Source organism: Andrographis paniculata, unplaced genomic scaffold (genome assembly GCF_009805555.1).
Source record: "Andrographis paniculata isolate CXL003 unplaced genomic scaffold, ASM980555v1 Contig71END, whole genome shotgun sequence".
In the NCBI taxonomy this organism is placed as follows: Eukaryota; Viridiplantae; Streptophyta; class Magnoliopsida; order Lamiales; family Acanthaceae; genus Andrographis; species Andrographis paniculata.
This window is the reverse complement of record NW_026137608.1, coordinates 5760974-5891787: the sequence shown is the minus strand read 5'-3', so window position 1 is coordinate 5891787 and position 130814 is coordinate 5760974. Positions and strand designations below refer to the sequence as shown.

The window sequence follows — 130814 nt, the reverse complement described above, 5'->3', positions numbered from 1 at the left end:
TTAGATAGCAAAATAATAAATTTGAATGACAAAATGAGTATATTTTGTTTTTTTAGAAAATGTGTACATTTTTTCAAAAGGAATATAAAACATCAAATTAAATAATTTAACATAAATCAAATGCAGCAAGTTTTTGTTTATATATAATTTTTTATTTTTTATATTTTAAACTAAAAATAATTTTTAAATATACTATTTTAAAAAATAATAATAATGTATTAGATAATAAAATAAATACATCCTTAATTTATTCCTACACAATTTCATTGTATATTATTGTATTTATTTTCACTATAAAATATATTGAAATTTTGGTAAATCCTTACAACATTGAATGGATAACTCTTAATATTAAAATTTAGTTACCTTTTAATCTAATTACAATTAAACCAATAATAATAATAATAATTAATAGATAAGGTTTAATTCTGCAAGTATACTACTGTTTATTGTATATATATATATAGTTAGAGCATCTCCAACCATGTTCCATATCTGGTGTTCCAATATCATTTTTTGCAGCCGAGCTGCTCCAATCCAGCGTCATTCCGAGCACTAAATTTAGAGTTTGTTTTTGGTGTTGCACTGTAGCAAACGTTTTTTTTTTTTAAATTTTTTTAAATTATAAATTTAATTTTTATTTTTAAAAATTTTTAAAATTTTATTTTAAATTATAAAAATAAAAAGTTGTTTAAAATAATAGGAAAAATCGAATATTTGAAGAATAATAGTAAAAAATAGAGTTATGATTAGAGTAAACTGCATATTTGAAATTAAAATTGGATAAATTGAGATGATGGGTTGAAAATGGCCTTAGTAACATATGCTATTAAATTGGGGATTCATATATTTTAAAGTTGAACATATTATTGGTCATTAAATATAAATGTTTACCACTATTGACTATTCAAATTCAATATGCACTGTATCTGTAATAAAATTTACATTTATATTATTGAAATTCAAAACATCATTCTATTTTTTAAAAAAAAAAACATAAAAAATTATTCTTTGTAGACGAAAATTTTCAAATAATTTTGATTTTTGTAATTGGAAATTAATTGTAAACTTCAATTTTATCATGAGATGTAACGCCAACATTCACTTTCTATTGCGTCTTATATTTTATTTTGATTTTATGCTTTTATGCCAAGGCATATTACTTCTTTTTTTTTTTTTAATATTCCTTTTATGTATGCATTGAATCGTGCAAAAATTAGTTATATATAATTTTTATTAAAATCACAAATATTATATTAAATACTCCCTCAAGTCCGGTGCAAGGTTACCGTTTATTTTTTATACATAGATTTTTTAATATTAGTATTATAATTGGTTGTAGTGAAAATGACAAAAATACCCCTATCAGTATTGTGTAATATTTCTTCCGTCCCAGATAATTTGTCTATATTTTCTATTTTCGTATGTCCACATAATTTGTCATTTTATTTTATGGAAAATTATTATACACTTTAATCATATTTTAAAATTTACATTTAATTTTTTTAATCTTAATTAAATTATTTAGTTATCTTAATCATAATATATAATTATTTTTAATATATAATAATTTTTTTTCTCATACACTTTTTAATTACTTATTAATTACTCCCTCCGTCCCACATAATTTGTCCTTATTTTCTATTTTCGTCCATCCCACATAACTTATCATTTCTATTTTTGAAAATATAATTATATACTTTAATCGCATTTTAAATTTTATAATTTTCTTAATTTTAATTAAACTATTTACTTATCTTAATCTTAATTTATAATTATTTTTACTAAATACTCCTTGGCATAAAAGCATAAAATTCTCTTAATCTGCAAATTATACTTAATATTCCTTAGTAATATACCTAAAAAATTATCTTAATATTCCTTTTAGTAATAATTATTTTTATTAATATACTTTTAAATTACTTACTAATTATACTTTACCTAAATTCTCGTATCTACAGTAATAGTCTCATATTTTCTGGGGCGGAGGGAGTCTACTTTACCTAAATTCTCGTATCTACCGTAATAGACTCATATTATCTAGGACGGATGGAGTATAAAAGTAATGATATTTGTGTAATATAGTGTAAGTTGGAAGGGTATTTATTAGGTTAGGTAGGTAGTACAATTACTAAATTAACTTTCAATGGGACGGACGAAATATTTATTTTACAGAAAAATCAAACCACAAACATGCATATAAATACCAAAATTATAAAGTTTGTTAATTTATATTTCCATCTTTATTTAGCCATTATGCAATTTATTTGGAAATATATATATATATTTCACAAAAATACTTGATTCTATACTTATTTCAATTCATTATCATATCAAATACGGTCAATTTCAAACGTTATTTTGGAAGAAACAAAAATATGCAAATATAAATTTGGAAAGAACCACCAAAAACAATTAAAAATATAAAAATTACTCGAGAACACAAAACTCTATTTATTTAATCAGTTTAAATCAGCTAATTAAATCAGCTAATTGTCAAACACATTCTATATTCAACTTTTACCTTTATTTTTAAATAAAACATTAAATCAAAATTTTAATTTTGCATTATTTTAATAAATTAAAAATTTTAAATATCATATAGAACGACAAATATCCATACCCATATGGTTTGCGTTTAGTTGTACAACTCTTGTCTTTTTTTTTTTTTTAAAGAAAATAATAATAATAATAATATGAGTGGTGTGGTGTGGTGTGGTGAGTGGGAGCAGAAGTTAAAGTCGCATTTGGATGAGGCAGCACGCTGAGGAAGACTTGACTGAAATCGTGTTATTAACTTCCACGACATTTCCACGCTTGGCTCTTCTCTTCTCTATCCATACTGACTTATGTCTGTCTGAGTCTGATGTTGATTACCAAACACGCTTTCAACTTCGTATCTATCTACCTTCGTCTCTATCACTAATTAATTATTTAATTAATTAATACTCCCTCCATCCCATATCTATATATCCATACAGATTTTTAGAAATATTAGTATTATATTGACATAAAGTAAAAATAAAAATAAAAATAAAAAGATTAAATTAATCCTATTAGTATTGTATGATATAAATACAATGATATTTGTGTAATATATTGTAAATTAGAAAGGTATTTGTAATGTTAGCTAGATGATACAATTACTAAAAAAAAATTTGATATTTTGTCATGAGACGACCAAAATAAAAAAAGTAGGAAGTATAAAAGATTAATTTTATATTTCATTTGTGTCATTTTACTTGTGTAATTTTATGTACATACGAAAATTTTAAAAAATTATATAAATAAAATAATTATTTTATAATATAAAAAATTAGAAATTAATATTAAAATAACTAATTAATTTAATTGAAATTATAAAATTATAAAATCTAAAATACTATTAAGAATGTAGAATTATTATTGATATTTTTTTTTAAATGACAAATTTAAAATTTAAAAAAAATTACATAAATAAAAATAATTATTTTATAATATAAATAATTATAAATTAATATTAAAATAACTAATTAATTTAATTAAAATTATAACATTATAAAATTTAAAATACTATTAAGAGTGTAGAATTATTATTATTATTTTTAAACAACAAATTATATAAAACAGAGTAAAATATAAATAATTTAAGTGGACAAATATTATTAATCAATTATATTTTTATTATATTAGTTAGTGTTTTTTTCAATATTTTAAAATTTCTATAAACTTCTATTCAAATATAAATTCATTTATAAAGATATACTTTCATAGTAATAATAATTTAAAATATATTGTCGAGTTAATATCCAATATATTTAAATATTTTTTCAATTAAAATTAATTATAACTTAATATTTCTATAATTTTTTATAGATATATTTTAATATTACTATTTTTCTAAACTTATTTATATTAAGCACTTGCATTTGCAGTTGTATTTTATTTATTTATTTAAATGATATAAATTTTATTCTTTATGAGTGTGTTTGATTTCTATTGTTTATATTTTATATTTTAATAATAATTGGATTTAGTTTTTTTTTTTTAAATGGTAGTATATTTTTACAAAGAAATTAAATAGATTTTATTTTATTCAAATATTTTATAATATACTTTTATTTTACATTCTATACAAATAACATTTATGACTATGTTCTTTCGAAATTTAATTTAATTTTGTTTTACTATTATAATGATTGTATTATTAAATACAATAATTTTTGTTTTATATATAAAACTAACATACACAAACTATTATTAAAGAAAACAATAATAAATTAAATTTAAAAAGAACACATCATATCATGTTACTCAAATATTTTCAAAACATAAAATAATACATAAACTAAAAATTTAAAATACACATTCACTGCATATTATCAAGTCATTTTTTATATTTTATATATAAAAAAAATACTCTGATTGTATGGAGTGAACTTGTGACGATAAAATCATACATTTAAATTTCCGATACCCTATTACTTTTCGTTAAAATTTATTCAACGTACATTTAAAAAACAATAACTGCGGAAATATCATCAAAATTTAATTTAAAAAAAAAAAAAAATCCATCCACACAAGTGTGCAAATTGTATGCAATAAAATCTCAGTGTTGATGATATTCTTTATAGAAAAAATAGCCCTAATGCTTATCCATATCTTAGGAGAATATTTGTGGATGGTTGACGGTTGACTTTTCCTATTCAAGAAAAAGATTTAACAATCAAGTCAAACTTAATAGGAATTAAATTAAATTAAATTAAATCACATAATTTTAAATATCTTTTTTATAGAGTAGGATGTATTACATTAAATTGTGGATGTGTTTTGAATTCTTACTAGAATTTTCAGCTACAAGATGTTGATAATATGAAAAAGATATATAGGGTAAGAATATTATTATTATTATTATTATTATTATTATTATTATTATTAGGGAAAAAATTATTTTTTGTCCCGATATAACCAAAATTCATCAATTTTGATCAAGATATAAAATTTTTATCAATTTTGGTCCTAATATAACCAAAATTTATCATTTTTGGTCTCAATATAACAAAAACTCATTATTTTTTATCTTAATATAAAATTTTTATCAATTTTAGTTCTAATATAAAAAAAACTGATATTTTTTGTCTCAACATATTATCTTTTTTTGTCTCACCATCAACAAACCGACGGAAAATACTGACGTGGACTTGTAAGATTGTGCAATTTTTTCAAATATAAATATAAAGTTTGATTTTTTTTTCACATCAGCATTTTTCGTCAGTTTGTTGACGGTGAGATAAAAAAAGATAAGGTTTGATTATATTTAGACAAAAAATGATGAGTTTTTGTTATATTAAGACTAAAATTGATAAAAAAAATTTATATTGAGACAAAAAATGATGAATTTTTATTATATTGAAACAAAAAATGGTAAATTTTGATTATATTGGAACCAAAATTGATAAATTTTAGTTATATTAAGACTAAAAATGATTTTTTTCCTTATTATTATTATTACTACTGCTTCAAATAATTCCATGATCATTGTGTAAACGACCAAATGATATAGAAAATCTTCATATTTATTTATCAAATGCTTAAAAATATTATATTAAAAATAATTTTTATTAACAATTTTATATTGAATAAAACATAATATTGGTTTAATCTAAAATAAAATATAAATATGTTGGATTGAAATACTTCTAATATACAACTAATGTAACTGATTTAAAAAATATAAATTATTATTCGAAGCAAACATACTCAATTTTTTTATTATTAAAGTGTCAAACATCAATTTTATTATTATTTTTTTCAAATTTCGTTATTATGGGGTTTCGTTGTCGCTTCAAAATGTAATTTCATTTGCTTATAACTTATTTATTTATTTATTTAATGGAATTTGGATATTACGACCAATAAATTCCCGTGTCCAAAAAAAATTTGAACTATTTTGCGGTGCCAGCTAACAACAAACAAGCAAGAGCACTTTACAAGGACAATGACGTGGTGCGACGTGAGTGGTCCATGGGGAACACGTGTCCACTGCTGACTGAACACGTCATATCTCGTGATCCTCCGGAAATGCGACTTCTGGCCCCACGACGATATCTTTTTTTAGATTAGTGATGGATAGGAAAACACGCTTTTAGTGTAATGCGATGCGATAATGACTTGTATATAATAAATATATAAAATATTTTTATATAAAATTTATTTGTATATTATTAAAAAACATATATATATGTATATAAATCCAAGCCCAATTTGTAAATTTCGAAATAAATTTAATAAGTAAGTAAATTGGGGCAAAGCGAGTATTTTTTATTAGTACCTATTTAGGATGTCTTGAAATTTTTGTATATATTTTTTTAAATTTATACACAATTTTACTTCTATAAAAATTACAACATTATTTTTTAAAAACAATAAATTAATTATGATTTTCTAAAACATTTTTTAGGGGTGGGATTCAATGGGGGTGGGTCCACATACACCATGTTAGCTGATTTTTATATAAAATTATAAAATTCCAGCCATATAAGCATAAATATTTGATGAAAAATATCTTGCTAAATTATTTAATATATATATATATTATTTGTGTTGGTATTTGGTATAAGACTTTATTAATTTAATTTGAAAGTGATATATATGTGTTTTGGCCTAGGAAGCTAAATGCTGTCCCTTGTAAATAATTGTAACAATAACTATGCTAACTATATAGTATTATTATATAATTATTTGTTAATTATAACTAATTTATCTTCTAGATGGGTTTAGGTGAAGGGACAGGAAGACCTAAGTTGTAGTAAGTGGTAATGGATAAAGTTTCAATTTTTATTTTTATTTTTATTTTTGTTTCTTTTGTATTTATTGTGAATTTCTTGATTTTTCTATTTTGACTTTTTCGGTATCTTTATAAAGGAATTTTACATGCGGTGGGACTTAAATATGACAATTTTCGACTCTCATATTATGTTAAATGATCTAAATATCCGTATCATTTAAAAATTTAAACTTAAAATGATATTCTCATTTATTTATTTATAATTTTACGAGAGTAAACCAAATATATTTTTTAAAAGAAAGAGAGTATAAAATAAGGGTTTGATGAATATGGTTGAGAATGTTTTTATTTTTTTTGTTTAGAAATAATAAAAATTTTAAATAAAAAATAAATTTTCATATAAAATAATGAATTTTTAGAGTATTTTTGTGCTTTTGAAAGAAATAAAAAAAAAAAACTAAAACAAATAATTAATATAATAACATAGTACAAATATTAATAACGAACGATAATAATTCATAAAATACATGTATATATTAATATAATACAAATATGTGGTATGAATTGATAACAAATAATTCATACAGTGTTGTGTGTACTATGAACATGTAATTATATATTTTGTATGATTTTAATTACAAATAATATTAAATTAAAATAACATTCAATTTTTTCACCAAAATTATAAAATAACAATCACATCTAGAAGTTTGAACATAAAATTAATTTCTGAAAACTTTGTAACAATAATAATATCTTGTATACATGAGAAGGGGACAAGTGTGTGAATGTGTGACACAAAGTTTATACCATGTTGGAAGGTAAGAATAAATTTTAAGATAATAAAATTGGATTAATAAATTTATTTATTTATATATATATATGATGATAAAGTTGTAGGTGTTGTTAAGTCTTCACCTTTTTGTCTTTTGATAAAAATCAAGAATTCAATAATGTCTTTTCTAGTGTGGACACAAAATTGAAATGTCATGCTAATATTAATGTTAAGTGGTTGTAGAAAGTTATCCAATAAAACATGGGATTTAAAATAAAAATATTCTAAATTAATTATATTATATTATTGCATATATAATTCAATAAATTACTACTAATCTTTAATGTGATGAATCCAATGTTATACATAAGCCTTTGCACTTTTCCTACTCTCTTTAACACTTGGAAAATAGAAAAGCATCCAAGAGAGAGTTTGATTGCTTGTGGTTTTGGATATTTTAGAAATATTAAAGTTTGGATGAAGAATAAATTTTTAATATGATATTTTCAATAAAAACACCACTTGAATAAGAATTTATACTAAATAGAATGAAGCTTAGATTTTGAATAGAAAAGTTGGAATATTATATAATCTCTCGTCCGTCTCATAACTAGGTATTCATCTATTTTTTGCACATAATTTTAGAAATATTAGTATTATATTGGGACGTAGTAGGAATAAAGTAGAAATGACTTAAATAACCTTATTAGTATGGCGTGGTATAAAGATAATGATATTTGTGTAATATATTGTAAGTTGTAAGGGTATTTGTGACGTTAGGTAGATAATACATTTACTAAAAAAGGAAATGGATATATTGTTATTTGACATGCTAAAATGAAAAAATAAATATTTTGTTATGGGACGATGGAAGTATTATATTTTAAATGGAAAATATAAAGTATAAAATTAATATAACATACATAGTACAAAAATGAATATTGTTAAATGAAAAATCTCCTTATTTTCACTTTTGATATATGTATAAATGACTTTCTGCACAGCCGCTGTCACAAGGCACAAAAAATAACAAAATATTTTATACTCCTGTAGACAGACACATACTGCATGCAGACTCACACTTGCAACAACCGTATATTTGTTTTATCTTGTCTATCCATATATCCATACAAGACAATTTGATAAAATGAGGATAGTTAAAGGAATGTCAGATTTATCTTAAGAATCGTTATATTACATTTATGTGTTAAGGAAATTAATTGTTGTGTAATTTACACTCAAATCAGGCTGTTGTATACACAACATGAGACAACCTCGATTTAGTGAGAGAGCACATTTTGAGAGCTTATCATTAAGAGAGAAATTATTGTAGAAGCTCTCATTCGAGTCCCTTATCATCTCCATGATTTTCACTTGTATTTGAATCACAAAACTCACGGGAGGAGTTGCCGGAGGAAAGAGTTCTCGGAGACCTAAAGGAGATGACAACCAGCTTGTTGGCTGCAGTACTCTAGACTTGTTGTATGCACATTACGCATTACTTCGAGTACATGTGCATTGAATGCAAAGTAAACTTTTATGGAGGACACGGGGTTAAGCGAGTTTAAAGTTGGTGGAGTATCTTCTGAATTGGAATCCCCAAATGTTGGTTGTTATAAGCGAACTGGGCTAACAAATACTTGGCTCATTTATTGTTTTTGTGCTCAAGTATCACTACAAAAGAATATCAATTTTGTAACAAGATTTTTTCGTTGTTAAATCCACTTTTTCCGTTACTAATGATATTAGAGACGGAATTTGAGATGGAATTACGTTAGCTACGTGAACTTTAGTAACAGAATTCCGTTACAAATATACTATTTTTTTGTAGTGTATTTATATCGCTGTCAGTGAGTTATTGTTACTGTAAGTTAACTGCGCTTCAACGGAAGCTGACCCTATTTAAGATATTCGAAGCCGACCATATATCGCTGCCAGTGAGTTATTATTATTGTAAGTTAACTGGGGTTCCACCGTTATCCAATATATATAAAAAACACAATATAAATTTTAGATTTTTATTTATTTTTTACAATCAATTGATTAATTTAATTATTCCAGAGGTTTTTAGAGTGGACTTGTGACTCTATTACATATATATATATATATATATACATAAGTTCAATTACACCACTATTTATAATGCCCTTAATCATTTATTTATTTATTTATTTTCAAACACATAGTAAACTAAGGTATGTTTTCGTTTTGGTATTTTAGAATTTAATTTGATGTGTTAAATGAAAAAAAAATAAAATGCATTAAATATAATATTATTGAAAAGCTAAAAATATAAATAAATATATATATATTTTGAAAAATAGTTTGAATTTGATATTTTAGTGAAATAGAATAACAATGTTTTCTACGAGAATCATACAAATTGAATAATTGTAATACGCTCTATGTATCTCTTGTGATTGAGAATACAACTTCAGTTTGCTTCCATTTGAAAATAATTTTTTATTTAAATAATATTTTAATATTATATATTTTAAAATAATAATAATATTTTATCAATAACCATACGATATAAATAATATTATTTTATACTTGAAAGACAATTCAAATAGGTCTACCGTTCAAAATAAATGAATAACAGTTAGGAAATGAATAAATGTGGTAATCATTCAAATAGTAACTCTAACAGTAAATTAGATAAAATTTTATTACATTATTTTTGTTATAACATTAACACCTTTACACCAAATCTTACCAAACTATTTAGCTGTCCAATTATAGTTATCATCAATATTTTAGTTACTCCGTACAACTAAACACAGCTAATGCAATTTACTTTCGGCATACATATAACATTTGGATGATTAAATTGAATTAATATTCAATTGGATAGGTAGAGTGGTTTCTGAATATTAAATTAAAAACAATAAAATTTATAATCTAAATATTAAAAAAAAAAAAAACATAAATATAGAATAATTTATCCAAAGCATTTAGGACATACACAGTTTTTTTTTTTTTTTTTTAACTGTACCAAAGTTTCGAAATCGCACGTAATTAATATCGAAAGCGAAAAGATGAAGCCCAGCAAAGCATCCACGGCTAGGATTTAGACACGTGGCGGGTCGGCAGCTCACCATCATTTCACGGGGGGTCTCTTTTACTTTTTTGGACGGTCACGATTGGGCTGGTGGCACTCCATCGACGGATGGAAATGATTGTGTGCCCCATAATGAAGGCAAGTCAAATGATAAGGTGCCACGTATGAGGAGTGCAAACGTGAAAAATCTGACCGTTGTGGTGGATGGATAAGATGGTTATCTACTAGGGGCAGCTGTCCGTGGGGCCCATTGAGCCATTATAAATAGGGCCCACTTTATCCAATGTTGTACTTCCTTCGAACCGATTTATTTGTTAATGATATTTTAGAATATATTTTTTTGCCCAAAATCTCGTGTTTTTATTATTTGGACTTTATATTTTTTTAAAAAAATATATATTTTTTTTCTCACAAAATATTCTTACATTATTATAATATCAAATTCAAATCAATTTTTTTTCAAACCATTTAAAGAAACATACCCGGATTTATAATAATAATAAAAAATGATTGAAAAATATATAAAAACTATAAGAAGCTTTAAATATTTTAAATTAACAAAAATGGATTAGAGAAATTAATAATAATATAAAAATAATTAATGTTACTGTTACCTTGATATATAATTATCAATAAAAGAATTAATACTATTTTGATTTGAAACGGATAAAAATAAAAATAAAAATATTGTTTTTGGGGGACGGATATGGTAGAATTTTTAAAAATAAAATAGGCCAAAATAACACATCAAATATCTAACTTTTTATTTTTTTCTAAAATATTTCATCTTTCTTTGGTTTAAAAACCTCAATTTAAACACATCTAAATTGTTTGAATATAAAATTGAAGTTTCTATTTCAATTATAAAAATTTGCGTAAATATTTATAATGACATATAAATTTCTTAAATAAAATATACCATAAATATTATATATATATTTTAAATATACTTTAACATAAATAATTTTAAAATGATTATGGACCTGGATATAATGGGTGAATGGTGGCAATAAATTGCGCAATTGGTTGGAAGATTTGCATAATATTTGTGGTGTCCATTTTGGACACAGCCACGTGATTAATTCGTAGAGGGAGACAAGTTCAAATATTATTATTATTTATTTATTTATTTATTTGGCAGTGTATTTTTCTGACTTTTTAGAATATATTATTGGAATTTTTTGATAGGTCGGCTGGAAATAAATATATTAATAGTATATTTGGTAGTTGTGCGTTTATAATACATATACATTGTATGCATGTCTTGAATTTTGGAAGTGGACGATGATCTTTTTGACCTTTTTATTTATTTATTTATGGGAATAAATGACTGGCTAAATACCATGGTTGACTTTCTTAAGACATAATCCGAAAATTCTTGATTTAAATCATTATTATTGTATGGAAAACAATGGGAATTTGACTGAAGAAGAATTGTTAGAACGAAATAATATACAAATAAAAATTAAGGATTTTCTAAGTTGAAAAATATTTTCATCTTTGTGGGAATCTTCCGGAAACAGTGTGAGAATATGGAATTTTTAATTATTTTTTTTTTATAAATCTTAATTTTCTATAAAGCAATATTGTTAATATAATTTACTAAACTAAAATAAATTGATGATTTTGAAAAAAAAAAAAAACATTCAAATATTAACGAGGATAATTCACTACAAAAAAATATTAATTTTGTAACAAGATTTTTTCGTTTTTAAATCAACTTTTCCGTTACTAATGATATTAGAGACGGAATTAGGGATGAAATTACGTTAGCTACGTAAACTTTAGGAACGGAATTCCGTTACAAATATACTATTTTTTTGTAGTGATTGTATGTGTAGCTAGTGCTAACATAAAAAACAATATTATATAGACCAATCTTGTATTTTTTTTTAAAAAAAAATAATTTGAATATGCAATTCTTATGGTTCATATAAAAATATCTATATTTCTTTCATCCGAAAAAATTATGCTTATTGATGCCGGAATGAGGATTAAAAAACAAATATTTTTAGATGATATAAATGACCGTCACACCTAAAAAGTTAAGCTATTAAAGATATATATAATTTATTTATTTATCTACAAAGGAGTGCCAACAAATAAATATTTTATTAAAAAAAATATAAAGATATGTGTAGTAATTGGAGTTAAGAGTGACAACTATAAGAATAAGTTTGGCGGATTAAAAAAGTATTTTTTTTTTTTCAACCTAAGTTATTCAAATCATTAATTAATTTAAATCAAAACTTAAAATAAAAAAAAAAAAAAGACCAAAACACTCTATGCGTGAGTAACAAACCATGATTTATGGAGTAGATTACGACGACAACAACAACAACAACAATAATAATAATAATAATAATAATAATAATAATAATAATAATAATAATAATAATAAGGTAAAATTGTTTATAATTTTCCTTTGGTTTCGAAATTCAGCGTAAAATCTCCCTATACTTTAAAAATTGCATAGTATCCCCTTATACTTTAAAAAACGTTGCATGAAACTCCACCACCATGAAACTTTCATCATTTGATAAGAAGATGATTTCCTATCTATATGTTTTGCATGGTAGGAGGGTTTTATGCAATATTTTTTAAAGTATAAGTGAACGTCATGCAATTTTTTAAAGTAAAATGGAGATTTATGCTGAGTTTCGAAACCACAAAGTGGTTTCATGTAACATTTTTTAAAGAATAAAAGGACGTCATACAATTTTTAAAGTAGAGGGGGAATTTACGCTGAGTTTCGAAACCACGATGGAGTTATGGACAATTTTGCTTAATAATAAAAATAAAAAAATAGATAGATTTGTTTGTTAACAAACCCTTAATTATTTAATCATTAAAAGGTAAGATTCATTGTAACTCTACGTAAGCTTATCTACGACCACAATCTTGTCATATTATTGACACCAAAATTAATTTGCTTGCATTATTGAAACTCATTGAAAATAAATATTCCTGATTTGGATGAAGTTTTTTTTTTAAAAATAATTAATTAAATTACTTATAACAATAAAGTGCATTTTTCATTTTTTAAGGCCCATCAATAAAAACCCTGAAAATTATGCACTAGAATTAATGGAGAAGAACTTCATTTAAATAATAAAGAGAAGACAAGGTTTTATTGATTTTGCTTTGAAATTGATTTGAAATACTAGTTTATTGGTTGAGTTTTTATTTAAATAATATTTTGATATGATGTTTTATGAAAAAAAAAATATATATTTTTATTAAAAATTGTGATAAATAAATAATATTGATTTTAATTTAAAATGATAAAACAATAAATTCTTATCTCCTACCTCAAGCTGTGCTATATCGGTAAAATTAGGGTTTTGGCAGAGGGAGATTATTGTTGTTAAAAATGCAATCTAAGGTAAAAATAATATATTCCCTCCATCCAAAAAGTATAGTCTTGTTGTGTTGGACATGAGATTTAAGGAATATTAATATTATATTGGTAGTCGGTAAAAAGTAAGAATAAATGACTTTTTAGCCCTTGTGAGTATATTAGTGTAAAAAGTAATGACAATTGTGTAATAATAATGAAAATATATGGATAATTTTATGGTGATATGATTATTTATGGAAATGAGACTATTGTTTTGAGATGAACAAAAATAGTAAACAAAACCATTATATTGGGACGGAGAGAGTATTAAAAAATTTTGGAAATGAATCTTTCAGTTCCCTACATGTAGTTTCATTGGTGACGAGCACTTGTATTGATCTATGTGACTATAATATGTACACTCAATTTCAGAAGAAGGGTTACAGTGCTGATTTGAAAAAATTATTATTGTGTTGACTTTTTCAATCAGCATCGATAGAAGATGCATACAATATATATATTTTTGTCTTAAACAAATACGTGTGTTGTATGAAGTAAAAATATGGGTTGTAGTGTATACTTATATCGTGTGTTATACTAAAATCAATTGTTGTATGTGCTGTACGAGATTATACATATCATATATTGTATTTGTATTATATAAATATGTATGATGTGCTGTGTGTGTAGTAATATTGCGTGTTATATATTAACACACGATGTGCTGTTAGTACGGTGCTGAATTTTAACTGTTGTCCAATTTCAGATAGATGTTGGGAAGAATCGAGCTGGGGATGTTACCGTTTGATTTTTCTTTTTGAATTTTGCAATTATATCCACTTTGAGTTTTTCTTAAATTGTTAAATTTGTTATACATTCATTCTATTCTCAATAAATATTACATTCACCAACAATTTTATCTAAAGAATAACAAAAATTAAAACATCCAAAATATATCGTTGACATTAAATAAAGTGATGGTGACAAAGTGATGAAAGGAATTACAAAAAAAATAAAATAACTTGGAATAGAAGTATATATGTATATAATAACTATCCCTATAATATCTCCAATGGTTCAAAAGTACGTGATTTTATTTTATTATATTTTTTTTATATATAAATTGGGCAACCAACTTTAATAATTGAGTAGCCTATACAATGACCAAAGTTGATAGAATAGATAAAAATAATAAAAATAAAAATAAAAATAAAGTGAATGTGATAAAGCCCTATCCAATTAGGGCAAGTAAGAATATGCATGCATGCATGCACTTTTATTTACTGCTTCCTTGCCTTTATCTTATACTCTCTCCATTCTTTATTTGTCTGCTCATTTTATCGGACATAAATTTTAAATAAAAATAGATAAAAATAAATAATTTACCTTTTAGAGTATAAAAAAATTAAATAGAAAATGTGATATTTTTTTTATTAAAAAAAACAAAAATAAATTGAAATGACAACCAAAAAATAAAATAAAAATAAATTTGGATAATAAAGAGAGTAATCTATATCTATATCTACTGAATGATATTAAGTATCGTACTCATAGTGCATGAATTATAAGCTGACAATATGTAACATATAAATCAACCATACAACATTTATATTTAAAATAATAAAAATATATACTCCCTCCGTCCACCGCCTATCTATCCGTTTACTTTTTGCTCGTAGATTTTAGTATATTAATATTATATTGATATGTGGTACAATTGATATATATAAAGACTATTATACCCCTTAACATTTATGGTATTAAGTGGTGTTATTTGATAACATTTGTGTAATATTATATAAATGATGGGATAATTTTATATTTTAGTGGAATGTACATTTACTAAAAAAAAAAGAAATGAATACATTTGCGATGGATAGACTAAAATGACAAAATAAATAAATTGGTGGTGGACGGAGGGAGTATATGAATTGACAAGATAACATAGTATTTCACACAATATATACTTCATTTATTCGAGTCATATAATAAATTTATCATTTTTTATGCCCAACTCAAATGTATTTATTTTTATTTTTTTAGTAAAAGTATTTTTTTTTTTAAAATTCTAGTCGTCATTAATAAATAAAATTGAGTAAAATCACATTTCCTTGTTCAAGGGCTACAATTAATTATTTAACACGAAAAGAAAATTTAAATTCTTGTTGAGAAATAGGATGAATAGAAAATAGAAGTTTTGAAGTAATCCAATTCTAAATGTGAAAGACAACAAATATAGTTATTTAATAAAATATATATATATATATAAAAGACAAAATTACTTTTATAAATAAATAATTACTATGGATGAAAAGAACATGGGGAAGTATTTCAGATGACAATAGGAGATAAAATTTTATCAAGGACACTCTTTAAAAAAGATAAGGACCATAGATACGTAGGATGTGTTTGTTTGGAGATTTTAATTTTGATTGAGATTTAAATAATAAAAATTTTGAGTTTGAATAGTTGTATAACGTTATATAAATAGGTATTTATGTGATATTTTGAATGTATTTTTTTTAATATAATATAAAAAAATAAATATTTAATTTGATTTTTTTAAAAAAAAATTGATAAATAGTACAAATTTGAAAAAAAAAAAAAAAAAAAAAAAAAAAAACACAACACAACTATATAAGCCTTTACCAGGTTAAAGCTAAAAATTTCACTATAAATTTGTAGGCCCAAAGGTTCAGGCTTATTTTATCACCATAAGCCCAATAATTTTGAACTAACATAAATTTGGCCCATTGAACTAAACTTTTACTTAATGCATGATATTTAAGTAAAAATTATATAGAAATATACATATTTTATTAAATATAAAATTAAATTTACATCAATATTTGGTGTTAAAAGTTGCCGTATTATCAACTCTGAAAGTATTATTTCGAAACATGTGACAATATTTCATACTCAGCAATTTTTTTTTATGAACTATAGGTCAAATATAGGACTCCTCGTGTCTTAAAACAAGAGTACTATTTTTTAATTTGATAATTGTACTGCCAACATAATATAATAAATACCTTTACAATTTATAATAAATTACACAAATATCATTACTTTTGTATTACACTATACTAATAATGATATTTTTGTCTTTTTTACTATAAACCAATATAATACTAATATTTAAAAAATACGTGCAAAAAACAAGTGGTGCTCTTGTTGCGGGACGGAGATAGTATTATTTTTATGACGAGTTCACTTTAAAATCCAAAATAATAATCCATTCATCCTACTTTTTCCGTCTACTATTCTATTTCCTCTTAAGAAAAATAACTAATCATTTTCATAATATTTTAAATTTTATAATTTATAATTTTTTAATTTGAACTATACCATTTAGTTATATATTTAAATCTTAATTTATAATTAATTTTATTATACAATAACTATTTTTATTAATACATTTTGTAATTACTTACTAATTATATTTTATCTAAATTACTAAATCTACTGTAAATCGAACACAAAAAGTAGAGCGGAGAGAACAACAAATAACATAACTAAAAACACATTTATCTCATCAAAAAATATCCTTTACCAAACAAATTCATAGACTAATCCACACACTCTTGGTCTTCATGATCACCAACCACCTCATCTCCGCCGCGCTGCCGCCACCGGAAATACAGCACCACCCACGCCGCCGATCGGAAAACCCTTAGAACCGAATGGACATTGAGGAAAAGCATCCCATAAACCTTCAAATTCTTCAATGTTATGTTTCCATTCACAACCCACAACCCCACAAAGCTACCCATCAACAATGCCTTATCCCACAAGATCACCGCCATCCCGTCGCAAATTTGCCCGTCGACGAGCTTTTCCGGCGCTGCCTCCCCGGCGTCGATCTCCTCCACCACCGCCGCCACCATTGCCACGGCTGCCACAATCGATGCACGAATTTTGCGAATGCTGAATGCTATCGATAGAAAAATGGATAGGCATATCGTGACGAGGTTGATCTTGTTATAGATAATTAAAATGTACACGAAAAATGCTATTGCGGCGAGCTGGATAATGCCCGATTTTTGTGAGCCGGTGAGGCGTTTGTTCGAGGATTTTCCGACTAGGCGGTAAAGATCGGACAATGATATTCTGGTACCTATTGAATGTAAGAAGAAAAGAATGAATTAAAATTTTGTGATATAAAATAAAAAAATTATATTTATATGCATACTTTTTTTTTTTCTTTAATATTTTTGATAAATACCGCATCAAATACTTTTTTTGATTTCATAAATTTATTTAGACAGAAATTTTTGAATTTTTAAAAAGGTTTTAAAAACAAATTAACCTTGTTTATGTTTTCATACTCATTTAAAGAAGTATTTATAAAATAAATTTTTAAAAGATGTACATTAATTTATATTATTTATTATAAATTTAGAAAAGAAATATTATATAATACATATCAAATTTTGTCTGCAATCAAGTTTTACTAGTTTAAATTGATCCACAATCAATAATATAAAATTTGCAATTTTAATAAATATATATAATCCAACACAAATTGTAACTATTGTTATTTTTATATTTCAGCTGAAATCATAAATATACTTATTTTATTCTACAATATATCAATTATATACTTTTCAACTATATTTATACACTATGTCACACCTAAACCACCATTAAAATAATGGAAGAAAAAATCAACAAACACACCCTAAAAACTTCATGAACATATCTAAAAGCAAAAATTCACGATTTTGTGTTTCTTTGAGGGTTTTGATTCGAATAATAAAATTTTTTGAATTTAAATAGTTGTTCTGACATAATATAAATAGGAATTGATTCAATATTTTAAATAAAAAATATTTAATTTTTAAAGTAATATAAAAAATAAAAAATAGATACCGATATAGGCCATGGACGAGGCGTGAATGGTTGCGAGGCTTATGAGGTCGGAGAAGACGAAGTAAGCTTGCAAGAGTGCGACTTCAGCTGCAATGAGAAGAGGAGTATACATCATAACTAACAACATCTTCGACTTATTATTATTATTATTGCCATAATCATGGTATGATCTTTTGTGGACTCCTAGGACGAAATGTACGAGGATGTCGAAAAGCAGGACGAAGATGGAGGGGATGGCGAGGGAGAGTGTCGTGATTATGGCCATCGATTTCCAGCAGCTTCCGGAAAGGATTACTTTTATGGATTCTTTCAAAATTCTCAGAGAACTCTTCAAGAAGAAGAAGAATCTTTTAGCCATGGTCGTTGACTTTTAAAATAGGGTTTAATTTTGTTGCAGACAAGACAACCTTAGGAAACGCGAAGAAGATGATAGAGATGGGTATTTATATTGTAAAGGTCAACTTTCAGTGATGATTGTGTGTATAGAAACAGTCAGTCACCCCAACTTGAATCAAATACTCATTGTTTAATAGTATTGTTTTATTTTATTTTATTTTTATTATACTATTAAATTTTGCATACCAAATCAAACCAAACCCTCTTGCTAAAGCTTTTCAAAGATTGAATTTTGCTCATTAATCATAGGAGATGTGATCGCATTTGTGTGTAAGACAAAACCTGAAATAGTTAGATTTGAACTCACGATCTCACGTATAATTGGCAAAAATAGGCACAACTCAAAAATCCGATTCGAATTCAGCTCGAAATATCGTGCTTGGACCTCCAAAATTAGGCCCGATATTTTCCGGCGGTGCCCGAGCTTATGAAGGTCGGACCATGCCTGGCCCGACCTGATTTTTTTAAATTAATATTTAATATATTTATATATATATATTAATTAATGAAATTGTGAGAAAAAACTTGTATATTAATATAGTTGAATGGTAAAAATTTTATATTGTTTATAATGGATTATGAGTCCAATTTCCACGGAAATTATTTAAATTAATTAATTTTTATATTAATTTTAAATTAAAATAAAACGGGTTGGCCCGACACGGCTCGGTTTCAAACCGAATCGTGCTCGGGCCTACTTGTTCAGGCCTGGTTCAAAATCAGGCCGTGTCTGTACGGTCTATTTCAGAATTGGGTCAGGCCGATCCGAATTACCACCCCTAATTTCATGATTATGAATCCATATATCCCTACACCATGGTACCATTTAATACTATATAATAAGATAATTAAGATTTTATATACAGTTTACTATTTTGATTATAATAATAATAATAATAATAGTTTTGTAATTAGAATGAATAAAAGATGTTGTTAATATTTGGTCATCAATATTGATCCTTTCTTCCTTCCTTTACTACTATTCAGTTTTAGATTTACTACAGTTATATTTAGATTTAGTTTTATCGCTTATTTTGATAATCAATATTCGTAAATTATTTCCAAATTCTAACGGTTAATAACACTGGGCATGTTTGTCTGAATTAACCAAAATTGATGATTTATTATTATTATATTTTATAAAATTAATTTTGATAATTATTTTTAAATTAGATAAAAATAAATAAATATATTTGATTGAAACTGACATAACTTTTGCTCACTAATCTTTTCTCTTTTAGGATGGAGTATATATATCTTCTTAGGGTGTGTTTGTTTGAGGGATTGGATTTTTCTTTTACTATTCATCCAATTTTTTCCCCAAAAAATATCAAATCAAACACCTATTTTTCATTTTTTATATTATACTAAAAATCAATTTTACATTCAAAACATCACATCAACACCTATTTATATCACATCATACAACTATTCAAATTCAAAATTTTTACTATTCAAATCCCAACTCAAAATCCAAACCTCCAAACAAACACACCCTTAATTAATTAATTACAATTAATTAGTTATGTATGAATCTATGATTTGAGGTAGTCATCGTTGCAGGCTTCAATCCATGCTTGATTGCAGCTTCCCACACGAGGTCGATTCTTTCTACATCTATGGGTCCCACTTCGTGGTGGGCCCACCCTTCCAGCGAATGCACCACCCCTCCAGCGTGGCAAGCGTGCACCACTCCTCTCTCCATCGTGTACTGCCACGTCATCAATATTATTAAAAAATTATCAAATATTAAATAAAAAATTATCGTTAATATAATATTTTATATAAAAAAATTAATTTCTAATATAATTAATTAATAGCAATATTTTTAAAAAATTACTATTGATAAATAGTATCATAAATTAATATATATATATATATATATAAATGAAAACTTACTTCACATGAGCCGAGGCCTTGGACGTCCTCCGGCAGGCACATCGCCGCCAGATTGCCGTACGTGCAGTCCCTTCGGAAATGCAGTATCGGCGGCACCACAAACTGGTGGAAGTGAGCTCCCGGCGGCGCAAACCTTTGCTGTGTCGGTGTGATCCATTTTCCGACTATCCATGTCTGCACCATACATGCCAATTTATCGTATATTGTTATAAAAATAAATATTTGATTTCATATAAATAAATATTATTAAATTATTTTATACAAATGACAAAAAAATATTTCATTCGTCTCACATATTATATTACACTTTTCATTTTCATCAGTGCCGTATATTATGTTATTTTCTAATTTTAAAAAAGTATTTTACATTTTATATGTTTATGTATACAATAAACATAACACCATAATTTGGACGGAAGGAATGAATAGTATCATGACTTAAAAATATATGTGTTAAAAGAAAGCCAATAATATACGAACGAACTTGTATAGGTTATGTATGTTTATGTTTTCAACTTCAATTTTTTATTAGTTATGAAAAAAAAGATTCTTTAAAATTATTACATCAAATATTTAAAGTATTATATAAAACTTTTTGTATTTAAAATACTCCCTCCGTCCAAATAGAATTATCTTGTTTTTTCATTTTCGTCCGTTTCAAAACAATTGTCTTGTTTTGTTATACAGTAATCGTGGTTCCCACTTTATAATAAAATTATTCCTACTTTTTTCAAACTACCACTAATTATTATTCTAGTCTACTTTTTAAAATCATTTTACCATTTACTTTATACTAACTTTTGATTAAATACTATTATTCATTAATTTTCATGTCCACTCTCAATAAGACATCTTTTTTAAGACGAATGGAGTATTATATTTGTCGACTATTTATATCATATTAAATATTTCTTTACCTTGCAGTGTTGGGCTGCTTGATACTTGGTGACTTGTATCAAATTCTTTTGGCATTCACTTGGTGCTTCTTTTTGAATCTTTCGGAATCTCTCCATTGATAGAGTCAACATCTGCATTCATATCAACAATCTTATGTTATAAATTGATAACACATAAATAATTCATATAGTACATGTCACAAATTAATTACAACATAACATGGATGTAAAAATAATACAAATATAAAATATGAACTAACAGTGCAAATTAACTTACTAGTACGCGGACATCTTTTCTGCAAAGATAGAGAGCAATGGCTCTTCCAAGTTTGGATGTCGCGCCTGTCAAAAATACTTCACTCACATCGCGAGGGATCTCGTTAAGTATAACGGCGGCTGTTAATGTGTTCCCGTGAACCACCCGAACCCTGAGGTTCGGGTGTTTGTTCACGAATAGTGTCCCACCTCCATTCAACGCCTCATTCTACAATAGTACAAAAATTTAATTATTTTCTTTTAGAATTTAATTATGTTCTCTTTTTCTTTTTTTCTTTTTTTTTTTACCATATAATTATGCTACCCATCGTTGAAATTTATACCCATTTAATCGGATATGAGTTTTAAGAAAAATAAGTGAATAAAAATATTTTTTTTTCTTTTATATTAAAAAAACTAAAAGAACAAAAATATTTTTTTTTATGACCAAAAAAAAAAAAAAGTAAAGAATAACAAAAATGATAATAATTTTTTAAAAAAATATTCTTATATTTTTATTTATTTTTTATATAAAATATTACATCAAATCGGTTCATCTAAAAATATAAAATAAGTAATCACCAAGTACTTTATTTTATTTTCTCAAATTAAAATCAATCTTATTCGTCGTTAGCTTAATTTTCAATAATATTATTCATCCTAAAAATATTAAAATACTATTTAAATAAAAAAAACTCAAATAACAACCTATTTTAAATAATTTTTAGTCAGAACCAAACCATGAAATTAAAAACATGGTAGCTAAGAAATTTCAGAGATTACCTTGTTCAAAGCAGCAAGGCTAATGACCTTAACTCCCAATCTATCAGCCCTAAGAATGGCTTCTTCTATTTGCTTATTGATGCCTTCCGCAGCAAAAGGCAAGAAATACTGCAATGCAATTCAAAAAATGTCAAAATCAGTCGTTGTGTATTTTGAGATATTTTAAATATTTAGTTTTAGAGTCAACAACAGACTTAGATTTAATCTTATCCATAGATTAAATTATTTAAATTTGAGTCTATCGAGTGTCTTTTATGTGATTAATATAATGCAATTTTTCAGTTTTCATAAACTATTTTTTCACAGTGTACGTATCCCCGATCCAAAAGTTTTAAATTTTTATTACGCGAACAAACAATTACAAGTACCTGAAACCCGAACCGGGGAACCACCCAAGTTTGATGCAGCCGGTTGCGAAGATTGTAGAACGAGATCAAGAATGTCTTCGACTTAGCCCACATGACCAGCATTGCCATTACGGTTAGCGGCAGAAATGGCAGCAGGTAAATTCTCGTGCAATAAGGCAACGAGGCCATTGATCGGAACACAAATGGCGCGTGCATTGATGACGAGAAATCGACAATATGCGCTAGAAACACAAACTCCGGCGCCGCTCCGTTGTTGTCTGAATTAAGGCTGTTCTTCCTATGCATGTCCCATGATTTTTGGTTCATTGTGTTTCCTAATGCATCGAAAATAGGCATGAAAAGGCAGTAATTTGTGTCCATTTCAGCATGATGCAAATTGTGATACCTGTGGAGCAAACAAAAATGAATTAATTAGTATTATTGAAAAGAAGATATATATAATATTAGGATATGAACAAGCCTAAATTTATTGTAATTCTTTGACAAAAGTAAATTCTAGCATCATCCAATGAAGTAACTCAATTTATTTATATTTTCCACTTTATTTTCGTATTATTTATTAATTTTTTCCTTCTAAAAATTTGTATATTATTTCAAGATCATTCTTATTTAAAAATATTATATAAAAACTCTACCATTTTTATATATATAAAAAAATAATTAAAGTGTAATAAAATTCTTTATTTTCAAAACAACCAAAACATATTATTAATGAAAATAATTGTATTTTCATCTCGTGCATATCATAAACTATAGGTGTATTTTTTAAAAAAATTGAATATAAGTTTAGAGTTTGAGAAAATAAATTTGAATTTAGATAGTATTGATGTAAAGCTATGAATGAAAAATTAATTTTTTCCTACAATATATTAAATAGAAATTAGTTTCTTGATTTAATAATTTAGAAGAAGAGAATAATGAATAGTGCAAAACCAAGTCTAAACTTGAAAAGTAAAATAAAATAAAATAAAACCATTCCATAAATTAGCCAAATATCACAAAGTTGTAAGTCGAATCATTTGCAAAGTAAACAATATATAATCAACTTGACAAATTAAAAAAGTGCCAATTAATATCCTAATGAGACAAAAAATGTTCACATGCATTTTTTATTTTTTTTACCATTACTTAATTAAAGTAAGCATGCCCTTAAATCGCAAACAAAAATTATTGAGAAATTTTAGATATTCAGTTTTAGATTTAGTAGATTTATATTTAGATTTGGTGTTATCCATAACTTAAAATTTGAATCTATAGAATATGTTTTTTATATTTTAATGATCAATAAGACAAATTCACTATTTTTCCCCGAAATTTCTAATAAAAATATTTGAATCCGTGTCCAAAAAATAAATTATTCGAGTCGAGTCTGTGTCCAAAAAAAGGTCGACTTACGTTGGCGTACAAAGTACGTATTTGAGGAAAGGGACGGCATCAAATAGGCGATGAGGGACAACTTCGACGTTAGAATGGGTTAAACATCTCATGAAATCGAAGGCCAATACATAACCATAGATCAATAATATCGATCCATGGCCGAGTAAAAAGGTCCCGACCACCGGAGCTCCGATTACAACGGTCATTAACAGATGTTCCAAGAAAGAACCATGTCCAGCTGGAAAAAAAAAAATTAATAAATAAATAAATATATAACAATATTATTGTTGAAACTTGAAATAAAAATTGTTGAAAGCCTTCCTTCAATAACTCCCTCCTTACCAATTATGGAGTTTGAATTAAATGAGGAAACAGTAACAGGTAGGCAAGAATTAATTGATGGTGTGTTTAAATATATTTGGAGGGTTTTTGGGAATTTTGAATGAAATTGAAAATAGTAAAGTTGAGTAAAAATTAAAAAATAAAATTTTAATATCATATAAATATATATGGAATGGTGTATTTTTTCTTAAAAGAAATTTTATTTTTTTTTAAGAGAAAAAAGAATTGAAGAGTGAAATTAATGGTGGTACTAATTAAATTAAGTGAATAATTTTCGTGTGATATTTTAAAATTAATTATAGGATATTTTTATTTTCACTTAAAATATTTAAAATATTGATTTCAAATAGATAGGTATGTCTGCAATAAATGTTTAGGATTACTTATAGTGTTGACCGGTGGGTTAGGAAGTTGAATTTATTAAATAATTATTTAATTTTTTATTTAAAAATAAATAAAAATTAATTATTTATAAAATATAACAAATTAATTTGATATTTTATGAAAAAAAATAATAATAAATAATAATAAAATATAAATTTTTAAAAAAAAAATCAGAAACAAATAAAGCTCTAATTACCTGTGTAGGGTTGTGGGACAGGTGAAGAGTGGTGAAGATGATGGTAACAGGTGAAGAGATAGTTTCCATGAAAGCATTTATGAGTAAAGTAAAAAAGTGGCTCAGAAATGGCGACATGGATCGCCGCCGCCGCCGCGAAGCCGAATTTGTTCCACAGAGGTACAGGAACAGTAACAGGTACAGGAACCTCCTCAATTTGGGAAATTAGGGTTAGGGTTTCGTCCTCCTCCATTAACGTAGTCATCTGTAAGATTAGGGCACCCGCCAGGGCTTGAAGAATGATAAAGTTATCCCTGCAACGATCAAACAAGATGGATAATGAAATAATAAAAAAATTAAAAGGAAGAAATAAGATTACCAGTGCCATTCAGAGTCGATCTGGTTGAAATCGACTCCTTGTTTGAGAATTCTTCGATTGCGTGAGAGGAAAAGCATGTTGGCATACGAGGTCCATAATTGGTAGATTAGCAGTCTCAACACACAGACCATGAATATGTGGAGCCACCAATTGGTTTCTTGCCATTGCCATTGCCATATTCCACAGTACTCGTGAATTGCTTTGCCAAGAAAAATCCCATAAATACCCACCTTCATATTAATTAATTAATTAATTAGTTTTTGAATTAAAATAAATATATATATATATGTATGTATGTATGTATTAAACCTTACCTTGTAGCTGCCAAGAAACTGCCATGGCCAAGCAAACAAGGGTGCAGCCATGGCTTCTACACTAATCACTAATTCCTCTCTCTCTCTCTCTCTCTATATATATATAAGTTTAAGAAAATGCCTTGAAAGAGTAAGACTATACATGTGTGTATATATAGAGCGGGGGGGTGGGGGGGGGGGCGTAGGGGGGTGGGAGTGGGGTTTGATTGTTTGGTCTCGATAAGAGCGTGTTTTGACTTAGGTCTGTTCATTGTGATGAGATCTTCAAAGTTGGGATTTTTTATATTTTTTTATTTTGATGTTCTAATTATTTTTGAATTATATATTTTTAAAAGTAAAATATGTATTTTTCAAAAATATTAAATTAAATATTATTTTAATAAAAAATTCAAACATTTTAATCGAATTCAAACTAAAAACAAACATATTCCTTTCGTCCTAGACAAATACCTTATATAAAAATAATATTTTCTCAATTCGTTAAAATTATATTACTAATTTCTTTTTTTTACTGCCGGTTAAAATTATGCCTAATTATTTATATTAATATCTTGATTGCTTTAACAAATAATAATTAAGTAACTACTATATTTTTATTTACCTCATCAAATTTTAATTTTTTCTTTTAACTATCTTATATTAATATTACAATATTATTATTTTTTAATTTTTCATGTCCAAACAAATATATATATATATATATAAAATTTCGGATTGAGGCAGTAATAATAACTCTGAAGCAAATCAATTACAGACACCTATTCTTGTATTCTTTTTGTGGATTTTTCCAAAATTTTTATTATTAAAATTCTTTTTTTTTTTACTAAAAAATATATCAACTAATTTTTATTTTTTTTATGTATTATATTACAATACATTCAAAACAAAGTGTAACATCAATATTTATTTATATCAAATTAAATAATTATGGAAATTCAATTTTTTGCAATTCAAAAATTTATACCAAAAACCCAAACCCACAATATTAATGAGTGACGGGTAGAGGCATTTATTGTGGAACTGGCAAACAGCAGTTTATGAACACATAGTTAGTTGTCATCCTACCTTGTGAATTCTGATTCTTAATTAATTAATAACAAAATATTAATTAAGTAGTGTCACTGTCCCACTTGGACTTTGGTTACGCGTAACCCCTTCCACTATATATTCATCTTTTTAATTTAATTTGTTTTCTTTTGATTGGTTTAAAAAATATAAAATAAAATTTTGATATATCAATAATGTTTGATTAGATATTTTATAAGAGAAAAAAATATTTATTTTTTTAATAAAAATAGAATTCAAATACTCCCTCCGTCCCAGATACTATGTCCATGTTGTCGTTTCTGTCCGTCCCACATACTATGTCACTTTCATTTTTTAAAAAATGATTACACACTTTAATCTCATTTTAATTTTTCTAATTTTAATTTTTTTAATTTTAATTAAACTAATTAGTTATCTTAATATTAATTTATAATTATTTATATTATAGGATAATTATTTTCACTAATACATTCTTAATTATCTTCTAATTACATCCCTCCTAAAATACCGTGTCTACGATGTAGCAGACACGGTATTTGGGACAGAGAGAGTAATAAATAACTGTGAGTTTTGATCAAAAGAAACACACATTAATTAGTCAATAGCTTCTTTAATTAATTTTGTAATCATATTATATATATATATATATATATAAATTGAACAATATACAAATATCATTTAATAAAATGCCACTGAATTTCATTTAAAATTATTTATTTTTATTTCACAATATATTCCTTAGACTTTCAAAAGGCATCAATATATATTATGTAGGAAGGGACCAAATTCTAGTGTGCACGTACATATGTTGTTCTAGGTTAAAATTTGTGCACAACTTAAAATATGTGAAACAGATTTGTTGATTGATTTTGATTGTAAATAGTGACTTATGAATAGATATTAATTATCTTAAAAATCTCCGATTCCTAAATTATTTTCCTTATCAGTCCCTATTCATATAATATTTTTTATTTAGCTCTCTATTTATTCCACATCACTCCCTTATAATTATTACACATTTTTACCTATTTTACCATCTAAATAACTTTTTATTCATATTTTTATCCATCAAATATTATCCAAAATCCTTAGGTAAATAATATTTAATTATATTATTTGTTTATCTATGGAACAAATCTATTTATTTTATATAAATAAATTTTTGTATATATAATCTATTTACTTATGACTCAATAATTTTTGCAAAATTTGTTACAATACATTAGTTTTTATAATAGAAAAAAAAAATTCAAATAAAAATTCATTATTTTCAGCTTGTTTATTATATTACTCATACTTATATTTAATTGAAATCAATATTTTTCTTATAAAATATTTCATATAATTATAATGTAAGAGTTATGAATACTTTTGTATTATATATTATTATTATTATTATTATATTTTATTTCTTTTCAATTATTGTTTTTTTGTTGTAATCTTTTATTTTATATTTAAATTAATAAAAAGTAGAAATAAATTATAAAAATTACAGTGTACTTTAAAAAAAGAAGAAAAATGATAAAGAAATTAAATGAGGATACTATGGGATTTTTACATGAATAGGGGAGTGAAAAAGAATAAATTTTTAAAAATAGGGAGTAAAGAAGATAAAATTAATGTATATAAAGTAAATAAGAATATGAATATGAATATAGAATTAGGGAGATACGTGGAAGTTGCCCATATATAAACTCAACATACTCAAATAATAACCACGAAACCTAATGAATAGAATTAAATTTAAAACAACTAAAATATTTCAAAATTCCTTCAAACTCAAGTGGTGTTGCAGAAATAACTTGAATTTGCAAAGAGAGATCGAAGATGACGTAATTACAATTGTCCACCGTGTTAGAATTAAAAGTAGTGCTTTCAATTGAATTAGAGTAGGAAACAACAAAACTTTCAATGGAATCGAAAACAAAATACTCAACGCAGTCGAAAATATGACTCTGCAAAAACGTGGCAAATAGATCACAAACAGATACTCAAATATGACTCTCAAATTCAAATACAAAAATCAAGACTCTAAACATAATCAAAATAAAAAAGACTAACAACTAGAGATAATAAAATCTCAAAATTTTAGAGACTTTAGGGTACATTTTAGGTTGAATGTATCATGAGAAATGTGAATCGATGAATTGTTTCTATTTTAGGGGGAAAAAAAATAAACTCTGATATTATGTGAAAAATTTTGAAGAGGAACTTGAAAAATGACCCATTCATCATTCAGTATAAACCTTGAATATACATCTACTTAGCTTGCGGGAATTCTTGAAGGCAAGTGAAATGATTAGATAATTATCTTTATGTTCATTCCATAGTTTGGGCGTGATTGAGTGATTATATCATTCAAAATACATAAATCAGAAAATCATCTTCAACATTGATTTCCACGTTGGATGAATTCTTTCTAATTATATTTTGCATGAAAAAGATTATTGAACTTCAGAATATCATATTTGAGTTGTATGGAACTAATATTCCCCTTAAACGGATAGAAAGCCGCTAAGCTTTTTTACTCTGAACACACGCAATTCTGGATAACAATCTGAGCAAAAAAAAATTAGTGTTTTTGTTGAGAGCTTCACCAACTATAAAAGGAAGACAATTCACCCTAGAGTCGGAATTTTTTTCTTCAATTTCTTCTTGAATGTGAATAAAAAATATCATCAAATATCCTAATGAATTATACCTATGAAAAATAATTGATCTTCCAAATGAAAATTCGATATATCACTATTTTCCGATAATATATCTAAAGTATTTGCTCTAGCAATTTTTCCTGAACTAGACTAAGTATTAGAGATATCAAGGGAGATTTTGTCTCCATCTATAGCAAATGAGTTTTCAACTTTTGTGAAGAAAGATCCAAAATTAGTTCATTTGAATATATTTTTTACGCAAATCTTCATTTTGGTAAAAAAAAAAAAATGAGGCATTTACTGGGTCATTGCACTTAGTAGAACTCATGCTTCTAATTTTGTGATGAAGTTTCAAGCCTTTATCTTTCTAGAACACCATAATTTCAATCAGATCAATAAAATCATCTAAAATTCTCTCTGCAGAATCCAAGGTTTATAGTTGTTTAGCAGGTACGAAAAATTTTGAATATGGCAACACATCTGTTGAAGTATGGATTCTTTTTATGCTATCAACAGAAGGAAGATCATTAGCCACATTACCACTTGGTTGCGCGGCCTTGAGAAGAACTATCCAAGTACTAATCAAAGAATCAACATCAAGTAGAACATCATCAGTGTCGTCCACCGCATCGAAAAAAAAAAAAACGCCGGTGATCCCTCATCTCTATCCACCATCATCATCTCAAATCCCCAAAATAAAAACAGTAAAATCCTAATATCCTCTCAAAAAAAAAAATAGTTGAATCTCTGACTTCAATCCGGTCCAATCCAAACATTAAGAAAAGAAAAAAAAAATCATAATAAAAAATGCCAAAATTCACAGCACAATTACAACCACAAATTGACAAATTTACGACCCAGATGAAACTATCTACCAATTTTAGCTGGGTTTCCCTAGAGTCAGGGCAAGATTAAAGAAATCACTCGAAAATTGATTTGAAGTGAATTCGAAGAGGTGAGGAGGGGTGGTGGGTCAAATCTATGCCGCGGTGGCCATTTCTCATTTTGGGGTAGAAAAAGATTTCATTAGATAAAATTACATGATCGTATCACCTAAAAATTTAAGCTTAAAGGGATATATATCACTTTTTATTTATATTTTACAAGAGTCAACCAACATGTCTGCTCACATACAAAATAATATGTAACCATACCAATCTTGTATATCGATGACAACAAATAAAGACAGTGGGAATCGAACAGGTTTGCAGTCTGAGATGTAGACAGTGACTGTCACCAGGTCAACATCAATCTTCCGAGGAAACTCCTTCAATATATGAAAAAATATGTTGTAAAAAACAAAAAATAATAATGCAATATCTATTTTGATTCTGAAAATTAAACCATATTGAATAAATCAATATTTTATTATTATTATTATTATTTTTTCACATTTGAAGATGAAATTATTGTAGGAACTCCACAAAATATACTATATCATTGTTGCAACAACACTACAAATTAATGTATTTATTATTTTGATTCAATTTCTTGTATTAATACGTAAATAGTTTATCTCTATTTTTAAACATTTATGATTGGTCAATTAATATATATGTATATAAATTACAAATTATATCAAATCATTATTCATTTGTTTTCTTAATAAGTTTTTATTTTAACAAAATTAACCTTTTTGTATATGTATGTATATACTATATTATTTATCTTGTTTTATATATTTTGTAAGCATAATAATGATTTTTCATAGATGACTTATGTGTCTGTAAATATATAAAAAAATATATTTACATTCAATATGTGAATATATGTAATTATTAAATTATCTTAATCATATAGTTGTTTGCATGATGCATTGAATTTTACATTAATGCATATATACTTCAGATATTGAATTTTACATTAATGTATATGTACTTCAGATATTTAATTTTACATTAATGTATATTGAATTTTACATTAATTTTATCGTATGCATATAAGAAATTGTCATTTTTGTTGAATTATTAGTTATTATGTTCTATTTGAATCTATTTGATATGGGATTAGAGTTACAGTATATTTTTTGGAAATATCCTAATTAAGTAAAATGATCAAAAATAATTTTAGAATATGCAAAATAGAAGTAAAAACTATCTACATCCCTCGTTTAGTGATTTTCATAATTAAATGAAATGATATACTACTTCGGTTTATTGTTAATTTACTCAGTTGCATTTGGTGTTATTATCTTTAACATTAAAATTATTTATATTTGTATAATTTTTGTACAAATATCATTGCATTAGTATTATAAGACACTAATAGAAGTACTTTTTTTATTTTTCTTTAATTTTCAAATATTAACATGCAAAAAATAAATTGATAAATTGCGGATATAGTATATATTTAGGTTGTTTGAATAATGTTTACTATGATGTGTTGATAATCTAGATCATTCATATTACTAGTACTTCCACAAACAAGATATGTTTGTCTTTCTACAATTGATAATTTGATTTAATTGTCATTTCTTTTTTAAAAAAATATTATATATTTTGTGAGAATTTTTTTTTAAAAAAATAATTTTACTAATATTTCTTACTTTCCAAACTGAGATTGAAATAAAAAATATTACTTCGTACTTAAAATAATAATTATGTAGATATTTTTCTTTTTTTACCTCATTTAAATGTCTCATCCTAATCAACAATGAAATTTCATTCCAAATTGTCAATATTCAATTTTTAATCCATTTTATGTTTGTTTTATTTTATTTTTTATTTTTTATTTTTTCAGATAATTTAACGCATGAGAGATAATACAAACTGAACGGTAAGATTGAAAGCTTAGACAAACCAAATTAAAGATTATTTATACAAAATCACAATGTAAAGTATATGTAAAGACCTAACTAGAAAGTTGTTTGTACAATATCATAAATCAAAACATATTTGTGTCAAATGACAATTTATCTGTTTACATGTAGTTGAATATTATTTTTAACATCAATAAATTATCATTATTATTTTATTTAGCTTTTCAATATATTTATATGTTTAAGAGTATGTATAAATATAATAATAAACAAAACAAAATTAACATAAAATAAAAAAGTTTCTAAATGTTAAATTCTAAATTAAATAAGATTGATATCTCACAATCAACATATAATAATATATATATTTATAATGTAATGTGATGGGATGTTTGTTTAGTATGTTGGGTGATTTTTATTTTTTTATTTGAATAATAAATTTGATGTAATATTTTACGAAAAAAAAATAGTAATTTTACATATAAAAAATATATAATGATTTAATAATAAAAAAATACAAAATAATTGCTAAGTAATTCCTTAGAAAATCCATTTTTTTAATCAATTGTTTCTAAATTGTCTTTTAATAAAATTATAATATTGATTTGGTTCGAAAGGAGAATACAATCAATATTATTTTTTTTTTTTTGTTGCGGCCGGAGTTAGACTTATGTTCATTTATGAAAATTAGTATCAGATCATGTAATAGATCATATTGGTAACTGTCATCGGTCCGAGAAGAATCTCCAGAGGAAGGCCCTCGCTATATGAAAAAATCTGTCGTAAGAAGAAATGCATTGTCCATCTTGATCTTGAAAATAAAGATATTCATTTGAATTGATTTGTTCTAGATCAATATTCAATTTTTAGTTTGATTCAATTTCTTGTATTAATACATACAAAATTTATCACGATCGGTAGAATTGAGTTAGTAGAATTGAGTTGCTGGCATCATATCAAAATTCAATCATAAATCCATTCTATATTCATTTGAATTGATTTGTTCTATATCAATATTCAATTTTTGATCCTTATATATTTTTCAAATTGAATTGTTTTAAATGATCTACTTGTAAGAGACAAATTATTTATTTACGGCATAGTTGAATATTATTTTTAACATCAATAATTAAAACTCTAGTTTCATTAATAATATGAAATATTTATATATCCCAAAAATACAATACATCAAATACTATTTCTCTTGTTACATCCAAAATTGAACCTATATTCATTTATGAAACACTGGTCGCAAATCATGAAATAGAACAAGTCAGTGACTATCACTATGTTGACAAAAATTCTTTGAAAGAAACCATTAGTATATGAAAAACTATGTTGTAAGAAGGAAAAAAAATGCATTGTCTACTTGATAAAATTATTATGTTGTATTTTTTATTTGAAACTTTGTATTTATATTGTATTTTAGTAACCACATGGAGAAAATATAACTATGTCATATTCACCAATATATATCAAAACTCTTTAACATGTTATAATTTAAAATATTATAATTTTTTTGCATGACACAATTATGTTTTTTCTATGTGGTTGTTATGTGAGTAATTCTAATGCATATTTAATTATACATACTTTTATTATATTTAATATACGAGAACTATATTGACTTTTTACAATATCTTCAAACTATTTTAGAAAAATAAAACTATTGAGGCTAAAATTATACCGACAATGGGTGTATTTTTTTTGTATTTTTTGATAAATATATTTTCTATATTATGTATAAAAAATGATATCAATAATATAAAAAAATAATATTTTTTATTGAATTATTTATTTTTTGTGACTTGATAAATTGCATGTATTATATGTATTGTATTAAAGTGCGTATATATTATATTTTTTAAAAATATTTATAAAAAATTATGTCATTTAAAATACAAAATGAACAAACCCAATATAATTGATTCTCTTCATCAAGTAAGACCGTTTTTCAAATATATATTTATTAAAATGTATTGTATAAAATACAAAAAGTAAAAATGTTGGAGAGATTGGTTTCTCAATGTTGAGATCTTGCTTTACCAATCTCTTATTTATGATTATTTTTTATTTTATGACGTTAACGGAAGTCTTTTAATTATGAGATCCGTTTGCAATTGGTCGTTCGTCATTTTTTTTTTTTTTTAATTTTGCGTACATTTGAGTTTGGCCTTTGATTGTTTGTCATTATTCAAGACAGAGCACTCCTTCTGATAATCCTGACATGATGTACTATTGTTGCTACATTATCTTTGATTTCCCTTTGTAAAATTAAATTGTTTCTTATATACACAACTTGAACTTAAAAGATGTTGAAATATTTTAATTATTTAATTTTAAATTAATTTTTTAATTGTTTTAAATTTAGTTTTATCCATCATGATGTTAAATAATTAATTATAAAGCAATCAGTTTAATTTGTCAAAAAAAAAAATAAAAAACAAAAAACAAAATTTACTTTGTCATTTAGACAAGAAATAAAGCAAAAATAAAATCTGATTCTTGAGGACCTTTTCTAAAAATACCAAGATGAATACTTTAAAGCCTATAAAAAAAGATATATTTTTACATCTAAATAAATAATATTCCCTCCATTTTTTAAATAAATTATTTATTTTTTATTTTGGTATGTTTCATATTAAAATATTAATTCTTTTTTTACTGATTGTACTGTATACCTAATATTAAAAATATTTATACAATTTATAATATATTATACAAATATCATATAATACTAATAAAATTATTTTTGTCATTTTCTCCTGATTACTATTTATATATCAATATCTAAAAATAATTATTGTTAGAATAATTGAATTGGATAATGTTTGACTAGGCTTATCTAGAAGAAAAAATCAACATCACTCAAATTAAAATTGAAATTGCCAACTAGTTTATAGCCTGGAAGAAGCAGAATTAATTGCACAAATGGGCTAAGTTAACTAACAACTAACCCATCATGGAACACCTTCATTTCATTATTACTTGTTATATATATAAAAGAGCTCAGTATAGATTATATTTTTTTTCAATTTCTGTAATTCTGTAATCTTAAAATTATGAATTTTTTTTTTTAAATTTTGATTTTTTAAAATAATTTTATTTAATTTTCAAAATTTTAAAAAGTCTAATGAAATTTTAGATTAATTTTGCTGAATTATTTATGTATATTTTGTTTATTTAATTTACTTATTCTCTTATTAAGTTTTTTTTTATATTAAATTTTATGTATTTAATTTGCTTCATTTTTTTTATTAATTATTATATTTACATTTACATTTATATTTATATGATTATATATTAATAAAAAAAATAAAATATGTTTATAAGTTAATTTAATAAAACAAAAACAACAGTTACTTGATATAAGTGATAGAGGGGTGGCGATGTTAAAAAAAATATGTAGTGGTGGAATAATATAATCCATTTCAAAATTTGGAATCATGTCCGAGAAATCAATTTGTCTCTCTTAAAAGTTGTTACTGATAAATAAACAAACAAAAAGAATACAAAGATTCAATCGATACTTTGTTCTGTTGCAGCAATATTATCCGTCGTTGTCTTGCCAAAAATATCTTGGCTCTCCCAATAAACCATAGTTGAATCTCCAGCATCTCGGAGGGAGGAATTATGGCGATCATCCCGGGAGCATTCATTGGTTTGCGATTATCCATTTCCTAAGAACTGAGCAAATGATACAAATTTGCAGTTTCTTCTTCCTCTTGATCGATCGACTGTCTCAATAATTATGTGTAAATTGTTTGAAGCTGAATTGGAGAATTATTTAAAGACACTCTGAGAGGGGTAAGTGTAAGTGGAGTTACGATAAGTAGCTTTACTTATTAAATAAGCTTGTTCACTTTTATGTTGCTGACAAGACACCGTCCGAGTGTGTGTATCGCTTGGAACCTGTGTAAAAGGAGAATATGTTTATTCATATTTTGTTTATTTGAATTTTAAGGCTATATATATAAAAAAAAAAAAAAAAAAAAAAAATCCCTATTTTATTAGATATAATACTCCCATTTTTTATAAATAAAAATGTATTTATTCCGTTCGGCACTAATGATTACATTTACCTTCTGCGTCATTATATTTAACATTAAAAATATTTTTATATTTGTATAATTTTTTATACAAATGTCAAAATATTTTTTTCATTTTCCCTTCATTTGTACTATGTTTTGATATAATGATAAATATTCAAATATCAACACATAAAAAATAAATTTGGCATTAGAGTCGGACGGAGGTAATATAATATTATATCTAAAAATATCATATCAAACTATTATAAAAATACAAGCATGAAAGAAAAGATTTGTCACTAAAATATAAATTTGTTCATTTAATAATGTATCAATTTGTAGCATAAAAGTATAAACTTATTGTATAATAATATACTCCCTCCGTCTCGTATCCATTTTTCCATTTTAGTCAGTCCCATAACAAAGTATCCATTTTCCTCTTTTAGTAACTGTACTATTTACCTAACATTACAAATACTCTTACAACTTACAATATATTACACAAATGTCATTACCTTTATATCATACATACTAATAAAGTTATTTTAGTCATTTCTACTTTATTCCTACTATATCTCAATATAATACTAATATTTCTAAAACTACGTGCAAAAAGCAAATGAATATTTAGTTCCGGAACGGAGGGAGTATAAAAAAAATTTTGATACCGGAACTAAATATAAAGTTACACTTTAAATTTCAAGTGTAAAATCACTTTTATACTAATATAAAGTTACACTTTCATCTAAAAATCATATTTATTTCTAAAACTACTTGAAATTTAATAATATGATTTTTAGATGAACGTGTAACTTTATCGTTTAATAATGTAATTAACGCGCTGATCAAAGTGTAAATTTATCATTCAATAATGTAATTAATTTGTTAATGAAAAACTATAAATTAATTATCCAATTAATTTGTCTATAAAAATATAAATTTGTCATTATAAATTTAATGTTGTGATAACTTTGTTAGTTAATGTATCATTTTATCGATAATAATATAACCAAGTAATTTGTCGGTTAACGCATAATTTTTTTTTCCGGATAATAATATTACCATTTAATTTGCTTTTTAAATTTAATGGCGTAGTAACTTTTTCAATTGATTTATAACTTTTTTTAGATAATAATATAATCAATTAATTTGTCGTTTTAAATTTAATGATATGGTAATTTTGTAGATTAACACCCATAAACTTTTCGGATAATAATAAACATTTATCCCCAACTTGATTAGGATTCACTCAACTCCACCATTTCAGGAAGAGAAAGTTTATTTTATAAATTTTTAAAATTAAATTAAATTAAATTTATATTTTTTTATTAAAAATTTTATATATAATATATTAAACATTAAAACTTACTTTTTGCTCATCTTGAATATATTTGTTACTTTTAAATTTTTATTTTCTATTTTTGAATAATAATTTAAATATAATGTTTTGTTAAAAGAACACAATTTTTTAAATGATATATGTCAAAAAAATTTGGGCTTAATGAAAATAGAGAAGAAAGGATTTTGATCCAGAAGTGTGAAATTGTTGACGTATTTAAATAATAGGGTTGAGGATTAAAAATAATAAAATTTGATTTATTATAGATGATTTTTATAAATAAGTATTTGTATAATGTTTTTAATATAAAATTTATTTTTTTAGTGTAATGACTTTTTTTAAAGTGATTTATTTACTTTTTTAAGGAAATAAAAAAATTAAAGAATATTTTTAATTTAAAGTTAAAGTGTGTTTGTTTGGAAATTCTGATTTTTTTTGTTTGAATTTTAAAGAGTAAATTTTGAATGCTTATTATAATTGTATAGTATTTGATTTAATAAAAATACACGTAATATTATAAATTTATAATTTTTTTAGTATAATAATATATAATAAAATAAATAAATATTTGATTTAATATTTTGACAAAAAAAAATATTTTAGTAAATAATTAAAATTTTCAAAAAACCTCTGAACCAAATGTTTAAAATGTGTTTCTTCTTTGAATTTAAGAGTTTACTTCTGAAATAATTTAAATTGATGTTTTTTTAAGTGGATATAGAAAATTAAGAAGTGTGTTCGTTTGTAGAATTTTAACAAAATTTTACTATTCATCCAAATTTTTCTCCCAAAAAACATCAAATCAAACACCTATTTTTTATTTTTTATATTATAGTAAAAATTAATTTTACATTCAAAACATCACATCAACACCTATTTATATCACATCATACAATTACTCAAATTTAAAATTTTTACTATTTAAATCCCAATTCAAAATCCAAACCCCCCAAACAAACACAAACAATAATAAATGCATATAATATAGTTTTTTTTTAAAAAAAAAAAAAATTAGAGCTTTTTCACAAAATAAACAAACCCAATTTTGGGAAATAAATTTGTTGAGGTGATGTAATATATGTTAATGTAATTTTTTTAATATAAAATTAAATTTAAATTTAATATAATAAGTTAGGTGACAATTAGGTTCCGATAATTTGTTATATATTTATAAAATTATTTATTTTGTATTTAATTGATTAAACTAAGTCAAATTAGGCCCGGCCCAACATTAATAGGCCCGGCCCCAGCTTGGGTTATCATTGGGCTGATTTAGGGTTTAGACAACCTTTGGGATGGGCCTATTAGCACAATTTTTCCATATGGATTCGGATACCCAAAGTAAAATACTTCATTAAATCGGATTTTTGTAAAATTGTATTAGGGTCGGGTTTAAAATGCCCGAATTCTGATCGGATCGGGTTTTAGGCCAGACGAGTGACGACGCCCAAATGGCCAGACCTACGTTTGTTCTTCTTCGAATTGCGTCGTCGCGCTTCAGCGCCTTTTCTTCTCCGTCCTTTGCATCGCCTCTTTTTCTTCTTCTCGTTGGACGTCGGTGCCTGGGCAGTTGTGCTTGGACTGTTTTGTTTCTGCTTCTCCTCCGCTATTTCGTCGGCAACTCGCAATTCTGTAAGTTCAAGTAGTTGTTGATTGCTTTCAATTTTAATTTTATTTTCGTAGGTTTGAATCTTTTGTGTTAAACATGAAAACGTATCGCAATCGCCATTAATACTCCAATTGTAGTAGTCCTCTGTCGAGCAATGCATTTTGTGTTTAGTGATTAGGATACAGTAACAACACACAGGACAGGACTATGGCTGTTGATTGTCATACATATATCTAAATACGTGTGTGCGAAGGCTTCTAGAAGGTTTGGAGGAGAAGGCAATTGATGTAGTTGTAGTTGGATTTTGATTTGGCTTTGGTCATAAACTAATATTCCTTCTTGTTCTTGTGGATATATTCATAAATATTAGTATGATTTTAACATATACATACATTGAGTTTGCATATTGGGGGCGGTCATTATTATCTAATTTTCAGTCATTATGTTCGATTTAAGTCTATTTGGTAATCTTGATCATTAATCCTACTAGTGTTTACACACAACATGAGTTTGTACATTTTTCCACAGACATTGTTGCCTCCCTACAGTTGACCGTTTGATTTTTACCACCGTGAATTTGTTGCCACTTATCTTAGAAAATCATTTTGTACATTTGGTGGGTTTTTTTTTTTTTTTTTTTTTAATATAATTTTACTAATATTTCCTGCTTTCCAACTCGGATAAAACAAGAAGTATTATTTCTTACTTAGAATCATGTAGATATTGTTCATTGTTGTGCTTCATTTATTGCCTAATCCTTATCAAACATTAGCTCTCATTCCATATTGCTAATATGCTGATTTTGGTGTGTTTTAGCTTTAGGTAACAGTCTTACCTCATGTCTTCAAGAAGAAATAACCCACCACCATACGATGATCGCATTAGACATTCTTCAGGAATGTTCCATCCTGATGCAACTCATCCTATAGAACCGATTCCTTCTCCTCAAGTTTTGGAAAACACATTGAGGTTCCAAGAAGCAGAACTCGAACAACTGACCAAAGATAATCATAAATTATCATCTAGCCATTTGGCCTTGAGGCAGGACCTTGCAGCTTTGCAGCAAGAAGCCGACAAACTCAGAGATCACATCAGAAGCATCCAAACTGAAGGAGATATTCAAATTCGAATTTTGCTGGACAAGATTGCAAAAGCAGAAGCTGATATTGGGTCCATGGAGAATATAACGAAACAGCTTCAGGAAGCCCATATTGAGGCCCAAAGTTTGGAAACAAGTAGGCAAGATCTGACTGCTAAACACCAGCAGGCAACTAAGGAATTGGAAAATGCTCGGGAGGATTTGAAAAAGCTTCCAGAAATACACATTGAACTGGATAACATGGCACAAGAGGTTCTAAGATTGCGGTGAGTAGTATATACTTTTGATGTGCATATATTTTTCAATGAGTATTATTTTACTTCTATCACTTATTAGAATATCTGTATGGCATCTGGAAATTCATGTATAAGTTATTACATACGTATTTTTTGTATAAAATGTCTTTTATCACTTGTATGAATGCGAAAATTGTGTGAATGGGATTGATATCTACTTTTTTGAAGTTTGTATTAATTGTTTTACTATCTCTGCTAAATGAGAGAATAAATCAGATTTCTGTAGTGTTACATTGTTTGAAAGTTCTAGTCGTAATTTGTAAACTAAAGACTTGGATTGTTCATCCATCCTTTAAAACTATTATCTTGCCCCTCTGTTGTGCGGTATACGTCTTTAATCTGTAAATGGTGAATTGAGCTTTATAATTCTTGGCTTCCTTACAAATTTTGTTGATTCATGGTACGGTAAAAGCGCGAGATTTGAACATGAGAAAGGCTTAAACACACAAAAAGTAGAACAATTGAAGATGTTGGAGAAAGACCTGGTTTCGAAGGCTGAAGAACTCGAAAAGTTGCGCGCTGAGGTGGCTAATGCCAAGAAAAGAGTTAGCCGTAATTGTTTCTTTTCTTCTCGCAATATATTCATATTGAACTAATCCTCTTAGTTAAACCCAACTTCTTTTCCTCTATGTATGCAGCTTCACCCCTGCCACCCGGTCCACCTCCACCTCCATACTCTGGACATGTTGGCTATATGAACAGTTTTGGCATGCCTGATCCTCCTTCTGTTGTCGATGCGGCTTCTGAGGAGGAGATGAATCCATATGCCGCCCTAGAATTCACAGCAAGTCCTCCTGCAGCTGATGCCCCTGCTTCTTGGGAAGGAGCGTATGTACATGTTGATACTCTTGTTGATATTGTGATCTTGAACTTTGCATTCGATTTTAAGTCTGATTTAGCAAAGTCTTGTTCTATGTATGTGATATCATCTGAAGGTTTTGAGCCAAACTTGAGAATTCTTTTATCCAAGGACTGCAATGTAATTCTGGCCTAATGTTCCAGAAGCTTCTTGACGCATATTTTCATTTTAGAGCTGTTGACATTAACAAAGGTTCTTAAGTTTGGTTTTCTTTGTAACCTTTTAGGCTTAGGAATCACATGAAAAATGAACAGCAGCGCATGAACGATTGCTGTGGCGTATATGTTTTCTTGTTTGTTTTACCTTGACTTCTATGCCAATCCCCTAGTTTCTTCTTCTGTGATTAACTACTTTTGTTTTGTACGTTCAGGTCCACTGCTGCTAACGGTGATGAGTCAGGTGATGGCGAAAATTTATCCATTTATGATCCACTTTACCCGACTGAATGGGTACTGCTTCTATCCCATCTGAAAGGCTCTTTGTGCTATTTATTTAATTTTCATGCGCTTGCATTCCTCCCTATAGAAGCTTTGCTTTAGGCAACGTTTCTCTTCTTGAATGGATGTGTTTTGTATCAAAACTTGAATTATTTTTATAGAGAATCATGAAGTATATAGTAGTTTTTAAAAAAAATAAGGCAAAACTAAAACTCACTTATAGTTTAGAAAGTCTGCACTATATTCCTTTATAATCTAGAAATTGCATGAGACTATTTTGTATTTTAGAAAATATTGCACAAAATTATCTAAAAATTACATGAAACTCCCCTCCTTCGATTTTGTGCAATATTTTGAAAATACAATAGAGTTTCATGCAATTTTTAAATCATTAGGGACATTCCAAACCACATGTAGATTATAAGTATTTTTCCAAAAAAGGGGGAGGGGGGACTCGGAGAGAATAGAGCCATTAATTTTTATGCATTTGTTTTTTCTACATATAGAAGCTTTGCTTTTAAGTTATTGTTCTTAATTCTTACTTAACCATCCGTTTCCTTTCTCGGATGAATCAAATTTGTTGTGTAGCTTGAGACTCAGATTGAGCCAAGGGAGAATCGGATTAAGCCTAGGGAGAACGGAACCTTCCATGGCCCTCATTAGTACAGCGCCGGTGCTAGTAAGGTCGGGACTGTTGTCATCTGTTATAGGTTTGCCGGCACCTCAGACACACAAACTATGTTAAGGTATTATTTGAATACATATATATATAGATTATCTTAAAATGAGGCATGATTGTGAATGGATGATGAGGGGTTCTTGTTTTAATGAAGAAATGAGTTGGGGTTTTGGCTTTTTTGGTTCTATTTTTTTATTTTCTTTTGGATGAGTTGGGGTTTTGGTTTTGTTGGCATATTATTTTGTTGAAGCCTATTTAGGGTGTGTGTTTGTTTGAAGGTTTGGATTTTAAATTGGAATTTAAATAGTAAAAATTTTAAATTGGAATAGCAGTAATATAAATAGGTATTATGACCTGATATAAATAGGTATGACGCCATTTATAATGTAATATAAAAAATAAAAAATAATAGTTGATTTGATATTTTTTTAGATTGAAAATTTTGATGAACAGCTGAAATATGTGAAAATACCCCAAAAGAGTTAGTTGAGATTTTAGTTATGTAGCTTTTGTTCTTGGATTTGTTTACATGTGTATTTAAATCAGTTTTAGCACTATTCATTTTATATGTTTTTAAATATCATGTACATATTTATTTTTTATTTAAATATTATTTGACTCCATTCAGTTTGATCTATTTTGTAATTATCAACTTGATGACATTTTCTTTTTTTCGTTTTTTAATGAAAGTAAAAATGGTGTGTTTATTTTAATTATAGTAGTATATATAAATGCATTAGTGACAGTTGATTTGCATAGTTTGACCACGTTAACATAGGGTCTGGTTTGCATGTATTAGTTCGATCGATACTTTATAAAAAATACTGAAAAATATATAATAATATTTTCCTAAAAAAAAGTAGTATATCACATAGTAGTTATTTAAAATTTAATATTATATATTTATTTATGTAATATTAATAATTACTGGGCCATCTCGATGCTACTAGGGGTGTCAATTTGTGTTTTTGGATCGTGTTCGCGTCGGGTTGAGACATGAGGATAACAACAAAATTGTCAATCCGAACTCGAAATTTGACCTGAAACCTTAAACTCGAACATGACACGAATTCTTTCAGGTCGGGTTCAGGTTGACCTGAATTAGTTTCAGGTCACCCGAAATCCGATACAAACACGACACGAAACAGACCCGAAAATTTTTTAAAAAAAATTAAATTGGCCTAAAAATATCATTTTTATTTTAAGTTTTTATATTATTTTATATTTAAAATAATATAAATATTATAAATTAAAATAATAATAATTAAAATTTCAGGTCAACCTGAACCACGAAATTCAAAACTTAACCTGATTTTGATATTTCAGGTTATCATGTCAACCCGAAACACGACACAAATTTTTTTCGTTTCAGGTTCAAATCGACCCGATATTTTTCAAACCCGAAATACTCAAACCCGAACCTGAAAAATTTCAGGTCGAACGGGTTCGATTTTTCGGATCGGATTTACTTTTGTCACTCCTAGATACTACACCCATTGTCATCTGTACTAATTTAATGTTCATTTATAATGTTGTGCTTTATTCGACATATAATTATTTATTTAGGATAAATAATAAATGAATAAAGAATCACAAATAAACACCACAAATTTGTGTCAGATATTTTATTTATCTATTTATAATTAAGTCACAAGTTGTTATTTTTTTATTTATTTTTTAAGTGACAAGTTGAAGAAGGTATAACCACCACCTTTTTACCCTTTCATTCCCACCAACCAAACAATTCAGTAATTGCAGTTAGTGGTCCTTTCCTCTATATATTAATTATAATTAATTTCGTCAAAAGTACAATTAATTTTTTTACACAACTTTAAAGGCGTTTGCTGCTTATTTTGAATTTAAAATTGAATAGATATTTATAGTTGGTGTTATTTTGAATTTACAATTTTTAATAGATATTTATAAATATCTGTGGATGAAGGGGCCACAGAGTTAAAACAAGCAATAAATTAGACGTGATATTTCATTAGATATATAATCCTCCGCAGAATTTAGATAAAGTATAATTAGTAGATAATTAAAAAATGTATTAGTAAAAATAATTTAAAACTTACAAATTATATGGGACAGCGAGTATTTGATGTAAAGTTTTATTTATATATTTTTTGAAACTTTTAATATTAACATTAATTTTGTTAACAAACATTAATCAAATATCTCAGTTGTGTTTGCTTAGTATTTTTATTTTAAGTATCAAAATAATTATCATTTTCTCGGTTAAAAAATAAAATATAATATATATATATATATATATTAAAAATTATATCAATAAAAATTTGATGAGACAAACCTTTTCATATACTCTTTTATGATATTATATACTCCATTAGATATTCAAGAAAAATATTACTCCCTAATTTGTTCATTTTTTTTTTCTCTTTCCTTTTTACAAAAAAAAAAAAAAATTATTATTACCTCCGCTTCAAAGAATCTGACAACATGCTTGATACATACATAATCAAATGTGATATGGTAACCAACAAGGTCAATTCGAACCAGCCAGCCCTTACTTAAAAAGGTGACTTTCCCCACTGGTAGCTTAGTACTAAAGCCGGCAAAAACTGATCCGATACTATCCGACACGAAATAATTGGATTATAGGTTAACACGAACTCGACACAATAATAAACAAGTCGAGTTAGAGTTAAAGCTCTCAATTCGAATCCGACACGACAACCCGATTATAATATATTAATATTGATTAATATATATTTATTATATATAAAATAATCATAATTTAATAATTTTCTCATAAATTAATTTAAAGTAAGTTCAACCTAATTTAGGCTCAAACTAATAAAACCTAACATAATAAAAAATTATTTAATTTGAATCAAGAAATTTGTGTATACAGACCAACACGATCGGATTAAGATTGAATAATTTGACCCGGACACGAATCTACCCAACTCTACTTAGCACTGGGTTTTCCTCCTTCCAATAAAATACCAAAACAAATACAATATATAACCAAAATAAAATAAATTTAATCCAAGTTATAAAAACAAATGCCTATTTTATTACAAAATAAACTGCAGAAAATAACAATCTATTATTATATATATATATAACGAATATGGTCTTCATATATATATATATATATATATATACTCTAATGGTGCTCAGATTAAAAAACGACAGGGTAAATATTCTGTACACCCTAAGAGAAGAACACAAACATAAACATAAACATGAAGGTTGTGTAAAGAAGATCAAATTACCAAAAAACAAAAAGCCAAAAAAATAAAAAGAAAATCGACGAGCAATGTCGATTACCGGCGACGACGATCATGGGTATCGTTTCCAGGTATTATCCTCCCTGTTGTTCCTGAAGGCGCAGCAGCCGACTGAGTAGACGATGATCAGGAAGATAAGGAAGATGATGTTTACGACGGCCACCCTTTTCCAGTCGCTCTTGATGTTATCGAGCAGCCCTGCTTTGCACGAGTCGCAGCCGTAGCACAATGTGCCCGCCTCGTTGCTCCATACATTGCAGTCTTTGTTATTTTGCTTAGTTGAATTCGCGCCTTCTCTCCAATTTGTGGGGCTGACGTATTCGAAGTTGCAGTCATTCGATGGCTTGCAGCACCCCGACTGTCAAAAAATGAAAAAGGTTTGATCAATTAAGAGAATTAAGGGCAGATTTCTTAGTAGCAGCAGCAATGAAAAAGAATTGATATATATATGTGTATATAGTATCATCCATTGTAGCAAAGATCTTCAATTTTGTGCACAATGAATGTACTAATGGAACTTGAAGATCTTGAAATTTCAGCTATGGAAGTTGCTATAGTTTATCATTTTTCCATGCATTTTGTATACAACATCAAATTCAATCACGATCTAGATTTTGGTTCAAAAAGTTTAGATCCAACAGCAAAATCAGATACTTTTTTAATGGCTGCCACAGCGAAAAATCAGCATAAAGGCACTAAACTTTTTCACTAGCACTAAGAACAGTGAAGAGAAACAGCATAAATGGAAACAGAAACTGAGAATTCATCCAGACCAAAAGAAGATTAAAGTTGGAAGTCAATCACTTTCGAAAATAGTGTTTTGTTTGATATGGCAGCAAAGTTGCTTTTCAAAATAAAAAAAATGATTAACCAAAAGTGAAGCATCATTACTGAAACTTTCACCTTCTGTTCTCCGATCAAAAAAACGTTGTTAAGAATAATCGATTTTCAGTTAATCGAGACGACAGAAATTGCATTGCACGAACAGAGGACGTAAGGTAACCGTTCCAGATCTAAAAGCACAGCGGTTTCCGATCTTGAAGAACACAGAGATTCTCAAACATAAATCGAGAATCGAAACCGTAGTAATGGATGAAACTACACAAAAAACAATAAATCGATTAAACATTCACAAATCTGAAGGCAAATACGTACCTGAAGAGATGAGAGATGTTCACTGAAAAACTTCTCCGCAGGCGTTGACCGATCCTGAAGCAGCCTCTGGCAAACCTTACTATCCTTCAAACAACTGCTGATCTTGTTCCAGTTCTTATTGACTCTCTTCTGTAACCAATTGGAATATTCTCCAAGCCTGTACTCCTTATAACCTTTACCGGAAAGCGCATCACCAGCGCCCTTATTGGTGACGACGAACGCGAAAATCGTGAAACAGAACAACAGCAAAATCAACAGGAACATGACGAGTAGATAAATCCACAGAAGCCACGTCACTCTGCAGCAGGAGCCAACCAATCCGGCTATGGAGACCAACAGAACGAACACGCCCAACGCGATCACCGGTTTATCGAGGAACCGCTCGCACTCGGTGTTCCCTTGCTTCGACAACCATATTCCGCCGCCGATGATCGGAATCGACAGCAGCAGCGTGATTATGTTCAGAATCCCTAACAAATTGTTGCTCAAACGCACCATTTCCGATTCGTACGCAAAACAAACAAAATCGAAGCAATAATGCTGTGAATCGAGGAGGAATCGGAGTTTCCGGCGAGGCTCTGGCGGATTTGCAGGCGGGTTTTGGTTCGGATTTTATAGTGAGAAGTGAGAAACGTTTTGGAGGAAACCGACGCGAAACGACGCGCTGCCGTGTGGGTGTGTTCGTGTGCGGTGGGAAGTTTTCTTATACTCGCTTGCTTATATAACGGTCAACTTTTGGGTAACCGTGATCTGCCTATCTCACAGTGTGCCTGTCACGGTTTTACCGTCACCGTCTGTGACTCTGTCGTAGCCCATGCTAACTTGCTAGGTGTGTTTGATTTAAAGATTCCCACGACTTTTTAGTATTCATCCAAAACAATTTTTTCAAAAATATTATTCCTTCGTCCATCCAAAAAGATTATATTTAAATATTAATTATTATATTAAAATATAATTTTAATAAAAATAATAAAAAATACTTTTATTATTATTTTATAATATAAATATAATAAAATCTAAATAAAAAATATACAAAAATAAAAAAAAAAAAAAAAAAAATTAAAATTATTTTTGTGTCGTTATTTTATGTGAATTTGTTTGTTCAATATTCTTTTATATGATTTTTAATATATATTTTATTTGTTTTATAAAAATTAAAACGATTCTTTATATTTTACATTCAATTTTGTTATAAAAAAAATATTAAACGAACAAAATCTTTATTTTAATTTTCCATAGAATAATCATTAATTAGAAATATATATATATAGTATATTAAAATAATAATAATAATTTATATTATTTAGATAATCTATATATAAGAATTAAAAAATTCTCTAGTTAAAAGCTCACATTTTTATCTTGAATTTTTTATTTTTATATGTTTATATAAATTGAAATGTTATTTTTATTACTATTATGAGGTAAACATATTGGAGTATTATTTGTTAAGACCATAAGATTGTGATTTATATTTGAATTACATTTTTATTCGAAACTTTATATAAAATATTTATTTATACTACGTTAAAGATTTCTATAATTAATCCCAAATCTCAAAAAATTTCTAACTTTTTAACACAAATTTTTAAATGGTAGGTATGTTAATTTTTTTTTTTTTTCCTTTCTAAATATTTTGAGTTGAAAATATTTACTTAATTGCCATAATTTTTAAAATTATTTTTGTAATATGATTCATTTTTTCTTTTTATTTAATTCTTACTTTCTATATAAAATCTTTTTGGAAATTACTAGATATATATTTCTGTTTGGAATTTTAATTTTCTACAAAAAAAAATAATAAAAAGTACACTATAATTTCTCTAATCTGATAATAAAATATTTATTTAGATTATTTAAAAACACTTGCATATAGTTAGCAATCATAGGGTTTTTTTTAGGTCAAAATAGTTATTAAGTATAATGTTTTGCATATATAATTAGTACTATATTTTTATTTTTTATTGGAAATTATAAAATAATGTGGTAGGAAGTAGAAAAATAAAAAATAAAAGACAACAACTTTATTGTTATCTATCACCACTAAATTCATTTTGATTTGTTTTGTGATTTTATTTCTTGACTAAAAAGAGTAATACGTAATTGACAATAATATATATTACCTCTTTTATTCAATTTTGTACTCAATTTTTTGTAAAATATAATTAGGGTGTTAATTAATCATAATCAATAAATCAGTATATGAATATATATATATATATATAATTACCTGTAATAATTTTACTTATGTATAATCACTACAGTTTCTTATAAAAATTACACACATATGGCATGTATATTGATACCAAATATTACATTTACTAAAAATTTCCACAAGAAGTAAGAACACAAATTCAAATTAAACTTACTTGAGTAACCAAAATATTCAAAAGTATATGCGTGATTATTTAAAATTGCATTTCCTTGTTAATTAATTATTCAAGTTCTTACTTTATTTTATTTTTTTAATTTTTTTTTTTTTTAAAAAAAAGGTGAAGTTCCTTTCATAATCTTCAAATTTCTCTCTTTCAATTAATAATTGCTAAAATTTTCCGAAGAAAAATTAGGGTTTGGTTGTGAAGTGACGGCATTGGATGATTTAAGTAAAGTTTGGTTTGACAAATTGTAGTTTGGTTTTTTTAAGTCATTGCCGCGTACGTGTGCCTCGTCTTTACACGTGTATTATTATTATTATTATTATTATTTGTTTGTTTGTTTGTTTGGGTGAGGAATTGCGTGCAGCATTTAGGGGCTCATCCTGCCTCCATTTCCTTGCATCATCAGGTTTCATATTTATGGTCATACCAAACACGTCCCAAGAATCAATGTCCAATATACTCCTATTTCATTTTAATATCCGCTATTGTGTAATATATAATTTATAAATAGATCATATGTCAAATGGTCAAGCTATGCAAATTCAACTGTATAAACTAAAGCCATCGTCACAAATATATATATACACCTAAATATAATATCCAAATGATACATCATTTTTAATTCATCTAAAGAAAAGTCATCAAGTGGATGATATAATTACAAAATAATAATAATAATAACTTATTAGAACGTTATAATCAAAGACTTAAAAATTTAAATGAGTCAACTCATGAACTTAGCAAAATAATATTTTAGCCACACACGCGTATGAAACTTTCAAGAGGGACACTCTACTTCAATTTAGACAAGGAAAAGATCCATTTAGACTATAAGGCTAAGATCCATTTTACATTTTTTTTTATTTTTATTAAATAGTATTTTAATATAATATTTATGAAAAAATAAATAAATTATCTATCGTGAATAATGCGAGTAGTGTTTTTTATTATATGCTATCAATATTTATGTTATTTTTAACATACAATCTTCTATTCGTATCAATTATGGTATGCATTGTATATACTGTTATCGTACAATGATCACTAATCAACCACCACAAAATATTACGTTCAATCACTATTTAAATATAAAATACAAACCAAACCCATTATAATCCACCTCAGAACTATCATTATTTTCTATCAATGTTGTTTTGATGGACTCTTGGATTGAAACAACCCGAGCAAGACTTGGTCCATAAACATCCATCTTGCAAAATATAAAGAAAGAAACCAGGAAAGCTAAAGGTCCAGAATTATGAAACCTCCATGAAGGCACCTCAACAATGTCCTGTGTCAAACCATAGCCATCAACAAAATAATACAAAATGCCAACAAAACCAACCCCAACTCATATTTCTGCACTAAAACAAGATCCATTCACAATCATGGCACATTTTAAGATAATATATGTTCAAACTTCAAATAATACCTTATCAAAGGTTTTTGTGTCTCTGAATTAGAGGGGGCCAGGGAAGGTTCCGTTCTCCCTTTGCTCGTTCCACTTCTCAACCTGCACAACGAATTTGATCCATCCGAAGAATGTTACATTAAGAGCAATGCTTTTTATAAAAAGGAAAACAAAAGCATAAAAATTTATGTATTTCAAGACTTCAAAACTAGCATCTTTTTAAACAAATTGTAGAAAGAGCCTTTGTAGGATGGGATAGGAGCAGTCGAGACTTACCCATTCACCGGGGCAAAGTGATCTATAATATTTTGCAAATTTCTCACAATCACCTGCCCCTTCACCCTTAGCAGCAGTGCACCTTAACGTACAAAACAAGGTAGTTAAGAATTAAAGGGGATCGATATAGAAGTCAAGGTAAAACAAACAAGAAAACATATACACAATAATAATCATTCATGTGCTGCTGTTCAATTTTAATGTGATTCTTAAGCCTAAAAGGTTACAGAGAAAACTGAACTTGAGGATCTTTGTTCATGCAAACACCTCTAAAATGAAAAATATACATCAAGAAGCTCCTGGAACATTAGATCAACCCATCTTTCTGGTGAAAGGAAAAACAAAATAAAAAATAATGCCTATATAGGTCTCATTCTTTTAGCAAGGCTTAAATACATAACAGAACTTCATTGCAGTCGTTGAATAAAGGAATTCTTAAGTTTAAGTACTAAACTTTTCCAGATAAATATCGCATACATAGGCAAGATTTTGATTACCAAACTAGAAAACCTTGTATTGTTTGCAAGGTTAAAAATCCCAATATCAACAATAGTATCAGCACATTGTTCCATCACCACATATTGCCAATATATATTAGACAATACCAAACAAGTTTATGATAAAGTAACTAAAGATTTCAAAGAAAAGCACAATAATATAAAACTACAGAGAATACAAATTGCTCAATTGTGTCGAATAGATATCAAAGATGATACAATAAAGATTAATAATCAATTTTAAAGAATACTGACCCTCCATCTACATCACTTTCAATATCAAATTAACTAAATAGTATAGTTTAGTAATTCATTCAGTGGATCCATCATCACAAACTAAATTATGAATCTATAATAATATCACCGGATAATGTTTCAAACCACAATTTTATCTCCAAAGAGACAAAGAATTGCTACCAATCCTCAACAACACTTACATTCTAAATTCTAACATATTCAAAACCAATGTCCAATACAATTAACATGTCGAATAAATGAGCTTTAACAGTTTAACACCATTGTAGGGTCTTCCAATTTAATTCCAAAACATTAAACAACAAACACCATTACTTAGTCTCAAAAGCACCTTGTGATTTCTGAACCACAAAGATCAATACAAAATGTTCACAGTTGTAGCAACCTTGCCATCATCAAAACAAATAAAATAAACCAAATAACATTATAACTAACCTGTGATACTCTATGTAACGAGTGAAGCAATGCCGAGTTTGATTGGTGGTAGGGAACCGAACATCAGCAGGGGCGGTTTTCAATTCAATCTGCCAATGAACGTTAACGAGAATCAGAACAAACATAGATTCTGCAAAAAACCACAAGTCATTGACCTTTCATCCATACCAAAACAAAATAGAAAAATCAACACCTTTCGATCCACATCACCCTAAATCCAAAACACACAGCCGAGACATAAATTGCAAAATCATATATCCCAAATGACAAAAAAAAAAAAAAAAAAAAACACGAACCACAGATAAAATTCATTTAGGGGATTCGATCATTTCACGACACACAATTGCTTTACTCCGACCAACAGCAAATTCGAATTCGATTCCAGCAGAAATGTTAAAAACACAATAGCAGCAGCATCAAATCAAGATACGGAAATCGTCTTGTATCGCTTTACCTCAGCCATTTGGAGATGCGGAATCGAAATGTGACTCCTCGAATCGAACACAAGTGTTCTACCAGAAATTCTTCGCGATTAATAATAATAGGTTAATGTTGACCTTCCTTATATAAACAAGCGCATTTTAACTGCACGGTAACAAACCCGTTCCCTTCGTACAGTGGCCAATCAAGAAGCTCCACGAGGTTTACAATATTAGGGTTTGTTTTATTTTTATTTTATTTCATTTAAATATTTTGAGTTTATTATTTTTACTATTTAAAATAAAAATTAACATTGATTTATTATGTAATTTTTTATTTTTATTTTTCACAAAATTCATACCAAAATATTATTTAAACAAAAATTCAAATAACACTTCATTTCAACTCGATTTCAAACCACAAATATCATCATTGAGATCTATCATAATAGGGTATGTTCGTGCAACAAATTTTTTAAAATATCATTCCCCAAAAATAATATCATCTTCACCTACAAATTAAAGTCCTATTTTCCCCAACAATTATTGTCTTCTTTTTTATTTTTATACACAATTTGTTTTTTTTTTTTTTTATCTTTATTTTATTTATTCTTTTTCTTTTCTATACACAAAATTAAAAACAAATGTGTCATTTTTAAAACAGAAATCCTAATTGTCTAAAAAAATGTATATAAATATCAAATAGGACAGTAGAACATGGACGGAAGGAGTATTTATTCATTTATACAATTCTCAATATCATTCATTAAAAAATAAATAAATAAATAAATAAAAAGACATTTATTACAAAAAGTCAAAAAAAAATCAAACATTTAATTTAAAATAATATTCTTTAATACTTTTAACACAATTCATCCGAGGGAAGAGCCATAATATTTCCCCAATTGGCTTACAATACTATATATTTATCATTTGCGTTGTAAAATTTATTGAAAAATAAAATATACACATTGCAAGTAGACAAGAAGATAATAGTGTGTTTGGATGAAATTGTGATGGTCAAATCGCAGATTCGAACTCTCAATATTTTCAAATTTTACCTGCCATTGCATAATTAGTTTAATATATATTTTCTTGTTCATCTTATTTTTCATGGTATCAACAATGTTCATACCTAATTTTCCAACTCTCGTAATGTCACAAACAAAACCTCTTTCCACAAAACCTCACGACAAACAACAGACGACACCAACGAACACCACACGGACGCTGCCGGAATCTTACCTTGCCCGATCATCTCCTCCAGAAACACCGCCGCCGTAAAAGTCTTCCCCGTCGAGCAAAGCCCGCGAATAACTTTCGTATACATCTCGTCGCTCGGCCAGAACGAACTCATCACCATCTTATCCATCACTCGACTCGCTTCCGCGTAGTCGCCGTCGCAGCACAATCCATCGACCAAATAGACGTACGTTTCCCTGTCAGGAACGATCCCGACTTGCTTCGACATCGTCCCGAAGTATCGAACCGCCCGAGCGGATTCTCCCGCATCGCACAGCCCTTTCACGACGGCATTGTGAACCCGCACGGTCGGAACGCACCCGTTCTCTATCATGTCGTTTCGAACACATTCGACCGCTCGATCGACCTCGCCTGCGGCAAATAACGCGGCGATCTTAGCTTCGAATATCTGCGGCGACGATCGGAAGCCCTTTTCCCGCATTTCGTCGAGCACGTTGTCGCCGCCGACGATATTTCCTTCGGAGTAGAGATCGACCGCCATTGCTCGGTAACTGTCCGAGCTCGGAACTCCGCCCCGAATCAAAGCCTCGTTGATCAAAGATTTCACGTCTTCGACACGAAATTGGGTTTTATCGAGCTGCTTGAAGTATCGTTTCGGGACCCGAAGACCTCTCCGCAAGATCTTCCCGAGAATTTCCACAGCCTCGTCGACGTCCCCGTTGTCGCACAAAGCCTCGAGTAGCATTCGATATATCGAAACGTCGGCGCCGCAACCCTTGCGGGAAATCCTACCGAACATCAAGAACAGCAATTGCGTCGCATCGGAAAGTCTCCCGTCGTTACACAAACCCCTCATCAAAATCCGGTAGGTTTCCCGTCCGGGATCGCACCACTGATTCCCCATTTCCTGAAAAACTCGAATAGCAAGATCAGAACGGCGCATCCGACAAAGAACATCCATCAGCAAATTCAACGAATACATTCGGGAACTAATTTCCCAACCGCGGCAATGCTCGACAAACAATTGGCAACAAGTTTCGAGCTTGGAATCTCGAACCAACTTCTCCAACAACGTGTGGAAAGATCGTGTGTAGTTGACACAATTAAACTCGGGAAGACTCTTGAACAGAGAGATCGCATCTTCGACCATGCCGGCATCCATGTACGTCTCGATTACGCCAGCGATGACAGAATCCCGGCACGGGCATAGATCTTCTTTCATTCGATTAACAACTTCTTTCATTTCAATAATCCGGCCCGAGCTTCGCAAGATGTTGATCATTGTGGCATAGACAGGGCCATTATGCCGGTAGCTCGGATATCTGGTTTGAGCTTCGTTGAAGAGATCCAAAGCTGTCAATGGATTCTTCTGTCGACGTATAAGCTGTGAGAGATGAGTCGGCGATAATAGCCGCGGCCATCTCACACACATGGCGCTCCTGTAAAAATCCAGTCAGTGTCTAGTACTCTCTCCGTCCGGTAAAATTTTATACATTTGTGTCACGCAAGATTAAAAAAAGAATATTTTGTTGGAAAAGTGAAAAAAGTGAAAAGGTAATTGAAGGTATTTTTGAAAATTTAGTTAAAATTAAGAAAATGAAGAGAGATGAAGTAATAAAAAGAGCGACATTTATTATAAATAAGTGTTGAATGGAAAATAATAATTAAATGTTGATTTCTAAGCTTAATAATTACGTAAATTTAACGGATAGACTAAAAGTAAAAGTGAAAATAAATTTCACAAACGAGAAAGTATGTCGTAGAAATTCGCAAGCAAGGAAGTGCATAGCGACGAGGGAGTGTTAAATTCTTTACTGTCATTGTTAATTCGTAGATTTACCGAGTATATAACAAGCCTAACCATTTGCAATCCTATACAAGGTGTTCGTTTAGTGTTTTATTCCATAAAATTCCGAAAAATATTACAAAAAATATACTCTTTCCGTCCCGCCGCCACAAATGATCCCATTTTCTTTTTGTAAGTTCCACAAAAGATGACCACTTTCCATTTTTGGTAAGTTTATGACTCTTAAAATACTTAACAAATATAAATTAATTTAATTAAACTTATAACATTTCTATCTCTCTCCTCAATTAACAAATATTTTTATTTAACTTTAAAACTCCTCATTTTTTATAAAACTAATTTATGATAATGATAAATAAATAAATATATTTTTTTATTCATCTGTATTATATAAAATTTTATTGTCTACAAAATAATATTTATATTGCATATATTTTATTGAGATATAATTCTAAAAATCTTTAAAATACCAACAACACTACACATATAAAAGATAATAAAATATTATTTTAACTTATTATTAATAAGTTAATAACTACACTATCTAAAATACTGTTGTGTTCCTAACAAAAAGCTTCATCTTTAGCGGAACGGAAGAAGTACAATATACACACCTAATAAGAACAGTCAACAAAAACATATAAATTTCAACGAAAATGCACAAAAACTCATTCTCCGACGTCACAATAAAAATATCTAAAACTATGCATATTAGACAAGCACAGGGATGTGAAGTTCTGATTTCAAAATCAATTCTTTTTATTTTTCTATTCAAGCAGCTATATTACCAATAAAAATATAGTATTATTTTTTTACATAGCATCACATTAAAATTAAAATACATTTAGATAAAAATTCAAATAGAAAACTCAAACACAGCAACCTTTGGACATTAGTTTAACCACATTGTCATTTCTCACTAGAAAGCACAAAAAGGTTTTCATCAAATTCCTCAGGGGCATTTTGTCGAACACCTTTGGTGCAGACTTAGCGTGTACTAATAAAAATCAACAGCAAGTTTCACCGATCAATTCACACAAATCAAACCGACAGTCCACCATTTTAACCACCATTCTGCACTAGAATTCCTAACCCATACTTCTATCATAATGTGTTTGTGTGCATATATATGTATATATATATATATATATAATGAACAGGCACATCGACTGCATCTTGTGTTGTTTCTGTATCGTAATCATAAAGCACGGAATGCATTTCTGGTTAGAGGAGTACAGTTGGAGTTATTGATGGCAATTGCAATGCCTTTTATCAATTTTATGTTTAATGCAAAAGATCCATACCTATGAAGAAAAAATTAAAATTAAAAGCAAAAGCAAATAAATAACTCCAACTCACAGAGATGCGAATGGCCGACGAAGTGACGGAGGAGAAAGAGAATAAAAGAAAAGAAAAGGCCAAGCACAACTGCCCAACCGCCGTCGCCTGACAAGAAGAAGAGGGCCGAAGAGGAGGACGCGAGGAAGAAGAAGCAATCGGGTACCCCAACGGGTTTTTTGTTGCAAAAACTGCGTATCCGAAATCCGAATCCAAATATGAAATGGGTATCCCAACGGGTTTTTCCGAAATCTGAATCCAAATATGAAATGGGTATGACTTTCTCTTAAAAAATATTAATTTACATATATTTATTATTTTTATATTTTTTATATATAATTTTTCATTTCACATTAAAAAAAATATTATCTTTTAAATTATTTCACAAAACAAATATACAACAAACACACTTTATTTTGGGCCTATTAGTATAATCATAATTTAAATTAGTTGAATTTTAGTTTTTAATTATCAATTCAGCTCAATATTAGCTGAAATTATTATTTTTAAAGAGTAATTTTAAGGGTTGGTATTTTCACATTGTAGACCATATTTATTATTTTTCACACAAAAATATGTTATCAAAATCTTATATAAATAAAAATTCAAATAATTTTAAATGACGGCCAAACAAACCACTACTCATTGCTTGAAATTTTAGCACTCTTGTCCATTCACAAGAAAAGTTGGTGTATTAAAAAAATTGATGGTTTTAATTTGTAAAAATAATAAAAAAAATAAAATATTTGTAAAAGAGAATATCTTAATATATTATTCTCTTAATAAAGGCAAAATAACATTAGTTTAGTTTATAAAATGACGTGAAATCTCTATAGTTTAAAAAATTGCTTTCGATTCTTTTATAATTTTATAAAATATAATGTATTTGTTAGACCATCGTCAACTCACAACCTCTATTTATATAGTTTAACTTAAAAAATTGCAATTGTTACATTATTTTTATTCTATTTTCTAATTAAAAATATATATATTTCAAAGGGTAAATTTTTTTTTTTTAGTCCTGTAACTGGTCCCTTTATCATTTTAGTTCTGTAAGTGGAGTCTGTCGCAAACTAGTCCCATAAGTGAAAAATTTTCGCTATTTTAGTCCTCCGGCGCCGGAGACGCTCGCGTGACTCGCCGGAGGTGACGTGTCCGCCAGGTGGCGGACACGTGGATTTATTTTATTATTTTTTTAAATTTTTTTTAATTGGACCAAATAAAAAAATACAAATAAAATTTAAAATAAATTAAAAATAAGTTTTAAAAAAAAATTTAAAAAATGAAAAAAAAATAAAAAAATCCACGTGTCCGCCAAGTCAGCGACACCTGGTGGACACGTCACCTCCGGCGAGCCACGCGGGCATCTCCGGCGCCGGAGGACTAAAACAGCGAAAAATTTTTACTTATGGGACTAGTTTACGATAGGCTCCACTTACAAGACTAAAATGATAAAGGAGTCCAGTTACGGGACTAAAAAAAACAGTTTATCCTATTTCAAATAGTATATTATTTTAAATCACTTTTTATATCTATAATTAATATTATCTATAAAAAAATTAGAAAATAAAAAATAAGAATTAATATACAAAAATTTTAAATTTATTTATATAAAAAAAAAAAAAAAAAAACACACCACAACTCCAAAAATGCATTGCTACGGTGCTAACACCAAATTTGGGGTGCATTGGAGCATTTCAACTCCATTTTGTGCACCAAACACCAAATATGGAGTATGATTAAAGATGCCCTTGCAGTATATTTTGCAGCTATAAAATTTGTGAATTTTTTTTGCAGTTTAAAGTGTATATATAAACAATCCTTTAATAACGGCAGAAGGGATTGAATATATGTTTTATAAAACTATAAAGAAATTGAAGTAATTGTTAAACAATACAGTTTTAATGCAATTTTCATATATAACGAGGGATTTAATACTGTTTTATCTGAAAAAAGAATTATTAATGATGAAATAATATTGATAATAATCTAAAAATATCAATATAAATAGAATCTTTATATGGTAAAAACATAGAGTTTAGTTTTAATTTGCTTATTATGCAATGCTCTTCAACAAAATACAATTTATCTTTCACAAAAAAATATATTGTAAAAAAAAGAAATTTAACTAGCATCCAACATCAAATTTAAAAAAAACCTACACATATATTATGAAAATTTTAATATAGTAATTATTTATTAATAAAAAATAAAATAGATAATATCAATAACTTTTTTTCATTTATTTATAAAATTAGACAGAATATTCATCTCCAAAAGACATTTGCATAATAATATATTGTTGCCATTTTAAAGAAGAAAAGAAAGAGAGATTTTCTTTATAAACTTTATGCTACAAAAATTACTTTATAAATAAAATGAATGAATGACATAATAGAATGTATTCATCCAACTAAATACGTAAGCTTTTCCAAAAAAGTAATAATTCTAACAAAATATCATCTCTCATATTATGAACACAATCTTTTATATGTGACGGACAAAAAATACCTTATAGAAAAAATACTAAACAATCTCAGTTGACTATATTTGTACATTTAAAAACAATTTGAAACCAACAAAAATGCAAGCTTTCTTAACCTCCACAATTATTTTTTCTTTTTTATTATTCAATCACAGTAATTATTGATAAAATTACCCAATTTACTATCATAAAACATTACATCCAAACTGCTGCGACCACAAAAAAATAAAAACAAAATCACCAACTAAAACCACCATAAAACAAGCTAGACATAAGTTACTTGGATAAAAATCCTTTGTTCACACAATTGACACATCTTACAGAAACAACAATGGCACAGGCACATCACCAAAGAAAGTCTAAATAAAACACACAAAGCTACTTAAAGTAGCAGCCCATAAACAGTTTTGCCAAAACACGAAACACGATCGACATTGCGGTACGGATTCTCAAACTACTCATCCTCTTCTTTAACATCATATTAGGACATCCGAAATAAATGCTTACTGAGGTTGGGAGACGTTCGATCCTCCCATAGAATCATCGCCAAACAATGGTGGAGCTGCATAGATGGAGGAAAAGGGAGTCGGGTTAAACTAAAATGGATTAGTTCAAGATGATGATATTAAGAACAAGAATAAATGGAAAGAAAGAATTACCGCCGGCTCTTTTCTCCGCATCTAACAGCTCGAAGCCTAGCTTTTCAAGTTCATCGGCATTGGACATCAGATCTTTCTCCAAAAGCTCCAATTGTTCTACTTTTTTTGCTTTTAGGCCTTCATCATGTTCAATATAATATGATGCAGCAGCAAATGAACTGATAGCACATGTCACCATTGGTTTCAGTATATATCACATGTTAACACAAGATAAATATAAGGATTTTATTTACTTTTGCGTCATTGTACTTAATATTAAAAATATTCTTATATTTGTATAAATTTTTGCACAAATATCATTATAATAGTATTATAAGACACTGACAGAAGTGTTTTTGTCATTTTTTCTTGATTTATACTACATTTTCATATAATAATTAATATTGAAAAATCAACACGCAAAAAATAAATAAGACATTAAAGCCTGACAGAGATAGTAATATATAACTTACATGCATACTAGTGATATACACAACACATGTTAAAACAGTATTCATGTGTTATGTGTTGTGCTGGTGGAGGCTAATCAGCATGGTGCTAATTAACCCCAATCACTACCATAAACAGCTCGTCGTATATATAAATATATATATATATATATAAGACAAGTACAACAAAAGGAAACAAAATAGTTTTGAAGGATGGATAAACAATCCACGTCTTTGGAGAAACCAAGATTGGACGACTAATTTACCACTAGAATTTTCAAACAATGTAACACTACAGAAATCTGATTTATTCTTTCATTTTGGGAGAGATAGTTAAACAGCATTCTAATGAAAACGAACTTCAAGAAAACGCTAATCGTTATTTAGTCATTCACACAGTTTTAGGCATTCACGCTAATTGATAATTGTTCGATATCAAAAAGATGTGCAAATACTTACAACATGAACTATGCAAACAAACATATGCCCAGAAATACAGCACCATTCTAATACACGATACTATTAAGGCGATACTCGATTAGAAAAATAGGCACATCAAAAGCGTATACTACTCACCTCAATCTATCAAGCCCTTTTTTCAAGTTATCCAGTACAACGAGCATTTCTCGAAGCTTTTTTAAATACTCAAGAGCATTTTCCAATTCCTCAGCTTCCTTCTGGAATTTAGTAAACAGATGTTGCATAACTGTTTCGTAATTTTGGATATAGGCATCCTGAGTCTCGTTCGTTATATTCTCCATGGAACCAATATCAGCTTCTGCTTTTGCAAATGACTATACTGCCACGTATGTATTACGAAAATTCTGCATATTAGGGCTCATTTAATGAACACAAACTTCTCGAATGTTGACCAAAATACGACAAAAGTAAATGCACATTCGAGGAATTCAATGTGGCTACCACACACATAACACATGTCCGCATATTCGTTGAATCCAAATCTACAGATCATACGACAAAAAGTGAATTCAGTTTCTGGAACACCTTGACATTACCCAAATCCACCAATGCGAACACTTACTTGGCCGATTTTCCATAAAAGAATGATGAGGTTGTGGCCAATGGCACCTTGACAAATGGACTTAAATCGAGCATAATGACCGAAAACTCAATGATAAGAGTCTCATATATGCAAACTCAGCTCAATCTAGAAAACCCCTCCCATTTTCAACTCTAATGAAATTCTAATAACATCTTTTAAAGTGACAAAACACAAATCCAAAATCAATGCTCTTTCTAGATACAGAACTTCACCAAATTTTGAAAAAAAAATCACTCCAACCAAATCATAGCACAGTTCCATAAACTCACAAGCATGAACTTCACAAACAGGTAGATGAGACGAGAAAATTTCAAAAACGCAAACAGTAGAACAACACAGAATCACCGCACAATCCAGCATTACTCGGAGCACAAATTCAAATTCTAACACAACGTAAGCAGAATCGCAGCGTAATTTAGTACCAAACGTTTGAAAACTATCCGAGTAAAGCACGCAATTGGCAGAAAAGGATGAACGATAAGCAAACGTAGAAAATAAATTAGATTCCTGGGTTTACACAACAATTGATGATCATTCAGGACCAAAATTAACACATTCCACAAAGTTAAACAACAACCTCTACTCCAGCTAAGAGTTCCGCACAGATGCCGCCGCAGTCGGAGATGAAATCTGACGAGGGCAAAGAGGGCGGAGAGAACTTTGGCGACGATTCGGAGGATTGCTGGGTTCTTATAGTGGATTCTTGTAATACATTTCAGCATGAGTTGCGTAGTTTGATTAAAATAAATAAATAAATATTTATGAGTTTGTTTGCTTACGTCATATTAAATAGTATACCTAAGCATCATTTCTTTTTGTTTTATTAATATTTCAGAAATTAAAAATAATTAATTTTTAATAAGTATATATTATACTAGTATTTTACTTCATTACATCACTTAAATAAAAATAATAATATACTTCTTCAGTTTCGATACAAGATTGCCGTTTATTTTTTGCAGATAGATTTTCGAATATTAATATTATAATAGATTGTAGTAAAAAGACAAAAATATGTATTGTGTAATATAAAATTAATATAGTGTAAAGTGGAAAAGTATTTATTATGTTACGTATGGTAACTTAGTTATGACAACTCAATGGGACAGAGGGAGTATATCTTTCTCATTCATCTAAATTTTTTGTTTTATTTAAAATATATCGAGTATATTTGTTTTATATTTTGGTTTGAAAAAGAAACTTTTAAGAAAAAAACATACTGAGTGTATTTTTCAATATCATTATTTTTTTTAATAATGTACGCACTCGCAGCCAATTGTTTACTTAATAACTATGAATAATGTTCTAATTTCTATCTAAAAATTCATGATTAATATAACATAAAATTATTTTTGCACTTAATAAAAATCGCATAATCGATTAGACTTTGATATTGAAAGTAGAGAAAATAACCAATAGTAAAAACTAATAATAATTATAAGTGAGCGAAACAAGCAAATGTCTGTTCCGATACAGTCAGGTTGTTTTTAGACGATCATATTCATGTGAGTTCTTGTCTAGACGCAAAGACGCGCGCGTCACACCTCTAGCGACATGCCAAATTTCATGTTGTACGGATTGCCACGAGCCGGGAGTGTCGAGGCGCTTCGCCTCTTCAAGTGCATCGCATATCCCATGTTGTGCCTTCGTTTCGTAATTATTCTTCTTCGACCGCGCATAGATCTAAAACCAAAATCGAGCATCGAACCACATTCGAATAACGACAACTTACGCCCATCGAAAAATAAAAGAGTTTGTCGATAATATCGAGTAAAAAAAAAAAGCGCACCAAATGTTTGTACCACGGTCTTCCCGGAAGCCCGTCATCGTCAAGAAATGCGCGCTCGGCCATCATTAGCCAATCGTTCACCTCTCTTGCTTTCCGGTCATTTCTCCGACTTTGAAACCAGCCCTTTGACCCTTCGATTGCCTAACATTCGATTCTTATCAAATAAACGAATTAAATGCAAAATTCAATTATTTCGACGTATCGATACCTTCCTTTCATTGTTTATCTTCGTCGACGCCCTCTCAAGTTCGTTAATCGACTCGACCAAAGGATCGAGAATAAGGCTTCGATTCAAAACTTCGATTTTCAAGTCCTCGACGCTTTTCTGTTATCAATTCAATTAGTATACACATACCGAATGAATATATATAACTTAGCTTCTGTAATGTGGTTTGGGTTGTGGATGCGTGCGATAGTTCGTTTTTCGGTTGATACATTGAGTAATCTGAGTCCGAGTTCAATTGCTTCTGCTATATAAAAGGTTTCCTTAAGTTTTCGTTTGAGATTTGTTTGGTTATATGTGAATGATAAGTTGTCGATCTTGAAATAATAATAACAGCTTCAAATGCGTGCATACGAAGGAAAAAAAAAAAAAAAAAAAAAAGAAAAAGAAACTTCAAAAACTTTTCGCGAAACGATTGTAATATAGCGTTAGAACACCGTAAGTACACAAACCTGCGACGTGCCTTCGAAACATAGGATCGCCGAACTTACTCATCCAGACAAAGTCATCGTACATCGAATGGTAGACGGGGTAACCTGCGATAAACGAACAAACATAGTGTAATAGTAATGTCGAATCGTCAAATTACCAAAAGGGCATTGTGACAAGTATGCTCACCTCCTCCGAAGGATAAATCGGCAACGCCGACCTGCTGCATAAACGCCGCGTAGTCTGAACCACCGTCTACAATTCTATCAATCTTCCATGACAAAAAATTAAAACCAAATCGATAAAATGCGCCGCGCTATCGGAAACATCGCAAACTTACGATCACATCGTTCACATGGCTGATCAACGAGTTGTACATTGTTCGTGACGAATTGTCGGGATCCAAGACCTTAAACAAAGATCAGAACAGAAAAGAAACCTCTGTTCTTACACAAAACTATAGACTCATTGTCCAAACTTGAACCTGTTTTGTTGCTTGTAAGATCAGTTCGTCTAGCTGCGTCGTCGCGACAGGGTTGATTCCAGCGCCCGAAACGGCAACGTCGACGTTCACGTAAGCCACAGCCTTTGCCTGTTTTCTTCGACCCATTCCGTCGATCCTATCTGAAGAACACGAATCAATCGACGAAATTTTCGATTTTGCTGAGGGTGGGAATGTAAGGGTGTGTTTGTTTTTACCAATAGAATACTGTATACTTTAAAATCTGTATAAAAAAACAAACGAATACCTACTTAAGGGACTGAAGAATTATAATATTAAATTAGCTTGGAAATCCGTGCTATGCACTGTGTATAAATTGTTGAAATAATATTATACAAATAATTAATTATATTGACAAATATTTTGTAGAAATATACAAATATTTTTAAAACTAATTAACAATTAATATTAAATTTACCATGTGACGATTTTATTTTTTTTGTCCACGAAAATATAATTAGTACTATATAATATAAACACAATTTATAAAAGTGTTAATAAACTCTCATACTAATTATATATAATTTTTTGTTATATATTTAAAAATAATTAGTATGCTAAAAATAATTAACAATGAAATAATATATATGTATTATTTATACTTGTAAAATATGTTTGATTTTGTAAATTTTTTAAATAGAATAGTTGACATCGAAATATAAATTGAAATTTTTTGTGTGACAATTTTAAATTCATACTTACGGTATCGTCTTTTATTGTCTAATTAGCATCATATCTACATTAAAAATTGTATATAAAATATAAATAAAAAATTACGATATATTTATAGTTCTATAAACCTACAATCTTTGTAAAATTAGTTTCACTTCAAATATCTTGAACATCAAAATGGTTAATTCGTACAATAATACAGAAAAACTTAACATTTATATAAAAAACTAAAAAATAATTAAAATTATAAGTTGAAAAAATTAATTATAAAGTTAGTATATAGTGAAAAATAATTATGTAACAATTGTTAATATAATTATTATATAAAAAAATATATGACATAATTAAATTATTTATACAAATTAGAACAACTACAAAAGTAAAATAGAGATTTTATTTTAAAAACTAACTTTTAATTTATTTATTTTTAAAAATTAGTAGATAATTATTTATCTTAATTTTTTATTGCAAATTTAATATATAAGCAAAAAATAATATAATTCAATAAAAGTATCATCTATAATTATTCAAACTTATTTTTTTTAAAATAAAATTAGACATTAACTTATAAATAAAAATATTATATTTTTTAAAAAATAAATCATTTAAAATTTTGAAAATTGACTAAATTTTTTTAAAACTTATTAAAATATATTAATTGAATATGATATATACATGATAGATAATAATTAACAATAAATTTACATATTAAATACAAATCAAAAAAATCATACTTCAGTTTTCATTTTTTGTCTGTTATATATAATATGACATTTTTCTATATTTTTAATAAATTTATCAATCTTAAATACATTTAACGAATATAAATCAATTTGATTAAATTTTTAATATTTTACACATAATACCCACTCAAAATCTTTTATTTATATATATCTCCCCAATTAACAAATATTTTATTTATCTTTAAAACTCTATATTTTTTATAAAACTAATTTATGATAATGACAAATAAATAAATAATCTTTTTAATTTGTATTAATAAAATTTTATTCTCTAAAAAATAGTATTCATATTATATATATATTCTATTGAGATATATAATGTTTAAAATATTCAAATACATATTGTAAATTTTTTTAATCATTAAATAATAATACTCATTATTTAAATAACTAATTTATACTACATAAATTCTCGTGCCCAAACAAAATATTGCATTTTTGTCAAGACGGAGATAGTATATTTTAATATTCATCGAATTCAATATATTTTGAAAATCGATAAGATAAAAATATTCATGAATAAAAAAACTAGTATAGGAATAAAAAATTAGATTTAAATAATATAAAAATGATCAATTATAAATATTATTAAGTTTACGAAGAAAAAAAATAACCGTAAAATAAATAAAATCTTACATAATATATATAAATATCATATTAAATTATTTACACACTATAAAAAAAAGTATAAAAATAAATACTCTGATTATATATGTTTTTCAAAATAGTAAGATAAAAAAAAATTATATATAAATGATGAAACAAATATGGAAAAAAATTATATAATAATTTGTTAAGAAAAGTATGTAAAAAAAATATTAGAAATAAATTTTATAAAATTTAAAAAGTGTATATATATCCACTGATACTATATAAAAAAAAAGTGTAAAAAGTTGATAAATTTGAAATATCCACTATCATATAAAAATAATGATAAAAATTGTAAAACAGAAAAACATTAAAAAAAATCAAAAAAATCTCATAACGAAGGAATTATAGACCGATCTCAAATATATATAATATATAGATAGATAAACAGTGGTACTTGTTTTTGTTTCGTTTTTTTTTTTTATTTTCGAAATTTTCTATTTAAATTTGAATTAAACAATGTTCTTTAAAAAATAAGTAACTTTTATTAGAAATAAATACAAATTGAATAATTATTTATTATTATTATTTTTTTTTAAGAATACCAACCGAAGAAACATAAAAATTCATTTGTATGGCTGAGGTTAGAGAGAACTACCGGAAAGCCCGGTTGGAAAATTATATGTATTGGAAAGTGTATCCATATTTTACTTTTATTAAAAATAATAATAATAAAAAAAATACATGTGACTAATATAATTATTCATAAATAAATACACAACGAAAGTGTTTACTGTGGTTATATATCGATTATAATTTATAACGTGTGTAAGTGCACATGGTTTTCCAAAAAATATTTTATCAACCAACCAAACAGGACGCACTTTTTGCCTCTGCAGTTACTACTGGAACAGCCTGGCAAGCCTCAGATTAAAAGGGATAAGGCCGAACCGGCCACCGCCCACAACTTTGAATAAATTACCAAACCGGCAAAACCACATCGCCGCCGCATTAATGGCCTCTGCTGGCTACACCCGGTTTCCGGTCACCTTTTCCTATTACAGCTGTATGTTACTTTAAATTAGTTACCATACGTTTTAGAATATTTATTTATTTTTAAAAACATTTTAATTTATATACTGTATTTATAATTATTGATAAAAAAAATAAAAAATACGGCGGCCGGTCCGGCCGGACCGGAGGAATGGAGAATACGTGCGCCCACGTGCGACGAGTGGTGGAGTTCCATGCTGTTTTGGATTCTTTCGAAATTGTGAATTACTAAAATGCCCTTAGTAGCAAGAAATGGTCCATTTATTTCCATTTGGACTAGTAAGGAATTTGTGACATGACACATGCAGCTAAGTCGTTAATAATAAAAATAAATTAATTAATTGTGTTTGATTTTGAATTTTCGTTATTGTAAATAAAACTATTTTATATATTATTATATATTTAAAAAAATATTGCATATAATTATTTATACAAATTTAAATTACTATTACACGAGCCACCGACACACACAAGTCAAACACACCATTTGTTTATGAATAGTAAAAATGTATGTAAAACTTACAAATGTACACTCTAAATTTAAATTTAAGATATTAAATTTAACAGTAATTATTTTGTAATTAAGTATAAAATAACTCAAAACATCAGTTAACAAATTTACATTTTTTATATATATATATATATATTTTAACTTTCAATTTTTCTATAATTCAATCAAATTTTTTAATAATAAATTTAAATTCTGTTTATGTTTAATATACTATTTATTAACAAAAAGAAAGATGGTGTGTGTGTTTATAGGAAATATTTTATATAAATATAGAAATTGTGTAGATAATATAAAAATAATGAATGTGTAGTGTATTAATTTTTTTTAAAAAAATGTATAAAAAAATAATTATCAAAAGAGACAAACCCGAGATACTTTCGATGTATTTTTCTAGTATTTAGTACTCCCTTCGTCCCACATATTGTTACATTGTAGACACGCTATTTTAGGAAGGGTATAATTAATAGATAATTAAGAATGTATCAGTGAAAATAATTATCTTATAATATAAATAATTATAAATTAATATTAAAATAACTAATTAGTTTAATTTAAATAAAAAAAATAAATTAAAAAGTTTAAAATGAGATTAAAATGTATAATCATTTTTCAAGAAAAAAAAGTAACATGGTATGTGGGACGGTGAGAAACAGCGACGTGGAGCTGATACGTGGGACGGAGTGAGTAGTATTTTTTATTCTTATTACTAATTATTGAGAATTGTGTGGTGTGTTCTTTTTTATTCCATTAATAATTTTCACTAGTTTTTTGCATTGGGATTAAAATTAATTAAATTTGTGTATATTGGTTTTTATTTTTCTTTTTATTTTTTTTTCTCTACACTCAAATGATCATTTTTAAGTTACAATTATTCTGAAAGACTGGTCAAAATTTTGACTTACGTCACGCGTATAATGTTAAATACAAGATTATTAATATGTAATTATAATTAATTATTATTAGTAAGTAGAAGATTAGTAAAAGCCTTGTATTTATTGGGCACGTGAAGCCATTCTCACACCATTGACTTTCGAATTGAAAATAAAATCATTAGAGTAGAATTTCATGCGTCACATTTAATAAATAATAAATATACCATGTGTATATATATATATATATATATGAGGTAAATGATTTCTTTTACTATATATTTTTAACTATTTATATAAAAAAAATACTACATCCGTCCCATATCGGGTGTCTTGGTTACTGTAGATACGAGAGTTTATGATAAGTATAATTAGTAAATAATTAAAAATGTATTAATAAAAATAATTAACATATATGCTTAATCATTTTCTAGAAAAAAAAATAACATCAGATGTGAGACGAATAGAAACGGCAATATGAACATGATAATGGGATGGAAGGAGTATTATTTTATTTTACAAATTAACATATTACAATATTATTTAAATATAATTAAAAAGTAATGTACTTTAACATAATATAATATAAATACTATATTTTCTTTTTAATAAAATATATTAATTTTATCATAACATATTTTAAGAAATACTTATTATAATAAAATATTATTAGTGTGTTGATTTGGTTTTTTCTTGTTATTCAATTTTATAATTCTATATTAAAAAATATTATTTCTCATATAAAATATTAAATTTAAATTAATATTTAAATAAATAAATAAAATTAAAAACAATATTTAGCTAAACATACTTTATTTTATGTTAATTTTTATTTTACTAAAATATTCTTTAACTTACTCGATCTTCTTCTGGTTTTATCATTTTTTTTTTCACTTCACTAATATACCATCTTCTTCAAATTGATTAATCTAGGGGTGAACAAAATATTCGAAATCCGAAAATTCAATCCGAACCAAATCGAAATTTAAAATTTGGTTCGGATTTTCAGATTGGATCGGATTGAATTTTTAATAAATTTCGAATTTTTGGATTGGATCGGTATACTTAAAATCCGAACGAATCCGAAATCTGAAATATAACATTTTAATATATATTTTTATTATACATATTTAATATTTTATTAGAAAATATTATATTTTAATATAAAAAATTCAAAATATAAAAAATTCAAATTTATTAATTATATTTTAATATATTTAATTTTTATATATTATATATTTAATATTATAAAATAATAATAAAATATAAAATAATTTTAAAAATAAAAATAAAAATAAAAATATTTAGAATTTCGGATTTTTCGGTTTGGTTCGAATTTTTTAGTTCAGATTTCAGTTATTTCGGTTCGGTTCGGATTGATTTTTTCAAACATTTCAGATTTTTGGATTGGTTCGAATTTTGCCAAATCCGAACCGAAAATCCGAATGCTCACCCCTATATTATTCCATATTGCTATATTTTATATTATATTTTTAATTGAATTTTTTTTTTATTAAATAAAGAAATTAAATTTCATTGTAAGTTAATTTTCATTATTTTTTTACAAATTTATTTTCTCTATGCAAAATGTAGACCTATATTTATTTTAATTAAAATTTAGAGTAAATCTATTTTAATTAAAAACTACATCTTCTTAATTAAAAAATTATATAAAAATTATTTATACTTAAAAAAAAATGCATATTTGAGATTTAAAGGGTTCTGTAAATAGATTTTGTAAATTACGTAAAGATCTATTACATATAGTAACTATTTTAATTTAACCACTTTCGGACACAATATAATTCACTATAAATTTTATATTAAAATCGAAAATCGATTAAACCGTGTATATATGCACAAAAATAATAAGTATTTAAAAAAATATTACTTTACCCCCGACTGTAATTATAGTAATGATTACAGCAGTGTATGCCATACGTAGGTATGTCACCAATTCTGGCAATTCAGCGTATAGAATACAGTGTACTGATTTTTCATTTTTCATTTTTTATTGTTTATTTTTCGTTTTTCAAAATAAATAAATATATGCATTTTCCTCACTGGCCGTCCTTCTACGCGTTCGCGCACCTTCTTCCCCCTTTCGTGTGGTCTCCCACTATATATTCCGTCTTCTTCCCCCTCCACTAACCAGGTGCATCGATTGTTCAAATCTGCATCTGCTCTGCTGGATTTTGCTGTTTTAATCCTTTTTTTTTTTTTTTCAGTTTTTTGGTATTGTTTTTGGATTCGATTGGTTGATTGATTGATTGATTTGTTGGTTGATCGGATCGGATCGGGAATTGAAATGCCTAACCTACCGGAGGAGGAATCGTTTCTGCCATCGACGCCGGGGAAGTTCAAGGACAAGTCGCACTCAATGCACCGGCAGTTCCACCGGTGCTTCGCGTCGACGAGCACAATGTTCCTGTGGGCGCTGTTTCTGGTAGCGTTGACGGCGTCGTATTTGAGCTTCCAATCGTTCGTCGATTCAGGCAGCAAGTACTTCTCCACCGCCTGGGGCGGCGCGCACTGGGAGAAGCAGGTGCGAACCTCCGCTCAGATCCACCGCCGCAACGGATTCTCCGTGCTGGTCACCGGCGCCGCCGGATTCGTCGGCACGCACGTCTCCCTCGCCCTGCGTAAGCGCGGCGACGGAGTTGTCGGATTGGATAACTTCAACAACTACTACGATCCTTCGCTGAAGAAGGCGCGGCGGAACCTCCTCCGCGCGCAGAACGTCTTCGTCGTCGACGGCGACATCAACGACGCGCGCCTCCTCGCGAAGCTCTTCGAAACCGTTTCCTTCACTCACGTGATGCACCTCGCCGCTCAGGCCGGCGTCCGGTACGCTCTCGAGAATCCTCATTCCTACATCCACAGCAACATCGCCGGCCTCGTCACTCTCCTCGAGGTCTGCAAATCCGCCGATCCTCAGCCGGCGATAGTCTGGGCGAGCTCCAGCTCCGTCTACGGCCTGAACGAGAAGGTTCCGTTCTCCGAACCGGACCGGACCGACCGGCCGGCTTCCCTCTACGCCGCCACAAAAAAAGCCGGCGAGGAAATAACCCACACCTACAACCACATATACGGGTTATCCATAACGGGGCTCCGTTTCTTCACGGTTTACGGACCCTGGGGCCGACCCGACATGGCCTATTTCTCCTTCACCCGCAACATCCTCCAAGGGAAACCCATAACCATCTACCGGGGCAAGAACCGGGTGGACTTGGCCCGGGATTTCACCTACATCGACGACATTGTCAAGGGCTGCGTCGCCTCATTGGATACCGCGAAGCGGAGCACCGGGTCGGGCGGCAAGAAGCGGGCCCCGGCCCAGTACCGGATCTTCAATCTGGGTAATACGTCGCCGGTGACGGTGCCGATGATGGTCGGAATTCTCGAGAAGCATCTGAAAGTAAAGGCAAAGAAAAACGTCGTCGAAATGCCCGGAAACGGCGACGTTCCGTTCACGCACGCGAATATAACGGCGGCCCGCAAGGAATTAGGGTACAAACCCGGAACCGATTTACAAACCGGGTTGAAAAAGTTTGTTAAGTGGTATTTATCGTATTACGGTCCTAATCATCGCCACTCGTAAAGTGATTTAATTTAGAATTAGGGTTCCTTTTTTCTTTTTTTCTTTTTTTTTAACCTTTTGGTGGTTTTATTTAAATTTGTCTTTTACATGGGCAAAGCTAAAAAAAGAAAAAAAAAAGTGTATACATTGTTATAATTATTATTCTTTTCTTCTAGAAGGCAAATGGAGTGGAAAGAAAGGCGCCCTCCTTATCTTCTTATTTTTATTACAACCTTTTTGTGGCTTTGTTGTAAAGAATCAAGACCAAAGGTTTTTAATCAATTTCAGCCCATTTTTTTATTTCTCTGAAATTTGCTGTATTGTTTTCTTTTGGGAGATTGGAACATTAGTATAGCTAGCAAACAATACATTGTAATAATATCAGTGATATCATATCATTTATATTAATATAATATAAATACAACGAACTAACGCAATAATATTAGTGATAACATATAATTTATATTTATATAATACAAATATAACACACGTAACATTATTTGTCTCATACAACACACATAACATTATTTCAGCATACATGAAATTATAAACAAACAATACGTATAATTATTACAAACAATACCTGCTTTTAGTAAAGAAATTTGTTATTTTTATATTTTATTAATGCTGGTACTAATTTTTTCAAATCAAAACGGTGACATTCCATTTCTTTTGTATTTATAATCTCATTAGGTGTATGCATTATTGAATTAGGAATCGACATGTGGAAAGCATAATTTTATGAGTTATTTATATATTAATTAATTTAATTTAGTTTAGTTTAGTTTAGGCAGAATGAATAATTGAAGGTACGACGTTGACAGCTAATGTAATGTAAATGGAAGGGTACGTGATCTGCGCCTGTTAATCCGCGGGCCCGGCCCACGTGAACTTTCCACTGTAGCCGTTGGATTGGGATCAGATCAACGAACGGCTCAGATGCACCTGTGGTTTTGGCGTTTTCCTGCCGACACTTGGGTGGTGTGGTGGTATTGGTTCTCGATTTCGACCTGGCCCCGCTTATTAATTTAATACAGTATACTTCTTCTTCTAACTTATAAAAATGTATTTAAAATTTTGGGATACCGACCTTAGGGTGTGTTTGTTTGAGATATTGGATTAGATTTCCGCTATTTATTTTATTTTATTTTTTAAAATATCAAATTAAATATTTATTTTTTATTTTTTAATTATACTAAAAATTAATTTTACATTCAAAATATCATATCAACACCTATTTATATCACATTATACAACTATATAAATTCAAAATTTTTACTATTCAAATCCCAACTCAAAATCCAAACCCCGAACAACCACATTCTTTTATCAGAGTAGAATTTAATTTTTTATATGATTAAGAATATTTAATTTTTAAATTACAATAGACTTGAATAATAACAATAGTATAAATAAATAAACATAGTGAGCAAAAATTTAAAGAACACTTTTTTATACTCTCTCCGTTTCGGAACTATAAATTGATTGTGTTGGGCATATTGATATTATATTAATAGTGAGTAAAAAGTACATGTAAAAAATATTTTTGCCCTTGTGAGTATATTAGTGTAAAAGGTAGTGACAATTGTGTAATAATAATGAAAGAGTAAGGATAGTTATATAGTGGTATGATTATTTATGAAAATAAGATTATTGTTTTAGGATTGACAAAAATAGTAAACAAGACTATTGCATTGAATATATTTTTTCATGTACGAGCATATTTATAATATACAAATTAAAATGGTAAAATTAGTATATTTATTTTTCAAAGTTATTTTGATCGAGACATAAAAACAGTAAAAATAATACTCCCTCCGTCCCATAACAAAGTATCTATTTTTCCATTTTAGTCCGTCTCATAACAAAGTATCTATTTCCTTTTTTTTTAGTAACTGTACTATCTGCCTTAAATTACAAATACCCTTACAATTTACAATATATTACACAAATGTCATTACCTTTATTCCTACTATATCCCAATATAATACTAATATTTTAAAATTACATACAAAAAGTAAATAAATATTTAATTTCAAGACGGAGAGAGTATATTGAGTTAAAACGAATAAAATTTATTTTTGTAATAAAAATAACTTTTTCCTGTTAGAGAGATTTAATTTTTATTTATTTATTTATATCAAATTTGATATAATATTTTATAATTTTTTTCAATAAATATAAATTATAAACAGTAAAGAAAGTGCAGAGATTCATAAGCACAATATCATTTATTAATAAAGATGTGTTTATCGAAATTTCAAACCAAAATCAATATTATTTGAACTTTTTTAATATTTGTATCATTTGCTTTGAAGATATGATAATCCAATTTAGGATGAGTTTTAAAGCAGAGTTTGAGTTCGTGAAATTTTTTATAAAAATATTAACTTATTCTATATTTATAAATAAAAATTTAAATATGACATTTCATTTCATTTCCAATTTCAAATTATTATCAAATAAATTCTAAAAATTTATTAAAAAATACACTCAATACTTATTATAGAAAATATATCAAAGTAAAAAAATTATTATACAATTACTTTTTTGAAAACATTTTCTATTTTTTTTTTTATACAAAATATTAAATGTAAATTTAATAAATGTACATGAAAAATTTGTACAAAAATTTATATAACCGCCTCTTTTTTTTTTTTTTTTTTTTACATATAAATCATGCTCTTGTCTGTATAAATAATTCATTGGCCCGACATTAAGATAAAAAAAATTAATTATTTCATTAAAAAGAATAAAAAAATTTAAAAAAAATAATTGAAGATATTTATCTTTAATGATTAATTAATATGATGAATAGAAAATAGTAGTACTATCAAAAGATTACCTCCTTCGTTCATAATTAAAATAATTATGTTTAATAAAAATAATTACAGATGAAGATTAATATAAATAATTAATTTTTTAAAATTAATAAAATACTAATTAAAAATTTTAAATTAAAATTAAAATCATTTTAGAAAAACTAAAGTAACAAAATAATTGAGAGGAATGTAAATGAAAAAATATATAATAAGTGGAATGAAGCGAATAAGACGGATTAAATAAAAGATAACAATTAAATATAAAAATTTAATGTTATTAAAATTAATAATAAATTAATTTATTGCTGGAGAATAATAATAATTTTAATTAAAATGACGAATATATATAAAAAACTAATAAAAAAATTTAAAAAAACAACAAAAAAAAAACCGTAAACGGCGGGTTTCTATTTTCACCCGACCTTGAATGAAATAATAAAATTTCAAAGAAAATGAGCAGACTGATAAGCTGCAGATCCATACTCTCCCCCTTCCTCGCCTCCGCCGCTCACTTCCGCATCTCCGCCGCCGCCAAACCTCCTCGGATGTCCACCGCCGCCGAACCTTGTGATTCTACTTCGTCATCGTCGACTTCCGCGATCGATTTCCTCTCTCTCTGCCACCGTCTCAAGGTGCGTGTGCATCGCTGCCTGTACGACTCGACTGCTTGTGTTTTTAAATCGAACGAAATGCTCTTCCAGATTTTTGAAAATTTTCGGGGAATACGCTTGGTTGTGTGTGTTCTATGTTTGGTTGATTGAGACGCTGTTGGATTAAACGGTTTGGAGAATTGGCGTTGGTACTTTGCAAATCACAAAGCGATGTTTATGATCATTGCATCGATTTTAGTTAGGTTTTTGTCCTTTAGATTTTTCCTATTGGTTATTGGATGATTTCTGGTGTAGGAGTGAGGATATCATTGAATATACGTTGATTTTCCATTTTAGTGTAGTGATTGGGCGTTAACATATGTATAGGAATTCAAATAATTATTGGTTTTCCTAGTGCCTACATGCCTTTCCATTTTGATCTTGGAAATGTCTATAAAAACACCACTGTTTGTCAAATGTGTGCATGTGATGCTAAGGAATGACACATGTGGCGAAGTTAGCAGAGATTTTGTGTTTTAGATTTTTATTCTGTTCATTTGCTTCACTTTGTTTTGCTATGCTGAGCTTCCCAATTTTGGCAGACAACAAAGCGAACAGGATGGGTGCGGAGGGAGGTTCAGGGACCAGAGTCGATAGCTGATCACATGTATAGGATGGGATTAATGGCTCTTATAGCTCCTGATATTCCTGGCGTCGATCGTGAAAAGTGAGAATTCGAAAATTAATGGTTTGGTTTTCAGTTGTATTTTGTTATCTAGCTTTTTTGCTGGTAATGATTCGATTTCAGTGTGTTTAATATTTGTTTATGTGAATTCCAGGTGTATAAAAATGGCAATTGTACACGACATTGCTGAAGGTGAGAATGACCTTAAAACATCTATGGTGTTCTTGTTTCTTTTTATTAATACTAATATGCCATAATGCCAATGGTTTTGTTTTGTTTCTTTGTGTAGCTATTGTTGGCGATATTGCCCCTTCTGATGGGATTCCAAAGGAAGAAAAGAGCCGGCGTGAGCGAGAGGCATTGAAGAACATGTGCGAACTACTTGGTGGAGGGCCAAGAGGTATCTTTTGTTGTTGTGATTCACATAAAGATCTTTATAAAGAACTCATTATGTATGAGATGATCTGCTGGACATTTTCTATGTTTTCGGTTCATAGTATATATTCAATGCAGCTAAGGAGATCAGTGAGCTGTGGTCAGAGTATGAAGAAAACTCTTCCCTAGAAGCCAAGGTTGTAAAAGACTTCGACAAGGTAATCTTGATATAGTTTGTGAGATCCAGAGCAAGTTAATGGTTTTTAAACTTTCCATTTGCTACAGCGACTAAAACTACTGTACATACAGCTTCTTAGATTTGAGCTATAAATGTACTTCATGTAGGATGTGTTTTGGCTATCTGATGTGGTAATCAAGAAAGGAAAGATAAAGCCCTTTGCATATCTGATTTTTAGATATGCACAAATGCCGATTATCATTTGATTGATGACCAACAGATCATTCGATTAGTGATGTATAGTTTCAGTTGGACGAACAAGAGTATTTTCAGCACATGTTCTAATCGTTGTGCTTTTTCTTTTCAGGTGGAGATGATACTTCAGGCCCTGGAGTATGAAAATGGTAAAATTCGATGTGGTTTTTCTCGTTTCAATTATTTTCAGTCAATTTCATGAGCATTATATCCTGCGAAAGCCTCAGCAAATGATCTTTCATGTTTTCTCATCTCAAGAAAGCTAGAAGCAGTCCCTATGTATATCTTCAGAGGCCGATGTATGTGGGGCTAAGGGGCTCCAGCTCCCTCCCCCCACCCCACCCCTTTCAATTTTTAATTTTTTGTTTTTATTTTATAATATATAATATAAAAAACAATAAACAAATTAAAATTTTTTTTTAAAAATTGATAGAGTATTTATGTGAAAATTTAAATTTTGAATAATAAAAAAATTTATATCATAATACTAGTTTGATGCTATAAAAATAGATATGAACAAAAAAGTAATAAACAATAATTAAAAAAAAATCTTCAAAAAATTCTCAACCAAATACATAGGAGATGATATTTTTAAGAGCTATTTTTTTTTAATAATGTTTTTACTATTTATCAATTTCATATACAAAAAAATTCATCCGGTAATATGCATTGTCACTGCATATTGATATTTTGTAAGATTTTTGAAATATGATAATTTCATTGATAAAATTATTGGATAACAAATAGACGATGATTGTTTCGAAATTTGAAAAATTAATCCCCCCTCTCATCCTGGTCTGGTTCCGCCTTCGTGTGTGTATGTTCATATACTTTCTTCAATTTACGGCCAATATTTGGAATGTAGTGCATTGAAATGCTATTAATATTCGCATCAATCAAAAGTAATAAAATGTTGTTTCTATAACCTGCAAAAGAAGTGGAGTTTACCTAATTAAGTAAATGTCACTGCCAATTATATCTATTATCACCATGATTTTGTTATACCGATGAACTTTTGTAAGAATTTTGAAGTCATATTTGCTGTCCCTGATTAGAATTTTGATAAATGTATGAGATTAATACTTTATCCAAATCTGTTAATATTGAAATTTACATTTATGTTCGTTTGCTTATCTTTCAAGTAGTTTCGCAAAATAAAATGTGATTATGGTAACTTAGCTATGGTAATCTATTCTCCTGTACAGAGCAGGGAAAGGATTTGGAAGAGTTTTTCGAGTCCACTGCAGGTAATTTTTCTAGTTTTTTTTTTTATTTTTTTTGCAATGCTTACAGTTCTTGCACCGTTACTACCTCCAATTTACCTTATTCATTACTTGGATAACGCGGTTGTATATATCTTTGGTGTTTTGGATGTGAATAAACATAATATTTTGAATGAAAATTCGGTATTTTTTGCGAAAAATCATATTTTACTATAAACTACATAATGCGAATCATTTGTTTATCTATTGGAATGAGTTGTACTCACTTATTCTATAGGGAAATTCCAAACTGAAGTGGGGAAAGCTTGGGCATTGGAAGTAGCATCGAGGCGAAGAGGAAAGAAAGAAGCAGCATCATGATCGTAACTATAGCCGTGGTAACTAACATTTCGTATTTGCTGTATTTTAGAATTCGATTGTGGTTTTTTTCGTGATTATGAGTAGCTAGCTTACTTGCGGCTCAAAGAAATCTCTTTTTTTTTTTTTTTTTTTAACTGTAATGCCTCTGTAGACATTGAATAGGTTTTTGACCTAATGTTTTAATTAGATTAACATGATGAAATCAAGATAAGATAGAGATAATAGTGACGACGTCCTAAGGCCATCTTCAGAGGAGTTACGGTATAATTCTCTATTTTTGCTAATAGAGAATATCCTTATCACTCTAAAATAGAAAGATGAATTACGGCAAAAATTGACTACTATAGAATATTTCCCCTAAGAAGAAGATTGTATTGCCGGAGATAGTTAGGCTTGATACTTTATATTACTATTATTTAGGAAAATAAATAAATTTTGGTCTCATATAAAAAGTCCATCAAAATTGGTTCAAATTAGAAATGGATGTAATGGGGTTTGAGTTAGCACACGGCCATGTTCGGGCGCAAACAAGGCCGTGTCTAATGAATATCGTGTAAATGGATCTTTTCAAATAAGACTGTTTAGTGGAACACAATCTATACCTTAGGTGTATTTGTAGAAAATTGTAATAGAAGAACATGGCATGTGAAAAGTTCGTATTTATCAACAATTCAACACGGCCGTGTTTTTGTGTGTTTTTCAATTTACTGCTGTATACACAGATGTCGACTCTTGTGACACAACAGTAAACTATTACATATAAAATATAAAATATCGAAGCTATTGTAATTTTAAATTTTTTGGATTTAAATTTCTTTGAATTAAGAAAATAGTAGCATTGTAAATATTATATAATAGATTATCTTGATTGATAACATGAAAAATAAAATGTAAATAAGAACTTTTAAAGTTGAAAATTTGGATAATTTTTCTTTTAAAAAATATACATTCCCGAACGACAGAGTAACGACTGCAAGTTATGACGTTACCATCTACAAATCCTAACATAATTTCTCGACCACCATTGCAAAAAAATAGTGCCAAGAACACACTCTACTCTACTAAAAAGCTCAATCAATTTTCACAGACGAAAAAAGGTAATGCACGAAATAAAACGAAGCAAGGAAGCCGATGGTACCTGTCGAAAGCGCAACCGCAATCGCTATAATCAGCGAGTATCCGAGATAAAGAGTTGCCGACACCGCCCCGCTCAAACTCCGGAGATCAAACACCAAATAATTCACCGAGTACAAGAACACATACACCCCAACCGACCCCGACGCAAAGAACGCCTTCCACCACCACATCCAATCCTCGACACATAGCTCCATATAAGTCAGGACAACAGAAACCTCGGCGCAGACGATCACCAACAGCAAGAACACAATAAGTAGAAACCCGAAAACGTAATAGAATCTCCCGAGCCAGATGCTCGACAATACGAAGAAGAGTTCGATAAAAAGGGTCCCGAACGGAAGCGTTCCGGCGCCGAGAATTAGAACCCATGATGGATATTTTCGTGCGGGAATTTCCCTCGGGAGCTGGTTTGTTCGAACAGGGTATTGAATTTGGTCCGATCTCGTCGCCAAAAACCCGCCGAGCAGAGTGAGCGGGACCGAGACGCAAAACCAGAGCGACAGTAGCGTGAAGTATAACGAAACGGGAATGGCTCCAGTGCTGTTACTTCCCCAAAGGAGGAAGTTCAAGAGAGTTAGAATAAGAAACACAATTCCGGGGAAGAAGCACGATATCGACCACGACACCGACCTCCAACCTTCCGACGATCCCTTAATTGTCCTCCACAATCTTACGCCGACGTAACCGGCCGATATCCCGAGAAAAAGATAGAGCAGAATCATCCCTGTCAGCAGCATACCGCGAGAAGCCGGCGACATGAAACCGAAAGCTGCGAAAACGATCGTGACGACCGCCATTCCGGCGATCTGAACACCGTCGCCGACCATCACTGAGAGTAGCTTTGGATGGGAAGGTTCGCGGAAGACGTCGCCGACGACGAGCTTCCATCCGGATGGCTCTTCGTTCATCTGCGCCTGAGCTTCTTTGTCTAATTCTTCGTACCTCGTTAGATCCCTTCTAACTGTTCTTAAGAATATGACGAAAACGACGCCTGCGAGGAAGAAAATAACAATCAACGAGTTTAGAATCGAGAACCAGTGGACGCGATCGCCTTCCATCTTAAGATATGCGTCCCAACGAGACGGCCATTTGACGTCGCTTTTTACGAACTCTACCTCGTACGTGAACGATACTCGTTCTTGCTCCTTTATCGCCTGAGACTTCGCGAGTTCTTGCGGACAGCCTACGGATTCGAACGTATCGTACATGTGAAGTTTAGTCATCTTCTCGACATCGTACTTTATACTACATGGGACAACCTCAAAACCGACGATCTCATACCCGGAAGCTCTTTTTTTGTCGGCTTCAGAAACGACGCCCATAACCTCATCTCCGGTACCTATTATCTGCACGCCGGCTCCTTCGTACTCGTGAATCAATACCCTAAACTTAAGATGATTGATGATATAATCATCGTCGCTATTAGGAATCGTGTACCCGACGGGGTATCCCGTCCACTGAATTTCGAAACCATTTTGGTAGGTAAACCTCCTCGCCGGCAAATTATCGAGAATCATGTTCACTTGATACAGGTCCCGTGTCCTCTGTTTCAAAAGCTTTACGTCATCCGCAGTCAATGCAGGAGTTGTGCAGAGATAGACAGATTCGTTTAGATTCATCCGGAATCGATATGGAGAACTGTCGATTTGATCTCCCATCAGCAATTCCCCGAGATTTTCAGCACTCTTCTTTATTTTCCCAATTGGCTTGCAGTATGGAAGGCTGTAATAGCTGAAGGGAAGCTCGGTTTCAATCGATGTCAAAGAGTTCACTTTGGCGTATATTTCGTCTCCCGTCGAATAAGTGTGCATATAGCTTCCCGGTAAGTAAAAACCATAGCAAATTTGCAGTACGAGAAGCAACGATACCAAGGCGGTGTATAACTTCCTTCTTGAAATAAAAGGCAGCGCCATTGTTTAACAGAGGAAAGCAAAGCAAACCTGCTGACCTATGTTAACAATGGTGCTGCAGAGAAAATTAACCAAACCTGCAAGAAGAATTTCATAGAACAAATTAATAACAAAAAAACAGAAATTATAAGCTGATCACAGTAGCTGATCGATGAGCTTCACAATATTTTTTTATCAGAACGTATTACGATTCAGTTGTGGAGTCTAGTAAATCATCACTGTGCTAGTTTGTACTGCTCAAACATCATCTATGGAGGAATCTAAAATTTTGGTAAAGATAAACACAAAATTGCAGAGCAAAACCAAGCGAGGCAGTCACATTAATCACAACCACGGACGACATTCGATTATAATCTGCTAAATTTTAAGCAGTAGAACACACACACACAACAACAACAACAAAATGAACAACGAAGTAATCGATCCAGTACAAAAAGCTGGAAGACGAACTCCTCAATCGCTCAACCGAAAACAACGAATCAAAATTAAAATCAGTAGCCACTACACAGATCTCCCATGCTTCCTTCCACAAACTTCATACAAACAAAATTGATCGCAATCTCAGAATCATAACAAACACAATCATAATCACAAATAAACTAAATCTACATCCAAAACAAGCAAAATAAAATAGAATCGAAATTCAAATGAGCTAATCTAGAACCGAGCAGATGCATATACATACACACGTGTAAAAAAAGCAGAAAGAAACGAACCGGCAGGCAGTGGATCTGAACTCGGATCCAGCGACGCACAAATTCAGGCCTAAATGCAATCTGAGCGCGATTGTAGCGGTGAAGTTTTGGACTGGTTGGCAATGGCAATCGCGTGGATTTCAAGCCCCAAATTCAGATCGCTCTTTCCAAAATCACTAATTTAAATTTTCCTGTTACTTTTTAAATAGCATTTTAATTGATTCATGAAAATATGAGTGGCATAAGTTGAAAATACGTTTTTACCCTTTTTAGCATAGCTTCGCTTAAAATGATAAGAGATTTAGCGGGATTGTTCTTTTAAAAGCTATCTCCGTTCACCGTTATTAGATTAATTTTTTGTTTGGTATAAAATTTATTTAAAAAATATAAAATATATTATTTTAAATGTTTTATATAAATATTTTAAAAAAAATTTAAAAGAATTCTTTTATATTATTTATTATTATTTTTTAAAACAATCACAATAAAAAATAATATTGAAAAAAAATATGATGATTTTACCAATTATATACTCCCTCCATCTACGGATTAAGCTTATAAAAAGTAACTATGTGATGTAAAATAAGAGTATTTGTGAAAAAAAAAAAATTAAATATTTAATGAAATGTATACTTTGTAATTGAAGGTCATGTGTATCATTTCTAACTGAAAGAAGGAAATATTTATTTTAAGTAAATTTTGCTGCCAACAAATTAATTGTCATCATTTAAAATTTAATGATGCAAAATAAAAATCTAATTCCCAAACCTACAAACAAACATTCATTCAAATAAATATGATCTGTTTTCTTTAGTAATCATATCAAAGAACTAACGATGCTAATTTCATAGAATCAACACAAAATTCAACCCATTCAGCTTAGAAACTTATTGACAATTTTCGAAATATTTCAAAAATCATCTAATATACGTTTCTCTCGCAAAACATCAAATTAAATACTAATTTTTCCAAAACTTCTTCTGTCTAAACGTAGCAACCTTGTTAGGCACTCTGCATATTCAACTCTTGATCGTTGGCCCGTTGCTTCGAAGATTAAAAAAAATATCCTCATTCGACATTCTCACAAACCTCAGAGTTGATCCCCAAGTAAAGTTGAGAGCTACTATGACTATGAGGCTGTTCTTCTTTGATCGACAGAGCCCTCAACCAGGCTTTGAGACTCTTCTGCTTTTTGTGTCAAAGGCAAATCCACGAGCATACGAGGAGGCGTGAAATACATGTGCAGCGACATCATGCATATAAGGATGCCCAAAAACAGCTGCACGGAAAAAAAAAAAAAAAAAAAAAAAAAACTATGGTAAATATCGAATTGATACATATATATATATATATATGAGTAAACTGATTTTTTAATCCCTTAATTGGACCTTTTTATCATTTTAGTTTCGAAACTAGAGAGTTGTCGCAAACTAGTCCTGTAAGTGAAAATTTTTCGTAGTTTTAATCCTCCGGTGCTGGAGATGCTTACGTGGCACTCGCGTGGCGCCGGAGATGCTTATGTTAGCACACCTAGCGGACACATGAATTTTAAACTTTTTAAAAAATTTTTAATTTTCAGATTTTTTCTTGAAAATTTTTAATTTTTACAAAAAAGATAATATAAATAAATTAAAATAATTGATCAAAAATTAATAAAAGAAAAAAAAATCCACGTGTCCGCCGGGTGTCGCTGACCTGGCGGACACGTGTCCTCCAGCGAGCCACGCGGGTGCCGCGCAAGTATTTCTGGCGCCAGAGGATTAAATTGCGAAAATTTTTCCCTAAGAACTAGTTTGCAACAGGCCGGAACTAAAATGATAAAGAAGTCCAGTTACGGGACTAAAAAATCAATTTATCGTGTATATATATATATATACACACTTGTTAGGAGAAGTAAGTCGTAAATCACCTGCAGTGTTGGTTTGAAGTCGAAGAGGAACACAGACAATACCAGTGTCAGTAAAATTGCCATTGATGTGGAGTATACCTGTTAAAACAAATGTCGGATGTAATAAAAACATGTCCAGGGAGACAAAATCGATGCAAAGGTGGGAGGAATATTAGATAATACCTTAACAATGTTGTCGGCATACTTCATTAACCATGATACTAAGAGCCCAGTAGACCCGAGATTCAAGACTACCATCCAAGTCGAGAGAGTGTATCCATTCAAAAGCCGTGTCCACAATGGTCCATTTTCGAACCCATTTCTAAAATCATCCAATAAAAGCTTTGCCAAGTTGAATATTGAACCAAATCTGAAACGAAAACTAAGTTTAAAGAGCTAAAACATCACATAATCAAAGCTAATCCGCGACAGCTGAATAATGAATTAAGTTAAAAAATAAAAAACCATTAGAAGGCCCTTGTAGTTCTCGTAGAATATCCTTAATCATGATCGGGAAGTGCTCAACAAATACTGCAAGTGTATGAATATGGTGGAACAAATAAAAGAACGAATCTCACGTGTATAATTGAATGTTCTGCCAGTATAAGCTGTCGTTGTTTTTTTTCATCAAGAATTCAGTGTAAACCCCAGCCAATGCAGAGAGACAAGCAGATAATACGCCTAACATGTATCCTTGAATTGGAGACGAGAATAGCGAGTCGCAAGAAGCTTCCCCACAACCTTTCACCTGTATCATCAAATGAGCCTTAGATTACTAACCGTAATTAGAACATTACAAAGTAAGAAAACCACGAGCACCTGGCTTGTCGTAGTTCCAATAGCCAATAAAACAATTGCAATCCACTGCAAATTAGAAAGCTTCCTCTTCAAAAACAGCCTATAACAGAAAGTTGAGATTTCCTAATGGTAGAATGTTGAAATCTGAGGTGATTTTATGGAAAGAATGAGAGTGGTTCGGTACCTAAAGAAAATCCCAGTCGTAACAATCTTTAAGTTTCCCATGATCTGATATGTGGATGTATCGACATAAGTCAATGTGGCAAACTGTACATTGTTGTGGATAAGGTATATGATTGAGGGGATCGGATATAGTCGAATGCTTCTCCAATCAGTTGTCATCTTCGGAGGTGTTGGCCCTCGGAATTCTCTCCACAACAACAGACATGAAACAATAAGCTGCAATTATACGAGAGATTGTCAATAGCAGAAGCAAAAATTCCCTCAACAACAAGATACTCTACAGGGAAACCTTTTACATAAACACATATACATTGAAGAACTTACAGCTTGGTAGAAGATTATCTGATTCTATAAACTGATATTAGTTCGATTTAACTGTTAAAAACATGGATTTGTGCTCATTTCAAGGATGCATTAATCATCTATCTGTTAATAAGAATAAACAAACACACAACAAATCAAAGGAAATCCAACTTTCATTTGATCAAATCGACCACATTTTGCAGACAACCTATGGTTTACCTTAAAAATTTCAGCAAGAAAAGGCACAGTGGCGTAATCATACTTGTACCCCCCCTCACTCTGTGACAGCGTTGTCAATATCCCCTGCCACAATCGAACAAAAGCAAACCCTAGAACCATAATTTTGGGGAAACATAAAAAAAAAAAAAAAAAATTGCAAACACATCCACGGACATCACTATGGATTAAGATTTGAGCTGAAAAATAAGTGGGAGAGTGAACCTGAGAACTCGTAAGAATGGTAAGAGCCGAAGCAACGACGTACCACCGCATTTCCTCCTCTTCCTCCTCCGGCTGCGTAACTCACCTACGCATCGGAAACGACTGATATCTGATCTCAAGAAATAATTCTAATAAGACCCCCTTATTTTCAATAATCATGAAATAACCCCAGATTTTGCTAACAATTAAAAATAAAATAACATAACCACTTTAGTTCAGAACTCACACACATACGGAAGCTTATGTCATGCTTCAAGAATATTTAGAGCCGACAAAAGCTGACTTGATACGAATAATTCGATACGAATTCAACACAAAATAATTGAATTTGAATTAAATATTTCAATTCAATTATATATACGAGTTGACACGAATCCGACACGATAATAAATGAGTCACTTTGGCGTATATTTCGTCTCCCGTCGAATAAGTGTGCATATAGCTTCCCGGTAAGTAAAAACCATAGCAAATTTGCAGTACGAGAAGCAACGATACCAAGGCGGTGTATAACTTCCTTCTTGAAATAAAAGGCAGTGCCATTGTTTAACAGAGGAAAGCAAAGCAAACCTGCTGACCTATGTTAACAATGGTGCTGCAGAGAAAATTAACCAAACCTGCAAGAAGAATTTCATAGAACAAATTAATAACAAAAAAACAGAAATTATAAGCTGATCACAGTAGCTGATCGATGAGCTTCACAATATTTTTTTATCAGAACGTATTACGATTCAGTTGTGGAGTCTAGTAAATCATCACTGTGCTAGTTTGTACTGCTAAAACATCATCTATGGAGGAATCTAAAATTTTGGTAAAGATAAACACAAATTTGCAGAGCAAAACCAAGCGAGGCAGTCACATTAATCACAACCACGGACGACATTCGATTATAATCTGCTAAATTTTAAGCAGTAGAACACACACACACAACAACAACAACAAAATGAACAACGAAGTAATCGATCCAGTACAAAAAGCTGGAAGACGAACTCCTCAATCGCTCAACCGAAAACAACGAATCAAAATTAAAATCAGTAGCCACTACACAGATCTCCCATGCTTCCTTCCACAAACTTCATACAAACAAAATTGATCGCAATCTCAGAATCATAACAAACACAATCATAATCACAAATAAACTAAATCTACATCCAAAACAAGCAAAATAAAATAGAATCGAAATTCAAATGAGCTAATCTAGAACCGAGCAGATGCATATACATACACACGTGTAAAAAAAGCAGAAAGAAACGAACCGGCAGGCAGTGGATCTGAACTCGGATCCAGCGACGCACAAATTCAGGCCTAAATGGAATCTGAGCGCGATTGTAGCGGTGAAGTTTTGGACTGGTTGGCAATGGCAATCGCGTGGATTTCAAGCTCCAAATTCAGATCGCTCTTTCCAAAATCACTAATTTAAATTTTCCTGTTACTTTTTAAATAGCATTTTAATTGATTCATGAAAATATGAGATGGCATAAGTTGAAAATACGTTTTTACCCTTTTTAGCATAGCTTCGCTTAAAATGATAAGAGATTTAGCGGGATTGTTCTTTTAAAAGCTATCTCCGTTCACCGTTATTAGATTAATTTTTTGTTTGGTATAAAATTTATTTAAAAAATATAAAATATATTATTTTAAATGTTTTATATAAATATTTTTAAAAAAATTTAGAGCAGTATATAAATATTTTAAAGCTTATGTCATGCTTCAAGAATATTTAGAGCCGACAAAAGCTGACTTGATACGATAATTCGATACGAATTCGATACAAAATAATTGAATTTGAATCAAATATTTCAACTCAATTATATATACGAGTTGACACGAATCCGACACGATAATAAATGAGTCATAGTCATGTTAGATAAACTAATTTAACCGTTTAAAGTATTAATCCGACACGAACAAATCGACCAATTACCACCTCTAACAATATGTTCGTTATATGCTGAATTTCATATAGGTGGCTGGTGACTAGTGTTGATGGATGAAAATATGGCCTATTAAAATATATATCTAAGGCCTAGGCTTGATCTACTTTAAAACTTGGCCCGATCTAGAAGCCTATTTAAAAAATTATATAATATTTTTTTTTTTTCAAACTTAATATTTGTAGAAAAATATATACAATTATTTATTATATATAATAAATCAGTTAAAATAAATTAATTTTTTAGTTTTTATTGTCACCAAATATAATTTTTTATAAATTATAAACAATTAAAAATATAATATTTATATATATTAGATAAAAAAATATACTATATAAATATATAAACAGGACGGTTGAATAGGCCACAAAAATTTTTCCGTAAAACCTAAGTCTGTTCTATTTATTTAAAAAATGTTTATAAATATATTTGAATTTAGTCTTGTTAATAAACATGCCAAATCAGACCTTATGCAGACCAAACTGTAGGTCCCGGACAGGCCGGCCTATTTCCACCCTAATTAATATTATTTTAAAGATGTTTTATGTAAAGATGTATAATATTTGTTGGTAATTATTTAAAAAATAGATCGATTTAAAGCGTAATTTATTTAAACACATCAATCATTTCTGTTTAATTGTTGTTTAAAATTTATTTAGAATAATTTATTTATTTAAATAATATTTTAATATGATTTTAAAATATATACTTATTAAAAATTGTAATAAATAAATAATATTAATTTTGATTTAAAATAATAATAAAATAAACTCAACAAGTATTAAATATTCTTTTCACCAATAATTTTTGTTATTTTGCCTTTTACATTCCGCTTTAAATCAATCTATTTTTTAAATAATTACCAACAAATATTATACATCTCTACATAAAAACATCTTTAAAATAATATTAATATCCTAAAATCTATTTGTAAAAAATGAATAAATAGATCTCATACCAGACTGAAAGAGTAACACTTTTATATATACACTTCTAACTAATACTACAAAATTTTGAAAAATAAAAATTTAAAAATCATTTGTAATTTTTCTTAAATTTTCTTGATATTATATGAAAAAACATCTTATTATAACTCCAAGTGAATTCTACTGCTCCACCAGTAATATTGTTGAATTTGACCTGTCTCAATATTATTGAAAGAAAATAATTATAAAAATACAAAATGTTACTTACTACACTTAAAAAAAAAAAATCGTTACTAATCGAAACTTTTTTTTAGAAACATCAATCCCAATATATAAATTCAATAACTTCTATACACAACAACAATACAAAACCATTCCATACAACATAAATTAAACCTACAAGTTAAATTACAACACCAAACACAAGAAGCCATAGCTCATACCTTTTTACTCGTCCGATCATTTCGGGCCAGCCGTCGCCGGGAAACCTTCGACCGGTAGCACCACACCTCAAACGCCTCCGTCAGGTCGGGATACCTAATCTCCTCACTCCGCAGCCACTCCGTCAGAATCTCCGCCTGCTCAGCAGACGGCAACGTCAGAACAATCGATACAAATGCAGATTCCATAGATTGCCATACCTCGTCTTCCGGCTTCAATGCCGGATCACCGTCATCATCGGCGACAGCCGGAGAATCGATCGACGATCTCATCCGTCTCGCAAACGGGAGCCACACCCGGATCATGTGTAATCGTTTCGCCGCCGGTAGAATGACGGCGCCGAAACCTATTGCTTCGAGGACTTTTGCAGTGATCTCCAGGACCTTCACCTTTACCGAACTTTCCGAACATCTTCGATCGAGTATTTTTACTATGTCGAGCGAAGAATCGACCCACGACCGGACGAGACCGCCCGACGTTTCAAGTTTCGTTAGAATCTGAGACGCCCACGCTACGTCGTTTAAGTACGACTGGAATGTCTCCATTTTCGATGTTTCTACGTCGTTAAGATCACCAAGCAGAGACGTTAGGAGTTTCGAAAACCTCACTAATAAATCGTTCACGCAGCTTCTCGCTTCCGATTTAATTTTGTCGTCGGCGCTTAGTAAAGGGGCGTCATCGTCCTCGGTCAGCATATACTCGAGCTGTTCCTGAGCCGAGATTTTCAGATCGTGGATCGACGACGGCGGTGACGATGTGGCAAATCGGATGGCTGATAGGAAGATCTTGAACACGGCGAGGGGATTGACTGGCCGGAGACGAGCAAGTACGGGTTCTGTTTGGGATCCCATTTCCGGTATGATCTTCAAGATTTCTTCTTCCTCGGATTCCTCCCACGGGACGGCTTCCAAATAGCCGACACAGGCGGAGACAATCTGCGAGATTCCGAGTTCTGCTGCGACTCGAAGAGTGCCGAGTGCGTTCTTCACACTGCATAAATCGGCCATTGTTACGTCTGAGTTGATGTAGAGGAGTCGAAGAACATTGACGTGATGATCGAAATCAGATTCTTCGCAATAGACCTCAACGCAGCTGCGTGAGTCGATGATTTGGCATGTCGGCCAGTTATCGGATAATCGGTCGGCGAAATACTTGCTTTTCTTTACGAGGACTTGAGAATGGCAGTAAATCCAATCGTCGCGGCCCTCCTGCGTTCGAATCCTCACTACGACATCACTGGTAGATCTGTTCCCGATCGTGCTAGGCATCCCGAGTTCATCATACGATATTTCCATCATCTTCCTGCGCTGTTCTTAATGTATGTATCCTCAAGCACCGATCATTAAAACAAAGCCACGAAAGCTGGTAAAACTCGTCATATGTATGAATGAAACGACAAGATTGGATACCGACGAGTCAATGATCTGAAATAGAACAATGATGCTTTTAAGACAATATATCTTGAGGAAAGTTAGAGAGAATTTACAGTAAATGCTAACAGATGATCATACCAAGTTTCGCCTTCAATTTATTCAACATTTACAGCAATGGCTTCACTCCTCGGTAGCTCATAGATCTATGGATGCAATAAAGACATTCGTTAAACTAAATTCGGGACAACATCTAAGGTAGTGCTTAACAAATCTCTATCAATGTCATCAAAAAGCACAGCATCCTTCATCAATATAAGAATCCTACCAAATATGCAAGAAGAACATAGTTCAAAACATTTTTAACAGACTTGGCGCCATAGACGAAAGCTTCATGAATCCACAGCCACACCAGAAATTATTGCGCAATGAAACAAATTCGAAGGTTAGAACAAATCACAGCCTAGAACGTATGCATCAAGCCGATGAGTTAGCTCTCGATTCTGGCCACTACAACATGAATTGAAAAACACAGGAATCGGTAATCCTCATTTTCCGTAAAGAACATAAAAACGACATCTCGACTTAAGCATATTAGCTATGCATATTGACTGAAGATGAACCAACAAACTTCTCGTAGCTGATAATGAGAATCGACAGTCATCGTTATTTCCGAAGAAGCAATTTAACTCAGTTACCAAACTAGCCAATCTTTGCATACCATTTAGACAACAGATGCATCCGCAAATCACCAATTTAAGAGCTTCACTGGAAAGTGTGCAAAACCGATAAACAAATTTCGAAAATAGCCACCAATCTTTGAAATTGGGAAGTAACAGGCCTTGCCTGAGCTTAGAACAATTCGCCCGCGGTCTATTCTCCCGTCGGCGACCTTTACCTGGAATTGGAAACTCCCACGACCAAAAAGCGAAGCTCGAGGGAACTGGACCATCTCGATGTCCGAGAAGATCTCGGGTTTCAGTACAAAACGACGACGTATTCTAAGGGCTAAGCCCAATTTAAGGCCCAAATTTAGCACTCGGCCCAATCAACACTTAGATTATCTCAGCGCGAAACGACGACGTTTTGATAAGGTTTAGCCCAACTTAAGGCCCAGACCAATTAAAACATAGCTAATTTTTGTTCCTGTAATTTTGCAGATCACTCTTCCACTGCCTCACAACCTCCATCGCCACCGCCGGTGAGCTCCCATGGCGCCGACACCGACCGACAAGTCCGCCACCGTATTCGTCGCCGGCCACCGAGGCTTGGTCGGTTCCGCGGTCGTCCGCAAGCTCAGATCCCTCGGTTACGATAATCTCATCCTCCGCACTCACGCTGAGCTTGACCTAACATCTCAATCCTCGGTCGACGATTTCTTCGCCGCTCATAAACCCCAATATGTCATCCTCGCCGCCGCCAAAGTCGGCGGGATCCACGCCAACAACACTTACCCGGCTGATTTCATCACGATCAACCTTCAGATACAGACCAATGTCATCTCCTCCGCCTTCAAACACAGCTCCAAAAAGCTCGTCTTCCTCGGATCCTCCTGCATTTATCCAAAATTCGCCCCTCAACCTATCCCCGAATCTGCTCTATTGACCGCTCCTCTCGAGCCGACGAACGAATGGTACGCCATCGCGAAGATCTCCGGTATCAAGATGTGCCAGGCGTTCCGAATTCAGCACAGTTTCGACGCGATCTCGGCCATGCCTACGAACTTGTACGGCCCCAACGACAACTTCCATCCCGAGAATTCCCACGTTTTACCGGCTTTGCTCCGCAGGTTTCACGAAGCGAAAATCAACAAATTGGATGAAGTTGTGGTGTGGGGTAGCGGGAAGCCATTGCGTGAATTCTTACACGTCGATGATCTGGCGGATGCAATTGTGTTTTTGATGGAGAATTACAGTGATTTCGAGCACGTCAATGTTGGGAGCGGAAAGGAGGTCACGATTAAGGAATTGGCTGAATTGGTGAAGGAAACTGTCGATTATCAAGGGGAAATTATATGGGATTCGAGTAAGCCCGATGGTACACCGAGGAAGCTCATGGATAGCTCAAAACTTGCAGGATTGGGGTGGGAGCCCAAAATTTCTCTCAAGGATGGACTAAGAGATACTTACAAGTGGTATTTGGAGAATGTAATTGCCAAGCAATAGTGTCCAAGGTGATTTTGATGGTTATTAATGTGTTTTTATGCATCTCTTAAATGACCTGATGGATTGCTGATTTTGCTATGTTTTTATGCCTGTAGATGAGGATTATCATTGTGGATGAAAGAATGTTTGGATTGCGGAAAATCAGGTAATCGATCGAGTAAGTTGTTGCCGAACCGATCTTGAGGATTTCTAAATTGCTGAAATGTATGAATGCATTACATCTTTGCAGTAATTGAAATTATGGAAACAACAGTTATGTTTGATGGTATTTGAGATTGTATTGATCTTAATTGGGAATTGGCAGCCAATGTCAATCCAGAGCTTTCTTTTTCGCATAATGGCTAGTTGTCAAGTTTGGGATCATCGATCTAAATTGATTGCAGTAAAGGGTTTATGAACTTATGTTTTGCATCTTTGCAGTAATTGGAATTATGGAAACAGCTGTTATGTTTGATGATATTTGAGGTTGTCTTGATCTTAATTCTTAATTGGGCATTGGCAGAGAATGTCAATTCAGTGCGTTCTTTTTCGCTTAGTTGTCGAGCTTGCGATTGTTGATCTAAATTGATTGCAGTGAAGGGCTTTAATGAAATTATGTGTTTACGGATACTTTCTTTAGGGCATTATCTTTTGTAGTAACTAGCGAAGAAGAGAGTTGGGATTGTCATTTCCTTAAAGAAAAATAGGACGTCACATTCGACTTGCCACTAGACGAGTTAACAAAGTAATGGTTAAACTACTTCATTATATGTTGCAGAAGTTGAGAATCATAGAGAAACTATTACATTTCGATGGGCAAGATCTCCATGTTTCTGTGTTCCCATATTACCCAAGTTCTTGTCCTATGGTATCAATCAAATCTATTCAATCATGAAATTTGTGTTTTTAACAGCAACATTCTCATGGTGGTTCTAGACCTGGAAATGATCATGATTTTTGATAGATTCGATTTAGATGCTTGTGTTTATTTCCTCTAGAGAACAAATGGATATGCAAATTCTGTTATCTAAGTGCATAGAAGTTCAGTATGAATTAGCCTAAACAAAGACCAAGAATGCATAAATTGTAACTAAAAAATGACCATTTTGGCTCATTAACTGTAATGATAGTCCAAGAAATAGCCCCACTGTTTGTTTGTCTTGTTCTGATTTTTATTTTCTTAATTCAACACAAAAACAGAAATGAGACATCAACAATTAATACCATATGGTCCGACCCTCAGGTTGCAGAAAAAACTAGACAGGTTATATATATATGTGTGTATATAGATTATCTTGTAGGTATAGTTTTGAATGTTTTCATATGGTCTCTGCACCACAGTTGTATAGAGTGTTGGTTCAAATATAACTGCCAAAATAAATGAGCCAGGCCCCATACATTACTGACATCATATCTGTGCATTTTGGACACCACTAAATTTTTTTGTACAGGGATGTGGATGGTGTATGTGTGTGTGTTTTATATATATATATATATATCTATATATAATCACTGTATATAGATGCAGACATGAAATTGTGGCTTGAATGATGTATCATTTTCTCTCTAACAAATTGATTTCAGGGTTTAAAAAACAGGACAAAAGAACAGGATTTGAGGAATGACTAAAGTGGGAGGGGTGTGATCAAAATATATGACTAGTAATGTGTTAGGGAAGATCTTTTTTTGATTCTATTTTTTATTATTATTATTATGTAATAAGAATAAGATTTTCAATCTATAGGAGACATGTTTGCAAAAAGGGAAGTCTTGAAATCTTGAGAACTCCCTGGACCTCAACACCAGATGATCAATAGTGTCAACCCTGCACACCATGAATGGTGTGGGTTTGTCTGGTGCTGGAGTCCAGGAATCTCCCAAGATTTCAAACCCCCCCAACCCCACCCCACCCCACCCTACCCCCTAAGACAGTTTAAAATTGCAGGTTTCCAGGATGAAAGGACAGAAGCAAAGCTATCATGAATGGGCATCCATACCTCAACCATCATCCTCCATTTCCATGTTTCTTCTTGATTGCATATACTTACATATGAATTATATATATATATATGTATAAGCCTAGTCTTTTGTCCTAATTCTAGCCATGGCTGCCCAAAACCTAGAATTTCACACACTACTAAGGTTGAAAAACCTCTGATGGAAATTCTTGCACACAGATAAGAGGGTTTGTGGTGGGTGGGTGACACCAATTAATACAATTGGAGGGCTTGGTACACTTTGGTCCGTTGAATAAAAACAGACCTTTACTAGTATTATTTTTTAGCCAATTAATAGTGTAAAGAACAACAAAACATGGTATTAAAAAATACACACATGATTAAAAGAGTCCCACAAATTTTTATTTTTTTTAAAAAAAAAAAAAAAAACCCACTTTTAATATTAACAATACAATTGTGAAACAAAGATCAAATTTGTCCAAAACCTCTGTAGAACATGTATCCTTATCAAGCATGCATTCATGTCAACAGTGGAAGACAACTAATTTCTCAGTATAAAATTGCCCATCATCACTGTAATAATATTAGTACTAATTAAGTACATTATCAACCATCACATAATTACACAACCATTATGTCAGAAAAACAAAAATAAAAAAATAAAGTAAAACCAGCCCAATTCAAAGAAACCCCAATTCAAAATTTGAAACCCAAATTATTTATTTATTTATTTACAACCCCTACATCCCTAAGTCATCAAACAATTTCCTCAGATTTCAACCATGAAAAACAGCAGGCAAGTTAGTCTAATTACACCCAACTGTAAGAACCTCAAAAAAAAAAAAAAAACCCTAAATCAGAAGCAAAAAACTAATTCTTTCCATATAAACAAGAACAAAAAAATATCAAAGAAGACAATAATCAGCCAAGAGAAAATAAATCAGAAGCAAAAATAAAATAATCTATGTCACCAAAATCAATAGATTGAGCCGCTCCGCCAATATCACGCCGCCACCACCACCGCCGCCACCGCCGCCGCCGCCGCCGCCGCCGTCACAAGACAATGCAACAGAAGAAGGGCACCACTGAAACAAAACCCACTTGAAAAAACAAGTTTTTGGAGCCATTTTTGCCAGAGAGAGCAGCCACCATGTCCGCAAGTCTAGAAGCTTCTAGAACCTGCCGGCGGCGGCTCCGCCGCGTCATCATCGGAGTGTCCCAATTCGGACACCGGAGATTAAATAAAGACTGGTTTTTTATCATCGATGTTAGGGGAGGTGAAAGAAGAAGAAGAAGAAGAAGTGGGTTCAAAGTTGAGAGAAATGTTGGTGCCATATGTTTCTTTTCTTTCTCTTTGTAAAAATAAGTAAATTAAATTAAATAAAAGGCAGTTTGTTTCGACTTTCACAGGGTTTGATGGGTAATATTGTCCTATTGCTGAAAATTGCAGAAAAAGGCAAATATAAAATTATAAATATATTGTTTTAAGGCTGTGGACAAGTGAGGGAAGAGGTAGTAATTAAAGAGGGGGCAGGACTCCAGAGCCAGATTAAGGACTCTACGCGCTCTATTTTATTTTTTATTTTTTTTAATTTTAGTGCTCCCACCGTTCATTTACTATATTTACGTATTTCTATTTTGGAACGTCCAATTACAAAGTTAATATTTCATTAAATATCTTATTTTTTTCATAAAGACCCTTATTTTACATCAAATAGTTACTTTTACACAAAAAAAAAAGTAAGGACAAAAATGTCATTACACTACTTTTAACTACTCACTGTATTAAAAATACTATTATTTCTTAAACATCGCGCCAAAAGTAAATGTAAACTTTATAAGTTGACGGAGGGAGTATTTCTTTTGTTCCACATCATTTATCCTATATTTTATTTTCGTCTGTCATACGTAATTTATCATTTTATTTTTTAAAAAATTTATTATATATTTTAATCGTATTTTATATTTTAAATTTTAAAATTTTTTAAATTTTATTTAAACTATTTAATTATCTTAATTTAAATTTATAATTATTTTTATTAACATATTTTTAATTACTTACTAATTATATTTTACCTAAATTCTTATATACGTAGTCTCATATTATGTAGGGCCGAGAGAGTATTTTATGGATTTATTTTATTTGTAAAGAGCTTTGAATATGGTCTCTACTACTTAATAAAAAAATATATATATAGAGAGAGATTTTTCTTTTACAACTATTAAATTTAATGTAATTTTTTATTTAATATATTATAAATTTTAATATTATTTAAATAATATATAAATATTATTTTAATTTTAATTTTCATTATTAACAATTTTAAATTAAATTCAAACAGAATGTACCTAAGTTTGATTTGTATTAAAAGCATGAGAGAGTGACAAATGAAATTGATATTTTATTTAATGTAATATAAATATTTTTTTAATTTAATATTTAAAATTAAATTAATTTTTTATACAATATATTAAATATAAATTAAATATTTACTTCATAACTTTTCTATTTTTATTTTATTATTATTTTATATTCATAATTTTCTACCAAAAAAAAAACACTTTATTATCACTAAAAAATCACATCTAAATAATAGTACTTCAGATTAAAATCTAAAAGACACCAACTAAACACATCATTTAATGTTTTTAAGAAAATCAATGAAAAATGCAATATTAAGACTATGTTACAATTTACATAAAATGTTTGAAGTTATAAAAATATTTAAAATTGTAAAAAAAAAAAAAAAAAAAGATATTTGGTATAATTATGTATGAAAAAAAAAAAAAAAAAGAATAATAATACTCCCTTAGTTCCATAAAAAATTATTCATTTATTTTTTGCACGTAATTTTAGAAATATTAGTATTATATTGGAATATAGTATGAATAAAGTAGAAATGACTAAAATAACCTTGTTAGCATGTGTGATATAAATGTTGTATTTGTATAATATATTGTAAGTTGTAAGGGTATTTGTAATGTTAGGTAGATAGTACAATTACTAAAAAAGAAAATAAATACTTTGTTATGGGACGGACTAAAATAGAAAAATGGATACTTTGTCACGGAGAATGAGGGAGTATTAAAAAATTTAATTTTTAAGAATAAATAAAAATAAACCATATGTATGTATATGGCGTAGAAGTCCCGGGAGCTTGAAAGAAAGAGTGGGATGCAGTGTTCAAGACAAGGTAAGGGGCCCTTTTCTCATTGTGTTGTTTACGTGAGTCTACTGTCTCCACTGTCAACACAATATACATACACATATATATATATGTATGTATATATCTCTGTCTCAACATAATGAGGCCAAGTGAAATAACCTTCAAATAAGGGTTCTATGTTTCTTCCCTTTTGGCAATCAAAGCAATTACTTAAAAAGAAAAAAGAAAAAAAAAGAAAGAGGCCCCTCACAAATTCAAACACAAACACCTACACTATAACACTACACTACTCTTTATATATATATATATATATATGTGATGAGACTGATTATAGTTTCGTCTTAGGATTTTATTTATTTATTTATTTTATTGGGTTTGAAAAGTTTTAGTTTAAATTTGTTAAAAATAACATATAATAACATGTTTTTCGTAAAAAAAAATAATATATTTTTATTTTAAAGAATATAGAATCTAGTTAAAAATTGAAGTTTGAATTGAATTCAAAGAAACACACCCTTAGGTAGAACATTGTAATAGTAATATACATAGTACTCTGTTCGATCCAGCAATATTTTTCTTTTTTGTATGTTCTAAACATCCTGCAATATTTCTAAATTAGGAAATACTCCTTCCGTTTCACATTCCATGTCACTTTTATTTTTTGAAAATGATTACACATTTTAATCTCATTTAAAATTTTTTAATTGATTTTTTTTAAATTTTAATTAAATTAATTAGTTATCTTAATTTTATTTTATAATTATTTATATTATAGGATAATTATTTTTACTAATATATTTTTTAATAATCAACTAATTGCACCCCTCCTAAAATACCGTGTCTACGGTGTAGCAGACACGGTACGTGGGACGGAGGGAGTAATTAATTATACTTAAGGTATATCCTCACACTTTATCCCATCACAACACCCTAATAAAAAAATAAAATATATATTTCTCTCTCCATCACACCATCTAATTACTTAATTATCCTACTTAATACTTTTCATTTAAAATTCCGTGTACAACTTAAATGTAGCACCTTGTTTAAGACAGAAGGAATAATATATAGTTGTTCTTGAAAATAATATGTTTTGTGTATATCATTTCACTAGATGTTTTGTTGAATGTGTCGTCTTATTATAATGTATGATATATATTGTATGAACTAATATGTATGAGATTAATAATATATATATTGTATCAATAATATTATTATTGTTGTTATTATTATTATTACATTGTCAGTTACTTTTTCCGTAAACTAAAATTAGTTACATATTTTTTTTTTTATGGACAAATAGAGTAATATTTTATATTTTCAAGTATAAATTATTTTATGTACTTTTACTTGTTATGTATTGCTCTTTTCGTTTAAATACAATAGTCTTATTTACCATGTTTATTCGTTTCAAAATAATAGTCTTATTTTCATAAATAACTATATTATCATAAAACTACTCATACTTTTTTTATTTTTATTACACAATTGCCACTACCTTTTTACACTAATACACTCACAAGGGCAAAAAAAATTTTATCCATATTTTTAACCAATTATCAATATAATATCTCTTTAAATCTCGTGCCCAACCCAATTAAAACTATATTTATGGGATCGATGGAGTATTTAATTATATTTGAATGATTTCAACATCATATTAGGGTGTGTTTGTTTGGGAGATTGGATTGGATTTACATTATTCATCCAATTTTTTTCCCCAAAAATATAAAATCAAACACTTATTTTTTATTTTTTATATTATACTAAAAATAATTTTTACATTTAAAACATCACATCAATACCTATTTATATCACATCATACAACTATTCAAATTCAAAATTTTTATTATTCAAATCCCAAATCAAAATCCAAACCCCCAAACAAACACACCCTACTAACCATAGGTATATAACTATGTGTACATATATATTGTGTGTTTGTTTGGTGGTTTGGATTTTGAGTTGAGATTTGAATAGTTAAAATTTTAAATTTGAATAATTGTATGATGTGATATAAATATATGTTGATGTGATGTTTTGAATATAAAATTGATTTTTAATAAAATATAAAAAAATAAAAAATAGGTGTTTGATTTGATATTTTTGAAAAAAATTTTTTGAATGAATAGTTGGATTTTCAAAATCCTACGAACGAACACATGCGTAATAATTAGTAAATTAAATTTGGCCTATATAATTAGTAAATTAAAGCATTTATCCTAATTTATAATAAGTTGATTAATTAGGGATGCCCTCGAGAAATCAGCAAATCCCACATGCATCCCAATCAACCATTCAAACTTTTTGTCTGTATTTTATAGAAAAGGGCGATATATATAATATATATATATATATATATACAATGTGTATATAGAGGCTGAGTTTAATTTGCTGACCAAACAGGCAGCCATTCCGAGGCACCCATTAATATTATTTTTAATAATAATAATAATAATATTAATAATAATTTTTAATTAACTAAGCAGATTTCGAGACTCACACCTACTCTCAAAACCCTAACAACCAAAACCACATTTAACATTCTTTTGTGGGATTTGAATTTTGAGGGCAGTGGGAGATTTTCTTACACTAATTTGGATTATATTTATTTATTTATTATTATTATTATTATTATTATTATTATTATTATATGTGTTCATTTGATCGAAAGTAAATTTTTTAATAAAAATAAATAATAATATTCCCCCGACCCATTTGAAAAGGTTATTATTTTCGTTTTCGTTCGTTTCAAAACAAGGTTATTATTTCTTAATTTAGTAATTATATTATCTACTTACATATGTTTCAACTTACAATATATTATTCAAATATCATTACTTTTATATTACACCGTACTAATATGGATATTTTTGTCTTTTTTACTACAATCTAATACTCCCTCTGTCCACAAAAGTTTTGGCGCGGTGTTTAAGAAATAATAGTATTTTAATTATAGTGGGTAATTAAAAGTAGTATAATGATATTTTTGCCTTTGCTTTTTGGTGTAAAAGTAATGATGTGATGTAAAGTGGGGGTATTTGTGTAAAAAAGTAAGGCATTTAATGAAATGTTTACTTTGTAGTTGGACGTCCCAAAATAGAAACATGTATACTTTCTAGCTGAACGGAGGAAGTATAATACTAATATTAAAAAATTTACATGCAAAATGCAAACGCCACCCTTATTGCACTACAAAAAAAGTATATTTGTAACGGAATTCCGTTCCTAAAGTTCACGTAGCTAACATAATTCCATCACTAATTCCGTCTGTAATATCATTAGTAACGGAAAAAGTGAATTTAAGAAAAAAAAAAAATTTAGTTACAAAATTGATATTTTTTTGTAGTGGGATAAAATGAGTAATTTTTTTTTATAAAAAAAATATAAAAATATGATAAATTTTTACTTTAAAAAAATCGAAAATATATTTTAATGACAATAAAAAAATATATATATATATAAATTTGAACGAGAGTAATTTTTTTAAAATGAGGGTATTTGTGTAGGTGAGATAATAATATTCATTTCATTCAATGGTGGATTGTAGATCTGAATTCTTGGGTGATCCGGGGACTGCGAAGACCTGATGGATCCGTCCATATCTTGGGGAGGAATCGATGGAGTGGATCAGTCTGGTGTCTGCAGTCCTCGGAGCTCGTGGATTGGTGAGGTCCAGAAGTCCATGACCAAATGGCAACACGATGGATCAAGAGAACAGCAAGACACTGAGAATGTCTGATTTTACACTCGAAAATTCAGAGAGACCCCCCAAAAAAAAAAGAAAAAAATAATAAAGGGAAGTAAAACAGGAACAAAAAAAGAAAAGAGGGTTAGATAAAAAAAAGAAAAAAGTGCAGATGAAAAGAAAAGAGATAAAGGGTTAGAGAGAGAATGAGGGTTAGAGTGAGAGAGGGTTTTGCCTGTGGAACAAAAATGGCAAAACTCGAAGTACAACACAAGAAATGAATCAAGAAAAGCTATGATGAAATTTCTCATGGAAAAGCTTCTTCATGTCTGAAAAACACAAGAAATTGTGTCTATATAATATATATGTTTGTAAAAAAAAAAAAAAAAGGTAAGTACAACAGCAACGTGGGAGAACAAATGTTTGGAAGGTCCGGGATCTCGGGAGAGGAGCGTTCATGATCGAGGGCATACATGGGGTGGCTTCATCTGGCGTTCCTGGTCCCGGGAGCTTTGGAAAATGAAACACCACGCCATGTCTGTCTGTGTGAGTGTACAGATGAAGCAGCAGCAGCTTCTTCGTTTCCCATTCTTAGTGATGAAAGGCTTCCTCAGGCTTTAGCTGCTACACTAATTTTGTTGCCAAACAAGGCCTTAAGGAAAGTGATGCCAACCCTTCAAAAATAAATAAGTAAATCACGAATTATGTAAATTAAATAAATAAATAAGAATTATTCATTTACATAGGTTGTGTTTTCTCGTGGATCTTTCAAGAAAACATTTAGTACGTGTTTGTTTGTTTTTTTGAGGGTTTTAGTTTTAGGTTTGAATTTTTGAATAGCAAGAATTTAAATTTGAATAATTGTTTCATGGGATAAAAATAGGAAGTTGATGTAATGTTAATATTTTGAATATAAAATAAATTTGTAGTATAATATATAAAAAATATAAAATTGATGTGATCTTTTTTGATAAAAAAAAATGTAAAAGTAAAAATATAAAGTAAAATTCACTAAAAAAACACAATATTTTTTCTCTCTAAAAATATTATATCAAATTATTACTTATATATATATTATACTTCGAATTTATTTTATATTCAAAAGACGACATCAATTTCTATTTATATCATTTCAAACAAATATTTAAATTCAAATTTTTACTATTCAAAGATTCAAAATAAAAAAAAACTAAAACTCACAACAAACACAACCCCAAGGAGTTTGGTATAAGTATTAATAAAGATTCATATTTATACGTAGGGGAATATATATCGATATTTCACAATATTTTTTATAATATTTTTATATTAATTTATGAAACATTTATTTTAGTACCTTTTATCTTTGTAATTTGTTTTGAGTTTTAATTTAAAACAATAATTTTGAATATGATATTTTGTAAAATTAAATTAATGTATTTTTATAGTATAAAATAAAGTTGCATATTAAAAGCTAAAATCAATTTTATTATTTTATTTTTTTTCAAAGTTTCATATATATATATATAAGTATTTAGATATGTCAATAATTCAATTATAAAAAATAGGTTTGCTTGATTTTGATTTTAAATTGAATAAAAAATATTATTATAATTCATTCAGTATATTTCAAGTAATAGTATTTTATTTTATTTTATAAAATATTAAATGTAAATATTATTTAAATAAAAATATTTAATTTAAAACGTAAATTCATCAAAAAAAAAAAAATCCTATAATAATAAACATGATTTTTAAGTGTATCATTTTATAACTATATTTACCCATATTTGTATTATATTTTTACTTGGTTTATTACAAAAATCAGAGTTTTATATATATATATATATATATATATTTATTTAATTCTTTTATTAATTTAAAATATTTTAAAAACTAATAAACATTTAAATAAAAATATTTATTTAACACATAGTTGTAATTTAAAATAATATATAATATATTTTATTATCATATGCCCGTCAATTTATACAATATATTTATTTAATTATGCTATGTTAGCATATATGTATTAAAATTAGCATAGGTTTAATTGAGATTAATTAATAGCACTCTAACCCCAACATTTGATTTTTAATTTTTAATTTTTAATTTTAAAAATACTAATATATTTATAAGTAATTTTAATTTAACTTTATAAAAAAATTAACAAAAAAGAGTATATATAGATAGACAGTGTACAACTGATGACGTTAGAGCTGAAATACATCTATACATTAATTTATACGTAGATACATATATAATCCCTCCCCTAACAACGTTAGAGTTAAGCTGGTTGACAATGCGCGAGTCCCGGGAGCATAACTCCAGGTGGCAATCAATTTGCATACTGGCTTGGAGGGGGACTTGGGGTCCATGGTTTCCCTCAGAAATGAAGATTCAGTTCAGGTCGTATCTTTTGTAGAAAAGCAAAAGTGTATTGTGGCAATTAACTTTACACTTTTATGGCACACCAAGTTCGATTTTTTATGTTTTATTTATTTATTTTTATATACTTTTTCTGAAGGCTGAAGATTTCATGGAAGCTTTTCAACAGTTTGCGTCTGCTGCTACTTTCATGGCAACGGATTGAAAATTTGATTGCTTTTTAAGGGCAATTTAGTAATTTCACTAAGGAAATAGTATGCTTCGAATGGGCTTCGATTCCAATGATAATTTTGGGCTTTTGAATTATATACCCAACCCAAATTAATAGGCCCAATTTTAAAGCCTATGATGATGATAATAATAATAATAATAATAATAATAATAATAGTAATTCGAATATTTGACTTTGGACATTTTATTGTAGCTGAAAAAGCTTTTGAGAAGTGGGGGAGGAATTTGCATAAAGGGAATTAAATTATTACTAATATTTGGGTTCAAGATTATCAATTTATCATTACTTTAGAATGTTTATTTATGTTTCCAATACCCTATATTTATATTTATATTGTATATATAAATATATATATGTTTTTATTTAGTATTTATTTTTAATTTAATATACTATTATATTTAAAAAATAAGAGAATATTTTTTTTCAAAATTTTATCATTTTCAAAAGTTTCAAAGCATTGCCAAAATATAATATTGTAAAGTTATATATAATATATATTTTTTCTCATTATATAATAATATTTACTCGGTCTACTCGAAATTTATGTTGTTATTTTTTTGCAAAGATTGATAAATATTTTAATAATAATTAGTGATACTTTTGGTGTATAAAAAATTATTGTCATGGATATGCATATTTATGTATTTGTATTGATATAAATATTTATATATATATATATAATTATCTATTACTATATATTTAAATAAAAAACTAAAACAAATAATAGTAAAATAGATTAATAATAATATATATATATTATTAACAAAGTAAGCAAATCCGTACATATTCAATTCTATTGTAATAACATCCATATATTTCTTTGTTATTGTAAATTTTTATTTTTACTCAATAATTTTTCTTAATTAGGGTTTTATAAAATCACGTGTTATTTTATTTTATTTTCTAAATGTTACAAAATCGTGTCTTTCAACCATCTGCATAACACGAATATACTGCATAAGTTGTTGTATGATGTTACGTTAACCGTTGATTTGATAAAGATCGAATAAAATATATTCCATTCCAAAGTATTATTGATTCATTTCGACATATATATATGCATCATCAAGCATTATGAGAGTGATGCCAGCAAGAGGATAATATAGAAAAATAAATTATTTTTTTAATACTCCATCCGTCCCATAAATATAGTTTAATTGGGTTGGATATGAGATATTGATAGTTGGTAAAAAGTATGGATAAAAGACTTTTTTGTCCTTGTGAGTATATTAGTGTAAAAATTAGTGGCAATTGTGTAATAAAAATGAAAAAGTAAGGGTAGTTTTATAGTGATATAGTTATTTATGAAAATAAGACTATTATTTTGGAATAGACAAAAATGGTAAACAAGACTATTGTATTGGGAGGGTGAGAGTATATATTTTTTAAAATCACCATAAATTTTAAAAGAAGAACCATGTGAATAAACACACTTCACCTCCCACATAAAATTTATTTTAATAGGAAAGGTGGTTGTCGAATTTTATTCAGCATCAGATTCTATCCATGAATATACTCTCAACTATATAAAATGTACATAAATTTATTTTGTTTTATTTAATTAATTAATTTATTTTTTTTGTCTTGTATGCATGATTATTTTATTTTATTTTTGTTTTATAATTAATATTGAACAGCTATTTTGATCCTCCATGTGAGCCTCAATTAGCACCTAAACAATATGACACAAATCACAAATAAACATACCCTTTCAAGATCAATAGAACGACAGTATATTGGTAAAAGATATGCATATATGTGTCTTTTTTTTTTTTTTTTTTTTTTTTTTCTTTTTTAAAAGTTAGGTTTAAAGAATTGCGTAAATAATATAAAAATAATAAATGTGTATATCGTATTAACTTTTTTTTAAAAAAATATAGAAAAAACAAAGCTATATATATATTTTTTAAGCAAACTATTATTATTATTATTATTATTATTATTATTATTGTTGTTGTTGTTGTTGTTGTTATATATTGTAATATATCAATATATATATATATGATGTAACTCTAATTTTAGTAAAGAAATAATATTATTTTGTTAATTCCAACATGGTATTAGAGCCCCGATATCTTTCCGTATAACCAAATCACACTGCCCGTTCTGTTACCTATTTTTCCGGCGATCCTCGATCGACACCGTCCCCACCATCAGATGCACCACCGCGTGACCGGCTGGTACCCAAAATTTCACGGCAAACGGCGGCGTGTGACGAAGTTTCGCCGTTGGACGCTTAGGCGGCGCCTGCGGTAGCGGTTGCCGGAGCTTTTTCCGGCGTCTTGCTCGGAAATTGATTTTGTCCCTTATGGTATAATTTATTTTCCCGTTTGAACACTATTATGTGATCGTCTGTTCTTTTGGGTTTTGAATCCGATTCGATCCTCTATCCGTGCTTCTGTTGGCTACTTTTGATCCTGCGGTTTCGGCGTTAAATATTATTTGTGGTTGCTTTTTTCTCTTTTCATATGGAAAAGATGGATGCTCATGTTAGGATTAATATTACCTTATCTGGAGATAATTATAATTTATGGGCACAATCGATGAAAAGGGTTTTGATAGGTATGAAGTTATGACGGGTTGTTACAAGGGATATAGCTGTTGAATCATATATTGAAATATTGGAGAATTGGGACAGTAAGAACCATCAGATTCTTACCTGGTTGCGCAACACTTCCATTCCGACGATACATGTACAACTTGCCCAATTTGAAACTGATAAGGCAACGTGAGATTTCTTGGCAGTCCGCTTCCGTGCTACTGGTTTGGCGCACTATTATCAGCTATAGAGTACACTTCATAATCTGAAACAGGAACCAGAACAATCTGTCAACGACTTTCTTGCGCAAGTGCAACCCCTTTGGCATTGGTTGGATCATGCTGAGATCAGTCCGGATCATCTTCACCTCATTCAGGTCTTGATGGCTTTGTGTCCAGAGTATGAGACAGTTCGTGCCTTCTTGTTACATCAGCACCCACTTACTACATTGGATGCAACTATTCATGAGATTCTTTTTGAGGAAACACGTCTTCACCTTGCCAAGGCTCCTCCGCTTGATTCTGCTCTTGCGGTCACCTCCCGATCACCTACTCAGAGTCGTCAACTCCGTTTTGAAAGATGTCAGTCTTTTGATCACGACTTCGGTCACTGCCCCAAAGTGGAATGCCATTACTGTCACGTTTTAGACCATACTATATAATATTGTCCTACTAGGCCGTCTCGCTCTGACAGCAGTAACTTCAAGCCTCGGCATGTTTGTGGACCTCCTCATTTTAGTACCTTCTTTGTCACAGCCTCTGCCACGCCTGTGCTTGCGCCTTGTACGATTCAGGACTTGGAGGCTCCCCTTAAACAGATTCTATATTCCAATACTGCCATGTTTACCATATCAGGTACCCCTCCTTGGTATTTTGATTCTGCCTGTAGTAGTCATATGACCTCTGATATACGTCTTATGACCTCTACATCCACCGCATCATCTCTACCCCCTATCCTACCGTAAATGGTACCCATATGCGCATCACTCATACTGGACACACATCCACCTCATCTTTATCCCTCTCTGACGCCTATTGTATTCCCCAATTAACCTTGAATCCGATCTCAGTTGGTCAATTAGTTGATCAAGGTCTCACAGTGATTTTCTTTTCTTCTGGTGTGCAGGTTCAGGATACGCAAACCGTGAGGACGCTCGGGAAGGGCCGGAAGACGGGCAGCTTATTTGAGCTTGAGTCACTTCAGCTCTCTCGTCCTTCTATTTTTGCTGCCACCACCTTCACACCATCCTACCTTCAGTGGCACCATCATCTCAGTCATGCGTCCTCAAATAAACTTAGGTCTTTGATTATTCAGGGTCTTTTGGGTTTTGTCGGTTTTTAGTCTTTTAATTGTGTGGATTGTTCATTGGGGAAACAACCTGCTTTATCATTCCCTCATGTATTTTGTTGTGGATACTCCGTTTTCATTAGTTCACTATGATATTTGGGGATCTTCACTCGCTGTCTCTATGAATGATTCACGTTATTTCGTATTTTTTATCGATGACTACTCTCGTTTTACGTTGATTTACTTCATGCGACATCATTCTGAACTCTCTTCTATTTATATGGACTTTGCTAAAATGATACATACCCAATTTTCCTCCACTATTAAAACTTTCCGCATAGATAATGCTCTTGAGTATACAAATTCTTCATTCATTCGTTTTCTATCTGATCAGAGTACTGCTGTCCGGCGCTCTTGCCTGTACACCTTTCCACAAAATGGTCGCACCGAATGTAAATACCGCCATATCCTTGATACAGTCCGCACCCTTCTCTTATCTGCCTCTTGTCCGGATCTTTTTGGGGGAAAGCCGCACTTACTGCTGTCTATAGTATAAATCGTTTCCCTTCCTCTTTCATGAGTAATGTTAGTCCATTTGAAATACTATATAATCGAACCCCTGATTATAGTCTTCTCCGCCCCTTTGGTTTTGTCAGCTTCGTCCTCCTCCCTCCTCATGAGCGCGCAAAGTTAGAACCTCGTGCGCATTTTTGTTGCTTCCTGGGATACGGGGTAGAGCATAAGGGTTATCATTGTTGGGATCCTATTTCCAATATGTTACGTATTTCTCGTCATGTCACATTTTGGGAGAATATCAAGTTCTCTACCTTGTCCCACTTTCGAGTTCCCTTTGATCGTTCGTATCCGCTCTTTACCTTGTCCTCTCCACCTCTATTTCCTTCCAACGATGCGGCTCTGTCCTCCGCTCCTGACGCTGTCCCGGTTGCGCCTCTTGAGCCGACGCCGATCCCCGAGCCCACCACTACTCCCGACTCTGATCCGTCATCACCGCCAGATCCTGACACTACTTTGACTTCGGACCTTGATCCTGGCCCTCGCCGTTCCACTCGGGTTAGTCATCTCCATACTCACTTACTCGATTATCACTGCTTGTCTGCCACCTTGTCCCACCATGAGCACAAGTCCTTCCGTGAGGCGTATACGGACCCGTTGTGGCGGCAAGCTATGTCTGAGGAGTTACAGGCTTTGGAGAAAACCCACACGTAGGATATGGTTGATCTTCTTCAAGGCAAGAAACTTATCGGCTGTAAGTGGGTATTCCGGATCAAAACACACTCTGATGGATCCATAGAGCGCTACAAGGCTCGTTTGGTAGCTAAAGGCTACACTCAGGAGTACGATATCGACTATGAGGAGACCTTTGCCCCCGTTGCTCGTCTCACCTCCGTCCGTTATCTTATAGCTATCGCTGCTACTCGTTAGTGGCCTTTACATCAGCTCAATGTCAAGAATGCATTCATGTATGGTGATCTATCCGATGAAATCTGCATGCCTCCTCCTTCTGGTTTTCCCACGTCCTCCAAGGTATGTAAACTTCGTCGTGCTCTATACGGTTTGAAGCAGGCATCCCGAGCTTAGTTTTCAAAATTTAGCTCTGCTCTGCTCCAACTTAGATTTACTTCCAGCTATCATGACTCTGCTTTATTCACTCGACCCGGGTCCGCTGGTGTTACTATTCTGTTACTTTATGTGGATGACATGATCATCACAAGAGATGATCAGTCCGACATCTCTGAACTACATGATCATCTTCACAACCACTTTGAAATGAAGAGCTTGGGGCCTCTTCGGTACTTTCTCGGTCTTGAGATCTCCGACACCTCTGACGGGTACTATCTTTCTCAAGCTAAGTATGCCTTTGACCTTCTGTCTAGAGCCGGTCTCACTTATTCTAAAACCGCGCCTACACCTCTTGAGTCTAACTATTGCCTTACTCCAATGGATGGTGCCCCTCTTGACGATCCTACCTTATATCGTCAGCTGGTGGAAAGCCTGATATATCTGACTGTTACTCAACCTGACATTGCCTATGTTGTTCATATCGTCAGTCAGTTCATGTCCGCTCCTCGAACGACTAATTACTCTGCTGCTCTGCGGATTCTTCGGTATGTCAAAGACACTCTCCTCCATGGTCTCCATTATTCAGCTAACTCGTCCTTGGTTTTAACTGGGTACTTTGATGCTGATTTGGCGGGAGATCCCACCGATCGTTGCTTGACTACTGGCTTTTGTTTATTTCTTGGTGATTCGCTTATTTCTTGGTGCAGCAAGAAACAGACGGTCGTCTCCCAGTCCAATGCGGAGTCCGAGTATCGAGCTTTTGCCGATACCACTGCCGAGCTTCTATGACTTCGATGGCTACTGGCTGATCTCAGTGTGTCTCAACCCTTTGCTACCATTATTCATTGTGATAGTCAAAGTGCCATGAAAATTTCGACGAATGATATTTTTCACGAGTGTACGAAACACATTGAGATCGTTTGTTACCTTGTCTGTCATCACGTTGCTAACGGCAACGTCTCCTTGTCCTCCATTTCTTCTGCCGATCAAATTGTTGATAGCTTCACCAAGCTTTATTTATCCGGCCGCTTTCAGTCATTCTTGATCACTCAAGCTGGTTTTCATACTCCCACATTGAGTTTGGGGGTATGTTAGATATATATTGAAATATATATATATATATCTATATTTATGGTAATATATCAATATGTATATGTATATGTATGACGATGTAACCCTAATTTTAGTAGATAAATAATATTATTACTTTAATTCCAACCATTATTATTATTATTATTATTATTTCTATGACGTCTTATATAAGCATATTAGTCGGCCTATATGTTCGAATAATATTATACCTAATGAATGTAATGTTAAATTCTACTTTCTTTTTTTTTTGGGGGGAGGGGGATATGGTTAGTTTGATGATTTGGAATTGAAACTTGATATAAATAAATAAACTTGAATTATATAATAATTTAAAGTAATATTTTAATTTTGTTAAATTATTTGTAACGATGAATAAATTAAAATAAAATTTTGGAATGTATTTTTTGTTTTTTTTAATTCTTTTTTTTTTTTTAGTATATAGGCATCGCGTTTTTTATACAAATATTTTATTATTTATACAAAATATTATATTGAATTACTGTTCACTCAAAATGCAAAAAAATAATAAAAATACTTAATAATGAGACGATATAATAGAATTTTATAAAAACAAATATATTAATATATTGCTTAATACATATGCATATTAACATTCTTAGTGTTGGGGACTCCCGTTTGCGGGATCTGTAACTAGTGGCCTAGTTTCCTTAAAAAGTTCGAGCTTTTAGGTGAGACGGTCATTAGCTTCCGACATGGTATCAGAGCCTAGGTTAGGTCTCGAGTTCGAGTCCCGCCCGTCCCTATTTGTGGCATATGCATGTGCAAGTTTCGCAGACCCACTTGCATGTATCTAATGGCTTAGGTTTCCTTAACAAGTTCGAGCTTTTAGGTGAGACGGTCATTAGTTTACGACACTTAGAATAATAATAAATTGACTATATTAAATCGTATAAATAAATAAAAGAAATATTAGTATGAATCCATCAAATATGGAAGTATTTTGGATTGCTGAGCTATCCGGAATCAAGAATCGAATCGAAATTGGGAATATTTTTAGCTATATGAGTAATTATTTTGGGGTGTGTTTTTTCAGTATTCTATTATTATTATTATAAACTGAAATTATTGTCGGATGTAATTGTTTCTATGAAAAATAAAATATTGGATATATATAATCCTTTTTAAATGAAATTGGGAGATTGCAATAAAAAAAAAAAATGATTGGATTTATATGCAAAAAAATAAAAAAATATATTTTATAGAAAAATATGAGGTTGCATATAATAAAAAATTTTAAAAAAGAAAAATTCAAAAAAAATTGAGCCTCATATTTTTAATTATCATTTTTTACGTGAAATTTTACATCTAATATTTAAATATAAAGAATCATATTGCATAATTAAATTAATGTAAAAAATGGTAAAATAATATATATACACACAAATGAATAAATCCTATGTTAGCAAAACGATTATCAAGAATATTTATCAAACATGAAGCTTCATCCTCAATCTATCGTACACAAAAATATTTCTATTTTTTTCAACCTATATAAAGTATTCAATACCCTTAGACTTTGTGATAAACACAAACACGATAGAAAGTAAATATTCACTTCACTCTCAAAATCTTCTTCGAAAAAAAAAAAAAAAAAGAAAAAAAAATGGTGATTCAAGGAAGAAAAAGATTTGCACTTCTATTGGCGGCACAAGACTCGGATTATGTGAAGAAAGTATACGGTGGATATTACAACGTATTCGTGGAGACATTAGGGGATGAAGGCGATAAATGGGATACGTTTCGTGTAGTTGAAGGGGATTTCCCGAGCATGGATGATCTTGAAAAATACGATGGCTTTGTAATAAGTGGGAGTCCCCATGATGCCCATGGGCATGAGGATTGGGTTCTTGAACTTTGCATTCTCTTACAAACTTTGTTCGATATGCAGAAGAAGGTTCTTGGCATCTGTTTCGGTCACCAGGTAAATTTTTCTAGATGTTATAAAGGTTTGTTGATCTGAATTTTATTTTAAATAATATTTTAATGTGATATTTTTATGAGAAAAATAATATATTTTTATTAAAAACTATGTTGTCTAAATATCTAAATATCTAAATATATGAGTGTATGCACGATGCGATCATCATATGCTTGATTGTTGATACATTTGTAAGTTCGTTTTGATCTTTATTTAAAAATATAAATCGTTTTAAATGTAGATTTTGTGTCGAGCATTGGGAGGCAAAGTTGCTAGATCGTGTAGTGGTTGGGACATTGGAGTTCGAAGAGTGAAGTTCATCGAAGATTTCCATTTCTCAATCTTCTTATCAACGGATTACGATCAAAGAATTATCCCTCCAACCCTCTCTATCATCGAGTGCCACCAAGACGAGGTATATAAGTGCATATACAAACAAATTGAATTATACTCATTAATCCTCTTTCTTACAAAATATGATTTTCGTTAACATCCTATGTTCATGTCCGAATCTTGCTAACATCCTATATTTGTGTCAAAATCTCGAATTTTGTTGTCATAACAAAAAATATTTGGTTTAGGTGTGGGAAGTGCCATCGGGAGCCCGAGTTCTTGCACATTCTGAGAAAACGGGAGTGGAGATGTTTACATTTGGAGAAAATATTCTAGGGATTCAAGGACATCCCGAATACAATAAAGACATCCTCAATAACCTTATCGATCGCCTTCACTCCAACAACTCCATCGACGTGCGTAATCCACCATCGTACACACATATATATATTCGCAACACAAATACTTTCGTTGGGCTTTATCCTCTAACTATATTTAACATAGTTCGATGAATATGTGTATTCATTGCAGATAGTTTTTGTCGAAAATGCTAAATTACAATTAATGGAGGCAGAACCCGACACAGAATCTTGGCAAAGAATCTGCAAAGGTTTTCTTAAAAGGGACATGATTCACATATGGTGATCGAATGTGATATTCTTGACTTTCGGTAGGTCGGGACAAAATAAAAAATTTAGGGTCTTTTAAATGTATATTTACTTTTACCTGTAAAATGAAAATGGATAATGAAATACAGGTTCTATTTATATATATATATACACACTATCTTTGTCATCAAAATCTGTATTCAATTTCTTTATAAAATACAAAAGCACAGATTTTGACAATGGAGGGAGTATTAATTCAAGAATAATATTTAAATTGACTTAAATATCTTTTATTAATTAATAGTTAAAATTAAGTACGTACGAACTGAATTAAAAATGCACCCCAACATGTGATCCACGCGCTTGTAATAATAATAATTTGAATTGATATTTTGTAATATAATGTATTTGAGAAAATGGTTATTGAAAATTGTAAAAAATCAAAATAGACACAACTTGATTTTTATAAAAAAATATTACATTAAATTTTTATTTTATTTAACTAAATAACACATTAATTAAATAGTCCCTCCATATATTTCAATATTAATTATTATATTACAAATTAAGAGTAAAAGACAAAAAATACGTTTATTAGTCTCTTATATTACAAATACAATGATATTTGTCGAATAAATCATTCAAATATAAAGACATTTTTAATATGAAATATTATAATGATGCAAAAATCAAATGACAACCTTCTTACGGAACGGAGACTATACTTAACTTTTACTAGAATTTGAAAATTTTCAAACTCTTATAAAAACATCTTTCTCGGATAGTAATGGGATTCGAGAACCTGAACATCTTGACTCTAATATCATATTAAATAATTGTCTCGACTAAACGATTAATCTCGTAAAGATATATTTATCTTTTTTATTTGCCCACTATGAAAGTCCATTTGTCATAGTATATATGCTTAGATAAAGTTAAATCATAATTTAAAAAAAAAAAATTTCACTAAAAATATAATATAATATTTAAAACATTTATATTTTAATATAAATATATTATATATATCACATTAAAAACAAATATTTTATATCGTCTCGCCTAAAAATATTAGACTAACAAAATATGCATGATTTGTTTATTACATCACGAATGTCCATTTGTCCCAATATACATGCTTAATTAGATAAAGTTCAATCAGAATTAAAAAATATATATATAATTTTCATTTAAAATACATAAAATTTAAATGAATACATGCACAGTCACAGTAAACAAAGGGAGTTTTTTTTTTTTTTTTTTTTTTTTTTTTGCATTCATAAATTAAAAAAAAAAAAAAAACATTTACTCGTTCACAATACAAACTTTGGAGAAACAAAAGGCTCAATTGTGCCTTATAACTAAAAACATGAAACAAAAAAATTAAAAAGACCAACAAAAATACACACAACAAACTCATATCTGTGTCTTCCACAAGACAAATTGATGAACATAAGTTCTAACAACAACAAAAATGTTCCTTCACATTCATTCTATACTCAATCCCACAAATTTCTTCGACGTCCGCTGTCGTTTCGGTCCCCACGAAATCTCCAATCCCGTGTTCGTGTTCGTGTCCGTGTTCGTATTCGGACTACAAAAAACGATCCTCCTTTTCGTTCCCAAATATCCGCTGCATTTTTCAGCGCCGCAATGGCACTCGACCTCCGGCCCAAACTGTACGAACCTGCAATCGTGTCGATAAAATAAAAATAAAAATAAAAAAACGAACAAGTCGCGCAAAAATGTATTCGAAAAAAACTTCGATTTTGATAATGGCTCACCGGTAGTCGTAAGTTAACGGTTCTCCGATCTCAATCGCTCTGGACGCAAAGATGCCGACACGAGTCTCCCCTTCGACTTGCCTGCAAATTGATCGATCAGGTAATTCGACACGACAGATTTATTACCACGTCAAGAAAATCGACGAACGCTTACCATTTTTCGAGCTTGCAATTTGGCGCGCAGCTGTGGTTTAAGAAGCGCGACGCATTTCCCTTGAACGTTGCGTCGATTACAAAGTCCTTGTTGATTTCGCACATGTAGAAGTTCTTCGCGTCTTCGTCTTTCATGTCCCACAGCCTTCTTTCGCACAAGGCGTCGTCGATTACTGACATACGTAAACGAATCGATACGCGTTAATAATTTCATCTTCTGCATGCCTTATCCACGAAAATTAGTTACCTTCTCCAACGTATTCCACGATGAATTCGCCTTTGCAGATTGGTTCGGCAGCCACTACACCCCAACCGCAGTGTTCGGTCTGGTAAGCATCGCACGCTGTGTTATGGATTTAAATTCGAAAACCTATCGAACATTTAGGAATTAGTCGATAAAAAAGTCTGAGGGAATGTACCTTGACAATTTGGATCTTTTTCACTTTCTGGAAGGGTCGATTTTTGCAGTCTTTGGAGCAACGACAAGCTTTCGAACAGCTTACGCACTGCATTCTGTTAGAAAAAGTGAAAAGATTAGATTTTCTCTGCCAAGCAATAAATGTTTTGTCGAAGATTGAAGAACAGTACCTGCAGACGCAACCCTCCGAGCATTGAGTAGAGCTGCAGCTCGTGCATCCGACATCAGCTTCGACGTTATTACTACGCTTTTTTTTTATGAGATACACATCTGACTTAGTTAAGAAAATTCTAAAAAAGCATACGATAGATGATCTCAAACACGATTTGGTAGAAAACGGAGAAATGTAGGATACTTCGTTTGATATGCACATAGGATTGCGGGACCAGCTTAGCTTTGTTTGTGGTCTTCCAGTTTATGTCGATGTCGAATTCCTCCTTGTTGTATGGAAGAGGTAAGAGGGAAAACACGTCCTGAAAAGTGAAATTGGAGTGCATACGATTATCATTTGTCCAAGAACAAATAGAAATCGAGAAAAGAATAAAAACCATTTCACATTCTGCGCTTTATGATTCAAATGAGCTAACAAAAATCGTAACGGTTCAAGAGCTAACCTCAATGCTTTTTGCTGGAACTTCTTGCTGAATGATAAATGAAGAAAATCAGGTCGTGATTTCATAGAAGCATATAACAAGAAGACAATGGCATAACGTAAGTATGAACGAAAAGATCGATAGAAAAGAAAAGGAAAGCGGAAATTTATACGTCTAGTTCAGTTCCGAGAGGAAACAAAGACAAGATGATGGTAATCTCAATTTCCTAAATCCAACGGTCACTTATTTCTTGGCATATCGCATGCATTGTTTCGAATGCTTCGCATTTGTTGAAGTCATAATTAAAATTACAAATGCAAAGCCACCAAGCCTATACGAACGAGGCTTATGTTTTTTCTGTCCTGGATTTTACAGAAATTACCAAACTATTCGAAGGAAGGTTTGCATTTAAATTACCAATCATGTGAATAATGAGACACCACATGGCAAGAATATCGACAAACTATTTACATAACAGTTTCTTTACCATTTTCATCGGACAAACTACTGGGACAAAAGAACCCTTTAAAACTCTTCACTTCCCAACATCAACCTATAGATATTTGGCATTTATTCTTCTATGTTTGTCGAATAGCTGAAACATCAACTTAGTTCTTCGTTTAGCCTCTTCAATCTTTGTCATTTCAAGAAAGTATAAATGCGAGTCTTGACCAAATTTCTATATTACTTCCATGTTGAACTAAATGCGATGTTTTTAAAATTGGAAGTGCATTTGAGCTAAGAAACGGTATCCCAATCTCCCCTATTATGAAATAATATGTGCGCGCTATCTAGGAACCATGGATAATAGATCACGTCTGTTTCTGTCGATCACAATCTATTTTTCCACTTTACAATTACAAAATGAGTAGCTTACCATGTTAAGGTGTCAATATTTGACATAATAACTCAAGCGAAATGTCTAAATCCAAGTCTCTAACAATTCAGTCATACTAAGATATGGACATGTATCAAACCTCAAGAGTTTATATTTGTTTTAATTTCGAAAAGTAGGCGATGTGAAAATAGTTACTAAGTTGATTGTTAGAAAGATTGTGGAAAAATTTCTGCTGTTATCTTATAAGGTAAAAGGTAAAAGGTAAAAATGAAAAGAAATAAAAGCTGAAGATATCGAAGAAGAAATCAACCTTATCCAAATGCCAATCTGTAGGATGCTTCCAACAAATGGCTTCTCGGGGTCGATCAGGAAGATTAATCACGTATTCCGGAAATGGAGCACATTTATCATGCCATGCTATTGGACATCGAATGCACCTCCATAAACGGTTCTTTTGCTTGCACAAGAAACAGACCTGTCCACAAGAATAAGTCAAAATATACAATCCTCTCCCTTCCAACGTAAAGAAACATGTTTTCGTTTCATCGAGGAAAAGCTAACAGAGAAATAAACACACATCAGAAATACATCTAAAAGCAACTTCATAAGAAAAATTAATTACCAATGTATAAAAAATAGCATATTATCCAAAAAGACCAAACAACAAATGATATCATATCGACAAAATATAGCTCCTAAACCAATAAATTCACGTCGTATTCTGAATAAATGATATCGGCACTTAACTATTTAATACAACTCTAGGGACTCTACTTCAGATATCCCCGAGAAAGGAAATTAGATCATATATCAACAAATCTATAGTTACTAAGCCAATAAAGGTTTGTCGTATTCTCAATAAATGATATCATATCGACAAACCTATAGTTACTAAGCCAATAAAGGTTTGTCGTATTCTGAATAAATGATATTCGTACTTCCTTATTTAAAACAAGTTCATGGCTCTACTTCAGATATGGAAACTTTCAATTTGCATGCGAATCCAACCGAGACATCAATGCATGATTCCAGTAATCCTGTTAAATTCAATACAGAATTCCATTAATACTTACATGCTGTGGGCACTTAAAGTTCTTCGAAGATGAGAAACCCATGCTTTCCTTCACACATGTTAGGTGAAAAACACTATGACAACCATTAACAGTGCACAATATCTTCTCCTCATCGAATACAGCTTTCTGACAAACACCACAGTGGACCTGAGAAGATCAAAACAATCGAATGACACCGCAACAATGGTAGAAATGCTTAAAAAGATAAATTTGTGTTTAAGGTTTTCTTTTCCCAATTTTCTTGTTCGGAGTTTTTTTTCGATTCCAGTTGCAACACTAGTCTTTAAAAGCTCTCAGTTCATTGTAGGGGTGATCTTTAACATAGTTACATAGAAAATCCATTCCAAATGTTCAGATCACGTAAAAAATCAATTAAAACAACAGTTCTGAATATCGAACCCCAACTGATATCAAATGCTTCGATGCTTTACAAATATCAAATGCTTCAGTGCTTTACAGTGATATCATCTTTGCAAAATTGATAATAACATAAAGAGCAGAAATGGATTCTTGCAGCCATCCCCAAATTCAAGAACAAATCCAGGCAATAATAAAGAACATTAAACTACCAAAGGAACAATAGAATCCAATAAAATATTATTCCACACAACATATAAGAATTGTATTATTGTCAAGAACAAGGAGAATCTGGAAGGGCAACAAATCTACCTGTTTCGGAGCTCCAACAAGAAATGGCAACGAACACTTGAATTCAGGAACTCCCTGCTCAATTTTCCTCCCCGACCAATCATCGACAAGCTTCGCCGCCGTGGAGGCCTTCACTCTGCATCGCTTCAAAACCCTATGGATTCCATCCCTATCTCCATCGTTTCCCCTACTCAATCGAGAGCCAAAACCCTTATTCGAACAAAACTTCAGCTCGCTGGATTTCCCGATCTCAAAATCTATCCCCTTCTCATCCCCACCGGACCCTAGTTGAGGCCTCGAATCCAACTCAGCGTGATTAAAATTCGGATTCGACGGCTCGTCGCAAGAATCAGGGTTAACGTTTGAACAAGAGGTGAGCTGGTGATGTAACGCCAGAGCTGGAGGAGTATCGAGGAGATTCCCAGCAGCTGTCATACTTCGATAGGGTATGGAGAGAAGACGAAGACAAGAAAATTGTGGAAGAAGAAGTGCTCAGGAGGGGCTGCATCTGCAATAATCCGACGGAGCAGCAGCAGCAACAATTGATTGAGCGGGAAAGATGAAATTTTTTGACTTCCAATTCCAAGCTCCATGGATATTGGGTCAAGCTTAAGCTATGGATCTGATAAGCATTTTGACGGGCCGGGCTTTCTTGGCTCTGTGGGCCTTGTCCGACTGCTGGGCTCCTTGGCTTTGTTTGATTGTATTTTGATGTGTTTTAAAAAATATTTTTTAACATGTACTTTTTTAAAGCTTTAGATTGATTTTTACGCGTACTTATTACTTCATCCGTCCGCCTCTAAAGTCACATTATTTTTTGCGTTATTTTACTTAATATTAAAAATAGTCTTATATTTGTATAATTTTTTGTACAAATTTTTTTCTATTAGTATTATAAAACACTAATGGAAGAATTTTTGCATTTTTTTTCTTAATTTGTACTATATTTTGATATAATAATTAATATTAAAATATCAATGCGTAAAAGGTAAATGAGACCCTTGGGACCGGACGAAAATAGTATTTTTTATGCTTAAGTAAAGGAAAATATGCGAGTAACATTAAAAAAAAAAAAAAAAAGTATTTTATCAATCTCTTAATAGCTTGTTAAAATTTTTGGGTACAAATATTAATACGAGTGTATTTTTTGTTAATTTTATTTTTTTTTATAGTAAAAAGTATATAAAAAAAATTATAATTTTATTATTAAAAATAACATTTTTAGAAGATAGATAAAAAATAAAAAATAAAAATGTAAGCACAAACTTAAGTGACATGGAGATAATAACATTTTGTGTTTGATCTTTAATTTTTATAAGTGAATAAAAAATATATATTATTGTATGAATGTATATATTTTATACTTTTTTAGTAACATTTATCAAAAAATTATTTCACAAAAAAAATTATTGAATGAACAACTTCATCTATGAAAAATCATACACTAAAGTGTGTTCTTTTATAATTTTTTTTTTTCAAAAATTTACTATTAATCAAAAAAAATTTCCTCAAAAACATTAAAGCAAATATCTAAATTTTATTTTTTATATTATATTAAAATTCAATTTTATATTAAAAACATCGTATCAATATCTATTTCTATCACGTCATACAACTATTTTAATTGAAATTTTTACTATTCAAATCTCAATTCAAAAACAAACACACCCCAACCGTCCAAATGAAAGTACCCTTTTATTATTTTTGTATGACCACTTACTCAAAAATATCTATATTTTTATTATAATTAAAGAAATTAAACTAATACAAAATATAAATTAAAATAAATTATTACACATTTACATAAAATACAAAAGATAAAACTGTCAAAATCGTATTATATATTTTTACTAATTAATAAAATATTATTATTTTTTAATTCACTGTCAAATCATCTATATACTTTTGTTTGGAACGATACAAAATATTATTTTTTACATATTCAATTTTTTTTTTTGGTCATATCACAATTAAATTTTTATACAAAATATCAAGTTAAGTAATTATTTTTATCTAGAACGAGTAAAATAGAAGCATAAAAAATACATATAATATAAAATGTTATTGAATATTATGTTATGTTGTAGAAATATTATAATATTCTATTTAAATATGTTCGCAATATAATATGCTATATTATATTCTCAAAATATCATCAGTTTTAGTGTAATTTTTATAATATTTTGTATAATATATTATTGTGTTTTATGAAAATGCAAAAATAATGTGTTTGTTTGGAAATTTGAATTTTGGATTAGAATTTGAATAGTAAAAAATTTGAATTGAAATAGTTGTATAATATGATATAAATAAGTATTGATTTGATATTTTGAATGTAAAGTTAATTTTTAGTATAATATAAAAAAAATACCCCCTATGTTCCACTTAAATTGTCCACTTTTGATTAGACACGGAGTTTTAGGTATTGAATAATTAGTAAGTAATTAAAAGTGTATTATTAAAAATAATTATGACTTCATAAAAAATTAGTTATAAAAATTACTATAACTAAATAGTTTACTTAAAATAAAAAATTATAAATTATGAATTTTAAAAAATAATTAAAGTGTATAATTATATTTTCAAAAATGAAATGACAAATTATATGAGACAGAAAAAAATAGAAATAATAGACAAATTAAGTGGGACGGAGAAAATATAAAATTAGTGTTTGATTTAATATTTTTGAAGGAAAATTTTTGTATGATTAGTAAAAATTCTTCAAAATTTTTGAAACAAGCACATTAGTTAAGGATATGTTTGTTCAGGGGGTTTGGATTGTGGAGTGAGTAAAAAATTTTTAATTTAAATAATTGTATGAAGTTGTATTTTAAATGTAAAATTAATTTTTAATATAATATAAAAAAATAAAATATAAATATTTGTTTTATATATATATATTTAAATGATGAATAATGAAAATTAGTGAAAATCCTTCCAACAAACACCTAGATGATATAAATTTTATAATAAATTTGTAGAACTAATGCTCAATAAGAAAGTTATTACATTAAATTACATTAGTCAGCACCATGATTTTTTCCTTATCTAATATTGAATCCCCATATCTATATAAAATTATTATATTCCTTTATATATATTATTTATTGAAGATTTATGACTTCCATGTAAAAATAATTACATAGTAAGTTATAAATTTAGAATTATTACAATATTTTTAGCTTATTTTTACATACACATTTAATATTTTTTAAAAAATATAGATTAATATTTAATGTGATCGTTTTTTGAAAAAGTATATGTAATTAATTGATGTTTTGAAAAAATTTGTAGTATTGATGAATAGTGCAATTTTTTAAAAACTTATCAGCGTAAACAGAACTTTAATTTCAAATAAAATAGTATTATATTTACTTTTTGCGTATTAAAAATGACAAAATTATTTTTATTAGTGTTTTATAATACTAATATAATGATATTTGTACAAAATAATTATACAAATGTAAGAATATTTTCAATGATAAGTATAATGATGTAAAAACTAAATGTAACCTTAGAGACAACCAGAGAGAGTATTATTTTTGTATGACCATTCACACAAATTTTTTTTTTTTTTTATTATTATAATAAAAGCAATCAAACTAATACAAAAATATAAATTAATAATATATTATTACACATTTACATAAAGTATAAAGAACAAAATGTTAAAATCATTTTATATATTTTCACTAATCAATGAAATATTGTTTATTTTTAATCTGCTATTAAACCAAATAATACTTTTGTTTGGGACAGAAAAAATATTAATTTTTACATATTCAATCTTTTATTTTTTCCCAATAGTATTGGTCATATCATAATTAGTTTTTAATACAAAATATCAAATTAAACAACTATTTTTGTCTGAAAATAGTAAAATAAAGGCATTAAAAAATACATATTAATATAAGATGTTATTGAATATTATGTTATGTTGTAGAAATATTATAGTATTATTATTGAATATGTTCGCAATAGTGATTCAGTATATATATAATATTGCTATATTATATTATCAAAATATTATCAGTTTTATTGTAACTTATTATAATATTTTGTATAATATATTATTGTGTTTTTTGAAAAATGCAAATAATGTGTTTGTTTGGATGTTTGAATTTTGGATTGGAATTTAAATGGTAAAAAAGTTGAATCGAAATAGTTGTATAATATAATATAATTAAGTATTGATGCGATGTTTTGAATGTAAAATTAATTTTAGTATAATATAAAAAATATAAAATAAGTATTTGATGTAATATTTTTGGAGAAAAAATTTTGTATTACAAACACATTATTTAAGGGTGTTTTTGTTTAGTGGTTTGGATTGTAGGGTGGGATTTCAATAATAAAAAATTTGAATTTGAATAACTGTATATTATTATATTTTAAATGTAATATTAATTTTTAGTATAATATAAAAAAAATAGAAAATAAGTATTTGTTTTAATATATATATATATATATTAAAAAATGGTGAATAATGAAAATGAGTGGAAATTCTTCAAACAAACAATTTTATAATAATTTTGTTGAACTAAAGCTCTATAAGAAAGTTATTACATTAAATTACATTAGTCAGCACCATGATTTTTTTCCTTATCTAATATTGAATTCCCATATCTATATAAAATTATTATATTCCTTTATATATATTATTTATTGAAAATTTATGACATCCATGTAAAAATAATTACATAGTAAGTTATAAATTTAGAAATATTACAATATTTTTAGCTTATCTATGCATTTAATTTTTTTAAAAATATAGATTAATATTTAATATGATATAGTTTTTTTTTTAAATATATATATATATTTAATTGATGTTTTGGAAAAAAATATATAGTATTGATGAATAGTGCAAAGACCTTTAAAACTATCATGCGTAAACAGAACTTTAATTTTAAATCAAATAGAGTGCTAAATAAATTTTAACTTTAGTCATGTATATAAAGTTCTATTATTTTATAAAAAATATATTCAATAATAATTTCATAACGAACTTATTATTATTATTTTTTAATAGTTTTTTAACAACCGAATTTCAGATGGCCAATCGCGTGGCATAATTAAAATTGATGTAATATGCCACATCAACATCGTAAAAATTTTATAACGAAAATTTATATAATTTCCGACAAAATTACAATAATTCTGTTTCCGCAAATTAAAACACACGTGCGTGTATATATATCGATAAATTATATCAATTCCAATAATTTAATATTAGCTCACATAGAGTATGCTTGCTTTGTATTTGTATTTCGTATTAAAACAGTTGTTTAATATAATATTTGGTAACAATAAAGAATTAATCTTTATAAGTACTTACATAATTATAATGATTACTTATAAAAGAAGTTAAAAGAGAAAATAGTTAATGTGCTCATCCAATAAAAATATATTAGTATTTTATACGTAATAGTATAATAAAATGATAAAAAAAATAATTTTGTCCGTAAATCTAAATATTTTAAATAACATTATTTGTAATATTGTATAAAGTATAGAAGTATTTCTTTAATAAAGTATAAAATATAATTATTAAAAAGAAAAATGAATACATTGGAATTAAACAAAATTAAATGACAAAATATTACATTGTAGTGAACCATATATATTTTAATTAATACTCCTAATATTTTATACATTCACAAAAAATTAACAATTCAATATAAAATATTATTTGTTTATATTATCTATATATATTTTTTATATTTAAAATAAAAAATACCGAAAATAAAAAATATACTAAACAGATTACTAATTACTCCCTTTGTCCTATATATCGTGTGTTGCTACACTGTAGACACGGTATTTTAGAATGGGTGTAATTAGTAGATAATTAAGAATGTATTAGTGAAAATAATTATAAATTAAGATTAAAATAACTAATTAGTTTAATTAAAATTTTAAAAATAAATTAAAAAGTTTAAAATAAGATTAAAATGTGTAATAATTTAAAAAAAAAAAGAAAAGAAAGTAACATAGAATGTGGGACATACAAAACCGCAAACGTATACATGGTATGTGGGACGGAGTGAGTATTAATTAGGGACTAAAATGGGTTATTTATGATTATTTTAATTAATTACTCTTATTAAAATTATGGTTAGAACTGTAAACCTCAACCAGCACTAATAATTGCTTATAATTATCCCTTTCTATTTTCAGACAAATATTTCTATTTCAGGTTTGGTCAGGTCATAATTTATTAGACCAGTACTAGGTTTTCTCTGTGGGCCCATCACAAAATTAATTACATAAAAACCCTAGAAATGAAGTGAACTCTTCTTCTTCTCCCTGGAGCCATTTTTGAGTGAAACTGAAAAAAACTGCAGATTTCAGAAAACCAGAAATGGTTTCTTCCAAAATTAATGATTTTAAAAACCATGGCTGCTGCCCACAACATTGGTCTTCTTCTTCTCCAACCATTTACGTTATTAAAAATTATTAAAATAATTCATTGGAAATGCAAAAGTGAACAGTAGCTGCAGAGATAATCGAATTACAACTGAGAGTGAGTCCAAAAAGGCTGCAGCGGAGGTTGTAAGAAGGTAGACCCCACCCAAACATCAGTTACAAGTTTATGTTTTATTTTTTAAAATATAATAATAATAATATATTTTTTCTTCTTTTAGGGTTATGTCTGGTTAGGTTTGGCTATATAAAGGAGGGCAAGGAACCAGAAGAAACCCTCATTCTCATTTCTCACTCTTAAGTGTTTCTCTCTCTTGAATTTGTGTGCTGTAATGGCGTTCTACAATCCTGTAGTTGTTGGTGTTCATGTTTTGCTTGTTGATGCTGACATGAATGACCTTCTTCATACTGCCAAATTGCTGCAGGACAGCTCCTACAGGGGTAGAATTTCTCACCATAAAATATACAGACATATATATATACATATATTGATTATTAATAAACCCTTTTTCTTTTTCTGGGGTTTCGATCATTTCACAAGTTGTTTTTTTTGTTGTTTTTTTTGGTGTTTTCATTTCCTACAGTGAGGGATTTGAGGCAGTAGATCTTACTTTCGATCTTGCCTCTTTCTCTAGGATCTGTGTTCATACTAGTTTCCTTTTTCTTTAATTTTTGGGTATTTTTCATCCAGGGTTCTCTCTCTCTCTCTCTCTCTAAAAAACTCTTTTATTTTAACACTAAAATTCACCACAACATAAAAATTATCGAGACATGAATTACATCTTTGTTAGGATGTGATTATGTTTGAAGAGGTTTTTTTTTTTTCTTTAAAAATGGTTTTGAAAGGTTTCTTGCTTGTGTGATTTTTGAAAATGATTTCCTCTAAAAGCTCGACACAAATACATCTAATGCAACTCAAACGAATCGAAATTCTTGGATTCACCTCAACGAATAAATTCCGTCGCGATTGTTTTCTAACGACCTAATACGTTACCTATTCATTCAATTTAACGAACACAACAAATTATATCCACAAGAATTTTGACGCGCGATTGTTTTCTAACGACCTAATACGTTATATATTCATTGAATCTAACAAACACAACTACTTATAACCCCAAGAATTTTGTCGCGAGTAGTGAATCTTATGTCGCGACCAGATTCGTAATTTTCTTTAAAGAAAACATATTATGTCGTCACTCACTAAATTCAACGATCTTCAATTTTATCGTATATTGCATTGACTTAACCATTTTTTTTTCCATTTAGTTACCGCGGTTCGGGATATATCTTCTGCTACAATGATGCTAACCCAAATGGATGCCGGATTCGATGTTCTCATGGTGGATGCAAACTCAAATGATCCCACCGGGCTAGAGTTCATCCACAAAGCAATGGACATGGGCTTGATCGTAATTCGTAAGTCCTAAAAAATTTCTTTCAAAATATTCTTACATAAAATAATGTCCTAATTAAAAATAATTTGACTTCCCTTTCTATTTGTTTGTCAAAATGAAGTGATGTCTCATAGCGCCGATGTGGATCAAGTGAAGTTTGCCATTGAAGATGGAGCTTTCCTTGTGATGGAAAAGCCATTTCCCTTGGATGAATTGAAGTACCTTTGGCAACATGCGGCGAGGGAAAGATTGCGCAAAAACAAAGAAAATCTTCGATCCAATGAAACTTCCATTGGCATAAACATCTTTAATCGCGCTCCCATCAACAATGCAACTCAAGGAACGGGTTTGAGACGAGGTTCATCCGCGAGTAAGGTAACAAGTCAAAAAGGGCGGGTGGATATCGTCAATGTTGGATCAGCTAGTGGAAACAATGTTGGTATTCGCCGCCCGAGACAAAAGACTTGTATGGAATGGACTCCTGAGCTTCACGCCAAATTCGTGGATGCTATTAAGCAACTCGGCGATGGAAGTAAGTTCTTATAACTCGTTACTATTAAGAAAATATGTTATATTTTTTTTTACGATCTTTTCTTACATCTGTTTTTATTTTTACCTAATCAATAGTTGTAATGATTATACGGTGTTTTTCTTTGTTTTCTTTGATTAGAGTGCTTCCCGAAAGATATCCTTGAGATCATGAATGTTCCTGGCCTTACAAGAATGCAGGTCGCAAGCCATTTGCAGGTAATCGTAAATCTATTGACGAATGCTTTTGTGTTAGAACTTCAGCCATTTCAAGATTTGTTTTCTTAATCAAACCAAATAAAGTTTCATGAATTAGTTCGTATGTAAGAGTTTATATATAACCCATTGTTACTAATAAATTCATTGGATTTTTAAAATCTTCATCACTCATCTTCATTTGTTCTTTTAGGGTTTTTATTTTTTTAGCATAGTTTCTTTCTCTTTTAATGTCTCGTGCTTTTGTATTGTTGGTGGGATTTTTTCGATAGTACCCTTTGTTTATTTTAAAAGAAATAAATTAGGGTTTTGAGTTATGTTTCCATCGAACTTAAATTGAATTAACATATATGTGTCGAAACTAGAAAGTCATCATTGTTAGGGTTTATAGATACTCTTTTTAGGGTGTTTTTGCAAACATTTTTTAGGACAACATATGGATCCAATTAATTTTATTAATCATATTGAAAATATCATTAATTCTTTCGCGCAGAAATGCCGATACACTGTTCTGCCTCATCTTCGCCCGAAAAGGGGTGCAAATCGTTCGCCAAGGCCAAACAGTTACAGGCCAAGAACATTTGGACTTTGCCCTAACTTAGATGTCCCCCCAAATGTCCCCCATCAGGACAACATCAACGACAACATGGGACAGATAATGATGCCTATCGACGAAGGCGGCCCATCGAACATCATGGGACAGGTGGCTGCACCTCCACCTCCACTTCCTGCATACGACGCCACTGACGACATCGATGGTCTGATCGCTGTGGTCGATGATGTCCTGGTGGACATCGATCTTCTTCCTGCTCCACAACACCCACAGGGACCTGATGGAATTGCCCCATTCAACATCACTTTGGATGACGATGACTTTGATCTGCAGCAGTTTGACTATGATTACAACGTTATCTCTGATGCCCAGGTTCCCCTACTTCTTACATATATAAATATATATATATATGTGCTTATGTATGTATACCCTAGTTTTTTTATTTTAGGGTTTTTAAATTAGGGTTGATTTGGTGTGGCTGCAGGATGGGGCTAATGCTGGAGGACAGGATGTCCCCATGGATCCATGGATGTGAGAAGTACAAGTTCAGGCAGCAAGATCTATATGCTATTATATATCTATATATATATATATATAAACAAATAAATAATTAATATGCTGGTAAGCATATATATAATGGAGAGAGTCGTTTGAAGAGTTCTGGTCGTCTGCGAGCAGTTGGAGGGACTTCAGTCTTATGTTTGCATCGAATATTCGATGAAGACATATAATATATTATATTATAATTATATAATAAGAGCTGAATGTGTAGGGCATTAGCCCTAATCATTATGTTTTATTCGGACTATTTGTGCTTGCTGCTATGAAACCCTATTTTATAAATAAAATGACTATTATTATTACGTCTTGCTTTGTCCTATCCTTGATTTAGCTTCCATCGATGAATTAATCATGTCATTATTAAGATGTTTGTATGCATGCTATAGGGCTAGAGGTTTATGGTACATTTGTTCTTGTTTTTACAATAATTTTTGCTCAGATATAGGTCTGGAAATGGAGTCTGAAATAAAAAGAATAATCTTGGATTTTCTAAAACAACATGGATTGTGATATTGTTTTGGAAACTTAAAAAATTTTTCTCGAAAAATTCGAACCAAATTTTTTTAAATAATGAAACTATAGTAAAATAGTTTTTCCACTCTAAAACACATTATATTGAAAACATATTATATAAAGAGGAGAACCACTATTTAGCTACTTCTCATTATTTTGTAGACACTTGCTTTACTACTCATTTAAATCCTTCATCTAACATCGAATTTTATAGGAATCTATTTTATTTATTTGTCTTTTGAAAATACTAGTTGATCCAATCGATACATCTATCCTTATACATTACTAGTTTACCAGCCACCTAATTAATTTAATCGACTTTAATCTTGAATATTTCTCTAAAAATATCTATTTTCTATTAATTTAGATATTATATTCAAAATGTATTTTTCATTAAAAGAATATAAATATCAAATACCCAAAAACTAGGGTTATAAATGAATTAATTCAAAATTAAT

The 130814-nt window shown here is 29.6% G+C and overlaps 16 protein-coding genes across 28 annotated transcripts; 5 read left to right on the top strand and 11 right to left on the bottom strand.

The window, feature by feature from the left end:
- Positions 1 to 17439: 17439 nt before the first annotated feature.
- Positions 17440 to 19228, bottom strand: LOC127265014 (uncharacterized). The gene is made up of 2 exons (XM_051294651.1): positions 18815 to 19228; positions 17440 to 18059 (listed from the first exon to the last, which is right to left on the bottom strand). The coding sequence occupies exons 1-2, from the start codon at positions 19170 to 19172 to the stop codon at positions 17512 to 17514; spliced, it is 906 nt and encodes a 301-aa protein (XP_051150608.1). The 5' UTR covers positions 19173 to 19228; the 3' UTR covers positions 17440 to 17511.
- A 1376-nt stretch (positions 19229 to 20604) lies between these two features.
- Positions 20605 to 26500, bottom strand: LOC127264691 (very-long-chain aldehyde decarbonylase CER3-like). The gene is made up of 10 exons (XM_051294191.1): positions 26383 to 26500; positions 26069 to 26298; positions 25711 to 26003; positions 24807 to 25026; positions 23412 to 23796; positions 23044 to 23151; positions 22283 to 22489; positions 22027 to 22137; positions 21110 to 21283; positions 20605 to 20921 (listed from the first exon to the last, which is right to left on the bottom strand). Exons 1-10 carry the CDS (start codon positions 26431 to 26433, stop codon positions 20730 to 20732), a joined length of 1971 nt encoding a protein of 656 aa, XP_051150148.1. The 5' UTR covers positions 26434 to 26500; the 3' UTR covers positions 20605 to 20729.
- Positions 26501 to 39645: 13145 nt separating this feature from the next.
- LOC127264690 (protein FLX-like 4) lies at positions 39646 to 43362 on the top strand. Its single transcript, XM_051294190.1, has 6 exons — positions 39646 to 39840; positions 40634 to 41182; positions 41625 to 41764; positions 41851 to 42040; positions 42442 to 42520; positions 43097 to 43362. Exons 2-6 carry the CDS (start codon positions 40656 to 40658, stop codon positions 43169 to 43171), a joined length of 1011 nt encoding a protein of 336 aa, XP_051150147.1. The 5' UTR covers positions 39646 to 39840; positions 40634 to 40655; the 3' UTR covers positions 43172 to 43362.
- A 2804-nt stretch (positions 43363 to 46166) lies between these two features.
- LOC127264862 (tetraspanin-8-like) lies at positions 46167 to 48297 on the bottom strand. The gene is made up of 2 exons (XM_051294411.1): positions 47600 to 48297; positions 46167 to 46802 (listed from the first exon to the last, which is right to left on the bottom strand). The coding sequence occupies exons 1-2, from the start codon at positions 48095 to 48097 to the stop codon at positions 46497 to 46499; spliced, it is 804 nt and encodes a 267-aa protein (XP_051150368.1). The 5' UTR covers positions 48098 to 48297; the 3' UTR covers positions 46167 to 46496.
- A 2702-nt stretch (positions 48298 to 50999) lies between these two features.
- Positions 51000 to 53451, bottom strand: LOC127264863 (cytochrome c oxidase subunit 6b-2). 2 transcript variants are annotated; one of them, XM_051294413.1, is made up of 5 exons: positions 53306 to 53451; positions 52852 to 52940; positions 51665 to 51746; positions 51410 to 51490; positions 51000 to 51336 (listed from the first exon to the last, which is right to left on the bottom strand). In XM_051294413.1, exons 1-4 carry the CDS (start codon positions 53312 to 53314, stop codon positions 51437 to 51439), a joined length of 234 nt encoding a protein of 77 aa, XP_051150370.1. In that variant the 5' UTR covers positions 53315 to 53451; the 3' UTR covers positions 51000 to 51336; positions 51410 to 51436. The 2 variants fall into 2 exon arrangements, with proteins under 2 accessions (XP_051150370.1, XP_051150369.1); XM_051294412.1 differs by having other exon boundaries at positions 51000 to 51268.
- Positions 53452 to 54289: 838 nt separating this feature from the next.
- Positions 54290 to 57816, bottom strand: LOC127264861 (pentatricopeptide repeat-containing protein At1g05600). The gene is made up of 2 exons (XM_051294410.1): positions 57640 to 57816; positions 54290 to 55912 (listed from the first exon to the last, which is right to left on the bottom strand). The coding sequence occupies exon 2, from the start codon at positions 55903 to 55905 to the stop codon at positions 54406 to 54408; it is 1500 nt and encodes a 499-aa protein (XP_051150367.1). The 5' UTR covers positions 55906 to 55912; positions 57640 to 57816; the 3' UTR covers positions 54290 to 54405.
- Positions 57817 to 60276: 2460 nt separating this feature from the next.
- On the bottom strand, positions 60277 to 62953 carry LOC127264996 (uncharacterized). Its single transcript, XM_051294627.1, has 4 exons — positions 62831 to 62953; positions 61767 to 61984; positions 60763 to 60920; positions 60277 to 60665 (listed from the first exon to the last, which is right to left on the bottom strand). The coding sequence occupies exons 2-4, from the start codon at positions 61949 to 61951 to the stop codon at positions 60607 to 60609; spliced, it is 402 nt and encodes a 133-aa protein (XP_051150584.1). The 5' UTR covers positions 61952 to 61984; positions 62831 to 62953; the 3' UTR covers positions 60277 to 60606.
- Positions 62954 to 63729: 776 nt separating this feature from the next.
- Positions 63730 to 65304, bottom strand: LOC127264854 (probable glutamate carboxypeptidase LAMP1). Its single transcript, XM_051294395.1, has 7 exons — positions 65179 to 65304; positions 65035 to 65103; positions 64884 to 64965; positions 64725 to 64801; positions 64251 to 64367; positions 64043 to 64183; positions 63730 to 63936 (listed from the first exon to the last, which is right to left on the bottom strand). The coding sequence occupies exons 1-7, from the start codon at positions 65302 to 65304 to the stop codon at positions 63730 to 63732; spliced, it is 819 nt and encodes a 272-aa protein (XP_051150352.1).
- A 6427-nt stretch (positions 65305 to 71731) lies between these two features.
- LOC127264955 (UDP-glucuronate 4-epimerase 1) lies at positions 71732 to 73523 on the top strand. Its single transcript, XM_051294569.1, has one exon. It carries the CDS (start codon positions 71941 to 71943, stop codon positions 73231 to 73233), a length of 1293 nt encoding a protein of 430 aa, XP_051150526.1. The 5' UTR covers positions 71732 to 71940; the 3' UTR covers positions 73234 to 73523.
- Positions 73524 to 76462: 2939 nt separating this feature from the next.
- LOC127265048 (uncharacterized) lies at positions 76463 to 79902 on the top strand. 2 transcript variants are annotated; one of them, XM_051294711.1, is made up of 8 exons: positions 76463 to 76666; positions 77227 to 77351; positions 77464 to 77501; positions 77599 to 77709; positions 77823 to 77902; positions 78230 to 78266; positions 79328 to 79364; positions 79618 to 79902. In XM_051294711.1, the coding sequence occupies exons 1-8, from the start codon at positions 76487 to 76489 to the stop codon at positions 79631 to 79633; spliced, it is 624 nt and encodes a 207-aa protein (XP_051150668.1). In that variant the 5' UTR covers positions 76463 to 76486; the 3' UTR covers positions 79634 to 79902. The 2 variants fall into 2 exon arrangements, with proteins under 2 accessions (XP_051150668.1, XP_051150667.1); XM_051294710.1 differs by having other exon boundaries at positions 79323 to 79364.
- A 708-nt stretch (positions 79903 to 80610) lies between these two features.
- On the bottom strand, positions 80611 to 88450 carry LOC127265043 (transmembrane 9 superfamily member 12-like). Of its 2 annotated transcripts, none has more exons than XM_051294696.1 (2): positions 88309 to 88450; positions 80611 to 82824 (listed from the first exon to the last, which is right to left on the bottom strand). In XM_051294696.1, exon 2 carries the CDS (start codon positions 82748 to 82750, stop codon positions 80771 to 80773), a length of 1980 nt encoding a protein of 659 aa, XP_051150653.1. In that variant the 5' UTR covers positions 82751 to 82824; positions 88309 to 88450; the 3' UTR covers positions 80611 to 80770. The 2 variants fall into 2 exon arrangements, with proteins under 2 accessions (XP_051150653.1, XP_051150652.1); XM_051294695.1 differs by lacking the exon at positions 88309 to 88450 and adding an exon at positions 83464 to 83628.
- On the bottom strand, positions 84212 to 88454 carry LOC127265045 (CMP-sialic acid transporter 1). 7 transcript variants are annotated; one of them, XM_051294704.1, is made up of 10 exons: positions 88309 to 88454; positions 87551 to 87669; positions 87056 to 87164; positions 86834 to 86917; positions 86313 to 86527; positions 86150 to 86228; positions 85909 to 86078; positions 85514 to 85700; positions 85352 to 85429; positions 84212 to 84721 (listed from the first exon to the last, which is right to left on the bottom strand). In XM_051294704.1, the coding sequence occupies exons 3-10, from the start codon at positions 87104 to 87106 to the stop codon at positions 84572 to 84574; spliced, it is 1014 nt and encodes a 337-aa protein (XP_051150661.1). In that variant the 5' UTR covers positions 87107 to 87164; positions 87551 to 87669; positions 88309 to 88454; the 3' UTR covers positions 84212 to 84571. The 7 variants fall into 7 exon arrangements, with proteins under 7 accessions (XP_051150661.1, XP_051150662.1, XP_051150660.1 ...); XM_051294705.1 differs by having other exon boundaries at positions 87056 to 87140; XM_051294703.1 differs by having other exon boundaries at positions 87631 to 87669.
- A 1735-nt stretch (positions 88455 to 90189) lies between these two features.
- Positions 90190 to 92866, bottom strand: LOC127265044 (BTB/POZ domain-containing protein At3g05675). 4 transcript variants are annotated; one of them, XM_051294700.1, is made up of 4 exons: positions 92445 to 92866; positions 91865 to 91929; positions 90554 to 91777; positions 90190 to 90490 (listed from the first exon to the last, which is right to left on the bottom strand). In XM_051294700.1, the coding sequence occupies exons 3-4, from the start codon at positions 91649 to 91651 to the stop codon at positions 90350 to 90352; spliced, it is 1239 nt and encodes a 412-aa protein (XP_051150657.1). In that variant the 5' UTR covers positions 91652 to 91777; positions 91865 to 91929; positions 92445 to 92866; the 3' UTR covers positions 90190 to 90349. The 4 variants fall into 4 exon arrangements, with proteins under 4 accessions (XP_051150657.1, XP_051150655.1, XP_051150654.1 ...); XM_051294698.1 differs by adding an exon at positions 92052 to 92233 and having other exon boundaries at positions 90191 to 91777; XM_051294697.1 differs by having other exon boundaries at positions 90191 to 91777.
- LOC127265047 (putative GDP-L-fucose synthase 2) lies at positions 92865 to 94290 on the top strand. Its single transcript, XM_051294709.1, has 2 exons — positions 92865 to 93896; positions 93984 to 94290. The coding sequence occupies exon 1, from the start codon at positions 92935 to 92937 to the stop codon at positions 93886 to 93888; it is 954 nt and encodes a 317-aa protein (XP_051150666.1). The 5' UTR covers positions 92865 to 92934; the 3' UTR covers positions 93889 to 93896; positions 93984 to 94290.
- Positions 94291 to 113341: 19051 nt separating this feature from the next.
- Positions 113342 to 114817, top strand: LOC127264719 (gamma-glutamyl peptidase 5-like). Its single transcript, XM_051294221.1, has 4 exons — positions 113342 to 113720; positions 113959 to 114132; positions 114299 to 114466; positions 114582 to 114817. Exons 1-4 carry the CDS (start codon positions 113403 to 113405, stop codon positions 114693 to 114695), a joined length of 774 nt encoding a protein of 257 aa, XP_051150178.1. The 5' UTR covers positions 113342 to 113402; the 3' UTR covers positions 114696 to 114817.
- A 1151-nt stretch (positions 114818 to 115968) lies between these two features.
- LOC127264718 (histone-lysine N-methyltransferase ASHR3) lies at positions 115969 to 120708 on the bottom strand. Its single transcript, XM_051294220.1, has 11 exons — positions 120184 to 120708; positions 119515 to 119661; positions 118752 to 118916; positions 117625 to 117651; positions 117366 to 117483; positions 117181 to 117280; positions 117012 to 117105; positions 116840 to 116918; positions 116594 to 116765; positions 116440 to 116520; positions 115969 to 116342 (listed from the first exon to the last, which is right to left on the bottom strand). Exons 1-11 carry the CDS (start codon positions 120595 to 120597, stop codon positions 116144 to 116146), a joined length of 1596 nt encoding a protein of 531 aa, XP_051150177.1. The 5' UTR covers positions 120598 to 120708; the 3' UTR covers positions 115969 to 116143.
- Between the last annotated feature and the right edge of the window lie 10106 nt (positions 120709 to 130814).

Excerpts from the sequence above, each read along its gene's own strand:
- LOC127265014 (XM_051294651.1), bottom strand. The coding sequence starts at position 19,172 with ATGGCTAAAAGATTCTTCTTCTTCTTGAAGAGTTCTCTGAGAATTTTG. Across the intron at positions 18,060-18,814 it reads CTCGTCCATGGCCTATATCG|GTACCAGAATATCATTGTCC; the intron begins GTATCTATTTTT and ends TACATTCAATAG.
- LOC127264691 (XM_051294191.1), bottom strand. The coding sequence starts at position 26,433 with ATGGCTGCACCCTTGTTTGCTTGGCCATGGCAGTTTCTTGGCAGCTAC. Across the intron at positions 25,027-25,710 it reads TGTCCCACAACCCTACACAG|CTGGACATGGTTCTTTCTTG; the intron begins GTAATTAGAGCT and ends TTTTTTTTCCAG. Across the intron at positions 20,922-21,109 it reads AAGGCCTCGGCTCATGTGAA|TACACGATGGAGAGAGGAGT; the intron begins GTAAGTTTTCAT and ends ATGACGTGGCAG.
- LOC127264690 (XM_051294190.1), top strand. The coding sequence starts at position 40,656 with ATGTCTTCAAGAAGAAATAACCCACCACCATACGATGATCGCATTAGA. Across the intron at positions 41,183-41,624 it reads CAAGAGGTTCTAAGATTGCG|CGCGAGATTTGAACATGAGA; the intron begins GTGAGTAGTATA and ends GTACGGTAAAAG. Across the intron at positions 42,041-42,441 it reads CCTGCTTCTTGGGAAGGAGC|GTCCACTGCTGCTAACGGTG; the intron begins GTATGTACATGT and ends TTGTACGTTCAG.
- LOC127264862 (XM_051294411.1), bottom strand. The coding sequence starts at position 48,097 with ATGGTGCGTTTGAGCAACAATTTGTTAGGGATTCTGAACATAATCACG. Across the intron at positions 46,803-47,599 it reads AACATCTCTCATCTCTTCAG|TCGGGGTGCTGCAAGCCATC; the intron begins GTACGTATTTGC and ends ATTTTTTGACAG.
- LOC127264863 (XM_051294413.1), bottom strand. Across the intron at positions 51,747-52,851 it reads CGTTACATAGAGTATCACAG|GTGCACTGCTGCTAAGGGTG; the intron begins GTTAGTTATAAT and ends TTGTACGTTAAG. Across the intron at positions 51,491-51,664 it reads CACTTTGCCCCGGTGAATGG|GTTGAGAAGTGGAACGAGCA; the intron begins GTAAGTCTCGAC and ends TTCGTTGTGCAG.
- LOC127264861 (XM_051294410.1), bottom strand. The coding sequence starts at position 55,905 with ATGTGTGTGAGATGGCCGCGGCTATTATCGCCGACTCATCTCTCACAG.
- LOC127264996 (XM_051294627.1), bottom strand. The coding sequence starts at position 61,951 with ATGGAGAATATAACGAACGAGACTCAGGATGCCTATATCCAAAATTAC. Across the intron at positions 60,921-61,766 it reads AAAGGGCTTGATAGATTGAG|TTCATTTGCTGCTGCATCAT; the intron begins GTGAGTAGTATA and ends ATGTGCTATCAG. Across the intron at positions 60,666-60,762 it reads TGCGGAGAAAAGAGCCGGCG|CTCCACCATTGTTTGGCGAT; the intron begins GTAATTCTTTCT and ends CCATCTATGCAG.
- LOC127264854 (XM_051294395.1), bottom strand. The coding sequence starts at position 65,304 with ATGGGTCGAAGAAAACAGGCAAAGGCTGTGGCTTACGTGAACGTCGAC. Across the intron at positions 64,368-64,724 it reads ATCCTATGTTTCGAAGGCAC|AAAAGCGTCGAGGACTTGAA; the intron begins GTCGCAGGTTTG and ends AATTGATAACAG. Across the intron at positions 63,937-64,042 it reads GACCGTGGTACAAACATTTG|ATCTATGCGCGGTCGAAGAA; the intron begins GTGCGCTTTTTT and ends TTTTGGTTTTAG.
- LOC127264955 (XM_051294569.1), top strand. The coding sequence starts at position 71,941 with ATGCCTAACCTACCGGAGGAGGAATCGTTTCTGCCATCGACGCCGGGG.
- LOC127265048 (XM_051294710.1), top strand. The coding sequence starts at position 76,487 with ATGAGCAGACTGATAAGCTGCAGATCCATACTCTCCCCCTTCCTCGCC. Across the intron at positions 76,667-77,226 it reads CTCTCTGCCACCGTCTCAAG|ACAACAAAGCGAACAGGATG; the intron begins GTGCGTGTGCAT and ends CAATTTTGGCAG. Across the intron at positions 77,352-77,463 it reads CCTGGCGTCGATCGTGAAAA|GTGTATAAAAATGGCAATTG; the intron begins GTGAGAATTCGA and ends TGTGAATTCCAG.
- LOC127265043 (XM_051294696.1), bottom strand. The coding sequence starts at position 82,750 with ATGGCGCTGCCTTTTATTTCAAGAAGGAAGTTATACACCGCCTTGGTA.
- LOC127265045 (XM_051294701.1), bottom strand. The coding sequence starts at position 87,106 with ATGCGGTGGTACGTCGTTGCTTCGGCTCTTACCATTCTTACGAGTTCT. Across the intron at positions 86,079-86,149 it reads TTGGAACTACGACAAGCCAG|GTGAAAGGTTGTGGGGAAGC; the intron begins GTGCTCGTGGTT and ends TTGATGATACAG. Across the intron at positions 85,701-85,908 it reads CAGAACATTCAATTATACAC|ATTTGGTTCAATATTCAACT; the intron begins GTGAGATTCGTT and ends TTTTCGTTTCAG.
- LOC127265044 (XM_051294698.1), bottom strand. The coding sequence starts at position 91,651 with ATGATGGAAATATCGTATGATGAACTCGGGATGCCTAGCACGATCGGG.
- LOC127265047 (XM_051294709.1), top strand. The coding sequence starts at position 92,935 with ATGGCGCCGACACCGACCGACAAGTCCGCCACCGTATTCGTCGCCGGC.
- LOC127264719 (XM_051294221.1), top strand. The coding sequence starts at position 113,403 with ATGGTGATTCAAGGAAGAAAAAGATTTGCACTTCTATTGGCGGCACAA. Across the intron at positions 113,721-113,958 it reads GCATCTGTTTCGGTCACCAG|ATTTTGTGTCGAGCATTGGG; the intron begins GTAAATTTTTCT and ends TTTTAAATGTAG. Across the intron at positions 114,133-114,298 it reads TCGAGTGCCACCAAGACGAG|GTGTGGGAAGTGCCATCGGG; the intron begins GTATATAAGTGC and ends TATTTGGTTTAG.
- LOC127264718 (XM_051294220.1), bottom strand. The coding sequence starts at position 120,597 with ATGACAGCTGCTGGGAATCTCCTCGATACTCCTCCAGCTCTGGCGTTA. Across the intron at positions 117,652-118,751 it reads CAGATTGGCATTTGGATAAG|CAAGAAGTTCCAGCAAAAAG; the intron begins GTTGATTTCTTC and ends TTTATCATTCAG. Across the intron at positions 116,766-116,839 it reads CGTGGAATACGTTGGAGAAG|TAATCGACGACGCCTTGTGC; the intron begins GTAACTAATTTT and ends TACGTATGTCAG.